This window comes from Alligator mississippiensis, chromosome 4 (assembly GCF_030867095.1).
Source record: "Alligator mississippiensis isolate rAllMis1 chromosome 4, rAllMis1, whole genome shotgun sequence".
NCBI classification, from domain to species: Eukaryota; Metazoa; Chordata; order Crocodylia; family Alligatoridae; genus Alligator; species Alligator mississippiensis.
In genome coordinates this window covers 176,011,483-176,155,661 of record NC_081827.1, presented here as the reverse complement: position 1 = coordinate 176,155,661, position 144,179 = coordinate 176,011,483, and the positions used below count along the sequence as shown (strand labels likewise).

Genomic DNA, 144,179 nt, shown 5'->3' with positions numbered 1-144,179 from the left:
GATGGCATCCGGGATCTTATAACACACCTAGCCCAAAGCCAGGCCAAACATAGTCCTCTTGTCATGCCTCTTGCACACACACACTCGTACTGCCCCCTGCCACTGGAGCCTCTTGCACTCTACCCTCTTTCACAGGGTCTCTTGCCTGCTGCATGATACTGTGTCCCCTTCACTCTGCCCTGCTCCTTTGTGTGGCCCCATAGGCCATCAGGCTTATCCGAATCACGCCTTGGATGGCAACATGCAGTCTTTTAGGACTCTTCCACAACCCTCACCTGGGTAGTGGCCAGCTGACTCAACAAACGAAGGACTAACTCTGCCCCAGCCCCTCACCGGGCTCCTCACACCCTACAACTTGATCTCTTGGGGGTTGGCTCATGTGCTGCCCTTCTGGCCATCCCACAGCCTTACTTAGCATATCCCCTTGGGCTGCCCTTCAGGCTGAACCTCAGCCCTACTCAACCCCTGTCAGGGCCCTCACTACCGCCCCCTCTCTGGGGCTAGACAACTATTCCCTCCCTGAGGCCTCCAAGGTCTTTCACCCCTGTGGGTTCAGGTGGTCACAGCTGTGTCTGGCCCTGCTCCTTTCCTGGGGCCTTACACCCCCTAGGGCTCAGGTAGCTGTAGCCATGCCTGGCCCCCTTATCCACAGTGTTGTGGGGGCTGGGGTTACTAAGGCGTTTTGACCTGCCTTTCACCAGGGAGGTGAGCAGTCCTGGTATTTGAATGGGGCTGCTGTGCCACCGGCAATAGGCCTCCCTATTCCAGCAGGGTGCAGTTTTAGGTCATGCCCAGGACCAGGAGCCTCCAAGCCATCCCCCTTACCTCAAAGATGTTCCATGCCGCAAGGCAGCCAGATGGTGCTGCTCCCTCGGCTGCAAGCAGCTAACTGCTGTCTCTGCTGGGCTGACCTTTGTTTGAAAATGGCTGCCTTAATCCGGCACCTGTCAGCTGTCTGCTCCAGCCCTTAAAGTGGCCGGCACTCAAAGGTGTGCTGCTACATATAGATACAATACATCTCTTTCCCTAAGATTATTCTGCCATTATACTAAATTGTGCCAGGATTCAGCACCTAGTATGAGTAAAATCCAGTAGAATTACTTGTGTGGGAAGGTACTCTAGTTTTAAAAAAATAAACAAAAAACTGCAGTTTATCTCTACAACCTGTAATTAGCTTTTTCTCTTCAAATAACTTTTTCATCAATGAATTATTTAACTGTCCCTGATTCAATTTCTTTGTGATATAAAGGTATTAAAATACCTAGGTTTTGTTAAGACTCTTAATCACTTTTCCATAAACATTAGATCATATTTGCAAGGTGATCCATAATCCTATATGGTTCATAACTTCAAGAATATAAAAGTAGAATTAAGTTTCAGTACCCAGAACTTGGACATCAACGCCATATGCCTCTCTCATGCCACCTCTTGTATACCCTTATATGTGGAACATCTTTAACAGCTGTTGCAATAGAGCAAAATAACACAATCTAAATGCCCCTGATGCAAAATAGAATAAAAGCTTATGAATAATGATTATGTACACTGAAAAATCTTTATGTACATTTCATTTAGCTTAAACAGAGTACTGATTTTATGTCCATGATTTCAAACTTTTTCATTTGCGGACCCCCTTTGGAAATTTCAAATGGAGGTGCGGACCCCTTTGAAAAGTAAGTGTGGGTATGCACATACCTGTGACTGATCAGAGTCATCTTGCACAGACGTCTTAGACATAGTCTGCAGACCCCAGGGGACCACAAACCACAGTTTGAAAACCACTGCTCTATGCTAAATACTGCTTTGCTCTTGAACACATTTTCAGGCATAATAATTAATTGATTAGCTATCAATTAACCATATTTTTGTGTCTATTCTCAAAGAGATGATAATCCTTCAGGAATTAATGTGTACTGACAAAAAATGCCATGTTTTATTATAAGGTGAGCAGAAATTTTCATCCATTTGTAACAATTTGAGAAGCTTAGACAGCTTGTTAAAATCCATTTATTGGCATTTTTGAAAAAGAGTGAACAATACTGCTTGCTAATGCAGAAATCTGAATGCAGAAGCATAGACCTGATTCAACATTTAATAGATGATAGTAACTTAAAAAATGACACTGTGCAAATGTATTCCACTGTTAACTATAAGTACAAATAATGCTACCAGGTGTTGAGCATTCACTCATGAACTTATAGGTCATGTGCTTTGCCAGAACGTGGCCAGTTATGAGCATCAGGCAGGATTAAGCCCATTTTTAGTTTCAAGGTGCATCCATGTCTGTACTTTAACTCTTGAGTTTATGGGTGTATTTATTACAGCTTTTCCATGGCTTGAGCATCCCATAATGTATTTCTGACCGGCTCATGGCCACAAGGCAGCTGTGATGCCCCCGGTGGCCTTGTTCCTGCCCAGTTCAGATTCTGATGTCACTCTAGATTGCTTACCCACCACACCTTGTTCTTATTGTCAAAGGTTGATTAAGGGAGGCTGCCCACAGGCCTTAAAGTGAGCCTTAATCCTAACAATTCACCACTGGGTCTCTCCTGGACCCCACTAGTCTCAGTCCAGCCCTCAGTCCTGATAGGCCCCTCTCAGCCTTACTATGCCTCTGTAGCCTTAAGGGCAAATTGCGTGGCTCTGTTCCTCCCCTACACCATGCCCCAAGTCTTGCAGGTGTTGTCACTACAATGTTCAGCTCACACACTTGGCCTCTTTTGACTCCTGCATCCCTGGTCCACCTTGTAGCCCCTCTCAGACTCATGGACCCTCATTTGGCCCTCACCCTGTCCCTAGGTCATGGACAGATCCAACTGTCTGTCAGTCCCTGGCTCCTGATCCTCTAGGTCCTACATTTAGGTAATCCCCCCGCTTCTAGAAACAGGGCTAGGGTTTCCTGTTACACTAGATTATAGGCACATCAATCCAAAAAAGCTTCAGGTATCTGCCACCCAAACTCGCTAGGTATCTTCCTGTTTGGCCTGAAGGTTCCCCAGGGCACTGCAGTTGCAGTCCTGTAGATGCCCAAACAGCACTATCTTAATGCCTAGTTTCTACCTAAACCTCACTGGATTCCAGAAAGTGGTGGAGTGGCACCTTAGTATGCAAGAGCTTACCTAGGAAGGGCAAGTCTCAGGTTATGGTTCTAGGTATACTTCTGCTTTTTATCAATTGCTGTTTGTGCATTTTCATTAATAAGCCAATGGAAGCAGAGACCCCCATTTCTGAGTGAGCGGCCTAATAGGCATGTCTACACAAGATATACTGCACAGTAGACTAATCTGCGCAGTAAAGCATCACTGTCTACATGTGCACCATTTACTGCACAGTAAATTAATCTATTGCAGTTAGTTAACTACCTGTATTTACAGGTAGTAAACTAACTGCGCAGTAAATAAACTGAAAAAGGTGAATAATGCAGGTGCCCCACTGTCTGTGCGAGTACTTTCTGAAGATTTTATGTCCTTAGACCAACACGGCTACAACCCAAACCCCTGCAACATGGAAAATATCGAATTCAGCCGTCTGAAATGGAAACTGTACAACATGAAAAAGAAAGAAGCCAAACTCAACAGCGACATATATTTTCTAAGCCTTTGCAAGAAACACAACATCGTTCCCCGAGGACTAAACATCTACAATCCCCTGACTACTACACACAACTCCAAATATGCTTCACAGCTATGCAGAAGAACTTCAGAGAAAATTAGAAATCGTCTACTTCACCTACTCTACTCCAAAAGAGACCAACTCAGGAAGGAAATTGCCATATACTACAACAACTTAAAAGATAGAAATCCATGCATGTTCCCTGACAATATACAGTGGATACAAAGAGACTACGAAAAACTTTCTACAGCATTCATCCTACATAAAAAGAAGAAATGTTACAAATTACTCCAAGAACAAGCTCCCCAGCTACAAAACAACCATCAGAGGAACAACACCAACACCTTATGACCTTCCAACCTCAGACTCGATGAAACTGAAAGCAGCAACCAACCCACAAATATTATCAATCTCTCCACACACACGCTTACCAAAACTGAAAAATCTGTCCTTTCTAAAGGCCTAAATTTCTGTCCAGAAAAACACCCTAATAAAATACTTCAATGTGGAGAACTAGAAGAATTCTTCCGATGCCTGCGCCTCAAAGAATATTTCCACGATCAAACTGAACCCACTCCCAACAACAACTCATCCTCTGACAACATTCAGGAAAGGATCAATGCCAAAAAGCCCCAAAAAACATCAGATTGGACACCTCGCAGTGGACGAAACCCTAACCTTGACTGCTACATTGATTGCTCCAGGGAAAGAATGAACAATGAAATAATCAGCAACACATGCCACCACCACAACCTCTCTCTACCAGAGAAAAAGGCCATAGAATCTCTAAGATCTAACCACCAAATAGTAATAAAACCAGCAGATAAAGGAGGAGCCATAGTCATCCTAAACCGTGAGGATTACGTAAAGGAAGCCAAGAGATAGCTCTCTGACACCCCCTACTACAAAGAACTACAAGAAGATCCTACTCCCCTTTTCACCAAAAAACTCAACAATACCATCAAATCATTTCCATCAAGACTACAAGAAAAACTACAGACCTTGATCCCCCCACTACCTAACCCGGGGACTTTTTACATGCTCCCTAAAATCCACAAACAAGGGAACCCTGGCAGACCTATCATATCCAACCATGGGACCCTAACTGAGGAAATATCAGGTTTCGTTGAATCAATCCTAAAACCGCTTGTCACCCACAGAGCAAGTTTTGTACAAGACACTACAGAATTGCTACGGAAACTTAAAAACACAGACCACCTTCCCAGCAACACACTCCTAGCCACCATGGACATTACCAGCTGTGCCCGCCACTGCTCCAGAAGGCGCTCTTGGGCAACTCTTGCGCGGGAGGCTAACTGGATCTGCCCCAGTCTCGCTGGAAAGTCCCCGGAGGGTGCCCCAGGAGCCAGTGGCAGATCCCCGGAACTCGCCGACTGAGGTCTCGGCTGGGCCACAGCAGGGAGGTCCCCTTCTCTGCAGTCTCCAGTGCCAAAACGCCCCTGGACGGGTCCTCACGGGGCTCCGACCTCCCCTACACCCCGGCCAACGCCACCTTGGTCGCAGACATTCTGCTCCTCGTCCCCGGCCCGAGGACTGCGCGTCGTGGGCTCTCTGGCCCTTGCGGACTTCTTTCCCGACGCCCTCGCCAGCGTCTCTGCCGGCGCTTCCCGGTTCCCTCACCGGTGGTTCCTGCCGGCTCTATCCCGGTTCCCTCACCGGAGTTCCTGCCAGCTCTTCCCGGTTACCTCACTGGTGGTTTCAGCTGGCCCTCTCTCCAGGTTCCTCCTTGGCGCTTCTACCGGCTCCCTCATCAATTTTGCCGCTCTTCCTCGGCGCCGTGGCTCTCCCAGCCTCCGCTGCTCCCGGCGCTGCTGCAGCCTCTCCGGCCCACGGCAAAGGCCCCTTGCGGGTGCCCGGGTCCAGTCCTGGGCTTCCCTCCGGGCCTCGCGTCCTCCTGCAGCACACCCCCTCTGCCTACGGGGCCGCGTTTTATTTCCGCCGCGCGGCGCCTCTCTCTGACGTCACTCCGCTCCAGCTGTATGAAGGTGCGGCTAATGAGCTGCATGGGTGGTTCCCCGGCCTGCACGCCGCTACCGCTCTCACCTCCTGCGAAGCGTAAGCGAGCGTTTCCTCTGGCTCTGGGCCGGGGTCTCCCTCTAGCCCCATTGTCCCTGGGACACCAGCCTATATACCAAATCCCACACCAGGATGGCATCCAAGCCTGCCTTACATATCTACAGGAACAAGATTACAACCCAGAATACAGACCCAAAGACATTACTGAGCTTATACACTTCATCCTCACACACAACAATTTCACTTTTAATAATCAACACTTCCTCCAGATGATGGGAACAGCTATGGGCACTAAAATGGCCCCACAGTATGCCAACCTTTTTATGAGCCACCTGGAAGAAGACTTCCTTAAGAACTGCACCATCAAACCCTTGCTATACTTAAGATACATCGATGACATCTTCACCATTTGGACTGAGAACCTGCAATCTCTGATTGAGTTCCACCAGAAATTCAACAGTCACCATCCCTCCATCCGACTTTCTTTAGAATACTCCAGCACCAACATCTCCTTTTTAGACACAATGATCAGTATCCAGAAGGGTAAAATACAGACCACAGTATACAAGAAACCCACAGACCAACATACATATCTGCACAGAACCAGCAATCACCCTAAATACACCAAAAAAACTGTGATATATAGCCAAGCCCTCAGATACCACCGCATCTGTACTGAAGAGAACACCCGGGATTGCCACCTCACCAATCTTAAAAAGGCTTTCACCCAGCAAGGACACTCCTCCAGAGAGGTAGATCGCACGTTTGAAAGAGCCACCTGGATACCATGTGAAGAACTGCTGCAGTACAGAAGAAAAACACGCACAAATCGCACACCGCTGGTTATGACGTATCACCCATCCCTTGAACCTGTACGGAAAATCCTCAAAAAATTGCAACCCATATTAGAAAGAGACCCTATTCTTAAAAAGATCTTCCCAGAGCCACCCATCCTAGCCTTCAAGCAAGCACCAAACCTCACCAACCTCATCACCAGAAGCAAACTTCCTCAAGCCCAGAACACACCAAAAGGATCCAGACCGTGCCAGGACAAGAAATGCAAAACCTGCCAACACATCTCCACCACCCCCACTATTACTACACCCCACAACAGAGCCATCAGCATCCCAGGATCTTACAGCTGCACCTCCAGAAATGTAATATACCTTATCCAATGCACCAAATGCCCTGATGGAAGATATGTAGGAAAGACCAAACAACAATTGCGCACCAGAATGAACGCACACCGGAAATCCATCAAAGACAGAAACACCCAATTACCGGTGGGGGCACATTTCTCACAGGAGGGCCACTCTCTCTCCAATCTCTCAGTCCTGATCCTCAAGGGAAATTTACACAACACATCCCAGAGACGAGCCTATGAGCTCCATTTCATCAACCTGAGAGATCATGGATTAAACATAGACATTGGATTTTTGATACATTATAATCTGCCTGGCAACTGCCTCCCCAGCACAGCCCAGCCCCTGGCTTCTTTACTTTTCATTCCATCCAGGAAGAGCACACAGCAACTGCTGAAACTTCCTTAGCCTGAAGAAGGGTTTTTGAACCCGAAAGCTTGCTTAATAACTATTCTCCAACCATTTGGGTTGGTCTAATAAAAGATATCAAATTCACCCAAGGAACCTTGTCTGCATACAATACATGTTCTTTACAGAGACTACATGTCTCAGGTTTTTTTTAAGAGATGTTTAGATCATCAACATGGATGGAGGCCTCAGTTGAGCAACACCTTTAAACTTTTCTGATATCTGATGAAGTCACTGAATTGTGGCCAGGATGAACATCCCATTTGTCTTAAAACTTATAAATATTTTAGGAGATGGTCTCCTTATAATGCCCATCACTTGAGATGTATTGATTTCTCAAAATATCTCCACACTTGAGGAGCAAATTGCACATTAAACTCAAGTGTTCCAAATAGCAGTGTACATTGGAAGAACAGAAATGTATTAGGTACAAGATGAAGCTAATATTATGTTGTTCAAATTTAGTAGATGATTATATTGCCTGTATGGAATTTAAGCTCTCTTGAAGTCAACTGCAAAACTCCAATTTCAGCTTCTATATGGCATCTGAAATGATTTAGCATAATTAAAATGGGCTGGGTAGACAATTGCTAGTCTAAGAAGGAAAACTGACTGAGGTGGCATATAATTAATTCAGTAAATTAGCTATCTTTAATAGAAATATCATTATTTAGAAAATTAGTATTTACCCACTGAAAAATGGTTATAATTGAAAGGCACATTTACCAACAGATACTTCTTAGGTAGACTTGTTATTTTCTAGTGCTGGTATAACAGGAAAGTGGCAGTATCTCAGGCCATGAGCAAATATAATATCTGAAGCATTTCAAATGTCTCTGAAGTACTTCAACAGGTGAGTGGACAGATTTATATGCAGTCTGAAACACACTAAAAATAATCCTGGAGCAAACAGCAACTATGTTGGCTGTTCACCCCACCCCTGAAAGACTGCTTATGTGAGCATAGGCTTCTAGAACAGGTGCTATATTTCCACTAGGTAAACAATAAATTTTGCAGATTTTGTGCATCCTCTTCGTAAGAGAGATACCAGGATGTTGTAGTTGTAACTTCATATGCATTCCTACAAAATAGATTATTTTTCAATTACTCTGCACACATACTCACAGAACAAGCTCATTTTGTACAATCAAGAACTGCCTACAGGCATTCACCATTCAAAGTATATTGTGGTATAATTGATGTGTCAAACAATGAATTTATAATGTACATTATTTTTGTAAAAATGCGGTGGGAATTGTTATGACAAAGCAAGGATTTTACTGCTGTTCTGCTCATCAATTTGTTCATGTTCCTATTATATTTGCTTGTAATAATTGTTTTAAGGGGACAAAATAATATTTTCTCCAGGAAAAAATAGATTTTGTTTTCTGGATTGAGAAAAAAAGAATCCAAAATTATTATTGTCATCATTTATTATGTTGGGAGGGCAGGATGTTAGTTTCTTTTTTATCATATTTACATATAATATGTTTAGGAGCTTGTACTGATTTCTGTGTAATAAATGAAAACAATATGAATATATACAATTAATATCAAAATGCAGTATGTCAGATGATTATGTGAGAATGTCATCCTTCATTTTCTAAAAAATACTATACAGTAAAGTTTGAGCCTAACTCAGAATATAATAAATGTAGAAGGTTCTTATGTTTAAAAAAAATCCTATTATTTAAAGCTGTTATCATGATATTCTGGGACCTGATTCATAACTTTTTAACTGGGGAAGGAGTGGTGAGTGATTCTAAGAGGCACAATCTGATTTCCTGTCCCTCACCAATATGGTGGTAGTATGCCCCTTTTTGCTGTTTCTCAGTAGTCATCTACTTGAAGAAACAGTATGAAAACTCAATGCATTACTTAAATAAAGTTCAACATGGCAACAAGTAAGTATTTTGCCTTTACCTTTAGTGCTGAAGTGACTTAATTATTCATCTGTCTGTGGTTTAAAGAGGTTTTCTATAATTGTTTCAATATTTTAATAAATCAAGAATGATGAAGACATAGGATGCATCTAGGAATTAAAGACCTCTCAGGAGGATATGATGGCTCATGGTACAGCCACATATTATTTACTTTAGCTATAAATTCATCCCTGTGTAATTCATTGTTTCCCACACTACTACTATTATCTAAAGCAAAATTATTTTAAAAATAATTTTAAAGTACAAAGGGCACCTGGGGAGTACTTTGTTTCATGAAGAAATTCATTATTCAGTAGCAACAGCAGTAATAGTAAATAAGTTCTTCTTGAGATAGAAACTATATAAACCCATAGTAAGGTTATGACTTGTGGTCCAAACAAACTAAACTCTAAATAGGCAAAAACTGCCAAAAAACTCAGAGGTGAAACTGAGACATGGAATGGTGATGCGCTAGATCCAAAAAGAACCTACCTTTTAGGTTCTTGGCATCTGCTGCCCAAAGTTAAGGCCCTTCAGCCTTCTATGCAATGCGTAGGGGGAGTTGGGTGCCTCTCAGTTGGGATTCATGGCAGCCAGCACATTAAGCAAGTTAGTTACCTAAGGTAGCCCATAAAAAAGTTCAGAAGACAGGGTTCTTATAACTCTCCCTCTTCGCTGCTTATGTGCCAACACCATGCTGCAGAAAAGCATCAAATTGAGATTCATAGCCCAGAACTCCCGTAGCAATGCCCCTCCCCTCCCTTTGAGCCTTAACGCTGTTTTCAAAATGGGAAGGGGGAACGGAAGCGGTGGAAGCTCATTCTGGGGGTTCCTTAGCCAGTACTGGAGAGTGGGGTGGGTGGATTGGAGACCCCGTACCTCGGGGGGGGTGGGGAAAGGGGGCTCCAACCCCACCTTCCAGCACTGGCTGAAAACCCCCCAAACCAAACGCCTTCCACTCCCCTTCCCCCCTCCCATTCTGAAAACAGCACTGATGCTGGGAGGCAGCACAAACCAAAGTTACTGAGGGTGCTTCATTCTGAAGCAACTTCATCTGAACCCTCATGCAGTGAGGGTTCAGATTTTCACAGGATCAGGTCCTTTTAAAGTGTTCTGCAACCATGCACTTCTGTTTGGTCATGGCTATACAGCACTTTCAGGTGAAGCTCCGATCAGGTGAAAATTATCACTTCGGTCTGTGCCTTGAGTACAGTTTTCAGACTTGACAATACTCACCATTTCGATACAGAGCCAGACATCAAAGTAGGTTGCATCTGTGTTTCTGAAAACTGTAAGCATGCAAATGCAATTAATGAATAGATTTTAAAATTTTATGGCTCAGCTGACACATTATCTAGCTGTTTTCTATTTGATGGCTCCATAAAGGCCAGGTACAGACATTACACTTTTACCAGTATAAGTGATCAGAAACCAGTCTATGCCTGTAACAGAACAGAAGTTGAACGCACATAGACTGCTTTTAAAATGGCAGAGCCTGGTTTAAGATTTGCCCCTCCCCGCCACCAAAGGGCAAATGTGTGTTCTGTTCACTACTGATCTAAACTATGTTGCTTATAAAAAACCCCACAGAATTTAGATCAATTCTTTCTCAGACTTTTTTGAATGTCTATACTGAGTCAAAGTGTTTACAAACATTAAAAACAAGTTCTTCCTTTTGTCTTATTTTCAGTCATGATTTCCAAAAATGGGCGTGTACATTTTAACTCTTGCATTTGTATTTAAGCACCTACAGTCACATCCAGATTGCTCAGTAAAGCACACTAATTGGGACTTAAGCATAATGTTTGTACCTAAGTGAGAAGAATGATCCAGAATACCCATGCTCCAGCATCTAAAACTCATTAGGTGCTTAAATTTTGCACTGTGGAGTTCCCTAGGCATGTAAACTTCCTATATATGTGCAGAAGCATTGTAGTCTGTACAACTGGGGACCCAGTTCCCAGGTAAGCTCCTTTGGGATTCAGATGGATATGAATCACCATCTAAACTAGATGTTCCTGAAGGGACCTGATCCAATACATGTACTCTGAACATGCCCATCACAAAGTGCAGCAACCATTGTCAATTGCACTTAAAAACAGAGCAGGAGGAGTAACCACTGTGGCCAGTGCTTCCTTTTTCTGTAAGTGCTTAGTGGCTACAACAGTTGCCAGAGAAGGGAGAGCACTTGGTTCTAGGCCTTCCTTAGCCTAAGATGATTCAAACCCACATTTCCCACTTCTCACCAGGGTGCTCTATCTTAAGGCTGTGGGATAGGCTATAGGAGCCATGTCTGTTGATACTGGAATATTAATTTACTTGTAATATCGCACATCCCTTTTCCCCCCAAATAAGCCTTCCAAATTTGGGGTTTGTGTGTTAAGTAGGGAAACTGATGTTTTTCCCAATGAAACAGGAAGAGAGAGAAATAGAGGTAAGTAGGCACTGTGCTTTTATGGCTGTCAAGATGGCTGCTGCTTATCTCTAGACCCAGCAAGCAAAAGGCATGCTAAACCTCTCAGAGCTATAGCTATTGGCTACCTATTGTCACTTGTGCCTGAAGGAGCAATTTAGCAGGCTCAGGGCAAGTGAGATGCTGCATGGAATCTGTAGTATCTTGATGAGGTTTGTGGAGTGGAATCAAAACTTCGTTATTTACAGGGAGTAATACAAATAACTATTACAGTAAAGAAGTCTTGCTCCTTCCCTTGCTTGCAAGGGTCTGGGGCCTAGCCTTCTTGCCACACCTGCCTCACCCAAACTGTGTCCTGGGATAACACACTTCCTGGACACTTTACATTTCCAGGAGGACTTACTCTATGTCACACAGTTACTTATGACTCTGGAAAAAACATTTTCTACATTTTGCCTTCTAAAATGAAGCTGCATTGTGAGGGGTATGATATGTGAGAAAATGTGGTATGTGGTCAAGAATGCAAGAGTCATGGAGCCAGAAGGAAATCAAGTAAGGGGGTGACTGACTCACTTGCCTATTAACTAAACCACTCTGCAAGGAAGGGGTGACCTAGATTCTGGCTCCTGCTTTCTGGACTATTTATGCAGTTTACATCAAACAGCTATTAGATAAAAGCAGATGTTATTCTGAGAGAGAGACAAGAAACTCAAGCCTCCTTCTCCCAGCTGAGTTTTGGGGGAAGCACCTGTAATGAACCTATAACAAGCAGGCAGACAGCTAGCCCAGTTATGTTACAGGGGGGAGTGAGGACTCTTTCCCTGGGATTCCTCCTGCTACTGAGCAGCAAAGCCATCCAGGAGTCTGCATGGTCACACTGGTGGGCAGGGGGTGGAAGTGAGGACTGTCACTCCCCAGGATTCCTGCTAGCTGCCAGGAGCTAGCCAACCTGGTTGCACTGCAGGGTTAGGAGGACAGCCAGGGGTGTGGGCAGGCAGGTAGGCAGGCAGCATCCCAGACTTCACATTGTCCCATATTGTCACCCTAGCTCTGCCACTAAGTCCTAGGGGGAAAGCAAGGGAGAGAAGCTATCCCTCCCCGCCAGGCTAGACTTTGGCTTTCGGCTGGTTGGAGGGAGGAGGTGGGGCTGGGATGAGAGACTGTCACTGACATCCCAGGGATGGAACTGGCCCAGCACTGGGACCTGCAGAGCTCTGCCTGCCCTAGGCTGGAGCATAGCCCAGCGCAAAGGTATATAGGATGCAGGCAGAATTGCCTGAAAGTTAACCCCCACAGCAAATCTGCACTACACAGGTGTAACATGTTGGGATCCCAGGAGCAACCGTGATGCCCCTGGTGGCTCTGCAACCATGCCCTCCTCTGCCTGTAGGGTGCTCTCCCTTCTACCTTTCCTGCCATGTCTTGCTGATTCTTATGGTTCTAAAAAGGGAGGCTGCTCCCCAGGCTTTTGCTTGGAGTTTGACTGAACCCCCTGGTAGGGTTCCCCAGCATCCTACTGGTCTTCACTATTTCCCAGGTCCCTTGCTGGGCCTCACTCTATAACTGTCACCACGCACCTCAAGCCTTAGGAGCTAATTGTGCGACTCCAGTCCTCCCCTACACCATGCACCAAGCCTCACAGGTGTTACTGTAGTATTGATCTCTGCTGTAGGGGCTTGGCTTCTGGCCTCTGTGTGGCTGCACTGCCCTAGGGTGCCAGGTCCCCGGCCTCTGTCCTACTCTGTGGCCTCACTCTATGCCCTCCCTGGGCTCAATAGTCACTCCAGCCTTGAGCCCGCCCCTGGTAGGGCTCAAGGAGATTGCATGCCCCTCAGGCACTAATGGGACCTCTGTATACTGCCTCTACAGTCCCAACCCAAATCGCCAGTATAACCACACGATAAACCATAGGCCCCCAGGCTATAACATAACATAAAGGGGAAGCAGCCCTCTGTGTCTTTAAAAGGGCAAACCTTCCCTCATCTCTAGTGTTGGCATACTTTCCAGCCCTGGGATATTCTTGCAAGCTCCTCAAGCCTCACTGGGGTTCCACAGGCAAGATAGTCCATTCAAGAGCCCTACTGCCCAGAGCTCTTCATCCTGTGACTACCAGAGAGAGACTATCTGACCAGCTCAGGCTCTGGGCTTATGTAACTCCAGCCTGAGCCCTCTTCTGGTCAGATGAGCCTCTCATTAGCACACTATACCACCTGCAAGCAGTATCACTGCTACAACAGGTTCGCTAAGGTGCTCTGCCCTAAAGTACCTTCATCTGAAAGCTGATTTAACGAGGGTTAAACTTTTGCGCAATCAGCCATGTTAAAAGCATTTAGCAGCTGTGAACTTTTGTTATATTACAGCTGTAAAGTGCTGTCAGGGGGCCTCATCGCGCAAAAAATGTAACTTCTGTAAGCACCCTTTGTGTCTGGCTCCAGTGTGAAGAGGTAAGCTCATAATTGTACTTGCCCTACTGCTCTATAGGGAGCTAAGTGCTTGCTCTTCCCTGCAGGTATTAAGTGCTACAATAATTACATTAGTTACTGGTTACTGAATTGGGATCGTGCTCCATTCACAGGAGTTATGGAGGGGTGCTGGGAGCCTCATAAGGTTGAGAACCACTGCTTTGGACAGGCAAATTAGTACCGCTGAGTGACAAGCCCAAAAAGCCCACTCCATAACTAATTAGTTTGCCTGTGACATCAGCAGACGCAACAGTGTTGCTTCCTGTCTTAGAAGTAGCCTGTTCAGAGCAGTGTGGCAAGCCTAAAGTGCCACTGCTGTGATAGTACATTTACCATGCTGACATGGCCTTAGAGGGTAGAACTGCCATCATACCCTCAGCATTTTTAACTTTAAAAAGAAGCCACACTCGTCCCTATTCAATAACAACACTGGGAAGGAATGCAAGTTGTATGCACCATGACTAAGGTTTTCCATGAGTCATTGTCCGAGCTGGCAGATAAGAGGCATGGAAGTCAATAATGAATGCCATTTACAGGAAAACATTTTGTCTAAAAGCATCAAAGCAATGGGTTGATAAATAGCAGAAAATAAAAATAAACACAGACTAAAGCCATGATTATCATCATACAAAATAAAGTTAAATATTTGCTCCCTGCTTCATGTTGAAATAAAATTGCCACCTTGCAGAAACAATATTACCCTATAACTCTTTCCTGCACTGACTATTAAAAAGGACTGTTACAAAACCTACATAATTACAAAACTTATATTCATTAATTCTGAATAATGACATTTTGAAGTACAGAAGCCAATAACATTCAGACTTTCTCTCTTATTCCATTGAACTTTAGATTAGATTGTACTTAATTGTAATGAAACATTTGTAAGAAAAGATTCAGTGTCAATGGATGGATTTTTGCAAGGACCTTTGTAAATGTTCAGAAGGTTCAGATGAAAGACTGTGAGGTTGCAAACACGGACTTTCCATGGGAATTAAGTTTTAAGTGCCTGTCACTTGTGCAAATGGGAATTTGGCTTTTAAATCATTTTGACATCTCTGGAATTTGGATTTTAAATCATTTGGACATCTAACCAGAAAATGACCATTTTTACAGCTACCCCGAAGAATCAACACAATATTTCCTTATAATCCAGCCCTGAAAGCTGCTCTGTTTGAGTGCACCTGCCCCACTGAAAGGCTGAGTCACTGTAGGGTCATTGCAGCTGAATTATAATCAGTTTGGGGTGGAGACTTTATTTGTGTGCATTTGCACAATAAGACCTGACTCAGGTCAAAACGATTGAGTGATACCAAAATATAAAGCTTCTGTGACAATATTTAATAACTTACATTGCTGCCAGGAATAGAACTGGATGCCATGTTTTTTTCTGTTCGCACAACTGTTATGTCTGTTCAGAATTGACAAGTTTTTGTCACATTGTATCCTCTTCCCCTCCTCCCGGTGGTTTGTTGTGAATGGTTAATATTTATAATTTATGCCAGATTAGTTACAGCAGGTTAGATGGCATTGTTTCTGATCCCTGTTTGGATGACATTGGGAAAGACAGACTGAACTGCAATTAAGACAAATGAATATTAGAATATATATATTTTATTCTGTATTATTAAAGCATTAACTAAAAAGAATAAGCTTTGTCAAGAATGCAGTGCAGAATGCTGACAAATTTATAACAACTTTGTAACAGCAGGTGAATGAATTAGCTATTTATTCCAAGAATTTGGTTCAAATCCTAAGTTAAATCACACAAATATCGGTTTAATGATAGGCTTTCTAGAGTTTTATTTAGTGATCCACAGAAGCTCAAAAGGCTTTGAGTTTTGTTGCTTATCAAAAATTTTAGTGGATATCCTTTGGATGTGTGCTACCCTGGAAAGTGCAAAACTACTACTTTTTTTTAATGAACAATTAATTAATTAGTGCCTTAGGCCAGGCTGACCATATTTATTATATGACTGGCATGATTTGAGATATTAGGCCATCTAGAACTGCAGTTTCCTCAATTCATTAGTCAGACTCAGTAGCTTTCTTTGTAGTTTCAAGATCTAGATATTTTCATGAATTTTTTACTTTGACATAAAGAGATTTCACTGGGAGCTTTAGAGCATTTGTCATTAATGAAGTCTTGGGGGTCATTTAGGGCCAAACCTGAGAACCTAAAAGCTAAGCACTGGATATCTCTGGAGTGGGAAAGAATTCCTGCTGCCACCAATTGGTAATGCAAGATGATGGCAGCAGGTGCCTAGGCATAGACTGTTGATTATCACATATTCACCATTTTGCCATAACGATGTCATATGCAAAGAAAAGTTGATCACTACTGGACAGATTGTATGTTTAACTTAAGACATTACTCAATGTTGGTCTATATATTTGTTATATATATACACTCCAATGTTTGCAGTAGCTGCAGAACTCTCATGAAGTGTTACTTCTTGTGGCTTCAATAGAGAAATAAGTGTCATAGAGCCACAGGCAGATATACTCAAGATGATTTTCTGCCTCCCCCCCTGAAGGTAGGTGGCACTGGGGGCTATGGGGAACGTTCTGGAGGGAGCCACATTTAGGAGACCTTTAGGCTCCCTGTGAGGAAACGTCGATGGAGGTCCTTGGTGGAGGGAGCTAACTGTGACTAGGGGAGGTTGACCCCAGGAGATTTTCATAGAAACATTATGAGGGCTAGATAGTACTCTGAACATAGGGTAAGGATTTTGTCCATTTTGTTTTACCATATTCTGTTGTCAAAGTATCTGATCACTTTTTCTTTCAGTGTAATAAACCCTTTTGTTTTTTTATGTTATTTGACTGAAGTGTCTGTAGTAAATTGTGATTTCTGGGCAAATTAACAACTGGGGCAAACCTATTCAGCAGAGTAGGAGACCAGTAAGCTTACATACACCTAGGGTATATTTCTGGGAGAATCCCCAAACTCCAGGTTTTTGTTACAATAAATATGATGTTGCAACTCTAGGTAGATTATTCCAAACCCATTGAAGTCAATTCCAGTTTTTCAGTTAACTTCGATGAACGCTGGATCAGGCAGGCCCAAAGTAAGAATTTGGGATATAAAATGATAGACAAAATATATGGGTTCTTTTCTTCCTTTCTGTGCAATACCAAAGATGATAATGTCATTAAGAAAGATGGTAGAAATCATGTGAGCATAGCATAGCTTGCAGTAGCATAAGAAAGGGAGGCTATTGCGTCATTAGGCCTGGATGCCAACCCTGGAGGGGTGCACAGAAACAGCAACAGCTGCACTGCTGGACTATCATAACTGTCACCCAGGGTGCTCAAGCACCCAGTTACACTTCTTATGGTTTGTTACTGTAATGCTGACAATAAACATTGACATAATATTCTTCAATATGCCTTGTTTTTGTTCAGGTATTAGTTCAGATGTCATCATGGTGCATCTGGAAGTTGGATGGAGAATGCCATCTGTGCTGGTCTCTGACCAGCATGTTAGCTGTAGATTTTTTTTCATATATCTGAAAAATAAATTGCATAATAGGCTGGATATAACCACCATTGGTGTGACTTTGAACACTTACTGGATGAATGAATCTGAAAAGTCAAAGACTGCATGTAATTGGACACCAGTCTTAAAGATATCAGCTCTCTGGGGCTGTATTTTTGAAGAGTCTCTGAACAAGCTTGTAATGAGGCCAGGCCAGCGAAGCCTGTGCAGTGCCTTGCCAGGAGCAGCAGGGCCAGGGCTGGCAGAAGCACAGGGCCTGAGCCAGCAGGTGGTGCAGAATCAATTATATTTATTTACATTAAATCCTATGGCTTAACACTGTTTTGCTTAGCGCTCGGTTTTTCCAGAACCAGTTAAGAGCGCTAAGCAAGGGTTGCCTGTATGACTAAATCATCATTGTCATTATCACTATCTAGCTCTTTTAAGCAGGCAAGTGGATTACTTCCATTGATTTTAATGGGAGATGGATTGGGCCTATGGGTCACATGGCTAAGTATCAGACAAGAAACCCATCCAGAATTGTAGTCATTGCCTTACAGTTTCAAGAGCAAACTTCAGATGAGAAGCAAGATCAGAAGCTGTAATCACTAGATAAGGGATAGGCAATGCTCAACTGCTTCCTTAACTTCCCTAAATTGCTAAGTGCTTCCCTGCTTCCTGTCTGACAAGAATTAATGGGAATCAGGGATAGAATAGCCCTTCAGCCCGCAAGTGCATCACAATTAGTCATCCTACTGCAGGTGAGAGAGTTTTGCTAAGTGATGATGAATCCTTACCCTGTGTGTGACTTCACTCTATGGAATGAAACAAGCTCCTTTGCAGACCCAGGACAAGGTCTGTTGCAAACTGTACTAGGCCTTAGAATGCTTAATAGGAGTACATAAATTTAAGCTAGTACATGGTAGCATGAGTTATGCCAAGAAGTAAGGAAACAGAATCTAAGGAAATGGTAATAGGCAAGAAAACATCACAGATGTGATAATTTTAGAAGTAGGGCAAAAGTGATGAATATTTTGAAAGTAAAAGATTTTTCAGCTCTCGGCTAGTCAGGTATAGTTTAACCACAAATTTACAAAATTAGGTATCTTTAGTAGATCCATTCACAGTATTTGTATTAGTGGAGTTTTATATTGACAATAAGCTAATAAAAGGGGAAGCTTTGCCATCACATGATGTTCTGCTAAGTTTGTGTGGAGGATCTCATTTGCAGAGGTAAGAAGATCATTGCTTCTTCAGGGCTTAGTCTGAAACTTGGGAGAATTTATCCCTAGTAGGTTTGCCACTAATTAGTGACTCTAATTTATTTTTTGATTATTTTCTTGCTGTTTCAGGTTTGTAATCTTTTATCCTTTTTAGATTTGTGAGCATTTTATCATTTGCAACCAAAATAGTCCTTCTATTATGCATTGCTTGTATTGCATTGTTATTTTGGGGTTAAGATTTTTTTAATTAAAATTTTCTCATAAACAGCCCTTTACCGTACTTGGTTGTGTTGGGACAGTCTTCTCAAATTTGCTTTGGTCTCAAGATCACATCTGGAGATCAATGCTGCATGATTTAAATCTTACTTAAGTCCTCAAAATTGGGCTGAGTGGGACTTATGGTGTACCCAGGACAAAACTCACCTTTTTATAGAGTCCTGACTGTATGTAAAGGGCATCTGTATGTATTAAGTTATAATGCCATCAGATTGCAAGGACATCACTAGGTTTTGCTGACCTGTCACTTTTTTGCTGAAAACTCAATAATGGGTGTTTTGAAGATGGAAACAACTTTTTTTTCCCCCTTGAAATTAAGGATTAAAATAATCTAAACCTGCCAATGATTATTATTTTCCTATATGTTGTAATGGCACAGATTTATTAGGTTTAAATAAGTCCTAATCTTTACTGTACTGTTTGTCCCTAAACTTTATAGTGTTTGGGACCCTTTTAAATGGCAGCTGTTCATTTTAATGACATTTTTTAACACAGCAATAATTTGCTTTAAGAACGTATTTTTCAGTAGGGCATTGTGACTTGTATAAAATGTAACATTTACTGGATGCCATCTAACTCCATGACAGATCATATTCGTTTACCATGTGACAGCACTTGTATTACTTTATTTCCTCTATACCGTGGAGTCAGAAAGGTTACCCACTGCTCAGAAAAAGCACATAATTAATACAGTACTATAATTCTAAGTAATTTATTCCTCTTTTTGATTTTTATATAACACATGCCATTGTCTGCAATCTCTGCTGGTAACTTGAAGAAATTTTAATTAAAATATGATCTTTTCTCCAAAATGTGCTTTACTGTGGATTTGGTAGTCCTGTATTTCAATAACACTTCTGTATTGTGTGATTTTATTATTACTAATCTTTTTATTCAAAATGATTTATAAAATCAGTTACAATGGAAGAATAACAAGTAAATGTAGGAAGTAGAATAAGTACTGAACCAGAAGAACTATTAGAGTTATGAGCCAGGTTTGTAGTTGGGTAGACACGGACTTAGCTCATGTTTGTGGCAAGCAAAAGGTATTTGATGCTTTTTCTGTGGAAAGATTAATGTGTCCAAAATTTATAAACAAGATTGTTCATGACTGACAAGTTCATAATTAGTAATCTTATTTATCTTTTCACTGGGTGCATCTACATGTAGCTCATCGTTACAGCAACGTAGCAATGGTGGGCACAAACCATGACATTGACGCTACTGCGTGTCATGGGATGGGGTCCCTAAGGATGGCTGTGTTACCTCTAAGGCCCCTTGATCGTGCCAATTCGGCCCAGTGGGCATCCTCTATTCTCGCCTGCCATGTCTTGATGGTTTTATGATATAAGAAGGCTGCCTTCATGTCCCACTGGACACGGTCCTGATGGACTTCCTTGAACCTCATGGGTTCCCGGACCCCTTGTGGGTCCCGTTCTGAAACAGATGTCACGGGACACCCCAGCCTTATGGGCTATGCACGTGGCTCCATACCACCCCTTTACCACACCCCAAGCCTTGCAGAAGGTACTTCCACAGCGTCCCTCCGAGGCCTTGGTTTCACTCGGCCTCAGGTTGTCACTGGGCTCTCTGCAACCCTATCTCTCACAGCACCCACACTGGTGCCGGGGCCCCCACACTATAGCCGGGCCCCAATGAGGCCTCCTCCTTTCCCAATAGCTTCTCCCAAACCACCAGTGGTATACAAAAGCAAACAAAACATAAGCCCCTGAGCTATAACATAATACAAAAGATCAGGGTGTGCTCTGACCTTTAAGAGAATCAGATTTCATCCCTAGCAGTAAGTATCTAGTAGGCAAGGGTACCTGTGGAGCTCATAGAGCACCCTTAGCCCTAGGTGCAGCATATCAGGCAGTTGCAGCATCATTGGGCACTTCCTCCCTAGAGGCTCCTTCCCCTCTGACTGCTAGCAGGGAACTTCCCTCCTGGCCTCAGTCCTGTGGTTTAAATATGAGCCAGGCCCTGCCCCTTCTGGTCAGCTGACAGATGACAGGCCCTGCCCCTTCTGGTCAGCTGACCACTGGCAGGTGTGGGCCAACTAACTCATTCTGGCTGCCCTGATAACCAGCAGCTGGGGCTCCCTACTGACTGCTAGGGCTCTCTCCCTAGCAGTTCCAGCCCTTAAAAGGAGCAGGACACTTTAGTGCCCTGTGACACTGCGCAGTAGGGTTGGAAACGAATTGTGTGCCACCAGGACTGTGCAGTAATGGTGGTTACTGAGCAGTTGGGTACATATGTAGACATGCCCACTGTGTGCTATTGACCGCTGCCATTATACTGTTTCTTAGGAAAGAGAAGGATATTGATTTTTAAAAAGTATTGAATGAAATAATAACTCACCAACAATAGTTCTGTAGTGCTTTCTCAATGGAATGTTTCAAAGCAAGATTTAGGGCCATTTCTGATATAAACGAATGTTGTTCCATTAGAATCACAAATGTCTTAATTTACACCAGTAGAGAAACTGAACCTATGGAACGATCAAGCCTCACATCATCACTTCTCCCATAACTCAAAGGAAGTTTCTTCTTGTTTGGAATTTATCAGATATCTGGTTTTAACTGTCTGCCCTACAGAACAGTAGGAACAGAAAGCAGGAGCAGATCTTGGGAGTTGGGCAGGGGAAGGGAAGGGGTTCACCAGAGCGCCCCATGGGAAGACAAGGTCAAATGGTCACAAACTTCTCCAAGACCATTTCAGGCTGGACATAAGGAAGAACTTCCCAGGTAAGCAACAACGTCCTAGGAGTAGGGGGCCACAACTGTACTGTGAGTGGGAGGGAGGCGCATGCACCCTCAGGAGGCCTCAAGTACCTCTACACTAATGCTCATAGTGTGGGGAACAAGCAGGAGGAACTGTGCCTCCTGATTGCGAGTAAGAATCCAGACTTAGTAGGGCTCACAGAAACCTGGTGGGACCCCACCCACGACTGGGCAGTGGGCATTCAGGGATACACCCTATATAGAAGTGACAGGACAGAGAGGAAATGTGGGGGGGGGGTCATGCTTTATGTCAAAGAGCATCTCACAACATCAAGGATTAGCTTTGGGTTAGAGGAGGGTTGGGTGGAGACACTGTGAATCAAACTACAAGGGGGGCATGGCAAAAGGGACCTTACGGTGGGTGTCTACTACAGACCACCCAACCAGGGGGAAGAGCTGGACCGGGACTTCTCCGGTCAGCTTATGGAGGTGGTTAGGTCAAGGGATGTTATTGTCATGAGTGACCTAAACTACCCAGACATTTGCTGGGAGGAGCAGACAGCCAGGTCTGACCGCTCGCGTAGGTTCCTGGCTGTATTACAGGACCTTCACCTTATCCAGGAAGTGCATAGCCCCACTAAGGGTAATGCCTTGCTGGACCTGGTCCTGGCCATGGGGGATAACCTGGTGAGGGGACTGCAGGTCCTTGACCACCGGGCAATAGCGATCATCACCTGCTGGAATTCATTATCCACTGCAGGGTGTCAAGGGCTTACAGCAAGACTAAAGCCCTTGACTTCAGAAGGACCAACTTCAATGAGCTTTGGAGATTAGTGGGGGAGGCACTGAGGGCCCAGAAGGCAGAGGAGATGGGAGTCCATGAGGGATGGTCGTACCTTAAGGGGACGATCCTCTAGGCCCAAAGGGTAACAGTCCCTGAGAGAAACGAGGTGGGTAAGAGTGCTCAGAAACCCCCTTGGCTCAGCAAGGGCATTCAGGAATGTCTGAGGACTAAAAGTGGGGCATACAACCAGTGGAAGGGAGGAGCTATCACCAGGGAGGAGTACTCCTCCTCTGCCCAGGAGTGTAGGATGGCTATAAGGAAGGCCAAGGCAGAGATGGAACTCAGGCTAGCGTCCAGGATTAAGGACAACAAAACATCATTTTTCAAGTACATTGGGAGCAAGAAGAGGGCACCAGGCAATGTAGGGCCCCTGCAAGACTCAAATGGTAATCTTGTGGCTACGCCAGATGAGAAAGCTGATATTTTTAACAGTTTCTTTGCCTCTGTTTTCTTGAACAGGGACCGGGACATCCCTCCTACCAGAGGTAGGGACAATCTTGGGGATAGCTCTGTCAGGCCTTCGGTCAGCGCAGATGTAGTTAGGGATCTTCTGGAACGGCTAGACGTTTTTAAATCTGCAGGTCCAGATGCCCTCCACCCAAGGGTGTTGAGGGAGCTGGCAGGGATCATCGCAGAGCCCTTGGCCCAGCTGTATGAGCATTCGTGGTCATCTGGCCAGGTGCCAAAGGATTGGAAACTAGCTAATGTGGTGCCAATTTTTAAGAAAGGGAGGAAGGAGGACCCAAGTAACTATAGGCCTGTAAGCCTCAACTCGGTGCTCGGGAAGATCTTGGAGAGAATCATCAAGGAGCACATCTGTGGGGGGCCTGCAGGGGCAATCAGCATGGGTTCATCAAAGGCAGGTCCTGCCTGACCAACCGGATTGCCTTTTATGACCAAGTAACTAAATCCTTGGATGATGGTGTTGCTGTGGACGTAGTCTTTCTAGACTTTAAGAAGGCCTTTGATACTGTGTCTCACCCCATTCTCATTAATAAATTAGGCGACTGTGGCATTGACGCCTACACAGTTGGATGGGTAAAAAATTGGCTGATGGGGTGCACCCAGAGAGTAGTGGTGGATGGGTCGTACTCAACTTGGAACGATGTGAGCACTGGGGTCCCCCAGGGTCTGTCCTCAGGCCTGCACTGTTTGACATCTTCATCAGTGACTTGGACGAGGGGGTTGAAAGCATGTTGTCCAAGTTTGCTGATGACCCTAAGATGTGGGGCCACACTTGAAGGGAGAGAGAGGCTGCAACTAGATTTAGACAGACTACAAAAGTGGGCAGACGAGAATAGGATGGGGTTCAATGTAGACAAATGCAGGGTGCTGCACCTTGGGAGAAGGAATCCACAGCATACAAACAGGCTGGGGAGTTCCCCTCTTGAAAGCACAGAGGCAGTATGGGATCTTGGAGTCATTATTGACTCCAAGATGAACATGAGCTGCCAATACCAGATCGCAGCCAGCAAGGCCAGCCATACCTTGTCATGCATCCAAAGGTGCATCTCAAGCCGGTACAGAGGGGTGATACTCCCCCTCTATGCGACATTGGTCAGGCCACAATTGGAGTACTGCGTCCAGTACTGGGCACTGCGCTTCAAAAGGAATGTGGCCAGCCTGGAGAGGGTTCAGAGGAGAGCCACCCGTTTGGTGAGAGGGCAGCAAGGTAGGCCATATGAGGAGAGACTAAGGGACCTGAACCTGTTCAGCCACAGCAAGAGGAGGCTGAGGGGGGACCTGGTGGCTGCCTACAAAATCATCAGGGGAGATCAACAGCAAATCGGAAGAGCCCTTTTCTCCCCAGCACCACCTGGGGTGACGAGGAACAATGGTAATAAGCTGATGGAGAATAGGTTTAGGTTAGAGAAGGCAATATTTTACAGTTAGGGTGGCCAAAATCTGGAACCAACTTCCCAAGGAAGTGGTTCTCGTCCCTACCTTGTGCAAATTCAAAAAGAGGTTAGATGATCACCTGTCTGGGGTCTTGTGAACCCATCATTCATTCTTGCCTGTGGCAGGGGGTCAGGCTAGATGATCTGTTCAGGTCCCTCCTGACCCTAGCTACTATGAGACTATAGTCTGAGCCCCCAAGACCTGGAACAGACTGCCACCAGAGGTGGTGCAAGCACATACTCTGGATTCCTTTAAGAGTCAATTGGACTTCCTACAATAGCAGTCTGTGAGTTCCTTACCTAGAGCAGTGCTTCGTTCTTATTATGAATGTATGCACCCAGCATGATGGTAAAATAAACAGAATAGAGTGGAATAGTTGTAGGTTCTTCCTTTTCTCAAAAGAGTCATCTGGATTTATGTCCCACAAGCAAATCACAGACTGTATGTGGATGTGTAGATGCCTCTCTTGGAATATAACTTTTAATTTTATTCTTCAGACAAATATTCCCGCATCTTCCCAGGATAGTTTAAAAAAAAAAAGCAACAAGCAAGAAAACAAACAAGCCAACCTTGATATAACTTTTACCCAGCTGCCTAAACCTCCAGCTTGGGAAATTTACTCATTTAGCTTGTAAATTCTTTGAGTGGATCAACAGTGTCCTCAAAATGTCTTACCTCTGTGGCTTTATAACTTAAATTGGGTGACATTTTTTACATTTCAACAGATAGCTCTGTGGCTTCTTTTTACATTTGCATAAGCAATAATAACTGGTATGTGCCGGGCCTTCAAAGTTGCCACAATCGAATGTCACAAACAGATGAGCAGGGTGTTATCTATTGTTTGGGCCAGGATCCAACTCTGGTCATAATTAACAGAAAACTAGATATGAGATCAGGCACTTTTTTGGCAACTATTATTCTTTTTAAAAAGTTTCGGGGGGGGTGAATATATTTGTCAAAATTTGCACATATGTTTGGGTAAAAAAGAACAAAATCAGAAGAGTCAAAATGAGAGCCAGTCATTTTAACTCCTTAAGGATACTGATCGTTCTTACCTGAAACCTTCCAGGCATTGAATAACTGCATGGTCCTTGTTCAACAAAAAGCTCTGTGGCTTTTGTTTTTCATTTATTGCTTTCTTTGTTTATGCTGTCCAGTTTTGCCAGTGCAAGGAGACCATAAAGTGGTGCCAGACTGAGTGGTGTAAAGTGGTTACAGCATTTAATAGACAATGTTTTGTGGGCTGTCTATTACTCAAGAATAAGTTGTTATTTGTATAATATCCTACAACAAGTCTGCAGCAAGGATTCACCTTGGTCTCTGTTGTTTATTCTCTGCTTCCCTGGTGATATTGGCATTGATGTCACTATTTAAGTGAGATACATTTCATTACCCATCTTGCTAAAGGGGATGGCACTCATCTGATTACAGTGTTATTTAGACTGTGATACCAGTGTTAATAGATAATGCTACTCATTATTTTTTAAAATATGGGTTGTGATTCCTCCTAGCCTGGAGCCACGAATACTTGATGATCTAGGATGCAGTCATAGGTTCATGTAAGCCAATTCCCCTACTGCTGTAAATCAGAGTAGCTCCATGAAACTAGTCTGATTTTAAATCAGGCAGAGATCTACCCCCCTTGTCCTTTTCCTTCTCTTACTATATACGTGAATCATCACTAGTAAAATATACTGCTAATTCTGCAAAAGGTTTTGGCATACAGAGAGGAAAGAACTCTAGTCCCCAGGTTCTGTCTGGATATGTTATGAGTAATATATAAGATGTTCCTAGATTCGTCTATAATCCCAAAGAAAAAATGGCACATATAAGCTTTTCATTAATAATTGCTGATCATGATTCTGAGGCATTCTACTCTCCCTTACATACATTAGCTTTCACAAAAGGACTCCCATTTTATTTTCACTTTGTATGCTGGTGTCCTCAGTTTTGGCGTCCTGCGGAGGCATTGAATAATACACAGTTATTACAGATTTTGCATTAGAGATGGTGAGTGTACAGATTCTTCACATCCTTCTATCATTTCATTCTTTAATCCCCTGCTCAGTCTGTCCTTCTGAGTGCATAGGTACCTCCCTTTAAACATCTGCCCTCTTCATGTGACCACTGTTTCCTATAAGGCTTAGAAATTTAATTGTAAGAATGCCATTAAACAGTTCTGTACCCTGGATGATCTTGTTTCTCCCCTTAGAGTTTTGAAGATCATACTGTTGGTCCTGCTGTAAACTCATCTTTAACTGAGCCTCCACATCGTGACTTTCAAAAATACAGAGATAAGCTATAGTCTAGAGCAGGGGTGCTCAACCTCTGGCTTGCAGGCGAAATGCAACCTGCAGAGCCATAGGTAGCTCCCCACTGATAGGGAAATTTGGCAGCAGGGGAGTGATGGCAGTAAATATGACTACCATCCCTGGCTGCCAAACTCCTAAATGCTGAGCCCCACACAGCAGGCTGGGGCCAGGTCCTGCCCCCTACCCCCACCCCAGTGGCTGGATGAGTGGGCCACACTCCTTCCCCTCCCAGTTGGATGGGGCTTTTCCCCACAGGGTTAGGCCATAGGGTCAGGTTGGAGCTGGGATGCCACCTGCCCCATTTTCTGCAGCAGGATGGGGCTCTGCCATGACTGACCCATGCCAGATCAGGACCAACAACAGGACCTGACCTGTGGATGGCCAGAGCACTGCCCATCCAGCCGGCCAGCCAAAAAGGTTGAGCAGCAGTGGTTTAGAGTAGTAGTTCTCAATCTTTTTAGAATTGAGACGCCCCTCAATAGCCTCAAAGCAGCCCTTGGAAAATGTCAACTCTTTTTAATTGATTTTTTTGACTACAGAAAAATAATAGAGCAATTCTGTTGTGGCAAACAACTCAAAAACATTCTGACCTGTTGGGGTCTTTCTAACACTGTGGATTCCTATTTGAAATCTCTGAGATTGTCTTGTGGAGCATGTTTGCATACCTGATAGTGCTAATATTGTGTGACACCCCACAACAGTCCTGAAAGGATCTCAAGGCACCCCCACGTGCCACAGCACCTGGCTTGGGAATGACAGGGCTAGTGTCTATTTTGTGTGGGCAGCAACTTCTGTGCAGGTGGTAGCCATTTCCTGCTGTAGAGCTTCTCTCCAGAGGAAAGCAGGTTTTTCATCTGGTAGTATTTTGCTGAAGAGATCTGAACAATTAGTTCCCCCTTGTGAGGTGTCTTTGCTTGGTGCTGTGTGTTGCTCCTTTAGTGCTGGATTGCATGAAGCAGATTTATGAAAGAGCAAATGGCTTGCACTTCCCTAAAATCATGTTTCAAATATGCAGTTTATTGCTTGCAAGGAAATGTGTGATGTTTCCATTCTCCTGTGCAAAAGCATACCCTTATAAAGATAGTTTTACCTTTGTTTACATACTTGTAGGACCAAATTCTGATCTGTTATACTGTTGTAAAAATTGGAATCTGCAGTTTTTCCTCAGTTTGAATGGGATTACAAATCTGGCCTGGCATTTTAATGATGTGTTTAATAAATAAAGATAGCATTGTTAAATGCCATAGAGAAATGAGATCCCCCTATACTCTCTCTGTTCATAAAGTCAGACTGTACAGCCCAAGCACTAGTAAAGCAATGGTCTTCCCAGGTATATTTCAGGCTAGTTATCTTTAAGAGTGTAAGAAATGGCCGTTACAAGATGAATGTTTTCTATATTCAGAACAAAATTAGCCTATTACTAGCCAAGCTGTACACAAGAAGGGAAATCCTAAAATCAACACAAGTGCAAATTATGATAGTGCTGAACTTGGTCCACTGAATTTTGTTCTGAAACAAGAACACCTGCTGAGAGATCAGCTCAGAGGGAACTGGGAACTCATGGAAAGAACTTCTGAATGCCTTACATGTCTCTTCTTTCCCTTTCTGACCCAGCTTCACCAGACCTGATACAGAGTGAAGTGCTGCAGTTACAGGATATAAAAAAAGATTTTACATACGTATGTTTTCTCTTCTGTATTCCATTTGACATTAAAAGCTTACTTAGTTTAAGAACCCATAATAGTTGATTTATTTTACAAAGATCACAATCTATTGTAAGAGCTCTTGAAGGCAGCATTAACTTGTCCTCTGGTCAGAGACAGATAAAAGGAGGGTGAGTAACAGCTTGGTTATTGCTAGTAAGAATGACAGATGCTATAGTTTCTGCTGAAAAATGGTGTGCTGGGAAAATCAAAGGCAGATGCTCTTTTCTCAGATTAAGCATCTAAGTGCAATCTATTCCATGCTATTTGAATCCAGGAAAAAAACTGTTAATGCAAAAGCTGTGTGAGGTCTTTGTTCTTCTCAGTACTTCTTCTGACTTCGATTAAGCTATGTTACAAATATAGATATGTTAACAGTTTTTCAGTCACTTGAGTAGGGTGAAATAGGATACTTAGGTGCCAAATATGCCTAACAGGAAGAATAGGACCTGGCCCTCAATTTATAATGAGGCTCTGGGCAACATATTTTCAAAGCAATGCAGCACAGTGCTCTGTTAGAATACTAAGTAGCCAAATAATATAGACTTAAAGTTAAGCCTGTGCTTAAGTGTTTACATTGATCAGTGTCTATGTTCCTTTTTTAGAGACATTCTTTTGCAGTCCTGACAAAATACTAGACTAGAGACACTTTATATAATTAGATAAACAATCATCAGACAATAAAGTCCTTAATGAGTCAGTTATATAGGTAGTCTTTTGAAAAGCACAAATCACTAAATCATTCAGTTTCAAATAGAAGCCTGGTATCAACAGTAAACAATAGCATGATTCTGTGATTGAGCACGCTGTTATGGTTACTTGTAGTTACAGATTGAGTTAATGCAATGAAAAGAAACTGGAATTCTTCACTCAAATATATACATAGCTTATTAAAGATCGATCAGCTTCCTGTGTGGGGGTAGTATGTAAAAACAGAAGCCACAGTGCTTTAAACAGGCCATAAACCTAATTACACAATCTACCTAAGGGAAGTTGAGAATCAAGGATTTAACTAACTGTCAGAAAATACAAGCTTATTGATAGTTTCAGAATGCTTAGCAGACTGGTAACTAGGGCAGTCTTTCCTTCTTGGTGCTCTAAATAAACTTAAAACGCTAATGAAGTGCACTCATCTAAGACCTGTCCTTTGCGATATTGAAGGCCTTAAACTCCCCTTGACGTCAAAGAAGTTCAATAGCACTGATCCCAGAATTTTGGCCTAAACCTTATATAAGAAAATAATAAGGACAGAATACATGTTTACTTTTTATTTAAGTTTGAATTTAGTATGTTCCAGAAAATAAAGAAATAAATTGGAAGGGTGGGGTCGGGGTTTGCTCAGTACTACCTCTTTTAAGAGTTTAAAATCCCAGTATTTGGGAGATTTAATGCAGAAGCTTTTTACTAAAAATCACCAATCCCCTTTCTTGCTGGGTGTGTTTGCTTCTTGGTCAAGTACAGATGTCTGAGACAGCATTACAAGACATCTGCAAAATGTATAGTGCATACCACAGTAATTACATCCAGAAACTTACATATAGGTTACTTAATTCTGAAAACAAACATCCTGAGTTTAGTTTAAGTCTTAATAATCTTGGCCTATATTCTGTATGATGCATCTATGAAACTTACAACATTATGCAATTTGATCAAAGGCTATTTAGGGCATGACTTGACTGCTTCTTCAGCACCCCCTGGAGCTACTCAGGTGCACAACCTGTTCCCCATGCATCAAATGCGGAAGTGAAGCAGGGAATCCATCCCAAAGGCACCCCATCTGCTGCTCTTGAGCTCTCTATCTCTGCTTTCATACCTCATTTCCATGTTTAGAACATGTGGAGAGAGAACAAGTAGGCAGTGCTGGGCTTCTCGGTGGTGCACTGGGCAGTACATGGAAACAGTACATGTATATTCTTACTAATCCAAGTTAAATGAATACATTAATGTACATGCCAGCATAACACCAAAATCATAAGGTCTGATGTTTCTTGTCTCCTTAGGACTCCTGTCTTCCAAATGTAGGGCCTGATCCTCACCTGTTATAAAATCAGCCTAGATTTCCTGACTTCAAATGATTACATAAAAATAACATCTTCTAGGGCTCCGTTACACATTACACTGTGAGTGGTACAAATGTTGAAAGGTGTTAGTGCTAGCTTGAGTTTGGAGCAGTCGCATGTTCAGGCCAGCAGGGACCTGGAGAACTGAAAGGTAAGAATCTCCTCTTTCCCCTCCCATTCTGGGCTCCCCCCCAGCCCCCCACTCTGCCCCACTTACTTGTGGCTGCCCACACTGCCTGTCTTCAGCTGCTGCCACTGCTGCCAGGCTGCTGCTCTTCTCCAGGATGAGCCTGTGCAGAAAACAGGCAGGTTAACCGTCCCTTGCCTTCTCCCTTGGAACAGACAGCACAGGCAGCCACAAGTAAGCAAACAAAGCGGGGGGGGGGGGGGGAGCAGCGAGCAGGGATCTGGGGTGCTGGGGAGGGGAGGCAGTGGGCCTGATCCAGGGCAGTGGGGGAGGGCATTGGGTGAGGTCTTTACACTAACATGTAGCTTAGAGTGGCTACATCTTAGCATAACATGAGCTGGGTAACATGGATCAAAGACAATCTTGCCCTGGAGTGGTGTAACTTTGAGATGCCTAAGGAGTGCTTAAAACTAGTTGTAGGGGTTAACGTGTGGACAATCCAAGTGTTAAAAGCTCCAGGAGCCACCCAAAATTACCATGTAACAATGTCCTATTCAATAGACATCTATTCAATAGACTTATATTGTAAACTTAATCATAACTACTGACTGGAATGACACATGTATGTATTTACTGCTTTTATTTTTCCTGTTATCTTTGTCCAGTAAGGTACAGTCTGGTTCCTATTCCTATTTTGTGTGTTATCAACAGAACTGTTCACTGGGTTCAGCTGCTTGCACTGGCTCACACTCAGAAAGCAACTGAAATGTAAACTGAGCTTCACTGATTTAGCCCAACCGAAAGCCTTGTTACACATTCATTTTGGGTGGCTCCTGGAGCTCTGAACCCCTGGATTGTCCATGTGTTAACACCTTTAAGTGGTTTAAAGCACTCATTATGCAGCTGAAAGTTACAGCGCTCCAGGACAGGGTTATCTCTTGATCCACATAACCCAGCTCCTGTTCCATTGAGGGTGGCCACTCCCCACAGATGTGCTGTTCAAGTTGAAGGTATGACTGCAAGCTAGTACTGAGCTGATCAACATTTGTACAGCTCACAGTGTAATGTGTAACAAGGCCCTAAGACTCTGGTCTATACTGGGTAGAGTCAGTTTACAAATCCTTGCTTTCTCTCCCCCTTTAATTCTCAGCCTAGCCATTCAGTCAGGGCTCTATGACTCAAGCTTTGCAATTATGCCTTCTAGGAACTAAACTATATCTCAACAGTTGAGATCCGTGCACAAACGTGGACATTCCACTGTTTTTGCATCCAGTCCTCAGATAACCTGTGCAACTCCATTGCCTTTAATGGATGTGTGAATGTGTAAGAGTGGACTGAATAATTCTGTTGAAAAGGCACCAAACAGAATAGAATCCAGCCATACCTACTATATCTGTGACAGTTCTGCAAGGATAAGAAAGCAGTTAAGACATGCTTTTTATTGATGAAGTTGGCAAGTGTAACTGAACACAAAGGGAGCACAACTGCTGTGTAAAGTCTCAGTTTTAAGCAGCTTAATACCTAGCTTCCCTCTCCCCACCAACCCTCCCCTCCCCCCCAAACCTGAGCTATGAGGACTCTTGCTCATTGAGAATGGGAAATAGATGATTTGATACTTCATGATTTTTCAAAAAGTGCCAAAGATCAGTTTTTTCCCCACTGCTCATGCAGAAACCCCCTTCTTTGTGTCATCTTGGGGAGGAATTGAAATGTTGATGATAAATGAAAAGAAAATGGAGTCTGGGAGAATTTAAGACTTTCAATGAAAAGTGACACTGAAGCAATGGGCTTACTGTCAGAGTTAGCTGTGAATTTTTCTATGATAATACCCCCTTAGAGAGTTCTGACTTATAAAGTTCAGTTTTGGAAAAGTAGAATTGCTTGCAGTTTCTTGACCTTATGTTAAAACTCAGTGCTGTATTTAATAAGTATGCAGGACCAAAAATGAATGTGGTCAAGGACTGTTGATGTGGGTAGATCTCTGGTGTGTTGGTACCCAAGCATACAGCTAGAGAAATGACATAGAAGGGATATGTAAGAGCACTGGGAAAAGTGAAAGATCTGCTTGAATATGAGAGTAGAAGGAGATTCAGTGTATCCAAGTGTTCAAGAAAGTGAAATTACAATAACTCCTTCCTAAGGAAAATGTTTTTTCAAGATGTCAGTGAGATTAATCATAGCAGAGCAAGTAGTGTGTGTTTGTTTAACAAGAGAGACAAAAGCTATCTATATAACAGTATCTGATCACAGCCATGAAAGGAAAGTAAATGCAGAGTAATGATGATCCCTTGCAACTTGGAACTTTACATCAGTCTGCCATTAGCTGACCCCTCCCTCCCACTCCCATGCCTCCTCCCCTCCCCCAGGCAGTACCTGGGGGTCACTGCCCTGGTTTTCCCTCCTCATTGGATGTTGATCACTCCCACTTTTACCCTAGTTCTACAATTTTCTTGCCCATGATGTTGCCTATTACCTATTACCAGTTCCTTAAATTGTTTCCCTTACCTTGTTTGCTTAAGTAATAGCTGCTTGACATTACTTATCTTGGTTTAGCTTAGCCTCGCCTACTCCTACAAAACAGTCACTGAAGTCTACCCGCCCTGCGGTGATTACTGACACAGAGAAAATCTATGGGCAGCTTGGATGAAGTACAGCTATATGCCATTTGGTGTTCCATGCCTCCTTGCCATAAAGGGGGAATGCCAAAGGAAGAAGGGGTTGTAAATGGGCATGCAAGAGCAGGGATTGGAGTGCTTTGCAGCTCCACCACATTTTTATTATATTGTACAGTGCATATCTATCAAATTGTAGGTTAATATCCAATGCAGTTTAATGTCTGATTTTAAAAAATCCAAATCCTGGGCCCATATCGCACATCTGGGCAGTATCCATATCAGTATCTCTTCAGATCTTAGTCAAAAGGCCAAGAAATAATCCACTATCACCTTAGCTGGGTTAGCATATGAACGTAACATGAGAAGTGCCATAGTGTGTCAACCCAAAAATCTATCTGGTCTCCTACAGATGCTTTATAAAAAGAGTATAAGAAACAAGATATGCAGAGTGATCCACCCCCCAACATAGTGTCTGAGTCAACAACAGTCATAGGTTCCTCCCCTCCCCACCCCCCCCCCCCCGACTATTTCTGCTGTTCTGTGTAGGCATAGCTGAGCACTGTTCCAAAAATATAAAGAAAGAAAGGCCAGAGAAGAGCCCTGCTGCCCAAATCATTTACATACCTGGTTCGCAATTAAAATAGGCATCTATATCCCTTACACACCTTTGAATGTCTCGGTGTGTAAGTACTACTATTCCCTGTACAAGTCATGAAGAACAGGGTGCAAAGAAGTAGTGATACTGAAGATACTGTAGCATTTTTTCTATACTTAACAAGAAGAAATTATTGTTATCTTAATGGCAAGTAAAACCATGGACTTACTGGGCCAAATTCCCACTTACGTTAGTGTACCTAGAGCTCCTCCTTTGAAATTAGTAAAAGGAGAATCTGGCTATCAGCTATACTTTATACCATATGGTTGATGAACTGATTTGCTAATGAAAGAGAATCCCCAAGAAGAGTGACAGATAATTTAACAGCATGCAGTGTATCCACAAGGTTGATTGAATAAGGTGGAGCTGCCATACAAAGAGGTTGATCCAGAGAGGGTGCAGTGGTGCAGCTGCACCCCCCCCCTCCCCTTTTCCAGCTACCACACTGGAGAAGCAGACAGGGTCTTAAGTCTCAAAGAAAGTAAGCACACCCCCCTGTGCTCAAAAGCATACCCCTTCCCTCCTCCACTTCCCTGCCTGTTGCTACCAGAGTCTGTTGTCTGGGTGGGGGGAATGATAGGAGCTCCTGCCCACTTCAGCTGGGATGCACAGAAGCTGCAGCAGTGGACAGGTGTATTCCCCCTCCCTGCCTGCTTCCCGTGGGTCTTCCCTGTCAGTCCAAGAGCAGGTGCAGGGAGGGGGAAGGTGTCTGCCTACCACTGGGCCACTGTGGCAGTCCCGGGTGAGTGCACCCTCAGCTGGCGTGGGACAAGAGGTCCCCTTGCCCCAAGACAGTGGGGTGGCAGGGGAGGGGGGAAATGAGAGGGAAGGGGCAAGATGTTTCTAGTGGTAGGGAGTGCTTATCTCCCCTGGGACTTAAGTCCTGGGCTGCTGCTCCTGCAGTGCTGGTCACTGCAACCATACCCCCTTTATAAAATCCTGCATCTATTTTCTGGCTATACCACAGTCAAATCTGTGTGCTTAAGAAGTTACTATAAGATTTATCAGATGATTGTCACTTCTTTTACTTCATGCAGAGACTCTGATTAAATTTACCCTGTCAACATTACACTTTTTTTCCAAAACAGTATAAAAATTATGTGATTTTTTGAGTGGGGAAACCACTAAAACCTCTGTGTTGTAAGAACACATGCTCTCACAATATATTAAAAATAGACTTGAAGGAATTTTCAGAATTTAGTTTTGTTGATGCCCCCCAACACTTTAACAAATGAACTGCCAAATGATTTCATGTTTTTACTGACTGAAAAAATACTGAAATTTTAAAAGTAAGAGAAAAAATGCAGAAAACTTACAATATTTATGAAAAAAATATCTATTAGTTGAAACTTTTAGACAGCAAACTTTAGGTCCAATTCACTTAATATACCACTGTAATATCAGTGTAATGCTATTGGTCACCATAAACTTTATTTATATTTTACAGAACTTCTTTTATATGAACTTCTGGTTTTCTCCTGAAATTTGGTGAGATGCAAGTTGTCTAATGCTTTCATTCTGTCACTACTTCCAGGGCACTATCCTTTCTTCCTCTGCTCACTGCTACTAGTTATTATTGCTTCTTATAGGAGTCTATTTTATTTTGGTTATTTATGATCAGTTGTTGATTTGTCAGTTCCTCAAGGTACTTCTATGCATTTTTGATTAACTTTAGTAAAAAAATGTACATGACTTAGTTCATTTTGAGAAAGCAGTTCAGCTTTAAATACTACACATTTCCCTCCTTCCTAGTATAATACCCTTTGTCTATCCTGCTGTTGAAATAATTACCATGATTTAGAAGTCAAAACTCAACAGGTTGCGGTGCCTGCATGGTAATGACAAATTTACATACCTCAAAGCGTGAACAGATGCATGTCTTAGATGTGAAAAGACGTATGAAATGTTATTAACAATCGGTAGCTGGAGGCTGAGGCCTTCTAGCAATTATGCATGGATAAATCATGATTTTCAAGTTCCAAAAAAATACATTTAGCACAAAGATGTGTCTACACAGGAAATGAAATTTCTAGCAGCAGGCATCTGAGCAAGTGAGAGCTAACATAATATTTTACATAAATTGATTCTGAGTTTTGTTAATTAAAAACATTGCTGTGTTACCCATGAAAAGCCTAAGCTACTGCCTTTCAGAAAGGAAAAAAACCCACACGTGTTGGTTGTGTTCTCTAGGAAGATAACAGTGATCAAGCCCCAAGAGTATACATAAGATTGGATGCAGTGCTGTTGCAGAACTTAATAACAGCTACTGTCTCTACATGAGCAAATACTTCTTATATCCAAGAAAATAAATCCTAGAAGTATTTAACATGTTTCTTCACCTACTGTCTGTGTGGAGGTTGACAGATAGAGTTCTTAAAGAGCCAAAGCTGTTGTTGCAAATTAAAAATAATTAATGTGAGATGTGGAAGAAATTGTTATGTGGAGGTACAATGTTGCTGTTATGCAACCAAATGGCATATACAATTTGACTGTCTCTCTTGTCCCAGTACAATTTTTCCATTTCCTCCCAAACACAAGTAGATCTTCTACTGCTAGACTGGAAAAACCTGTGAACGGTTTATATTTTATACTGAACAGTCTCTGGATACAAAACAGAAACACTCCTATGAGCTTGGACTGGAGATCAATTCCTGCTCCCCTTTGAGCTTGGCCTGGAGTCCATCCTGTTCCCCTTCTCACCCCTGGCCCTACTAGGTACCTGCCCTACCTGCTAGGTGACAAAGTCCAGATGCCTCTTTCACATTCTTTACTGAGCAACATCGCAGCTTCAACAGGAAGGGTGGAGGCAGCTTACTCCCAGCCTAGCTTGGACCCACTGGTCACAGCTGGTAGCCTATTACAGGTTTCCCTCGATTTATGCTGTACATGCGTTACCAAAGAACAGTGCAAAAATTGAATTTGCATAAAGCGAACTCACTTTACAATGTAACAAATAGGGACAGGTTCACATGGCAGTGAGGGAGGGAGGGAGTGAGTCTGGGACTAGAGAAGGAGCAGGGGGAGGGGTGCTGCTCCTGGGGTTGCACAAGGCAGCAAAGCAGAGGGAAAAAAGTGGCACTCACCCCAGCCCCAGCTGCAATGGCCCCAGGAGCAGCCGGTGCTAGCTGCCTGCAGCCACTGGGCTGCACTGTGCTCTGCCTGTCCCCATTCACCTCTGTTCCTGGGCTGCACTATGCCCTGGCACAGGAAGCTGGTGTCGTCTGCTCCCAGGGCCGCTACAGCCAGGGCTGGGGTGAGTGCTACACCCCACACTGCTGGGGGTTACGCTTGTCCGCACTCACCCCAAGCCATGCTGGAGTGGCCCTGGGAGCAGCTGACACCAGCTGTCTGCACCACAGCACGACGCAGCCCAAGATTTGGGGTGAGCCCAGGCACAGGGGACAGGCGGAGCCTGCACCATGGACAGTGGCTGCAGGCAGCTGGCGCCAGCCACTCCTGGGGCCGCTGCAGCCACGGCTGGGATGAGTGGGGCCATGGCTCTTTCCCCTCCTCCAACAGACTTACCTGCTTGGGGGGGGCATCTATGCTGATTGCATAAGAGTGAATTTACCTTGTATATAACGAATTATAGGTCTAAATATGCTCATTGCATAAGAGTGAATTCACATATAAAGAACCCACATAAATCGAGAGAAACCTGTACTAGCCCACTTGGCAGGTGTAAATGCTTGAACTGAAGAGGTCCTATAGCTCATATCTTCCACTTCCCAAATAAGCGCTCTAATTTACGGCTTTCCAACTTCTAAGTGACTGCGAGCTTCACACCACAATTTTGTGAGCTGTGAACACCTACCATCCCCGCTGCCCCATTTGTGTGGGCAACCCCGGGGTTACTGGCCATGGGATCCCCTGCTGCATTACTCGCAGGCTCCCAAAGCACCACAGGCTGCACCGTGCCATACCATCCCCTGCAGGGGGCAGGAGCAGGAAGCAGAAGCCAAACGGGAAGCCCAGAGACCCCACCCGCTGCTGCAGCTAGAGTGGTAGTGGGGATGGTGGCTGGGTGGGAACCTGGAGCCTGCAGATTACACCCCTTGTGGGCTGCTTGCAGTCCTCTGGATGCCAGTTGAACAGCCCTGCTCCAACTGTTAGGCTGTAAAAAGATGTATTGTTAGGCTATAACTGTTAGGATATAAAAGATGGGCACTAGATCCACTATCTCCTGTGAATGAAAGTAGCTGTGGCTGCTGTGCTTGATGCTGAGCTCAGTGCCACGGGTATGTTTTAGGCATGTTTTGAGCACAGCAATCAATTGTACCCCTCTGCTTCTTTAGGCACCTTTCTGCCTAGTTTTTCAATCCAAATGGGACTGACAGGACATAGGTGCCCAGCTGCTCAGGCCAGGACAGTTCTGGGCATGCACATTGGAGCAGAACTGCATACAGCTGAGGATCTCTCCCATCAAACAGGGAGGCACATGGTGATTTTAATCCTCCAGGGTCAGGAGGTTATTAAGTGTTTTTTGGCTTTCATGTTTGGATTTAGGCAGCTAATATCTCCCCAAGTCCTGTTTAAACAGCAAATTCCTTTTTGGATCTGAGCTCTAGCTCCTCTGCACTAGCAAGACTGAAGCACTGTTGGGCATCCCAAGAAGCAGACGTTCTGGGCAGCTAGCAGCAGCTACTCAATAGAGAGCCTGCTGAGTTTAGATGAAGATCGAGTTTAGTTGAAGAGATAGATGGGAGGAAGAATTAGGATCCAGGTTTTGACAGACTTTAGGCCCCTAAATCTCATTTTTGATACTTATATATATATTTTAAACCAGCTCGTTGACGAGTTTAAGTTCTCGTTAGGATTTAGCACATAGACCTGTGTACATTCCTTGCTCCAAAGTGGGATTCCAAAAAAAGTGAGAGTATGAACCACTTGTTTCTACAGCCCCACAAATTGCTTTTACCCATAATGATTTTACCTGCAGGGACTCAGTCCTGCAGTCCATGGGTAAAATGTACATTAAATTCAATCAGCTTCATGTTAAGTGTATAGGAGTTTTGCCAAAGGAAGGACTGCAGGGTTGAGTACTAGTGGGCTAATCATGGTTTCCTTTGTAAGTGGCTAATCATATGCCGTGTTTAACTGGGATCTAAAACAATGTTGATTCAGATTTGTAAAACCCTTATAAAGTATATAATTGGCTTACAATGCCAGTATTGACACCAAGTTCAAATTAATTCTAAAATAAGTATTTACAGTATTTAACAGCTGCATTTAAGAGAGAGGCTAATCAGCATGTTTTGTACAAGAATGATAAATAATAATTTAAAATCTGTTTGGTGTTAGTAAATCTCTGGAATAACAACAGAATTACTTGTTGAGTGACTGAATGAGTATTCCATTCAAACTGAAGATCTTGTTTGTTAGACACCTAGATAACTTATAAGGAACCATAATGTCAAGTCATCTGTAGGCAGTGAAAAAATCATAGCATTCTGTAGAAAATATAGATAATTTTTATGACAAAATAAGAACAATCATTCATATCTATAATAATAACAGTAATGCTGAAGGCACAAAGATACAGATCTTCAGGTTAGAATTATTTGCATTTTTTCTGCGGAGGCAAGTGATCAAAAGTAAGAATAAAAACACAGGCATGTATACATAATGCCTTTGTTTCTTTGGTAGAAAAAATACAGAATGTATTGGAAACAAATCACAAAAATGTATTTATTATTTCATTTCAATGTTCATAGACTAATATTATGGTTAATTGAATGTTAAAGGACTTATACAAAGTCAGTTAAAGAGAACTGAACATTTTTTCTAGACATATTCTGAATCTGAATTTAATAGTTTTCAGGGGCAGTGAGCAGCTACTATTATTTTCATCAAAGCCAGTGAGAATTGTGGAATTCAACATCTCTGGAAATTAAATCCCAAGAGGGATTTTTATTGTGTATTACTTTCAGCACTTGACCATCTTTTATGTTAGTTAATCCATTCAGTTTTACACAGCTGACAATAGTACCCAGGGAAGTCTCAGGGTTTATTAATCTTCAGAAAAAGAAGAGGTATATTAATAAAAATCTTAAAAAAACAGAACATGCGAAGCAGCAGGACCTGCTGTAGGTAGGTGTCTTTTGGGAATTGATCATGAAACATGGATCCAGGAAGTTGTTGAGAAAATCTGGTCAAAAGCCAGATGGAAAAAAAATTGTGAAAATTGTTTATTTTTTTAGTTTTAGCTTTGAATGTGAGATTCAATCAATATTTTTTTAAATGCCAATCGGCTTATAATTGCTTGAAAAATGAGAGGTGAGTGTAGGGACAGTTGAGGAGGGGAGGGAGAAAGATCTATGGCAATTCTATCTAGAGGTATAAATATCATTTAAAAAAGTATCCCTTTAACCTCCTCTAATTACATCTGTTAAATGGTTACCTGATAACAGCAGCTCAGACACAGCTGGTTCTGGGAGCTGCTCCCTGAGCCCTTTGACAAGGGTGGTAAGGAGGCTGTGGCAAGCCCAGCTAGATAACAGCCCACCTAAAGTCCTGCTGGGAGGGAGGGAACACCTGTGAATGAGTAGCTAATTGCTTAATTGATGAGTCATTAGGCTGCCCACTATTTTCTTTTTTAATTTCATAGGCAGAAATCCTGATTTTCTCTAATAAAAAAAAAATCCAAAATTGTCTGATTTAACTCCCCACCCATCCACATTTTTCCAGAAAATCCACAGAAAAATGTGGATTTGAGGGGGGTTGTCTTTTTAAATCAGAAAATTTTGTATTTTTTTGAACAGAGAAAACCAGGATCCTTACTTATAGGCTATGGGTACTATTCCCCACTTGTGCTTCCCTGTCCCTGCCCTGTTGCCTTCTGGCTTCTGCTAGGGGACTACACAGCTTCCCTTCTCTGCCGGACTGCATCCAGCCCTGCGCTAAACAATAACAAGTAAGCTAACTGGTTATCACTGGGCTTGTTAGTTAATTAATTGTTTATCCTTTCACACTCCTAATGTTATCAACACCTTTTATTCCATATTTAAATTTCCACATTTTTAACGGAAATCTATTAGTGTCTGGCAAGTTCAGGAGCAAACAATCATAGAAAATTCAGAGAAAATTAGGGTTAAAAGGGACCTCCTGAGGTCATCTAGTCCAGCCCCCTGCTCAAAGCAGGACCATCGCCAACTAGATCATCCCAGCCAAGGCTTTGTTTAGCCGGGTCTTTAAAAACCTCAAGGATGGAGATTGCACAACCTTTCTAGTAACCTGTTCCAGTCAGGGCCGGCCCACAATTTTTTTGGGGCCCCCTGCAAGATATAGTTTTGGGGGTCCCTGACACAAAGAAGCTGGCATCAGCAGTGTGTGTGTGGGGGGGGGGGGTCAGGGTGTGGCGAGCAACCGAAGAAGTTGGCGGCAGCAATGGAGGGGTAGTGGTGGTGAGCAGCTGGATGTGAATCTGGTGGTGGCGGCAGGGGAGGGGGTGATGAGTGGCTGGACGCAAGGGGCCCCTTGTCTGCGGGGCCCCCTGAAGCTGCAGGTTTCACAGGATAGGTTAGGCTGGCCCTGGATCCAGTGTTTTACTACCCTCCTAATAAGAATGTTTTTCCTAGTATCTAACCTAAACTTCCCTTGATGCAACTTGAGACCATTGCTCCTTGTCCTGTCATCTGCTGTCACTGAGGACAGCCTAGCTCCATCCGCTTTGTAACCATCTTTAGTGTGTCTGTGATCAGTATGTGTCCTCAGACAACTTTCTAATGGGCAAATATGTCTTTTACACAAACTGCTGCATGAGCTGAGTGAGCATCTTGCCCGAACTGTTCTCAGCCCTTGACACAGTTCCCCCAGAGCAACACTAAAATACAGGAGTGGGGCACTGCTTGAATCTTGGACTGCTGCAATGGAGGCTGTTCTGAAGCTGTTCTATGGCTTCAGTCTCCAGGGTTAGAAGCTGTGCACATTAAATTCAGTGTTTCAATAAGGCACCAAACTTTATCATCCATAAATAGATTAGCTGCTAAATGTTGGAAACTATTTTTTCACTGATAGACTTTCCTCAATGCCACATATGCATAAGTTGAATATTAGCCTATCCCATTAACAGTTCTATTTAGCCAACTCAAGACTGTACTCAGAATGTTAACTCACCTTTTCTTCCATTTCCTTGCCCAAATAATATTCAGAATAATCATCAGAAACAAAACATGGGGTGGGTGAGTGGAACACATATCCCAGGCACTGCCTAAAGGAAGGGGCACCAGAATGATAGGGAGGAGGCATCTCGCCTTGCCTCCCTATCTCTGCTTACACTTGCTGGCTGCAAGAAGCAGCAGCTCAGGCACTTTGTGTCATAAAGTGCAAGGCATTCTGGGAACTGTAGCTTTGTAGAGCTTCAGTGGAGTTCACTCCTGCTGGGGAGAGAATTGACCCCATTTTTGTCACCAAAATTAGCATTCCCCCTGCCCCCCCCCCCACATGGATCTCAATGGCAAAAATGAGGTGAAACTTTCTTTCCAGCAGCAGCAAACTCTACTGCCACTCTAGAAAACCAAGATTCCTAAAACACATTACATTATGAGGCTGCCTGGGTGTATTTGCTGCTATCAGCCAGAGGTGAGAGGAGGGGCAGGGGAAGGGTGAAAGAGGACTGCTCTGGACATACTTTTTTCATGCCACACTTCTGATAACCACTGAGATGCCTCATTAATGCAATTTCCTCTCTTGCTTAATCAATTAATATTGACTCCTTTAAAATACTGATTCCTACAAATCCAGGTGTTTCCATCTGGTCTGAGTGATATAAATCAACATGATTTTTCCAACTGTTAGCTCTGAAACTTAATGTGAAATTGGAAAATAAAGCCATGGGGGTTCTTGTTATCACTCACACTGATGATGTCTGAAATAATTGGGCCTTGCTTGCTGTTCCATATTTGTCCTGCTTTTGCACTGCTAACCACAAAAAACACCAATTTCTTGCTAAGATTAGCTGATACAGTTTGAAGACCTAGACATCCATCTCCTGAACTGATTTAAACTCATATCAATGTATCAAAGCCAAAAAGATTACTCCAGTTATACAGTGATATAAACTTATCAGAGTATATATTAAAAGTCTAGCCATAGAAGAAGGTGCAAATATTCACAAAGCCCAATAACTGGAGTACATTTTAATGGTGACTTTTCTGCAAACATAATGTCCCTAGCACTGACTGCTGATCTGAATTTATTGTAACAAATTCATGACCATCTAGGAATGTCATGATTGTCACTGAGCTTCCCCAAGAACCACCCAACAGCAGAAGGGGGAAATTCCCCTGCCTGAGAACAATTTAAAGAAGAATATAGTTTTGTTTGCTGCCAGTGCATTTGACTCGTGGTTTACTGATCAAGTCAGCAGAGGGTAGTAGTGACATGGTATTGGTTCATTTCAGCATATTACTATAAAATTGTTTCCATGGTCAGGCTTGCTCTTCTCTGTGTGGGGTGTATATACCGCAGGTAATTCACACAATGTGAGAATCGCATCTAAACTGGCAGACACTGTTGTCAAACTGGCAGAAATGTTAACTGAAGAAATTATAGCACCTGCAAGAAAATTGGACCAGAATATGTGAACGAGCATCACCATTTTATTCCCAGTTCCTTCTCTTCTCTCTCTATCTTAAAACATCTTTCAGGAAGTTCTCTCTTTCAAAGGCCCAGTCCTGCCAAGCACAGTTTATGCTAGCTTCCTAATGCCTGCAGCTAGAAAGATGCTCAGCATCTTGCCATGCAGCTTGTTCTCTTGATAGGGATTGTTTGGATGTGTGTAATTGTGATGACATACTTGACACTCATTTTGTATTAGGTAGTCTGTAAGTAGTGGCTGACAGTATACATGGTCATACAGGGGAATGTGGGCTGGTAAAGGAAAATGAGTTAGTCCCCAGGAACTGTAGTAAATACTAGTTTACAAAATATCTTTTCTCCTTATGTGTGCAAATAAAAGTAGCAAAACAAAACACTGCTGACAGTGAGCTGTTTGCTGGTAGAGTCCCCACAGGGATGTAGCAACATATGCAGTTAGATAGGTTATTTTGTTTCCACAATAACAATCTTCTGACACAGTCCAGTGTAGCACAGTTTTTTAGCTGAAACTTTTTTTTTACAAAGACACATAGACAAAAAAATCATACCCAAATACTTGATAGTAACTTGCTTTTTCTCACAATGAGTTTGAGTCATGTGTTTCAGATTAAATCTGACTGGGAGGGGGGGAGGAGGGGGGCAGCAATTATGCTTATTCTGAGCACTTAGTGAATAGTCCAACACTTAGACACACAAAAATATTCAACAAACCATTCTGTATGTCTCTTCATTGCAAACATGCTGGGAGCTATGTAATATTTTATATTACATATTGTGAAATATTTTATAAATCCATTGAAGGGCTAACTTGTTTTTATTATACAGCCCAGTTTAAGAAGGACATCACATTCTAATACTAGAAGAACAGTGACTAAGTATTAAGTATCTATTAGAGATTTGGCATAGTTTTATCTACAAGGCTATTTCAATGCCTATTCTTCTGTAGTATAGGTATTAAAGAAGCCACTATATATTAAGCAGGAAAGGGGTTTACATCATGATGTATGACATATATGACAATGCTCATTTTGAGTGTGACACGCTTCAAGTTTATCAATTGTAATTATTTTGCCTTCAAGTACTGGCGAATACTGTTTTTCTTTATGTTTAAGGATTTTTTTCCAACTGAATCACTTAAAAATGTCAATTTAAACACACACATACAGTGGTATAGGTATAATATTTAAGTTACAAGCCCTGGTACAATGTCAAAACCTGCCCACTCCTATCTCAGCAGTCCCCCAAGAAGGTGTTGCCCCAATCACCCCAACAAGCAGTTCTTCTGTTTCATTTCTAGTATTTCCCCCAAGGAGAAAAAGTTAGACCTTTCAAAGTCTGTGTTTCTTCAAATGCAGTGTTCATTACCCCTGGGAGGTGTTGGCTAACCTGGCTGCATCTCAAGATACATGCTTTAGCCTCCATAGTGACCATATAAGCTCAATGTTTTCTTCCTCTCTTCCCTCTTCCCCGACACTTGTTCTTATCTTAACTTAGGGGTTCTTCCTGTGAAGATGTGTGATCTTGTTCTGTGAGCAGGGTAACTGAAATGCCTGCTTTTATAATACAGGGGCATACGTTATAGCCATGTTGGTCCAAGGACATAGGCAGACAAGGCTCTTTGGGTGAATCTGATATCTTTTATTAGACCAACTTACATACTGGGGAAAAAAATGCTTTAGAAAGCTTTCGGGTTTAAAAACCCTTCATCAGGCCAAGAAAGCAAAAGCACATACCAACTGCAGATGCTTCCTCAGCCTGATGAAGGGGTTTTAAGCCTGAAATCTTGCTAAGAAATATTTTTTCCAACTATTTAAGCTGATCTAATAAAAGATACCAGATTCACCCCAAAATCCTTTTCTGTTCGTATAATAAGCATCCACTCAGAATGGTGCTCTGCCTTCCTCTAGTGGTGGCTAAGTCACTTAACAGGTTGCAGATCCTGCCTAAGCTCCACCTACATATGTCGCATTACTTTTGCAGGACTGGACCTTTACCCTGTAAGTCACCCTGGATTTGAAAGGTAGCAGCCACATATGTCAACCACCATGAATCTTGTGCTTTTTTAGGTATGAGTCTGGAATCAATCCTAATAGTGTAATTGAAGTCAATGGACTGTGTCCACCTTTACATTTGGCCATTTATTTTTAATAACTAGGTAAATAACACTTGCCAAGAGATTATCAGCCTGATAAACTATGTAAGCTTTGCCAAAATGTAAGAAATACAAACCATTTCAACCTAGGTGTGTCTCTTGGGGGCAAGGAAGACGCATGCAGGTCGGGACTATTTACTATATTTGGGTTTGCCCTTCTGTGGTCCATTTCTGATGTGGGGACATTGTACAATGTGCTTTTCCATCTTAGGATCAGGCAGATTTTTTCTGTTCCTGTTCCTATCCTGGTAATTTGATTAATTTGCTGCATTACATATACTGCGGTTCAAAGTATGTTTGCTGCTGTCTTTTGGGGGGTTCACCTTGTGTTTGTGCCTACCAGATTCTGCTTCTAGCTTGAGGTTACTGGTTCTGTATTTATGAGTTTGCCTCTGTTTTACACATTAAACTCATGTGGCAAAATAGCATTTCTTTCTTTGAAAACCGCACACACCAGATGCCAGAAATGGGTTCATAACAAAGGCACCTCAGCTACTTTTACAAAACCCGCATTTAGAAAAGAGCAGTTCAGGATATGGATGTGGGAAACATGGTGTATCTCAATTTAATTCTTCTTTGTTGCTGTTTTAGATGCAAGAGACTTTTAGAGGCTTTTAAGGTTTTACACTCAGCATGTCTTTGGGCACCCTGCAGGCCTTGTGCTCCAAATAGGGTAAAAGTTCAGACACAAGGATTTCTTAGGGTGATAGATTTTATTGGACCAAATGCGTAGCTGGGAATAGAGTTAAACAAGCTTGCGAAGGCAAGATGTTCCTCAGACCTGTAAAAGGATGTCTTGTATTTGAAAGCTTCTCACCATCCAAGAACTAGGGGCCATAAAATGAAACTAGTAGGCAGTCAGTTTAAAATGAACAAAAGGAAGTTCTTTTTCACACTGTGTGCAATTAAAGCGTGGAGCTTGTTGCCACCAGATGTGGTGGAAGCTGACAGTTTAGCCAGATTCAAAAAGGGACTGGATCTATTCTTTGAGGAAAGGGGCACCAGTCGCTATTGAGAATGGGAGTTAAGGGTACAGCCTCTGAACCAGAACTTCCTAGATCTTAAATGCTGGAGGCTGCAAGTGAGAGTGGAAGGGGGGGAGAACCCCTGGTTATACCCTGTTCCCTCTCAGCATCCACTCTCTGCCACAGGCCTTTCGATGCGCCATTCTGTGGTCTGAGCCAAAGCCCATCAAGTAGAGCAGTGGTTCGCAACCTCGGGTCATGGCCCAAATGAGGGTCATGGGGGCAATGCCGCCAGCGCCACACACAAAGGACGATTAGGAGCTCCCCCTCTGCCAGTGCCACTGCCACCGCACTCTGCTCCCAGCAGTGGGTCACGGCAAAAAAAGGTTGGGAACCAGTGAAGTAGAGCTATATTCATAGATTCACAGATCGTTAGGGGCTGGAAGGGACCTCACAGATCATAGGGTCCAGCCCCCACTCTCAAGACAGGAAGACAACTACCCCCCTTGCTACATGCTATATGCCCCCACTTGGTGATGGGGGCTGCTAAGGGCATATCGGGTCAACTCAAGGACGGGAGTGAGGGTCACAGCTTCGAAACAACCCAGGAGAACCTGAAGGAGATGGTCCCCTAAAAGCTATCCCCTCTCAGAACCACTAGCATCTCCCACTGTGACCGTGGTGGCTACAACCTGGCCCCAACACCCCGGAAAAGTTCAGCGGCTTATGAAATAAACGTTGGCAGTGGGAGGGAGTGGGGGGGACACATCCGTGGTGGCTTCCCTCCACCAAGAGAGCCGCTCCCTGGGGGCAGCCTCCACCAGGACAGCCGGGCAGGCTCTGCCAAGTGGCGTCAACAGGGGATGAAGTGCGGGGAGGGTAAATACAGAGGCCGGGTGACAGGGAATCAAGCTGACACCCCGGGGCTGAGGTTCCCGGGGGAGTTGCCCGTGGCCTCCAGGCGGCAGGGTGGCGCGCAGAGGCGGCTGCCGCTCCGCGCTCTGCTCCGCCGGGCGCCGCTGCCCGGGCTTCCCCGCCGCTCGGCGCCTGCGCGGGCAGCGGCTGTGGCGGGGGCGCCTGCCCGGGAGGGGGGCAGCGGGCGGCGACACGCGGCGGGAGGACCAAGTTTGCAGCCAACTCGTGGCTCCGCCGGCCCCGGGCTTCCCGGGAGAGCATGGCCAGAGGCGCGCCTCGGCTCCTGGGCTTCTTGGCGGCCAGCGGCTGGCTCCTCGCTATGGCACAGGTAACCCCCGGGCGGGATCCCGCCTTCCCCGTGGGCAAGTCACCTCGTGCAGACCGTGTGCGGATCGCGGCGCTGGCGGGAGGGGCGGGAGGCTCTTCCCCACGTCTGCCCCTTTGCTGAAGGAGCCCGAGGGCGGACCCCGCTCAAACTTTGGTAGCTGCCAGCCCTGCCCCGCGGAGGCCAGGCGCTGGGCGCTGGCGGCGGGAGGGGAGCCCGGGGCTGCCCGGGGGCCGAGCGCGCGGAGCGGTCCTTGCCCCCCCCGGCACTGCGGCGGCCCGGCTGGAGTGCTGTGCCCAGTCGGGGGGCGGGAAGGATGGGGAGAGATTGGAGAGAGTCCAGAGGAGGGCGAGAAAGATGGTTGTTGGGCTGGGGCTGATTTCGGGGGCAGAAGAGAAGACGGAAGGAGAGGATTTGATAGCAGCCTTCAAATACCTGAAGTGCACTTCCAACAAAGATGGAGCTAGACTGTTCTCAGTGGTGAGAGATGACAGGACAAGCAGCGATGGTCTCAAGTTGCAGCAAGGGAAGTTTAGGTTGGCTATTAGGAAAAAACTCTTACTAGGAGGGTGGAGCAGGTTACCTAGGGGGTGGTGGACTCTTCATCCTTGGAGGTTTTTAAGACTTGGGTGGACAAAGCCTTGGCTGGGATGATCTAGCTGGGGATGGTCCTGCTTTGAGCAGGGCGTTGGACTAGATGTCCCCTTCCAACCCTCACTTTCTGTGATTCTAAATGAATGTACTTTTAAAGGCACCTTCAGGAATAAGTAACTGCTGCTCAAAATGACAGGCAAACCCAATGCTTTTGACTGGGTGCTAGCTGGGCAGGGGTAAATGGCTTTTACACTAGGAGGTTAACACTGCAAAGTCATTGCAGAGCAGGAGTGTGGCATGCTAAAGGACAGAGCTCGGGTCTGAGAGCTAGAAACCCTCTGACTGACATCTTTTATTCTCCCTTGGCCCCTGAGGTCTTAAGCAAGCCCTTATCCCAGGGGTTACTGAAGCAAATAAAAGAGTAACTCTTTATGTGTTAATGTAAGCATTGTTATCTAGGGGATAAGAGAATTATAGACTGGTTTAGGTATACACCACTCAGAAAATGGTAGCTGTACTGGTTCTTAGACGTGTAAAAAAAAAATATGTATATGTATACACACACACACAAGTGTAAAATATTGTCATCCAGCATGTAGGTAAAGAGGATTCTGGTTGTTTCAGAGAGTGGGCATCTTGAGGTTAAGACTAAGAAATGACTAAAATCTATTTTGAATAGATAACAAATTCTGTCATTTACTTGCCATAGTCAGAAGTAATCCCTGACACAAAAGTGGATCCAGGATTTTATAAAGGGGAGCAGCAACCTGTGATGCAAGGGTGGCTGGCACCCTTCACTCCCAGCCTCCTTCCTTCCCTCCTCCCTACTGGGGCAGGAAGAGCACCCCGCAGGAGCAGAAGCTAGGGGCTTTAAGTCCTGAAGAAGGTAAGCACCCCTCTCTTCTCTTCCAGGATCAGAGCTTCATCCCCTTCCTTCCTCTTTCTATCCACTCCTTTCCCCTGCCTGCCACTGTCAGTATCCAGATGTCCATGTTGTCCCAGGAGGGAGGGGAGCTCCTGTCCTACTCTATCCAGGCTGCATGGGGGTTGGACTCAGCCTGGGATGGTGGCTGTGGCAGCAGGCAGATGGCTTCCCCTTCCCTATGCCTGCTCCTGGGCTGTCAGGGAACACCAGGAGGAGCAGGCAAGAACAGGGAACCCATCTGCTTGCCACTAGTGATGCTGTCTCAGGATGAACTCAGCTCCCACTCAGCCTGCCTAGAATAAGACAGGAGCTCCCTCACCCCTGGAACAGTGGGGACACTGGCGGCAGCAGGAGAGAGAAAGGGGAATGGGAGGGGAAGGGACATGCCTTTGAGCACTGAGAGGAAGTGGGGGATGCTAACCTTCTTTGGGACTTAAAGTCTTGGGTTGCTGCCTCTGTCCTGTGGTAAGAAGGGGAGGGGGGGGTGTTTGCATGACTGCACTCCCCCCCCCCCCCGGTCTGCCCCTGCACTGACATAATCTGATCTGTAGTCTGGTGGAGAGAATTTGGTTAGTTCACACTCTAGGAATGACTCCTTTGGAAACGCTTCTTGCTTGGCACAGCTATGTCAGCCACAGACTGCGATTTGTCATTGTTATTTATTATTTGTATTGCCACAGACCCTAAGTGTATGCCTGCTTTTAAAGTGTTAGAAAATGATGTCTTTTTCTTTTATGCTGTAAGAAATCCTCAGTTGCACTAGACATTTGATACTAATTACAAATGCTACATTTCTCTTTGTTTTAAAGTGCCTAACAGTAAGAGGCCATTAAATTGTAAAACCAGGATGCAATTATGTCTCAGCAGTATTTTTCATACCATGTTTTTCAAACTAGCTAAAATACCTTGTCATTATAGTTTTTAAAAAATCTGTAAAAAGCAATTGCAGCTAATATAGAACTGCTAATTCAAGCTCCTTCCAGAAGAATATATAAAAGGAGAGAGCTGTTGGTTACCTCAGAACCTGGACGCATCGGGGAAACAGAGAGCGAGAGAGACAGGGAATTTAAAGACCAGACGCATAACTAGCAGGCAAGCTAAGCAGCAAGCACAGGCTGAGGATTACTTACTTTAGTTGTGGTCAACAAACTGTGTTGTTAATTTTGTCAAGAAACACAATTCCCCCTTGCAGAACTTTTAAATGGGGTAGCTTAAGGTGATTTACAGTGGATTCAGAACGATCCATAAACTTCTTCACTTCAGAATTACATCTCTGCTTACTTTAGTGTTACAGATCTGTGCCACACTGCCATAGTAGCTGGTGGTGTGATTGGAGACTACCAGTTTCAAACTCACATGCATTTAAGTGGGTCTGAACAACCATCCTCTTGTGGACTCCTCCCAAGATCATAGGACTGGAAGATGCCTGTTTTGCCATTATTCTGCTGTCTTGACAATTACTTCATAATAATTCTGAGTTGACCAGTAACCAGATTGTGAGTCTGAGGGTACAAATAGATGCCACATTTATCCCTGGATAAACCATTTTATTCCAGGACAAAATGTCAAGCTATAGATTTCCATGGCTGTAGTTCCAGGATAAATCCTAAAAAAAAGTTTCCTGGATAGGGGTGTGAACAGCTTATTCCAGGATATAGTAAAGGACATTTGTATGGTTATTCCAGGATTGCATCACTGAATCAATGGCAAACAAATGATACTGCATTCAGCCACTCACTAAACCCTGATTAGAATGGTGATATATGGACATAACCAATCGAGGGATATTTTTGCTCCAGGAAAAACACAGACACTACTTATCCAGGGACAAATGTAAAGTCTGTTTGTAGCCTGAAAGTCATAGGATATGGATAGATGTAATATTTAAAGTACTTCAAATGCCTTCAAAGGGTTTCAGAGGGTGCGTGGACAGATCTGCATGTCCTTTGAAGCACTCCAAAATGGTGGAAATGCTCCAGAAATAAACCTGTAGGAAACTACTGCTGTTTTAGAAGTGCTATAAAATGAAGCACTTTCTGTTCTGTGTGCAACAGGGGAGGACTTGGTTTTCAAGCATCCTATGGTTCTCTGTTCTTCTCCCTCCCACTTGGAGGGAGTGCAGGATGACTATACTATCAGTGAACTCCTACATGCTCCACCTCTTCTTTCCTGGAGTGCTCCCCCCTCCTTGCTATAACCAGGAGACCAGAGGCCCCACATGCCCGCATAGAAGCAGGCATCCGAGGAACCAGAAATCTGGAGGCTCTGTACTTCTGTGCCTTTCCTGGTTCCAGTGGGGATGGGCACTCTGGGAGAGTTGAGGCAGAGTGTACAGGAAAGTTTTTACTCACGATGGCTCCATGCCCCTCCTTATGCCCAGTCCCAGCAGCTCAGATTGCAGGGTGCAGAGCACTCACTGACGGTGGATGGAGCTGACTATTAGTGAATGCCATTCTGTGTACTCTACCTCCGCTCTCCAGAGTACCCTTGCCCCCTTCCCCTGGTCTAGGAGAGGCATGATAACGTCCCTGCTCTGGTGGAGGTGCTCTGGAAGAGTGGAGACAGAACACATAGGAGAGTGCTCACAGACATCAGTTCAGCTGTAGAGAGGGTCTGCCCCTTGGGGAGGGTGGAGGAACAGCACTGTAGGACCCAGCTGTCTCTTGTCATGCCTTCTGGCTGGAGAACATGTACCTGCACCGCAACCAGGGTGATTTTGTAGTTCTCTAGCCAGAGGGCACAGTAGAGGGCTATAGGGCTCCACTTTGAAGCACTTAAAATGTTGTATTCATCTCTATCTGCAGTCAGCATTTTGATCCCCATCTTGCTGCATTGGGGCCAACACTTTTAGCTTGCCAAGGCTCTGGCCCACATGGCATAGACTGTGCTGGTTTTTGCCTGCCTTTGTAGTATGGGATCTTGTCCTTTTCTTAAGAGCTTTGAAGCAGGTCATAACTGACTACGTCATCATAGCAGGAGGGCACTGGAAGCACCCCTGTTGCTTTTGCTTTTACCTGTGGCATTTTATAGGGTGTTTATGATGCTTCAGGTTTTGTTCTTTGTTGTAGATGAGGTGTGAAGCAGTAACTTGGGGATTCCTTTAGTTAGTGAATGCCTGTGGTCACAGAGGATTGGACTTGATGGGTCAGGAAGCCTCTTCCGGTCCTCTATCCCCATGTACAGAGTAAAGGGCCACGGGATCCTGGAGGAGCTACTCTCTCAGGCTAAGGACAGACTGAATTGATTCAGTCTTTGCAGATTAATCTAACCTGGCTAGACTGAATTGCTTTGTAACTGCACAGACATCCCAGACATGCAGGCACATGCTGCAGTGGCTCAGGCTAAAAGCCAGGGGGTGCTAGAGCAGCCCTGCCTTCCTTCCACAACACTGAGCTGAGGCGGGGTAGCCAGGCTCCAGGACACTGATTAGCCGAGTAGGGAATTGATAACAGTGTTTATCACCCCTATCTCAGTGTTTATTACCTCATTAAGAAAACAGACGGACATTACCAGCTACCTATTGATTCTGCCTATTGATTCAGCACAGATGGTAGCCAGCATGTGGTCTGCTAGCTAAAACACAGACACCTCTCCACAAGGCAGAGGGGAGGGTGGAATTCCTGCTTAGCAGAGAGTGGTAAAGGGAGGTGGGGGAGTGGTAAGGGGAGGTGGGGGAGCAGCTCACAGTCTCCAGACCCCCAGCAAGGGAGCAGAGGGGAGGAGCCAACCCTGCTGTGGAGCAGAGAGCCCTGCCCAGCCCAGAGAGCATTTGGGGGCACTCTGATTTAACTTAAGCCAGCAAGGGGTCCAGGGCAGACATTGCATAAACTGATTTGAGCCAAATCAGATAAGCCTGATACTACATTCAACCAAGTTTATCTCAAACCAATTTCAGCCATTTTCAAACTGGTTTATGTGCACTGAACATCTGTTCTTTTACATGTTTAAACCAGTTTCTGATCACTTAAATCAGTTTGTGTGTAATGTCTGTTCCTAGCCCTAAGCTGTTACTACTCAGGATGCAAAAGGCTGCATTAAGAAGCAACGGGGGTGTAAATGCCCTCTCTCACGTAGGCATTCTGGACAGACTATAATTTGCTATTATTGATCCAAAATTCCTCCTTCATTTTTTCCCCTGTTAAACATTTCCAAGATGCCATAATCTTTACTTGGGATATGTCTGAGACCCTTCTGGTTTATTTTCTCCTCTTCGTATTAACGGAACAATTTTCCTTTTTAATATTTCTTTTGCCTCTGAAGTTCTTAAAACCTCTCTCTCCTTAGTTCCCTTGGTTAGCATTAACTTAACCAATTTTTCATCTTTCCCTCCTGAGCTTGTTGGGCAATTTTTTAAAAGCAATATAAAGACTGTAAAGAAATATCACATTCCATTTTCTTCACAGATGAGTCACAGTTAGCAAGATAACTTGCATCTTTTTCCTTGTACGTCTGTTTCCCCATTTGCTGCTAAACTGTGTTGTTACCACTGCCTTCAACTTGCTGTTCCTTCCAATGCTGATGGCAAAGATGGAGAAAATTTCCTGATCAAGGTCACAGTAATAACTGCCCAAAAAGTAAACTCAGATCAATTGTCCACAGCTGTTGTGCCCTATTCTGCTACTAAAAGACTGAGAGCATGTTTCAGATGTAGTTTCTTGGGATCAGGACATGGGCTTGATTTACAGTACTGAATGTAAACTGGCTGAATTTGCTTCAGCACAACCCTGGAGAAGACAGAAGAAGCATGCACAGGCATGGAATTCTTTAAAATTTGATCAGAGGTATGGGGTGGGGGGGCACTGCAGGGCCAGTCGCTACATCGGCCTGCCCACCTGTCCAGGGCGCTCTGCCCTTCCTCGCCTTGATGTATCAAAGTAGATGGAAAACTGCAGGAGGCTGCCAATTTAACGTGCTGATGCCAAGGGCATAATACACACACTCCAATCCATGGGTGACTGGTACCTCCTGAGTCGGGGGGGGGGGCACTTGTCCCCCCAGTGGCCAGTCAGCAACTGGTGGGGGTCCCCCTGCAGCTCATTACGGTGACCTGGAAGTGCCAGCAACGCCCCCACTCTCCAGCCAGCACTCTCGCACTCTAGTGCTCCCACATGCACCCCCCCCCTCCCCCCATCACCTAAGCGGGGAACACTGCCTGTCAGGAGGTACACCAGCACTTCCAGGCAGTGCATGTGTACCCCTGTGCACACCCTGTGCATCACCACTGCTCCAGTCTTCCCTTTACCATGTCCCATGCCTTGCAGATGGCATCTGAAAATGACTTTCAACTCCCTCAGCCCTATGGCTGGGCCGCACTTGGCCTCTGGCCCAAACATAGCCCCAGGTGTCCTTAGACATGCTTGGGCCACATGACCCCTTACTAGGGCCTCTGCTCCAGCCAGCCTGTGCATAGTCCTTCAGGCCCCCTCAGACCCTAACCTTATGCAGCCTCCAGGAGCTCTCAATTTTGCCTTATGCCCCAGGGGCCTCTGGTGGACCTTGTCCCCATTTCAGGCCCCACTCACTGGGCCTGGACTCCTGTGCTTTTCTGTCAGGGTGTGCTTCCCTAACCTTTCCCCTCCAAAGAGAACTCACAAGGCAGTGGGGGCTGAGGCTTTCCAGTGCCCCATACTCACCTTTCACTAGGGAGGCACAGGTGTGGCATTTCCTGGAGACTGCCCCACCACAGGCAGCCCCACCACACCATCCAACCCCAGCAGGGTGTAGTTTTAGGTCATGCTCCAGGACCAGGAACCTCCTCCATTCCCATAGTTCCTACCCTGACCTCCAGGTGCTTTTGGAGTAGCAGTATTCCAGCCAGGAGATGTTCACACTTCAGCTCCCTAGTTGCAACTGGCAGCCCTGCTCCTTGGGTATGGTCTTATACCCTGGCTGCATAGCCCTACACCAATCAGGCAGCCTCCTGGGTACCATGTGCCCTCCTCCTGATTGGGTCTGCTCCCACCTGCAGGCTGGTCTGCAGCCTGCTCAAGCCTTAAAGTAGCAGCCACCAAAGGTGCCCTGGCACACATGGCTTGGAGGAAGGGTGGTAGCTGTGACTGCTGCTCTCACTGTCTCTGAATCTAGCTCCTAATCAAGCATCTCTCTCGCTCTCAGAAAGCCCCCTGTGACTTGAAGAGGAGGGACCTGGTGTGGTGAACAGAGCCCATTATGGAGGAAACAAGTTGATCCTATTACTAGAAGAGGGTGGCCAGATGATGACCTTAGATAGATATCCTTATCCATTGGGATTGCTCCCCAGCTTCATCCTTGTTCCTGGTGAGTCAGCAGTGTAGGGAAAGAAGGGGGCACTAATCTACTAATAACCTACCCCAGCACTGGCTCAGAAATCTCAGCCAGGAATTAGGGTTGGTGGAGTCAAGGCTGCACCTACTTCCTGCCCATTACTCACTCATTCCCCTTCCATTCTTGCGTCTCTGCTCTAAGGAAGGTATAAGTGCATGTGTAGCTCTGTTCACTACTGTGCTCCTGATCCCAAGGTCTGGGTAGCCTGTGTAGGGGATTCTAAATCACAATATACTGCCAGAAATCCCCAGCTTCCTTCCCTGTTGCCAGCTTTTTTTTCTACAGCAAAAGTCTAAGCAAGCTAGTTTAAAAGAACTAGGAACATGGAATTGAAAGGGGCAATATTGTTCATCAAGTCCAGTCCCCTGCAGTTGGAGGTGACCATGTAATAAACATTTATCCAAAAAAGGACCACAAGACCATCCACACTGGCCCTTCCTGTTCACCACAACCACAAAACACTTTTCATTCATACTCACCATAATAAAATTAGCATCGCTAGTAGGAAAAACTGACTCCAAGATGAACATGAGCTGGCAGTGTAACAAGGCCATCGACAAGGCCAATCGCACCTTGTCATGCATTAGCAGGTGCATGACTAATAGATCAAAGGAGGTGATGCTCCCCCTTTATGCGGCATGGGTCAGGCCGCATTTGGAGTACTGTGTCCAGTTTTGGGCGCCACACTTTAAGAGGGACGCAGAGAATCTGGAGAGGGTCCAGAGGAGGGCCACTCGCATGATTAGTGGCCTTCATGATAGACCCTATGGGGGGAGGTTGAGAGAGCTGAATCTCTTCAGCCTTCACAAGCGAAGGCTGAGGGGAGATCTTGTGGCCGCCTATCAATTTATTAGGGGAGGTCAACGGGGAATAGGTGACGCGCTGCTTACTAGGGTGCCCCAGGGAGTGACTAGGAATAATGGGTGTAAACTAGTTGAGAGTGGATTTAGGTTAGATATTAGGAAGAAATTTTTCACAGTAAGGGTGGCCAGGATCTGGAATGAGCTTCCAAGAGAGGTGGTGCTATCACCTAGCTTGGAGGTCTTCAAGAAGAGGCTGGATAGTCAACTGGCTGGGGTCATCTGACCATCGTCCTCTCCTGCCAGGGGCAGGGGGTCAGACACGATGATCCATTGTGGTCCCTTCCGACTCTACAATCTATGAATCTATGAAAAAACTATATGTAGTAATAAGGTTGGGTTCTGCAAATGCAGGGAATTGATAGTGTCAAATATGCCTAGATGACAGTGCAAAGCAGAGTAAATATGTCATCTGAAATAAATAGAAGCCACATTGTCTATGCTTTAGCCCATTTTTCTGTGTCATTTTTCCATGAATTTGCTTCCAATCAGACCTTTCATTCTTGATCCAAGAGCCAGTCTTCAGACTTTTAAGGGGTGTGAGAATTGTTCAGGCCAGTATGCATAGGCAATCATAGATGGGAGGGAAGGTTGTCCAAGAGAAATTCTATCTATAAAGATATGACAAAACATCTGACTAAGTAGGTTGTTGTCTATGAAAGATCAGGCATCTCTGAACCAGTCAGTCTCTAAGGTGCCACCCTACCACACCTTCTGCCTGATTTCAGATTAACAGAGCTAACCATGTGCCTGTAAAAATATGGTTACAATTATGACAAAGCTTAGGAATTCCTAAGTAAAGGCTGTGGTCTAAGAATTACTATACAAGCTCTCCCTTGCTAGTAAATGGCATATTTTGAGAACAAGCCACTGAAGAAATGGAATGCCTGGAAGAGAGGTGTTTGATAAAATGGCCTGCTTTTTGTGGTCCTCATGGTTTTATGGCTGGAAACCCCATTCATTATGTGTTTGCTAACAAAGCAGCCACGTTACATGAAGAGCAAACGGAAGTTAGTCCACCTGACACATGCAGTCCTCTGAGTTGCATCATATCTTCTTATGAATTATCCTATAAATTTTGTTATTTAGTGTAGGAATTTTGTTAATTATGCAGGTGAAAGGCAGCTCTTAAAAGCTGGACATGACTCATTGATTTTTCAGTTCCCTTTCTACTGTGAGACACATGCTACACTTAGGCAAAAGCTAGTAAACCAGTGACAGCAACAAATGTGATTAATTTTGCTTCTGGATCAAAATCAACAGTAAATTTATTTATAATCTATATTGATATGATAGGTGATATAGAGGCAGTTTCTCACCTGATGTAAACTGGCATAGCTCCTTTGGCTTGCCAGTTATAGTGTTGACAAACTCCAGATTCTGTCTACTGACTTTGTGATAGTTCCAGCTACTGAAATCCTGTAGTTATGTGAGTATTTTCATTTTATTTTATAAATGTATGTTTATGGCTCTTACAGGCATGTACAAAATCTTGCAAATCTGACCACTAAAAGATCAGAAACAGAAGACAAATTAAAAAAAACCCAAGTTCAATTTTTAGAGGGTGATTTTATTTTATTTTTCACAGTGGGGAACCTGACGTGATTTTCTTTTCTTTGAATGCTTGGCATTGAGAATACTCTGACACGAGCTAAGGACCTGGCTCAGAGAAATAAATGTAACCTTGTGTGGCAGTGTACTGTGTGTGCCTGCCACTTTAAGGGCCTGGAGCTGGCAGCCTCCAGGTGCCTGATTAGGGCAGCCATTTTGAGACATGGGCTGCCCATATAAATGAGGCAGTTTGGCTGCAGGTGGTAGGCAGCAACATTGCCTGGTTGTAGGGTTGTTGTGAATGACCCGGAGGTAAGGGGGAGTTGCAAGGGGATGGTTAGGAGGCTTTTGGTCCTGGGCATGAGCTCAAGCTGCACCCTGCCGGGAGTGGGTGGTCTGGTGGGGCTCTCAGTGACGCAGGAGCCCCCAGGAAATGCCAGGCCAGTGATCACCCTGGTGAAAGGCGGGTTGGGGTGCCTTAACCCCTAGCTCCCACTGCCGGGTGGGTAATGCTATGTTTGGAGGGGCCCAGAGGGCAGACCCAGAGAGAAGGAATGATTACCGGGCGTGATGCTGCGGTGAACCCCGGGAGAAAGGGGGTAGCAGTGTGATGAGCCCGAAGAGAGAGTGAGGGGCTAGAGACCCGACCCGACGAGAGTACCCTCGACTGGCCCAAGCTGGGGCCAGGACCAAGAGGGTCAAAAGGGCTAGGGGCCCACTGCGAGGGATGCCCAAGAGCCAGGGGCCTGGGGTCCCGACTGGCCTGGAGGTGGGCCAGGGCTAATAGCTGAAGGTCCCGGGGGAGGACCACGCCCAAGAGGGGAAAAGGGCTTTGGGGGGCTAGGTAGCCCGAGTGAAGGCGGAGAGGCTGCCTGATAGGAGGGATCATAGAGAGGGGTCTGGTAAGATGATTCTGGGGCCCAGTGTGGGGCCGGTGACTATGTGAACATCGGAACAACCCGGAGGAAAGGGGGAGCTGCAAGGGGATGGTTAGGAGGCTCCTGGTCCTGGGTATGACCTGAAACTGCACCCTGCCGGGAGTGGGTGGTCTGGTGGGGCTCTCAGTGGTGCGGGAGCCCCCAGGAAATGCCAGGCCAGTTACCACCCCGGTGGAAGGTAGGTTGGGGTGCCTTAACCCCTAGCTCCCACTGTCGGGTGGGTAACCCTATGTTTGTGGAAGGGCCCAGAGGGCAGACCCTGAGAGAGAGAATGATTACCGGGCGTGATGCTGCGGTGAACCCCGGGAGAAAGGGGGTAGCAGTGTGATGAGCCTGAAGAGAGAGTGAGGGGCTAGAGACCTGACCCGAACGAGATAGTACCCTCGATTGACCCATGCTGGGGCCAGGACCAGAGCGGGTCAAAAGGGCCAGGGGCCCACCGCGAGGGACGCCTGAGAGCCAGGGGCCTGGGGTCCCGACTGGCCTGGAGGTGGGCCAGGGCCAGTTAGCCGAAGGTCCCGGGGGGACCACACCCGAGAGGGGAAAATGGCTTCAGGAGGGCTAGTAGCCCGGAAGAAGGCGGAGAGGCCGCCTGATCAGGAGGGATCATAGAGGGGTCCTGTTCAGAAGATTCTGGGGCCCCGCATGGGGGCCGGAACAGATGAACATCATGATGCCATCTGCGAGGCTTGGGCTGCGGTATTAGGGGAGGTTGGAGCCGCAGAGCGCCCCCTGGCATCTGGGCATTAAAATGGGTAACCTCCTGCTTAATTAACATCGTAATTGAACTAATTATCATCAAAGGCGTGGCGGGCAAGATAGGCGGGCGGTTGCCTAGAGACAGGCGGGCAGGCCACAGAGCTTGGCTCCGGGAGGCCCCCTGTCACACCTTGTATTTGAAACTTTTTAGAACTGAAGCCAGCCTAATCTGGGTTTGTGTGTTTTCTATACATATATAGCTGCACAGTACTGTGCAGTTTCTAAAAAGCTTTCACATAACCCCTCTTGTGCTATCTTATAGTCAAATGATCTATTTTTTTTAAAGGCAATGCTTCCATGGGACAAAATCTTTAGAATCTGTTGCAGTATAAGCAAAAACACTTGCTTTCTTGTTGGTTATTGCTAAATTACTGCTGGGAACTGACTAAGGAAAACAGAGATTCCAGTGCAGGTATGGGTTGAAGGAGCTTAGTATGATGCTGTTGTGTTAAAGCCACCCTTTTCTTAGATGCATATTTTTTACAGTTTTATTCTTCTCCATGTTTTCCAGAAAATGTTGTCTTCTCTACTGATTGATATACATATACACACCCACCCACACACAATATCTGATGTATTTACAATATCTGATTCCAACTCCTACATAGTCTTTATGCATGGAATTCCAGATGATTTCAATAGGAATTTTGCTAGCAGAGGTTTCATGGGATTAAATCGTTAAAGTGAATTTAAAACAATATGCCTAGAAATTTGAGACCATTAGACTCTTTAAAGGAGTGTGTCCCAGGGGAATAAAAATGGAGGCACTAGAACGACCTCCCGCGGTGGGACCCAAGGAAGGGGCGACATACCCAAGGAAAGGGGGAAGGAGCCCTGAAAGGAAGAAACACTTACTTCCCACAGGGAAGAGTGAGCCGTGCCGAGGACAGCCACCAGCACGATTCATCAGCCACTTCTATTGCCGGCTGGCGGTGTCACCAGCAGATGATGTCATGAAAAAAACGCCGCCCGGTGGATTTAAAAGCTGGTGGGGGGGAAATGGTGGCAGAGGCAGCTGGGACGCTGAGGGGCAAAGGTGCTCCCCAGCCAACGTCCCAGGGAAGCTGACAGCCCCAGCAGGGGTGAAACAAAGATTCCTTAAAAGGGGCTCGCCCCACACCAGTGGGGCCCACCACATCAACCAGCAGGACATCCAAGAAAGAGAGGGACGACGTTGGGGGACCAGAGATGGTCTATGACGGCAGACTTGTGAGTGGGGTTGGCAGAAGCTTACACCCAGACCCTTCTTGTTATTTTTTTTCTCTTCTTTTTTTTTTCTTGACTTTTCCTATCTTGGAGGGTGCGTGGAGGGTGACCCCGGAAAAACCCTCCATGGGTCCAGGGCCACGTAGAAAGATCGGGGCCATTTTGGGCAAGAGCTTCAGAGGAGGGGTGAGAGCGAAGGCAGATATAATTGAAGGCGGAGATAATTCGGTTACTCCCAACAATGCCCCGCGATTGTTGGGAGTAGCTGAACCGAGGAGCGGGCCAAAAACCCATCATCTAGCGGCCCAGAAGGTTGGCGCTTGGTTGGGGTGCAAGGGAAGTGAAGCACCAGGAACGCCTCTGGCAAGGGATACCAGGAGTAGCGAGAAACCCTGGGGGGGACCCCATGCCGGGAACATCAACCTGTGGCAGGTGACTGTCAGGGCTCCCCTTAGGGTGGAGTGTAACCCGACACACAAGTTCCGGGACACAACCCTCAGACGGGGTCGGGAGAATGCTCGAAAGCTGCCTGCAACCATCTATACAAGTCTGTTGGGGGCAGAGTGAATTGAGTTTCTTTGGAATAAGAGTCTGTTAATTTCACACCCCTCATATCTCACTTTTCCATCCTGTCACAGCCACAGTGGGAAATTTGTACAAGTAAATCCACTGCTCTATCCTGTTGTAGCATCCCTATGTGGCCAGATGAGTCTGTCTGTCTGTCTGTCTGTTTGTATTTGCCTGTGCTTTCATATGTGCACTGTTCTCTGAGTTAATTTGTATCATGGAACCAGTGCCCTTGGATCTTCCTTCATGACCTTTATCTTTTTCCTTTGTCCATGTCTTCAGCAGGGGAAGGTCTAAATCCCACTCTGCTGGTGAGGCCTCTTTCTGGAGGGAAGGATCCTTAGATCTTCACAGTGCTCTTCAGAATCTGCTCTGGAAGCCATATGTTCCCTATTATTTCCCTAATATGGCCATCCTCTATCTGCCTCCATTTATCTACACTGGCCTCATATATATCTCTTCTTCTGGGCTCCCTTTTTTCTCCCCTTTTGGCCTTGATGCACATGTCTGCTGTGGGCTCCGGCGGGTGAATGGCACTTCCATAAACACCCGAACTGCACTGCGTGTAGATACTCTTTGACCATTTGTCTTGGTCAGGAAAAGATAGAGGTATTTCCATTGAAAGGAGTGGGGGAGGCGAGGGAACCACAGTTCTTCCTTAGTCGGATTGGCCGAGTTATGCAGTGTTCTATGAACTGGTATCATTCTCTTATTTGAGGGTGGTGAGAGGGCCATTTCACATGAGGATTTTTCCAGGAGTATCTCCTCAACAGCTTCCCCAATCTACCTCCTTGAATTTTGTGGTTTTTATGCTTCCCTTCCTGATACTGGTGCCACTGTTGTGGTGATTTCAAGCGGAATAGCTTCTCTTCTCCCTGTTCCCAGCAACTCTGCCCTTTGCTCTATTTTCTTTATTTTTGTAAAGTTCCTTGTTCAGAGTCAGAAGAAATTGACTGGGTTTTTTTTTCCCCTCCCATTGTTACATGATGGGTTACCCATGCAGAAAGATCCCAGGAAAGAAAATGTCCTCAGAGGAAGAAAGGACTTTCAGGATTGGATTACTTTTTTGTTATTAAGTGTACCTTCATGTGTTGCTTTGATACCCAAGAATCTGCTGACCAAACAGCATATGTTAAATGTAATTCTTGTTATAGGATAGAGCCATACTTTCAACTATAAGCCTTCATTCTCAGGGACTTTCTATCTTGGGATCAAATGCCACAAACATTCTCCTTGTCCCTTACTAATTAATTTTGATCAGTGAGAGCCACAGGCTTTCCCTCTTCACTATTATAATGGTTCAAATCCTTTCAAGTAACAGCAGTACTTGGCTTGTTCTAGTCGGACCAGATGGAGAAGGTCTTGTGCTCAAAAGTTTGTCAAACTCAATCCCAACTATACAGTTGGTGCAATGAAAGATATTACCCTAAGAAAGCCTTGCTAAATTATACCAGGGAATTGTTTCATTCTTCCAACCAGGAGAAGCACCTGCTTAGAGGAGAACAAATATTTAAAGCATGTGCCAACTGGGATCATGATCCCCTTTCTTTTGTGATGAGAGGCTGCTTTGGCCTTTCAGCTTTCCCCTCTCTTTCCTTGCTGGTAACTCACAGTAGAATACTTTTCTGCTGCCCATGCTAATACTTGCCTCTGGATTTCTGCAGAGTTGCTGCTTCAGGAGACAGAATTCACATACTTAGGCTGAATCCACCAGGGTTTGATTGCTTAGCTACAGTCCCCTGGCAGGATTAATATAATCTGGGTGCTACACATGCCTTTATGGGGCTCTGCTGTAAGACCAGCTCTATATCATTGCTCTGTCCTCTGCCAGAAAAGGTGGTGGCAAAGGGACCCCACTCAGAAAGTAAGGTCATTGGCATGGGATCACTTTCTTTCCTCTAGGGAAGTAAAGGTCCCTGCTAGCATTAACTCCAAAAGTCAAAGTATATCTTCTCTTAAGATGAAGGTTTTTGACTGTAGTGAGTTTTGGAGGTGCATTCTACAGAGATTTTTGGAGGCAGTTCATTCCCTGGGATCTATCTTTTCAGTCTGTCCATGTGCTCAAGCAGGCACTGCTGCATCAGTTACATTTAGGACATATTTTCAAGCTTTCTCTTTGCAACACCGAGGGCTGTGGATGCTTGCAATTCAGAAAGCAATGAAAGAGGTTGGGGTTTTTTTGTGCAGTAGAGCCAACCAAAGCTGCCAAAGGTTGCCATACTAAAAAGTCAAAATAATGAGTGTAAGCACCCCAAATAATAAAGCTTACAAATGTTTACATATAGGATTGAACATGGGCATAATACAAAAAGAAAAGATCCATACCCAGAGGAGCTTATCATCAAATTAAAATGAATATAGTATAAAGAACCCATGCTGACATGAAGCCACAGAGTATTGGAAACACTAAGATGACAGTAGCAGGTTTTGACACACTTGACAGAGGAAGGTGCTCTAACAAATATAGTGGAACCCTCTTAGCAAAGTCAATTTTATTTCCTGCACAGACTAATTTCACTTTAAGCAGGTACATTATAACTGGGTAGCTTTGGATATTCAAGGAATATAGTATCAGAGTATTTATGGCCCAAATTCTGGCCAGGTTTAACATTTCATGGCAACATCAATGAGTTGAGTTTGTGGGCCAGAACAAAATTTGGATTTCTGCAAAACAGGTAATATTACTGACGAATTTGAAATCAGTGTAATTGCCCACACAGTGAATCAAGCCATTGAGTTTTCTGAGGAGAGCAACAGCAGAAAAAAAATCTCACAACACCACAGCTGCTTCAACCACCTTTCAGTCTGTTTCTCTCAAAACATACAGTTTGCAAGCTGGAACCAGTCTGTATAACTGCTCCATTTGGCCCACCAGGCTACTGGTTGGCTTCCTGAAGCCCGGTAGCGTGGCCTGCTGCAGAATTTGGAGCCTCCTGGCCCTGCTGCCCATGACCACTGGTGGAAAGCTTGGCTTGCCACTGCCACCCCCAGACCTCTGTCCAGATCTGCTGCTGCTAGTGGTCCCCTCCTGCCACCAGAAGACCCCTCACTGTTGCTGGACCCCCCCAGCTGCTGCCACCTTGGTAACCACGGTGGCTGCTCCTATGTCCTGGATTGGATCTGACTCATGAGGAGCCCTGTAGTCCAGAGCTAGCCCAGGGTCGCAGGTGATTTTGACACCCCGTCTTAAAATATGGGGTAAAACCAAAACACGTTCCAGCTTTTCCCACAGCAAACATGTATAAAAAGATTATTTTAGACTAATCACTGGAGAGAGCACTTGGAATTTAGGGTATTTGTTCCCATTGAGTTCCCATAGTTTTTGTACAGTAAAAATTCCTGCCTAGAGACTGAGGCAGGAGGCATGAGACTGTCCCACAACTAAGTTTGAAAGCAGTACAGCAAGAAAGACAAGGTTATTTGGGTAAATGTGATACCTTTTATTAGACCCTCCTCCCCCAAGATACACTACTGGGCATGGGTCTGTGCCTACCTGGCTCCTACAACAGGGTAGCTCAGGGCTGCCCCTGCCACGGTAAAGACTCTTAGGGGGAGGGGGCCATACTGGCACCCTTCTAAGTTGGTGCCCAGTGCTGGTGCTACACTACCACCCTCTCCTTAAGTTATACTACTGGTTTGAAGCTCCCTTAGCTGTGAACATCACACAAAGATCTGCAGGTACAAATATGTTTGTAAATGTGATTATTTGTCCAAAACTTAAAGATGATAATATTCAAGAGCAGGAAGAACCAAAAACAAAACCCAGAAATCATTGAAGACCAAAGCCCACAAATAGATTTTTCATATAGAATAATTTGATCGGCTTTAGACACAAATGTTAGGCAGGTTGATAAGAGGGGGCACCTGGTTTCTTCTGTCCTAAAAGTTATAATTAATGATCTAGGTTACTCTCACAATTAACTGCTCTTTTATAGCACTGCTATAGCTTCCTGTTCCTTTTCTCTGAATGTTCACCTATTGTAGTAATTATAGCTAAGTGATAGTTTAATTCAATGTTCTGAACTGAAAATCTGCCTGTCTCATTGTTTGCCTCTAGATGTAGCTTCTGCTTATAAAAATAAGCCACCAGAGAAGAATATAATAACCCATTAATCTTCTACTTTCCTTTCCTCAAGTAGAACAGGAAATGAAACAAATTGGGATCCTGTTGTCTTGAGTACTTAGAAAAATTGCCTGAATTGCAAGGGGAAAAGGGGGTTGTTATATGCTTCACTCTTGATCCCAGTTTAATAGTAACTCAGAAGGGCAGAGCTGGTCTTGACAGACTGTCCTGGAGAGATGATCTCATTGGCACTGTGACACTCTCCTGACCAAACTATCATCCTGAAGAGCTTCTGATCAACGGAATTGATGCCTTTTGGTTGATCTTGCCATCTGAGTCCCAGCCCCCTGGCTGCTCCCAATTGGCTTTGATCCCTGTGGGGTTTGTTCTGATTGCCATTATGATTCATCCAATGGCAGTACAGTAGGATACAGAACAACCATGTTTATTGGGACTGACTTCTGTGCAACTGGTTGACGCCCTGCCAAAACACAACTGAAAAAGACCTAGCATTCTAAAGTATTGCAAGGGAATATAGATAGGTATTTTTTTCAAAATCTCACAAAAAGCAAGAGACGTCCTCATCCAAAAGAAGCAAGAACTATCTTCACAGAACTTTAAGTGAAGGAAAGTGTAACAGGACAAGGGATGCCCTGTTGCTCAAAGGATAGAAAGTTACTGATCCAGAGAGAGCTGGGTGGGGGGAGGGCAGGAGTCAGGTCATGGACAGGGCAAGGGTAATTATTGATTAGACACTGTTGGAAAGACTCATATACCAGGAGGGGATCGGCACTTAAGCGGTGTGGGCGGCAATAAGAGAATGCAGTGGGGGCAATTCAGAGCCCCCGGGGGACACTGCAGGAGATGAAAGGATTGGAGATCAAGGAAAGAAAATAAAGGAGCTCCTTGAAGCCAAAGGATCACCTCAGCCTCAGGATGGACTGACCAGGTGACAGTATAACCACGGTGGAACCAGATACCAAGAGGTGAGAGATGCGGGACACTTATCTTTGTTGTCTTCGGACCCAGGATCGACCCCAGAGATATGGATGTGGAAGGCTGGAAGAAAAAGGAGGAAACAAAATCAGGCAATGAGCTCTTAGCTGACTTGCTGTACGGTGGGGGAGGTGAAGGATTAGTTTAGTTACAAGCCAGCTTTTTCTGGGATTTCACGGGGAGCACTAAAATAAAATGAATTCACTTCTATTTTCATAGTCAGGTGCTTAATGACATAATTTCTCATTGTGGAAATAACTATATTTACATCACACAAGGCGTGGCAAGCAAACCCCAAAGGGAAGTCATTTGTTGATCAACCCTGACCCAGCCACAGAAAGAAACCATTCTGCAGAAACAGTGTGCAGCGACACTTGGTTCATTGAATATGCAGTTGTTTAGAGTGTGGTTGGTTTGCCTTATCCTGAACTTGGAGGCCATACCCAAGTTGGAGACCCTTGTGCTTAGCCCTGTGTTCTAACTTATTTTCCACTTAAATTAGTTTCATATGCTGGAATTGCCACACATGAAGGTTACCCACTTCAAGCCTTGGCTTATTCCAGTCCTCCCTAGATGCTCAGGGGGTATTGACCCCACTGCAGGACAGGCCATTATTCAGTAATTTGTAACATCCTAGACCAGGTGTGTCAAACTCAGTTGGAGCCCTGGGCTGGATCCAGGCTGTGGGGCTTCTTGTGGGCCTAATCCAGCCTGGGCTGTAAGGACTGCCACAGTGGCTGTGGAGATGAGGAGTCTGGCAGTGGCAGCAGTGAGGAGTCCAACAATGACAAAGGAGTTCAGTGGTGAGAGGTCTGGGGGAGCGATTCCAAAGGTGGCTGAGCTCACTGTTGTTGACTATACTCACTGGGGCCAAAGGGCCCCAGATTCTATAGCAGGCTATGGTTCCCAACTTCCAGTGCCTACTAGTAGCTTGGCAGGCCAGATAAAGAGACTTTGTGGCCCAGATCCAGCCCATGGACCGTGCATTTGACACCCCTATCCTAGAACAAATGGGTCTGGGAAATTTGAGTTCATAGAATCATAGAAAATTAGGATTGGAAGGAACTTAAAGAGGTCATCTAGTCCAACCCCCTGCTTAAAGCAGGACCATTCCCAACTCTATCATCCCGCCCAAGGTTTTGTCCAACCCATGTCTTAAAAACTTCTAGTTCCAGTGCTACACCCTCCTAAAGAGAAAGTTTCCCCTATTATCCAATGTAACTTCTCTTGCTCCAACTTGAGACTATCATTGAATTGTCATTGATCTCTAAGACACAGCTGGGTAAAGTTATCCCATTATTCTTCAGAGACCTCTTTTCTCACAAACTCCTGGGCTCAGTACTCTTGAATTCAGCAATGATTTTCAGTCTGAACCTGGATCTGGTTTCTAAATTGCCCTCTGGCTCTGTAAAAAACTGAACCAAGACCTGTATCCTATTCAAGAGATTCTCCTTGCTCTTACCTGGTAGGAAGTGACCATGTTTTACTGAAGGTCAGCTGCATAACCAGGGAGGGGTGACTGAGACAGCTGCCTTGAGCACTGACTTGGGGTTGTGGAAAAAAACATGTGTGGCCACAGCTATGCAAATGCAATCATGACCTTGTGGCACAATGGCAACCAGAAACTTCCCTGTGTGTGGCAGCTTCCTTGGCTGTCTGTCTGTCTGTCATTACATCACTGCTGATGGTCACCACCCCCCTGTACTGTAGCTATCTCTTTATCAATAGTGATAGAAATGGGAAGGAAGGAGGCTGCTGGGCAATATCCTGATCCTGAGAGGCAGAGTTTGGTCCTGAGAGACCCTTATGGAGAGATGAGGTCATTGGCATTTTGACACCCCTGTGATCCAGTCACTGTCCTGAGGAGCTTGTGGCCCACCTCACAAAACCTAATTCTAGCTTGCTCCATGCATGCAGTGAGCCCTGATACTCAAGGGATCATTATGAACTGATGATAATATTTTTTACCCCTTTTTTATATCAAGCCAAACATGTTGTTGCTGTTAACGGTATTGCCAAATCTCAGGACTTCTGGTGTTGATCTTAAAGTCTACACTTTGGAAATGTGAAAAACTTAGCTCTTTTTTTTATATAAGTTTATTCTAGATAGATAGCTAGATAGATAGATAAGAAAGAGCTAAGTTTTTCACATTCCCAAAGCGCAGACTTTAAGAAGAATACGAAAAATCATGAGAGTTGGCAACATGGTGTTAAGAGGAATGATTGGAAATGGAGTTATCTATCTTTGGAAATCTGTTCATTTCAAGAATGTGTAAATCCTGCTTCCCTGAAGACAGGATGAATTGAACAAACCAAGGGAGTTTCCTGTTCACAAAGGCTCTTTACAGCCAATATCCCTCACAATTGCTCTCCCTCTAGGTTTTTTCTCAGGGCCATACATCATGACCCTTCAAGCTGTGCTTCTTTTCCTGTGTTTCTCAAGCGTGACTTGAGACAGGGTGACAGGTGGCAGCAATGTATTTTCACTGAATATTATCAGGATACCTAGGAAGGAGGCCATTTTATTTTCTTGACAATGTACACAGGTACAGCATGGATACAGGTTGCATGTGCCCAACACACTACTACTACATATATTGGCTTTGCTTAGATACCCCTAACTAGAACAGTATTCAGTAAAACCTCTTCACCCAGAGAGTTCACATTCCTGAGAAACCTTGTATTTATAATTGTTTTAGGCAGTGATATGTATTTATGTTTTCAGTTGGAAACTGCCACTATTTTTGCAGCTTGCTTCCATCAGGCACTTTGCTCTACATGCCCCAGGCACTGCTCTACATGCCCCAGGCTTACCCTCAGCTCCCAGTGCTGCTTCATTGCCCTGCCCCTTCAGGGAAGAGCTATGAACAGCAGCTGTTAGCTGCTCTAACTACTGGGCTTTTGGCTAAAAGGGGAACACTTTTGCTATAGTGCTGTTCTGTGCAGAATCTGATCTTTTTAACACATCTGCAAGTTATTGGCTGGCCACTGCTTTCTCAGTGAGCACAGTAAATAAGTATTCATGAACATTACTAATGTTCTGCTTACTGTTTCCAGTTCAGTTGCATCAGATTTCTAAGCACTTACCTGAGGGAGTTATGAAGTATAAAAATAAATCATCACAGTAGTACTAGCAGACGTACAGGGCACTTTTAAACATGTTCTGACGCATTCTGATTAGAGCGTGTCTGAACTAATCAGAACATTCCAGCGTGCTGTAGCATCTTGTATATTCAGTGTCCTGCATTTCAAAATGGTGGTGGGGACACTTTAACTTGAGCTCATTGAACAAGCTTTAGTTAAAGCGCCCCCGCCACTGTTTTGAAATGTGGGACGCTGAATACACGAGACGCTGTGGGCATTTTAATTATAGCAGCTCCTAAGAGTCGGGCTAATTAATGCCCTCCTCCCCCCACCACCCCAAAGCATGTGTATAGGCACCCACAGTTCTTAACAATAAGGGCTGGGAAAACCCAAGGGAAAAGGGTGGGGGAAGATCAAGCACAGAAAAGATCCTTTCCACGTAGGCCCAAAAAAGTAGTTGGTCAGTTCTGTTCTACAGAAGCAGTGTTTTAAGGGTTTGTATCTAGGTCTCAGTTCAGCAAAGCACTTACACATGTTCTTAAGTCCCATTTAAAGCAGTGAGATTTGAGCAAGAATTTGAGATTTGAAATGAAAATTAATCACTGCTCTAAAGTCGATCCTAAACCTGAAGACCACATAGGCAGCATGCCAGTGGTGCTGGCTTGCTGCGAATCCTTTGCATTAACCAGGAATAAAAATGCAACATTTCTTGACCTGCATGGATGAACCAGAAAGCTTTAAACCTGTATGGACACAGTGGGTCAAACTACACTGATGTAAACCTTAAAATTCCTGAGGAAAAATCCTGGCCCTATTGAGGGTCAATGGTAAAGCTCTCACTGGCTTAAGAAGGACAACAATTTCACTCCTAATCCTTTTTTAACAACTTGCACTTATCTCCATTGTTCTTTAAAGTATATTTCAAGGGCAGATGGATCTCCTTACTAAAATAATTGGTTTATGATATGAATTAAGTCAGGGTTAAAGGAAGAGGCATTTACAGTTCCTTAAGTAAATACAATGCTTTGAAACCATGCCAGGGTGACAGCCTTGAAGGATGGAGCCCTTTCATTATGCATAGAACATCAGAGGGGTCTGTGATTGAAGTTATACCACAGCCTTGATAGTAAAATAAGCAGACTTGGAATGATCAATAAAGGTATACCACAGGGCTCTGTTCTGGCATTCATTCTTTACAGTTGGTATACATATGATATTCTCCATACAAAAAAAATCAAGAAAATTTATTTCCGTGGATATCGCCATTCTAGCACAGGCTTCTGATTCTAGCTTTATTGAAAGGAAGGAGGAAAGGCAGCAAGAGGGCACAGCAGCCCCCCTGGCTCTCCAGGGACCTAGCAGACCTCCTGAGGCTAAAAAAGAAAGGCCTACAAAGGATGGAGGATGGGAGTCACCTCCAAGGAGGATTATTCTGCACTGGTCCGGTCCTGTAGGGAGCAGACCAGGAAAGCCAAGGCTGCAACTGAACTCCAGCTAGCTTTGAGCATCAAGGACAATAAAAAGTCCTTTTTCAGATATGTGGGGAGCCGGAGGAAAAGCAGGGACAACATTGGATCCCTGCTGAACCAGATGGGGCAACTGGCAACTGACGCCCAGGAAAAAGCCAACCTATTAAATACGTACTTTGCGTCAGTCTTTCATCAGCCCCATGGGACGCCCATGCCCGCTACAGGGCCGGGAAGTCCGGGTGAGTGTGATCCCCTGCCCTCCATTAATGCTGACTTCGTGAAGGAACATCTTGAGAAGCTGGATACCTTCAAGTCAGCCGGCCCTGACAATCTTCACCCCAGGGTACTCAAGGAGCTGGCGAGCATCATAGCCCAGCCTCTAGCGCGGATCTTTGAAAACTCATGGCGCTCTGGTGTAGTGCCCGAAGACTGGAAGAAGGCCAATGTGGTGCCTATCTTCAAGAAAGGGAGGAAAGTGGATCCGGCTAACTATAGGCCCATCAGCCTGACTTCTATCCCGGGGAAGATCTTAGAAAAGTTTATTAAGGAGGCCATCCTTAATGGACTGGCCGACGCCAACATCTTAAGGGATAGCCAGCACGGGTTTGTTGCGGGTAGGTCTTGCTTGATCAATCTCATGTCCTTCTACGACCAGGTGACCTATCACCTGGACAAGGGAGAAGAGATTGATGTCATATATCTTGACTTCAAAAAAGCCTTCGATCTGGTGTCCCATGATCGCCTCTTGGAGAAACTGGCCAATTGTCGCCTTGGGTCCTCCACGATGCACTGGCTGGAAAATTGGCTCCGGGGTCGGACCCAGAGGGTAGTAATTGATGGAAGTCACTCATCGTGGTGTCCTGTGACCAGTGGGGTCCCGCAAGGCTCTGTCCTTGGACCCATACTGTTCAACATCTTCATTAATGATGTGGACACTGGAGTCAGAAGCGGACTGGCCAAGTTTGCCGATGACACCAAACTTTGGGGCAAAGCATCCACATCAGAAGACAGGCGGGTGATCCAGGCTGACCTGGACAGGCTCAGCAAGTGGGCGGACGAGAATCTGACGGTGTTCAACGCCGATAAATGCAAGGTTCTCCACCTTGGGAAAAAAAACCCGCAGCATCCTTACAGGCTCGGCAGTGCTATGTTGGCTAGCACTATGGAAGAAAGAGACTTGGGGGTCATCATTGACCACAAGATGAACATGAGCCTGCAATGTGATGTGGCGGCTAGTAAAGCGACCAAAACGCTGGCTTGCATCCATAGATGCTTCTCAAGCAAATCCTGGGACGTCATTCTCCCCCTGTACTCGGCCTTAGTGAGGCCGCAGCTGGAGTACTGCGTCCAGTTTTGGGCTCCACAATTCAAAAAGGATGTGGAGAAGCTTGAGAGAGTCCAGAGAAGAGCCACGTGCATAATCAGAGGTCAGGGAAGCAGGCCCTACGATGACAGGCTGAGAGCCCTGGGGCTGTTTAGCCTGGAAAAGCGCAGGCTCAGGGGTGATCTGATGGCCACCTACAAGTTTATCAGGGGTGACCAGCAGTATCTGGGGGAACGTTTGTTCACCAGAGCGCCTCAAGGGATGACGAGGTCGAATGGTCACAAACTACTACAAGATCATTTCAGGCTGGACATAAGGAAGAATTTCTTTACTGTCCGAGCCCCTGAGGTCTGGAACAGCCTGCCACCGGAGGTGGTTCAAGCGCCTTCATTGAACACCTTCAGGATGAAACTGGATGCTCATCTTGCTGGGATCCTATGACCCCAGCTGACTTCCTGCCCTTTGGGTAGGGGGCTGGACTCGATGATCTTCCGAGGTCCCTTCCAGCCCTAATGTCTATGAAATCTATATAATTACCCTCCCCACCCTCCCTCTCCCCTGCTTACTTGTAGCTGGTTGCACTATCTGTCCTGGTGGGGGCAGGTAGGAAGGGGTTAATGTGCACTGCTGCTGCTGCTACCACCACTGCTGCTGTCTGGGCCAGGCTGAGCTGGGAGAAGAGCAGCAGCCCTGCAGGGGCAGGAGCATGGAGGGGGTGGGGGGGGCAGGCTGGTTAACCCTTCCCTGTTTGCTCACTAGGACAGATAACGCAGGCAGCCACAAGCAAGCAGGAGTGGGGAGAACCCCAGGGCGGCACAGTGTTGGGGGAACCAGGGGAGCCTTGGAGAGCAGGGAAGAAGCATGGAATGAAGGGGTGGGAGTGATTCTTACCTTTCAGTCCTCCAGGCCCCTGCTGGCCTCAATGCATGCCTTTTCCAGACTTGAGCTAGCACTAACACCTATTAATACTTGTGCCACTCACAGTGTAACGTGTAACAAGGCCCTATTGTAGAACTGACATGTTGAACCATTCTGTTCTGACCTCACCATTTTTCATGGAAAATCTACAGAACACCTTTGAGTTAGGCCTTGGGAAAAAAATCGTAGCTTTCCTGGACACTAAACACCATGGACTAAACATCAATGGACAATGGATCCATGGCTCATAACTTAATAAAATCTCTTCTAAATTCTTCGTACTCCATAGATAAGAATAGCCCTTTTCCCCTTTTGAATATCTTCCTCTTATGTAGTTTGGTTACCTATATAAGTGTACTTCTCTTGTTTTGAAGCTAATTTGGCTAACTTTTATTTGCTCTTTTGCATCCCTTCTCCATTCCTCTAAATGACTCTTTTCATTTATATGCAGAATTAAACATAAGCCATGGTTTTATCTGGTTTTTAATCAAGGCCATTCCTGTTTCTTTCCCAAACCTGAAGAATGGCCCTTTGCACCCAAATGCTTGTCTAAAATTTGTCTCAGCAATATAGTTGCTCCAATAAAAGATATCACCAAAAAAACCCTGCTTAGAGATCTAGATATACCATGGACACCTTGGCCTATGTACTTTGTTAAAGAATGCTTAAAAACTGTCATTAGGCTCTTCTTTGATGTTCCTTTTAATTCACCATTATCTCCTGTTTCTAGTTCCTCCTATGGCTCACTCAAGCAGGCTGGCAGGCAGGCAGGCAAACCTCTGGCACTATGTGGAAGGCAAAGTCACAAGGGGTGCACCAGTAAAGATTTTCTTGGCCGATACCAATGGCCGATTAATAACCAATCATACCAGCCAATACCAATCTGATAGCCGATTTATAGCAATGCAGCCTGGCAGCTTGGAGAGCAGCCTCCTGCTGGTAAGTCTGTGGGGCAGAAGGGGCAGATCAAGGCTCTCATGGTGGGGGAGGGAGTGTGGCAGGGGAAGGCAATGCCTAGCCAGAATGGTGAACGTGACCCTGCAGGCGGCTCATCCGAGGGACGCAGGGGGGTGAGAAGGGGGCATGGCTCCCCGCTGCTGTGTGCACCCCCAGGACAGGCATGGGGGGGCATGTGCCCCCCAGATTTGTGCACGAGGTGAAGGTGGGCTGCCCACTGCAGGCTTGGAGCCAGTGGCTGCACCAGCTTCTTCCTGGCACGGGGCCTAGGCCAGGGCCCCGCTTGAGGCACGTGGTGGTGGCACTGTGAGGGTGGCTACAGGGAATTTTGGGGTGACTGTAGCCCCCCCCAGTGCTGCTGCCACCCACCCTGCCCCCACCTGCAGCCCTGGCTCAGTCGCCCTGCCAGGAAGAGGCTGGCACAGCCCCTGCACACAAATCCAGGGGACACATGCTGCCCCTGCTTCCCCCAGGGGTGTGAGCAGCAGCGGGGAGCCACATTCCTTCCCTACCCCTGCACCCACTGGACGAGGCGCCCATAGCTCCATCCCATTCCCAGTGGGGTCTCATTACCGCCCTGACTGGGCAGAACCTACCTCTGCCCATGTCCCTGCTCCACTCCCTCCCTCACCATGGGAGCCTCAATCTGCCCTCCCCCTGCCCCTCCCCCCCGACTTACTGGCCAGATGCTGGTCTCCAAGATGCCAAGTTGCATTCCTGGCCACATGCATGCAGAAATGTGGGGTGAAAAGTTTTCTGGATAATTTTCCAGTGCTTTCTTTTTCTGCCGAAAATTTTCCACCCCACATCTCTGCTGTTAGTGAAAGAGAATGTGGTTCAAGTAGTTCTGAATCAGATTTGCCTCAATCTGATTTTGAAATGGAACTAATAAGTAGTGCAAGTGATTCTACAGATCGTGACAGTGAAACTGCGGGTGCCACAATGATCTCAGAGGAAGAGAGTTGAACTCTGTTGAAGTAGATGAGTGGACAACCATGGTATATCATGCACAGCTTTTTGGGTGTGCTAAAATTCATGTGTCAACAGTTTTCAGTGCCTTCATTTTTTTTCTTAAATTTAAACAAGCAACATAAGGGAAGTACATATGCACCCACCTGGCTTCGAATGCCCACTTACGGGCCGCCTTGGCCCGGACAGCAGAAGGTGTACGCTCTCTAGCTTCATGGGTTCCCCGAGGTGGGCTTCGGTTGTGCCAGTGGCCTTCCCCAAACTCACTTGCCATGTCTTTGAATGTTATGTCAGTGTGGGGTTCAACCTCGAAACTCCCCTCAGGGATGACCACTCCACTTGCAGGATGTTCATGGGGCTCCACCTCCCCTATACCCCAGCCTTACACCAATCTCTGGTGGGGCACCAGATTTTGACATGGCAGCCGCTCCAGTGTGGCTGTTCCTTGTGCCCTGTATCCCCTTTTCTCCATGGGGAAGGATACTTAGCCAGCCCAAACTCTGGGCCTGAGATCCCCTTTGAGCCAGTTGGCTTTCTTCTTGGGGCTTAAGGGTGCCCCTGTCGAGCTGGGGTAAAGAAATAAAATGAAGAAAAGGAAATAAAGAAAAAAATGACCCAAAAGGGGTCTTCTTGTCCAGTATCCTACTGGTCGGCTTTCCCAGCCATCCTGCCCGAACTTGGCAGCTCTCCCCTGACTCTCATCCTGCGGGGTCCCTCTCTTCCTTCCGCCCCTAGCCCAGCTCCCTGACCTGGTACCTGGGGCATTCGAGTGGGAAGACCTCCACTTCTCCAAGGTTGGTTTTCACCTCTTTGTGTTTGCCGAATTGGCCATGCCGCCACTTGGAGTCTTCCCCAATGAACTTCTTTAATGACACAAGGGGGAAGTCACCCCCAGTGTTCCACCCTTCCCAGGGCTCAATCTCAGTGCCCACAGTGAGGGGATGTCCAGGCCCTCCCTGTACGTGCCGGTTCCGCCCGTTGCCGGCATGAAGAGCCTCCGCCTCCTCACTGGCTCTCCCCTCCCTACTGCCAGCGACCGCTTTTATCCCTGCTGGCTGGTGTGTCCTTATGACATCACCCGCCGGCCTTAATAGCATAAAGGCGCGGCTTGTAAACTGCGCAGGCTTTTCTCTTTTGTCTTCTGGCATCGCTCCTCCTGCAGGTAAGTGGTTATTTTGCATTTCTTTATTTATTTTAGTGTTTCTTCCCGTGCGGAGCCCCGCAGTCGGGGCTTCCCGGTCCCACTTCTCACTATCCCCGGGACAACATACTATTGTGTTTTGTCTTTACATTTTTACAAATATCCAATAAAAATAATTTCTTTCCACATAAAGCTTTGAATTTGTTTGAATATAACATTTAAATCACATTAAATGTGCTGCATTTAATTTTTTTCCTAATCAATTATTTCAGTTCAACTACATGTTGCTATTTGAACATAAAATTAACATGGGGGTACTTTTTTAGTTTTGTTTTCTAAATTAACATTATATAAAGTCAAAGAAACATGCTAAATCTGACCACACTCTTTTTAGGGCATTGGAAAATTTTCCAATTCAGAATTTTCAGGAAAACCCACATCTCTGTGTGCCTGGCAGTTGCGTGCATGCATGTAGCATTTATCGGTGACATTATCAGCTACACTAGCCAAAAAAAGCAGATTGCCAATAAGGTTAATTTTCCTTTTATCAGTGCTGATCTGATATGCAACCAATATATCGGTGCACCTGTATCTATCACGATACATTAAATAACAAAGCATTTTGGTGGCAGGAGTGGATCAAGGCATTTTGGTTTAGGAGCTGAAGTAAGAATCTAGATCAAGGGAATTATATTCTAGCACATAGAGAAGTTACAGGAGTTTTTCCTCCAGGAACTACAATAACTGGGAAGTAATTAATGTACTTCAGCGGATGAACGCATGTGGATAAGCCTCCCTAAACCCATGCACCCAAGGGAAAAATGGTGCATGTCCTCGCTTTCAATTAGCTGAAGAAGACTTCCAAAAATGACATGAGATTATATAAATTGGCCACCTAATCCTAGAGGCAGGGATGCTCACACTGAAACATACAACTGATAATCACAAGTCTTAGATCTGCAAGACCCCTGCAGATGAGGAGTAATGCCTGAGTGTAGATTATGATATATTTTCTCTGTACAGCTTTTATCCTAAAATAAATGAGCTGTACTTTTTGAAACCTGGCTGGTCACTGATTAACAGTGTCTTAGTCTGACAGAAAGCAGAACTGCAGCTGCTGAGCTAATTCAGACCTGCTGGGATAAGCACAGTTAATTTCAATGGAGTTGGAACTCCAAAAGCCAGGTGTAGACAGAGATGGGCATGCAAATTCCTACATGTAGGAAAGTGATGGCTTATGATCTTAGACCTAATGAGGGTGCCCTTGAGGAGACCACAGTAGGTGCCTTTAGAACTGCAACAGGAAGTAAGGTAACATGAAGCCCTCTGACTTCTCTGCCTCAGTTATACAGAGTGCTCCTAAGAACTGGCACCAATACACACTAGAGAGTCATTCATGTTTTATTTGATCTGATTTATTACTTTTGGATAAAAAATTAATTATGTCTTCAGGTAGAGAGAAAGAACATGAAGCTGGATTTTTTTTACATGGTTCTTACTTTTTTAATCTTTCTTGTTTGACACAAGATAGTAAGAAAGCTTTCTTGAGTCCAAGATGTGTCCACTGGGAAATTGGCACAAAAAACTTTGATCCTGTACCTGGCTAAATTACCTCTGAGCTTTGAGGGAAACATTTAATTTTTCATATGAATGAGGCCAAGAAACATTTAGAAGCTTGGTTTATGAAATATCCACCTCTGAATAATCACTTTTTTTAGATAAGGGTATTTTAAAAGTGGCAGCATATTTCTTCTAGAGCTGAGCTAACAGTTTAATGGGGAACTGAACCTGTCTTTTTCAGTCTAATGAACTCAGCTTCTTAGAGTTTGGGTTCTCCAGTCTTAACTAATGTACATGTAAATATGTTTGCATATGCACGGAGACACACCAGGCCTTTTAGGGGAGGGAAGGGGATGAGCTAATGGGGGTTACACATAAAAGTGGAAGTCAGAAGAACTGGCTGCCACAGCTTTTCGCAGCTCCGCCACAGACTTTTTGACACAGTACCCAATAGGTGCAGCTACATGAGATGCTAACTGCACAGGAGCCAAATAATACTGTGCAATAGCATGTCACAGCACCAGTGTTAATACGCTAATGCACTCACCGGTGCTACTGTGCAGTAACTCTGGCTACTATGCATTTATTTAGTACTTGATTATACAAGTACTAAATAAATGTGCAGTAACTACTGAGAAGTAGCGTCTCATATAGACATGTCCAATGTCACTTTACATCTCATTATTCTCACATATAAAATTAATTTAATAGGTGCCTACCACTGGAGAAAGTTAGAGGTTTAATTCACTAAAAATTTAAAGTACACTGAGATCTTCAGATAGGTGCAACAGGAGAGTAGAGTTGTGTTAGGGTGTGAATAATATATTCTTTCCCCTCTACTCCAAAGGGGATCTTCCTGGAAAAGTCTTTAAAGTGGGTGGAAAGAGCCTTCTGGGAATATCCCTTATGCAAAAAGGACTATCTGGTTGACGTAAAGCTGGTTTAAAGTTCTCTGTACTCAAACAGGATATAGGGTGTGGATTGGATATATGCAGGAAACTGATGTGCATGACATGATGGCCATAACCCTGCAACTACAGCTATTCACTATAAACGAGCAGGGGTGGCCAACCTGTGGCATGAGCAGCCTCTGTGTGTGAGGCCTGCATCAGATTGGGGAGAGAGCAGGCAGCAGAATGGCAGATAGGGCAGGAAGCAAGTATCAGAGCAGGCAGGAAGCACAGGACAGGAAGCAGAGCAGCAGCTTAGTTAGAGAGCAGAAAGTAGAGCAGGATATCAGCTAAGGGAAAGGGATTGGAGTGGCACTAAGGGATGATGCAGGGTTAATTTGTGTCATACCTGCCAAAGAAGACTAGCCCCCAGTGAACTAAAGCAGTCTTTAGGGAAACTAAGAACTGTCCTCCTTTATAATTTAATACTTAGGCAAATTAAAGATGTTTCCTTAATTCCTTTTGAATTAAGGCCACTGTCACCTGAGGTTAAAGGGAATTCAAGAATGGCAGAAATAACAGTACTCAGTCATGGTGCAAGTACTAGGTCTGATGGGGAGGAGGGAAAAGGGCTAATCATTAGGGATCCGGGTTTTCCATTTCCCATGGAAAAATGGAGAAAACCATGGATTCCCCATTTTTATCGGAGAAAACATGGATGTCCCTTTTTAGCAGAGAAATCCGTGGATTCTCTGCTTTTGCAAAGAGCTCTTGCAGGCTGCACAGCTCCAGCCTGCAAGAGTCATTTGCAGAAAGGGTGGGAAATCCACAGCCCTGGCCGGAGGGGGAGGAAGAGGGGGGAGGGCAGACCTGAGCCTCTGAGGCAGCCAAGGCCGGGCTCAGGCTCAGACTCGTCCTTTGCCCCCGGAGCATAGAGGTAAGTGGGGCTTGAGGCAGGGCTGGGGAAGATGGTTGGGGGTGAGGGAGTGGGAAGTGCTGCTGGCCCCAGGTGGCACATTGCAGCTGGGAGCAGGGCCAGGGGGTGAGGGTAGAGGTGCCCCTCTGCAGGGGGCTTTGCAGGCAAGCAATATAAGTCACAGTGTGGTGGTGCCCGCACTGTGCTGCTGCTGCTGGCTGCACAGCTCCAAGCATGGCTCCACGGCAGCGGAGGCGCAGTGCGGGGTGGTGGTGGGGATGGGAATGACTGCGTGGTGCCCGGCCACCACCACACTGCCGCACAGCTCCAGGCATGGCTCCGCACCAGCAGCAGGAGGTTTTGTATGCAGCGGCAGTCACTGCTGGCATGGGCGGCCCCACAGGTAAGCGGCAGCAGCTGCCCGTGCCAGAAGTGACTGTCGCTGCATACAAAACCTCCTGCTGCCGCTGCGGGGCTATGCTCAGAACTGTGTGGCCAGCGGCAGCAGCGCAGCATGAGGTGCTTGTGGGGATGGCTGCGTGCCGCCCAGCCACCACCACACTGCTGCCCAGCAGCCGGCCGCACAGCTCCGGGCACAGCTCCAGGGAAGCAGCAGGAGGTTCCGTCACTGCCATCACAGCCCTCCAGGTAAGCAGTAGCAGCCGCTGCGTGCAAGCCCCCGCCTCTGCGCCCCCATTCTTCGCTGTGGCTGCGGAGTTGGCCATGGAGCTGTGCTCCGGCCACATGCAAGCCTCCCTTTCCCCCTCCCCCGGGCAGGTGGCCAGGCGGCATGTGTGCAGCCAGCATATGGTGGGCACCACCACACTGTGCCCCACATCACTTGCCTGCAAAGCTCCCCCACAGAGGGGCACCCCTGACCTTGCCCCCTGGCCCTGCTCCTGGGAGTGGGCACAGGGGCATACTACCCCTGTTCTTGATCTATCCCCCAGCACCTTCTCTTTCCCCTGCCCCGCCCCGCCTCGCCCCTTCCCCCCACACAAACTTACTTGCTGGGGTGCGTGTCAGTGTCTGTGCCTGCATGTCTGTGCCTGCGTGTCTGTGCCTGGGAGTCTGGGGGGCTATTGTGAGGGGCATCAGGAGGGCTGTTGAGACTGGGGTGGGAATGCGGGGGCCTTTAATTTTTATAATGGATTTTGGGTTTTTAATCAGAGAAATTGCAATTTTTAATCAGAGAAAACTAGAATCCCTGCTGATCATTAACAATGGGACATCCTTACTAACACTACTAGTTCTGCAGCAAGTTGAATACCTTGTGCTGGTTTCTGCACTTCCAGTCACCTTCAGAATTTAGCCTTGGGAAGTTGGTTTATCAATTCCCACTTAAGAGCTTTTCAATTCAAGTGCTGACTACTCTGGCTGGGGATTACACATTATGCTTGAGCCAAATGGAACATTGTTTTTTGCTAACCAAAAAAGCAGCAAAAATGGCACAATTGAAGGGGGGACGGAGAGGCCAGGCCCAGTACAGGCCCAGACCTTCTGAAGTATGAAGTGATACAAGTGAAATTAGATTTGGTTATGTGACAGGTAAAGAGCATAGTGGGTGGTTTAACGTGACTTGCTGAGCATCAGTTCTTAGGATAAATTCAATTTATAGCTGTACTGAATTCTTTACTGTTTAAGTTCGATTGCTTCCAAGTGCTTATTTTTTAGTCATTAATTCTCTCAAAGAAAACTCCTGTTAAAATAAACTATGAAACACTTATAACAATGCCCCTCCTCACTAATATTTTCTATTTGGGCTTTTATTTATCAGGTTGATTCTGATGGCACCATTACCATGGAAGAGCAAATTTATCTTCTCCTGGAAGCCAAAGTTCAATGTGAACTGAATATCACCACCCGGCTACAAGGAGGAGGTAAAGTATCTAAGGAACTAGCTTATTTTTCTTTCTTCCCAAGCTGGAATAGGGCGTCAAATCCTTCAACTATGTCACAAAACTAAAGGCATCAATGTGGAGATCCCATTTTTCTTATTCAGCTTTTGTTTTGGAACCAAATCAAGTGAGAGTGTCTGAAATATGCCTATACTTGACCTTCATTACTTCTTTTTCCTCTTCCAATTTATTATTTTAAACAAAAAAAAAGTTTGTACCTTGACTTATACTTTAAAGTGATCTAGTGCTTCAAGTCCTTTATGGTTTCTTTAGCTAGTGGGGTCCATCACTTGAATTCATCAATGTGCAAGAGAGTCTACATTCCTTTCGTAATTTGATGTGGCCTTATTTCTCACTGCTTTGGAGTCAGGCTTTTAAAGGGTGAGCTGCAAAGGATTTTTTAGAAATCTGTATCTTTATTTTTTTATTCTTTCTTTTTCTTTTAAAGTTTGGAAGATGCAAGTGATATTTTCCCTTTTGTTTTTAACTTAGAAATATCGTTAGTGGCCAGTTTGATCTTCCCTGGTTTTGCTGCATAACAGTGGAAAACCCCAGGCGGGCTTATGGTGAGGAATAACTTAAGTTACGTCTACATTGCAATCTCTGCTGTGACTATATTGTGGTATTGACAGCTTGATGCTAGCTAGCTCAGTTTAGGTATATTGCTCAGACTAACCATATTGCTCAGATTAGCCACCTGAATATATATTCTTGGGCGAGTTTTGTAATCCAGGATGAGCTCTATACTACTCTAGCTAGATTTCTAGCAGCTGCCAAGCTAACTAGTTTAAGTTAATTCATGTATGTCTTACAAGCTGTCACAGGAATGACTGCAATGTAGGTAGACCCTTAGTTGAAAGGTTGATATGAGTGAATCTTTAACAAAGACTTCCTTTATCCAGAGTGTTAGGTGGTTGTTGAAGTTACGTAAGTGTTGATTAAGATAAACCAAATAAGAATTTTTAAAGTAAAGTAAATTTATAAGTTGTTCTTAATTTTCCCTTATGTAATGAACCAGGTTGTAGGCTATCCAACCTAATGGTTAGGCCACTGGGGGAGGGAAGAAGCAAGGGATAGTCTAAAACAAGGACCAAATCAGATGCCAAGTTACCAGATCTAAGGGGAAACCCCAGGGCAGAGTCCAAAACAGGCCAAACCCAGGGAAACAGATAGCAAGTTACTAGATCCAGCAAAAATATAGGGGTAAGATCCAAATCACAAACCCAGGCAAAGGTCAGGAGTCAGAAGCCAAATTACTGAATCCAAGAGAAAATCCAGAAGCCAGAGTTCAGGAACAGAGCGAACAGGATCAGGAGAACTAGATTACAGAGGCTTGCCAGGATAGACCTTTAGCCGGAGATGTTTGTTGGCCTGGAGTCTGTTGCCGCAGCTGGAACTAAATAGGTAGACTGCTCTCCCAAGAATCAATCAGGAGACCCTGACAGGGGGCAGCTGGAGTCATTAACTGGGTTATGCCTGCCAGTCAAAGCTCTAGGCAGGTGTGGCCCACTAGGTAATTAGCCCACCTCTTGTGCTGTCACCATTTCACAAGTTCTTCATTCATTACAGAGTCCCATAGAGGAGGGTCAGAACTTGAATTCTAGTTTTCCTAGTCCTTTTTTCTCAGAGGTAGTTCCTATTATAAGTGTTAGCTATGCTAAATAAAAAACTGATTTATAGAATTTAAACAATGGAAAAGATTTGCTAGTTGATTTAATCCACCACCTTGCCCAATTTCTATAGTATAGGGTATGCAACAGTGAATTGTATAGGCCTGGGGGGGGACCAAAATACAGCTCTGTGTCACCTGGCCTGCAGGGCTTCCCAAGGGTCTGGAAATTTGGTGGCAGGGCAAGCTGTGGCCACTCCACCAAATTTTTGGCATCATGGAGAGCCCCACAGGGCAGATCCAGAGTGTGGAGCTGCATCATTTGGCCTGCAGGACCAGACATTTGACAATGGGCAGAGTACTGGCTGCTGCAGTACTGGGAATCATAGCAATTAATGCTGCTGCCAAATTCCTGCACAGATGGCATGGCTCCATGCTCCAGGTGTAGCTTTTGGAGCAGGGGTGGGCAAAACTGTGGATCTGGCTGGCAGCTGGTCTCCATTTCCCAGCAGCCCCTGCCTGCATGGCTGGGGCCAGTCTCCATGGCAACCCCAGCCTTGTGCTATCACAGTTTGCCCGCCCCTGTTTTAGACGGCCAGTTGCTTTAGGCACCACTGGTGCAGGCTAATTTTAAATATGTTCATTAATTGCAACCTACCATTTATATGAAAAAACTCATAAATGTAGATATGCACTTGAGAATTATGGGGAAAGAAATTGATATGAAAGACCAAGACTTGAAGGAGAAGGAGATTTGGATTAAAGAGAATCAGTGAAACCAGGTTTTGGTTTATCTTCATTTATTCTTATCTAAGTAAGAAGACATGCATACCATATGTATATATTTTTACTGTCAGGAATAACTTATAATACTAACCATAATAACAATGTCTCCAATAAATAATACTGTCTGAGGCAAATATTCATCATAATATCTCTAATAATAGGAATAATGTTTAAAAATAAATAAGGAAAAACGAGTAAGAAGAAAGCTACGGTTTTACTCCTACTCCACTTTTTTATCTGAATGTCACAGCTTAAAAAAAGATCCAAATAACTGATATTTTCCAGGCTTGTGCAAAGATTTGGGAGAGAAAATTAATGGTGTTCATGTAGAGAGAATGATGAGCAAATCATTTGTCAGTTAATCTTACGTAGGAAATAATCTATTTGTCTCCTATGCCAAAAAATTAATCTAAGCTACTTATGCATGATCCAGTTTGGGATGAATAACCCACTTGTTGAAGCCTGTGTTCAGTGAGATAGCTCCAATTAAAATGTAGGAAAGGTCCAAAGGCTTAGCTTGTGGGAGTTAACACACAAACCTTTCTCCCAAATGACAGAGAAGTATAGATATTGTGAGCTAGGATTTCATCTCAGCTATCCCTTGATTCTGGACAGTGCTTAAGCACATAATTCCATAAATGTCTATTCAAGACAGAATTTTGGCATGTTCTTAAGTACATACTTAAAATTGGGTGCTGTCCTAAATATGGATGATTTCTATAAAGCAGTGTAAATTCAGAATAAGCTCCATTCAAGTCACTGGTGTTTCTTCAGATTTACATTACTATAACAAATTAGCCTGGTTCTGCAGCCAGACAGCAAGGAAGTTACCAAAAAATATTAAGAAGTCTTAATGTTTGGATTTCATTGAGTTGGTTTTGGTAGTAGTAACAAGCTATAATTGACCTGAAATAATAAATGATCCTTTCAAGTCTAACCTTATAACTGAAGTCTCAGCAAGTGTTATTCTAAATGGATTAAACATATAATGATTGAAATAACATTTAACCAGACACAAATTACTGGATCAAAAGATGACTGAATTTTACTTATTCAAAAGCCAACACCTTTAAGCAGCCAAATCTAATTGGGTATGCTCACATGGAGACTATGGCCTTCAGACATAGAATGAAAAGTGACTGAGTTGATTGCTGTTTCATTAATAGAAAAATTTCTATTTTCTTTGCAGGAAGTTTATTGAGTCTGTGTTCTGACCTGCTGAATGTCTTTTATTTCTAACTGGGTAAATAATAGGCTAGCTAGGTGATGGAGAAATAATCTGGACTTTCAAGGTCACATCTGGTAGCTTTCCCACACTGGACCTGATTCATTTTTCAGTCTTAAGAATATAAAGTACCTCCATTTAAATCAATGTAAAACTGATCTGAGAAAATAATTGGATCCATTGACTTAATGAGCTAACTCACTAAGAGATTAATTCATTAAGAATTACAGAAAAAAGAGTCCATGTAGAGAATGGAAATGAAGAATAGGTTTTAATGGTAAAAAAGCTAAGCCCAAATGGATATCACTCCTTTAGGCTGAAACGTGAGGAAGAATGTCTTGCATTCAAAAACTTGTCTAACTATCCCAGCTGCATAGTTGGTCCAATAAAAGATATCACCGTAATAAACCCTTGCCTCTTTGCCAAAAAATTCATTTTGAAAAGCCAGTCAAGAGAAATTGGGACCACTACTGGCTTTTACAAGGCCACTGATGGCAAGGTTTGTCAGCACCTCCTTTTGCAGAGGGCAAGGTGCTAAAGGTTCTTGAGACTGTGATTATCTAGCCGCTATTCAACAAACTACTGCTCCTCAGCCAGTTCTCTCTCTATCTCCCACCTCTCCTTTTGGGGGAAGGTCACTGAACTGGTGGTTGCCTGACAGCTCCAGGCACATCGGAATGCACGACCCTTGCCACTCTGGCTTCCACCTTGAGCTCTTTGCCTTCAAAGACAATCTTTGTTTAGAGTTCAGCAGAGGAAATTATACCCTGCTGACCTTGCTAGATCTTTAACCATCTTTGATACAGTCGACCATAGGAGATCGACACTGCCAGGCACTGGATGGCAGTAACAGGGGCTGAGTTCAGTTTGGGGTTTTACACAAATTTTCCATCATAGCTCAAGCCCTCACTCCGAAACCTGGGAATATAAATGCTACTTGGGAATTCCAATATGAACAACTTCCCATCAGTAGGGGTGTGCAAAACGGGCTGTATTCTATTTGGATTCAGATTTGGCCTAAATTAGGAGACAGTGATTCGATTCGTTGATTTGGATCACTGTCTTGATTCGATTTGTCCAAATTTGAAGATTCAATGCCGATTCGGAGAATCAGCGATTTGACCATAGACACAGCTTTATATATTTTTTCTACATACCTCACGGAACCAGGCTCAGCTCATGAACACTGAGATGGTAGGGCAGATGGAGTGTGCCACAGGAGCATGGAGGGTCCCCTGCGTGCTCATCGGCGGATCCAGAAGTGGACCGGAAGTGTTTCTGGTCTACTTCTGGGTCTGCTGCTTAGTGCTTTGGGGATGCCCATCACACTCCCGGGGGACACTGCATCTACCCCAGCATCTCAGAATTCACAAGCCACCCGGTACCTTGAGGTATGTAGAAAAAACATTTAAAGCTGTGTCTATGTCTGAATCATTGAACCTCTCTGAATCTCTCTGAATCTCTCTGAATTGATTTGGAGGGTTCCGATTCAATTTGGAGAGATTAAAGGGTCTCTTGATTCAATTCGGGGATTTGGCTGCCGAATTGGGCTGAATCTCCACCAAATCGAATCAGCGACCGAAGCTTCGCACAGCCCTATCCATCAGGCATCATTATACTATAACAGGGTTTATTAAAGGGGGAAATAAAGGGACTAACAACAATCTCAGGAAAAACCTGAATAGTTAATAGCCCACCACAACCAATTATTAACAGTTTGTCACAGTCACTATGGTCAGAGTTCTCTCCCAGTCTGATACAGGGTGTATTTAGTAGCTAGTGGGGGGCAGTGTAGCTGCTAGTCCCCAAATTCCTGTTGCCTCACCACCGCTTGGTGCTGTGCTGCCACTGCTCCTTATCACCACTGGGGTGCTGCTTTGGTGCTGCTGCCATTGAGAGTCCTGCTTCACCACTGCTGCTGCCATTCTTCCTTGCCACTACTGGGGGTCATTGTCACTGTCACTGCTTCTACATACTGATGCCATCCAGGTCTCTAATCCCTTGAAAAAGCTCAAGGATCTCAGCACTTTTAGAATCTAATGGATATGGGTCTCAACCTGACCCATTGTATGTACACCACATATTTAGTCTCTTTTAGAAACAAGTGGGTAACAACTCTCAACTGAACACATTTCAGGGATTTGTACATCATGAGCATTCTTCGCTGTGAGGCTTGATAGCAAATGCAATGCCTTCCCAGGGGTAGCTCCTGCTTGTTCAATGTGCCCTTCTTGTTCAGTGTGTATATGAGGCCACTAGGTGAAATCATACAGAGATTTGGGATGACATACCCCCAGTATACTGATGACACTTAGTTCTCTCTTCCTTACTTCCCTGACCTGGATCCACATTCTATGTCCTATCCCAGTACCAGGCTGCAGTTGGGGATTGGATGTATGTGAACCAACTGAAATTGAATCCAAATAACACAGAGATGATGGTGGTGAGCAGACCACTTGTTTTGCGGGTATTGGAATACCTATCATCAATGGGGTTCAACTTTCACTTGTCACTCAAGTTCACAGCCCTGGGAGATTTGTGGATCCTCTGCTGCCCCCGGATCTCCAGATGCCAATGGTGGCTAGAAGTGCTGTTCACCAACTTCATCTGGTGAGAAGGCTGTCACCCTTTCTTCCAGTTCTGATCACCATCATCTATGCCTTCATAACCTCAAGTCCTACTGCAATGTGCTCTACATGGGACTGCTCTTGAACATAAACCCCAGTAATCCTTAATGTGTCTTTTTAGGCAACCCTATGAGAATGGTGTAAATTTAGCTGGGGTCCCAGTGAGCAATGAAGAATTATATGAGAGTGAAAAACTGGCTGGGATCCATTTAACTGTTCAGCTGCAAATAATCCAAAAGTTAAGAGTGGCATTTAGATAGAACAGAGAGTTCAGAGGATCCTGAGTGGGTATCTCAAGGTCTCACCAGGTGTTTTTTTTTCTTGGAGCATGCTAGAACAGGTACTCAGGTCTGCTCTGAGCTGCTCTGCTTAATTGCTGGTCTCTGGTGCACCTGACTGGAAGCAAGGGTGAGGTTCATTTTGTTAACAACAGACCCAGTATCAAAAGGTAAGTGGTGTAGACATGGCCTAAAAATATCAACTATTTTATTTGGTCGCATGTGTTCAGAAAGTGTGACACAGGAAATAAGGGTCGTAAAGTTCTTTGTTTCTCACAGTTATTTTCTCTTTCTCTTCTGCAGAGGGGAACTGTTTTCCAGAATGGGATGGCTTAATTTGTTGGCCAAGGGGGTCACTGGGAAAAATGTTGGCCGTTCCCTGTCCTCCTTATATCTATGACTTCAATCACAAAGGTACCATTTTTGTAGTTATCATAGGCTGTATCTGAACCAAATGAATAGCTGAGTAGAATAAAGGATTAATTAAACTAACCAAGGCTCCTTTCCTCCTTTCAGGAACAGCCTTCAGGTACTGTAGCCTTAATGGAACCTGGGATTTTGTGCAGAGTTTAAACAGAACATGGGCCAATTACTCTGAATGCCTTCACTTCTTACAGCCGGAAATCAACTCAGGGAAGGTATGGCAAGTTTTCCCAAGGGAGAGTTTAAGTGGAAAGAATAGGTCCTCAAATTTGTGTCTTGGCATTAAGATTTCCATGTCTGTAAAGAACCATCAAGGAGTAAAAATGTGTTTTATACTGTTGTCCAGTCATTGACATCATTTACCCAATAGTTTTAAATGAAGTAGAAGCTAATTTAAGTAACGTAGAAGGAAAGGAACAAAAGATACCCGAAGCTCTTTCTTCGGTAAAGTGCTTCTCACCATTCTGAATTTAGTTGCATGGTCTAAATTCAACCTTGGCAAAAGAATTGCAAGGCCTGCACTTACTTTCTGCAAGGCTGAATTAGCTTGAGATTCCTGGCTCAGAAGTGTGGGCCCTTTATTCCAGTGACTGGGTGGGGAATCAGGGAAATGTGGGTTCTTTAGAAACAGAAAGCTGAAAGGTACCACCCAAGTCACTGATTCAAGTCCCTTAGAATTACAGACAACAATATAAGAAGTACTTATCCAAAAGAGTACACAGGAGCATCCTTTCAAGTCCATCTTGAAAAACGCAGCCACAAAGCACTCAAGCAAAAAACCTTACAGCATGCCATAGGGATAGACAGTTTAGGGAGACAAGGGTGTTGGACACATGTACATTTTGCAGTACTATAAAAAGTAACACTTTATAGAACTGCAAAAAAATAAAGTGCTATGGGGGCATGCATATTCCCCTGGCTGGAGCGCTACAAAGGCACCTCAAAAGGTACACCTGCCAGCTGTGGGGAAGGGGGATAGAGAGTGGCAGAGGGCTGCTCCTTTTTTTCCCCTCCTCAGCCCCTGATCACTGAGAGCCTGCCCTTTCCCTGTGGCGGCAGAGGGGCAAGCTGTCAGTGATCAGCTGGCAGCTGCCAGTGGGAGCAGCAGCTGTCAAAGACAGCACCCACAACTGCTGCCACCATTGTAGGGGCCTCAGCCCCTCTCAAGTGGTGCTTACAGTGGTAGTGTTGGCAGAGGCAGCTGTTGCCAGTTCTCCCACAATGGTGGTGGCAGTAGCAGGGTCTTAACAGGGCTCTGTGACAGCTTGTCCTGACTGGGCAGGCTCCAAGGAGCAAGCCTCTCTCTCACTCCCACCCCTTTGGAAAAGGGGAGAGAGAGCAGTATCCTTTGGAGAGACTCCGTGCCATGCTACATATGATGCTACAAAACACAGTGCTATACAGAAGTAAGAGGAACACTTTCGTGGTAAATCCACCATTTGGGGGCACTACAGATGGTAGTGGGCGCTCATTGTCTGTAGTGCTACAAATGTAACAGCTAAGGGCACCACCAGGTGCCTTGCCACTGCAATGACAGCTAACTTGTTAAATTAATATAATATGCTCTGTTGGCAAAAAACACCTTTGCTCTTTGCCAATCTGACATGGAAAGAAACCTGTTCCTTGGTTTTTCCTTGAATAGGATGTGGCATGCAATTGATCAGCATTATTTAAAAAAAAACCCCTCAAACATCTTTATGTATACTTTTCCCTAAATAATGTCAGTGAGGCCTATAGCTTTATGACTGTGAGTAATTTGAGTCATATTTTAAAGGCACTGAGTTATTTAACTGTGCAGCCTGGCTCTTAGTAGTTCAGAATCTCCTATGTGCACAACTCCCACTGAAACTGATATTTATCTTGCAGCTGGGTGCCCACATAGATCCCAGTGCAGATTCAGGGTCGGAAGATGCTAACTCTGTTTCACTCTTATACCTATCTTTCCTGTGTTATAGAATTCCAGCAAACTGGCTTAGAGCTATCCTCTTAACAGCAAAGGTATTGACAAACGGATTCAGAAATAAATGCAGCAATAAAAGTGTAATCCCTTCAGCTCCAGGATATTAAAACCATGACTATTTAACAGAAAATGGGGAAAGGATAAAGGAGTCCAACTGCATAAAGGGACTAATATTTCTAAACTAGCCTCCTGTTATCTGCTGTGGGGCAGGTTGTAGTATGTCCATATAGTAGATCAAGTCTACCCATTCCTTCACAGCTTCCCCTTATCTTAGCTGCACAGATGGAAAGCTCCACATAGCTTATGTTTCTCAACCCTAGGAGGAAAACAGATAGCAGAATTGAAAGAAGTGAGAACCTTAACTCCACTCTCTCCAGTGCTCACAGTAGTGGAGCTGAGCCTACATAAGGATGGGAAAATATGTTCCTGTCTCTTTTGTATCCAGTTACCCTCATCAGCCATAATGAGTGGGGGAGCTGACACTGAACCAAAGTTCAATGCTGCCAACTCATGGTTTCACTATGAGTCTCATCACAGTCAGTGCTTCTCTTCAAGCTCTTGCCACAAGCTTTTTATCATTACCTGGCGAATTCAGTTTCCATTTTCTTAACAAAAGTAAGTTTCTAGCTTTCTTGGATACAGACTAAAGCTTAAAAGAGTGATCCCCACTAATTAGAAAATCAAACGCAAATAAAAAGAAACCCAAATATATTCTTTTAAAAAATCTACTTATATCTACTGAGGTCTGTGATCTTACACCAGGAATGAATTTGGCCCTATCACATACACATGATGTGTGGTTCTTTTTAGGTGAAACTGGATTATTGGAGATTCATAGATTCCAGGGTCGGAAGGGACCTCAGTAGGCCATCTTGTCTGACCCCCTGCCCCTGGCAGGCCAGAAAAGGGGCACCAAACCTGGGATCATGTGATCCCAGCCAGGTGCTTGTCCAGTCTCCTCTTGAAGACCCCCAAGGACGGGGCAAGCACCACCTCCCTTGGAAGCCCATTCCAGAACCTGGCAACCCTGACTGTGAAGAAGATTTTTCTAATGTCCAGTCTAAACCTACTCTCCAATAGCTTATGGACATTGTTTCTTGTTATTCCAGGGGGTGCCCTGGTAAACAGATCATTGCCTACTTCGTGCTGCTCCCCCCTTATGAATTTGTACGCCACCACAAGGTCCCCTCTCAGCCTTCTCTTGGAGAGGCTGAAAAGGTTAAGGTCCCTTAGCCTTTCCTCATAGGGCCTTCCCTGCAGGCCTCCAATCAGATGAGTTTGGACCCTCTCCAGGTTGTCTGCATCCCACTTGAAGTACGATGTCCAGAACTGGACACAGTACTCCAGCTGCAGCCTGACCAGTGCCGCATAGAGAGGGAGAATCACCTCCCTGGACCTGTTTGTGAAGCACCTACGGATGCACGACAAGGTGCAATTGGCTCTGCCAACTATTTCATCACATTGATGACTCATGTTCATCCTGGAGTCAACTGTGACTCCAAGATCTCTTTCTGCCTCAGTGGTGCTGAGAAGGTCCCCCCCAGTCTATAGGTATGATGGCAGTACTTCCTCCCTAGATGCAGCACCTTGCACTTGTCCTTATTGAATTGCATCCTGTTGTTCTCTGCCCACTTCCCCAACCTCTCCAGGGTGTTAGCTTCATCCCATATTTTAGTGTCATCCACGAATTTGGACAGGGAGATTGTTTAGCTTATGCTGATTAACCAGTGAAGGTGCTTTCATTTTCTTTTTCAGAGGGATTTCTTCGAACGTCTCTACGTCATGTACACTGTTGGATATTCCATCTCCTTCAGTTCACTGGCAGTAGCTATTTTCATCATTGGCTACTTCAGGTGAGTGAGTCTAGAGCCAGCTTCTGTCAGTTTTCTTTGGTCCAACATGATAAAATCATGTTCCTCATTCACAGAGAGTAGCTTGGTTTCTCTTTTCTTATATTCCTATGTATGGAGCCAAGTGTACATAGTGTGCAATGTGTAGAGTGGTTTTCAATGGCTACTTTGCAGTTCTGCATACCTTAATCAAATAATTTTGCTTAAAGGGAAAATAATTTACAATAACTACATAAAAATAGCAAGCAGCAACAGACTTGATAGGATTCCTGTTTCCAGAATTGTTAAAGGTGACACATGCAGCGAATCACAGAATGGTCAGAGAATGGATTTTTCAGACCTGATGGCTTAATTTGTAACTGAAACGGCTGGCATCATGTGGACCTATCCATTTCAGTTATTGATAGAAAGACTACTGCTGCTTGCTCCAGCTGTTAAGCATTGAATGCTTACTCTAACGTTCACTTTTGAAAGATTTTGCATTTTGAAATAACCAAACCAGGAACAGACTTACAGACTCCATTTCAGTTGGCAAGGTTATTACTTATATTATAGTTTCCAACAGCATGCTTGACATTTCACAGAAGGCACAGAAAAGCAGAGACCTTACCCCTCCTTGTTCCTCTTTACACTTGTTGGCAAGAAAATTGGTACAGCATAAAAGAAGTTCTGAAAGTCCTGCTTTTGGCCAAGGAAAGACACTGCAGAAGACAGCCATACATCTGCCTTCTGAAAATTCCACTGCACATCTCTGTGTAGGGAGCATGCAGGAGCAGTATATCAGGGAAAGGGGCATCTCACCACAGAACATGGGTGCTGATTCTGAGCAGTGCAGTGATCAGAAGACAGTCTGGGATGAGGGGGTACTATAACTTAGAGTAGGTCTACAATGCAGTTACTGAAACTCATATAAGCGCACCTGAACGAGCTCTGAACTGACAAGCTGCTGCATTGCTAGCAGCTTATCTTTTGCCTCATGGAACTCAGTGTAGGTAAATGCTTGAATGGGTGCCCTGTGTTGAGCAACTTGCTTCTGTGGCTATACTGCTAGCAGAACCTAACCTAACTAATTTAAAGCTGTCTACATGAGCTGCAGTCGTAGCAGTAGCTGCAGTGTAGACATACTGTTAGCATCCTGGCTTGTTTCCCTGAGCTGTAGTTTCAAGGTTTTGCCTCTAAGGCAATCACAGTACCAGATGGCTTGCAATATACATTTGCCCTGTGACAAAACTCTCAGCGACTATCTATATCAGGGGTGTCCAACCTTTTTGAATATGGGGCCATATCACGAACTTTTTATCACCCAGTGTGCCGGCGAGCCATATTCAAAGACCTCACAGGAACTGACATCAGGAAGTGATATCACATGACATTTGACACCAATGAAGTTGCAGGAAGTGACAATGAAATGGATCTGCTCCGCAGGCATTTCTTATGTTTTTAATTTTACTCTCTATCTTCTCTCACTGTGCCTGAAATACACAGAACTCTTTCATGCTCTGGCTGCAGAAAACACAGGTGATTGAGGCACATCAGGTGAAAAATATCTGTGCACCACAATACAGTCCTGTTTCACTAGTACTATTTCAGATTGTACCCCTGGAGTAAATCTCCAAGGCAAGAAATATGTTGGCTGTTTGGCACAGCTCTCCAGTGCTGCAAAAATATGTATACCAAGGCAACAGACAAACTAGATATACTAAATAAACAAATAATACTCATATTTAATAGGACAAATCCATTGAAATCAATAGGAGTGTAACAGGGTACTGTCCCAGGGATGGCCGTGACATCCCTGGAGCCCCTCCCCGAGCCCTGGTCACCTTTACGTTCTTTGGGCAATTTCCCCTTCAACTCAAAAGGGAGGCTGCCCCAGAGCTCCCCAAGCTAGATCGCATATTCCTGAACACAAGTGTCACTACTCTTTGCCTTCATGGCTAATCACCTGGTCCCCTCATCTCCCTTCCCCTCGCTGCCAGCTGGGGCCCGCGGGCCAGCCCTGCCCGCTTCGCCACTGCCCCACTGCCACCACCGCGGCTCCGCCAGCGCTGCTGCCACCACCGCAGCTCCACGCTCCTTGGCAGCGCTGCCACTGCTGCGGCTCCATGCTCCACGGCGGCCCATCTGTGGCCACGGCTCTGCACTCCACCGCCACTGCTGCGGCTCCATGCTCCGCCGCGGCAGCTCTGCGCTCCATGGCGGTGGCACTGCCACCACCGCGGACCAGATAAAATGGCTTGGCAGGCCACATGACGGCCTGCGGGCCGTATGTTGGACAAGCTTGATCTATATGCATTGTCCTGGAACAGAGGTAAATTATGCAAGTTATACTTGGAACATGTTGGATACTTTTTAAGTGATTTTTTTCCTTCTGAAAAACTGACCTGCAGTGACGTAGAATTCTGATGCATAATTTGGCAAAATTTGATACCATTTTTGGTACAAAGAATTGGAATTGCAGGGTGAGGAATACCAACATTTTCCATTTCTTTATTTCCCTTTCGCAAAGGTTATCAGTGATACAACAGAGTTGGTAGAAAATGGCCACCTTATTCAGATTTAACTGTGGAGTTATGACACGAGATGCTATGAGTCATCTTCATTAAAAACAAGAATCCCAATCTCCTTATTCCCATTCTCTGGGGCCTGATACCCATTTACATCAAAGTCCTTATCTTTGGTTTTCTTGGTATACTGCATGCCTGGCATTCCCAAGGAGGGATGCTGTCTAACATCCAACCCACCCACTCTTGCTTGCATTAAGCCCAGAAATGCTAACCCAGAAATGCAGCAATGAATCCACTCCAGGGATGTCTCCCTACAGTTACTCTTGAGAGCTGTCTTGAGTGTGCTTGAAAGTGGCCAGGTGGGGCACCACACAGTAGCTTCATGACTGTGTTTTGAAGTTTGGCATGTGCGAACCACATTCACAGATGAGGTATAGAATCATAGAAAATTAGGGTTGGAAGTGACCTTGGGAGGTCATCTAGTCCAACCCCCTGCTCAAATCAGGACCATTCCCAAAAAGATCATCCCAGCCAAGGCTGTCTACCGGGTCTTAAAAACCTCCTAGGGTAGAGACTGCACAACCTCTCTGGGTACCCTGTTCCAGTGTTTTACTACCCTCCTCATGAGAAAGCTCTTCCTAATATACAACCTAACCTTCCCTTGCTTCAACTTGAGACCATTGCTCCTTGTTCTGTCATCTGCCACCACTGAGAACAGTTTAGCTCCATCCTCTTTCTAACCACCCTGCTGGTAGTTGAAGTCTTCTATTAAATCCCCTCTCAGTCTTCTCTTCACCAAACTAAATAAGCACAATTCCCTAAGCCTCTTCTTATAAGTTATGCTCCCCAGCCCTCTAACTATTTTTGTTGCCCTCCTCTGGACTCTCTCCAATTTCCATGTCCTTTCTATAAGGGTGGGGGGACAAAACTGCAGATGTGGCCGGCCTCACCAGTGTTGAGTAGAGGGCATTTTGTTGCATTTTGTTGCATTTCTCTCAATCTACTGGCAGCACTCCAGCCCAGTATGCTATTCACTTTCTTCACAATAAGGGCACACTGTAGGCTCATATTCAGCTTATTGTCCACTGTAACCCCCACATCCTTTCCTGTACAGTTTTTGCTTAGCTTGTCAGTCCCCATCCTGTGCATGGGATTATTCCATCCCAAATGCAGGACTTTGCACGTGTCCTAAATGAGCCTCATGAGATTTCTTTTGGTGCAGTCCTCCAATTTGTCTAGGTCTCTCAGAATTCTAGCCCTACCTTCCAGCATATCTACTAGGGGTGCATCAATAAAGATTTTTTGGGCTGATACTGATGGCGGATTATTGACCAGCCATATAGACCAATCCTGATCCAATTGCCAACATGCAGCCCAGCAGTGTGGAGAGCAGAGTCCGGCTGGTAAGTCTGTTGGGGTGAAGGGGCATGGGGGATGCAGATTGAAGCCCTCATGTTGAAGGAGGGAGTGGGACTGGGTTAGGGGCAGCCACTGCCCAGCTGAGGCAGGGCAGGGTGCAAGAGGGAGCCAGCGTCTCATCCAGAGGGTGCGGGGACACAGTTACTGCCACTGCTCACACCCCCGGGTGAGGTATGGGGGGCTTGTGCTCTCCAGGATCTGCGCATGGGACGAGAGCAGGCTGCCGCTATGTGCTCAGAGCCGAGGCTGCTCCAGCTTCTTCCCAGCAGCTGTGCTCAGGCCGGGCGCGGCAGGGTGGGTGCCAGCAGCAATGGGACGGGAGGCGTACACCAAATTTTTGGTGGCTCTAGTCCCCCATAACCCCTCTGCCCCACACCGCCCTGCCCTGCCTGGCCCAAGTGTAGCCACCAGGAAGAGGCTGGAGTAGCCCCAGCCCCAAGTATGCAATGGACAGCCTGCCCTTACTCCACACACAGGTCTGTGGGGCAGATGCACCCCCCCATGCCTTCTCCAGGGGTGTGTGCAGTGGCAGGAGCTGCCACCCCTCTCCACCTCCCTGTGCCCCCAATGAGCTGGTGGTTCTGCCCTGAACCCCACCCCACCCCAGCTGAGCAGTGCCTGCCCCAGCCCCAGTCCCACTCCCTCCCTCACCTCGGGGGCCTTGATCTGCACCCCATGCCCCTTGCCTCCACCACATCCCTTCCTCCCATCAGACTTACCAGCCAGACACTGCTCTCCAAGCTGCTGAGCTGTACTCCTGGCCACATGCATGCTGTGGCTGTGCATAAGCACACGGCATTTATCAATGGCGACATGTAGGGGGTGCACGGAGGTGCATGTGCACCCTCTGAGAGTGCCGGTGCAACCCCTGACCAGCCGCACTCGCCACTTAGGTGATGGGCAGGAGGGACAGGCGGGAGCACTGGTGCCGCCTCTGCAACCACTGGCTGGGGAGTGGGGTGCCTCTGTGCTCCCAGAAGCTGCCACAGCCAGAGCGATCAGCCGCAGCCACTCCCAGAATTGGCTACAGTGATTGGCTGGAGCGATTGGCCACTTCGCAATTGGCCATTTCATAATTGGCCGTGGGGGGACCCCTCCCCCCCCCGGTCAGTGAGATTGGCAGCAGGGGGATGAACCCAGTCGCTGACTGGCCGTTGAGGGGCACGTACCCACCCTTCCCAACTAAGGCGGCACCAGTTGCCCATGGCATTTATCAGCGACATAATTGGCCACATCACCCAAAAGAAGCTGATTGCTGGTAAGGTCACTTTTCCTTTTATCAGTGTCGATACAATCTGGACCACATCAGTGCACCTCTAATATCTACTACTCCCTGCAGCTTGGTGTGAAGATATTGAACAAACTGGCCCCAGGATTGACCCCTGGGGCACTCCACTTGATGCTGGCTGCCAACTAGACATCGAACAATTGATTACTACCTTTTGAGCCTGACAATCCAACCAGTTTTCTATCCACCTTACAGTCCATTCATCCAACCTGTACTTCCTTAGCGTGCTTGCAAGAATGTAGTGAGAGACCATATCAAAAACCTTGCTAAAGTCACGGTATATCATATCTACTGCCCTTCCCACCTCCACAGAGCCAGTTATCTCATCACAGAAGGCAATCAGGTTGGTCAGGAATGACTTGCCTTTGGTGAATCCATGCTGACTGTTCCTTATCATTTGTTCTCCAAGTGCTTAGAAATGGATTCCTTGAGGACCTGCTGCATGATTTTTCCAGGGACTGAGGTGAGGCAGACCAATCTGTAGTTCCTCAGATCCTCCTTCTTCCCTTTCTTAAAGATGGACACTATATTTGCCCTTTTCCAGTCATCTGGGACCTCTCCTGATCACCACAAGTTTTCAAAGATAATGGCCAGCAGCTCTGCAGTCACATCAGCCAACTGCCTCAGCACGCTCAGGTGCACTGCATCTGGCCCCTAATTTTTCTGCATAGTCCCTAACCTGTTCATTTGCCATTGTCAGCTGCTCACTTCTTCCCCACACTGTGATGCCAGGTGCAATAGCCTGAGGGCTGACCTTGCTTGTGAAGACTGAGGTAAAAAAGGCATTGAATACTTCTACCTTTTTCAAATCATCTGTCACTAGGTTGCCTCCACAATTCAGTAAGGGGCTCAAACTTTCCCTGATCTTCCTCTTGTTGCTGACATACTTGTAGAAACCCTTCTTGTTACCCTTCATGTCCCTTGCTAGCTAAAACTCCAATTGTGCTTTGGCCTTCCTGATTTCATCCCTACATGCCCAAGCAATACTCTTGTACTCCTCTTTAGTAGTTTGTCCACGTTTCCACTTGCTCAAGAACAGCAGCGTAGATATATCCTAAATTCTGTTGAAGTCCTACTTCCATTCCTAAAGTCCTTTTCAAAATCTGGCCTCTAGTGTATACAGAATCAGTCTTTGTGTTTATCACATTTGGGGGCTAGTGCAGGAGGTTTAGTGGATTATTTAAATGGCCTGTACAGAACACCTGACTCCAAAGTCTTTTGCAGCAATGCATGCTGACTGTAGATGTGACACAAGGTGCTGTTCATGTATTCATTCTTAGAACAACTTCATTCCTTGGAAGCACACACAAAAGGGCTAAAGTTTTACCTCTGTAAAATGAGCAAGAATACTGAGCTACTTCTGGTTCTTCACTAAAAGGATATTTCTCAGGTTTTACCTCAGGGGATATCAGTATTGGTATTGACTTTTCAAGGAGCATCCACTTTAATGATCTGTCTGAAGGATCTTAGCTATTGTGTGCTCCTGGCCAGGATATTTATCTTCCTCTTTTATTTAACTTTCTGTACTGATTTTTCAGTTAATGAAGAGCAACAAATTATAGGGTCTCTTACTTTGATAGCTGTGATAATGTCCTACTGTTTCCTTTTAAATACTAGGCCCAGTTCATTGGTGTGATTTCACTGAAGTCACATAGAGTTAGACTAAAGATAAAGTTGGTCCTTAGCATCAAATAAATGAGAGATGGGGTAACAAAGAAGCAGTTGGGAGTTAGGCACTCTACTCCCATTGAAATTTAGTGAAATCTGGACACTTCACTCCTCCTTTGAAAATTTCAGCTAAAATTGCCATTTTTATATAAAATATAAAATAGCAACTGAGCCTGGATTACAAAAGATCCAAACTGCTCCACAAGTCAGGATGAATCTGATCTGGAGTCTTTGTTTGCCGTAAAATGCAAATCAGAGTTTGGATCCAGGAATCAGAGTTGAACTGTCTTTAAAGCAAGCAATTTGCTTGATCTATGAAATGGTTACCAAAGGAGGATTAAACAAGCACTTCTCAACAAGCTCTGAAATCCAGTACATAGGGTTATGGGCCTATCTCTTCCCCTCTCTGTCATCTTTATTAGGCTACCGTGAATTAAATCATTAAACATCACCTGTTCTAGCCACTCACACAAGAGCCAGAAGGAAGTCTGATTTTATTACTTAACAGTGACCTTGGCAGGAGAGATTTGGCCCCAGATTCTGGTTTTATAGAAACCTGAAACTAATGGAATTTTTCTAATGAAATTCCAGTGAAAGCAGCTTAAAATAAATATGGTGAAATAAATAAAATTCCACTGCAGGGTTTGCAAACTTTGTTTCTAGCATAACTCCTACATAGTGATATAGTGACTCAGACTATGAATCCTGGCAGTATTTCCTCTTATCTTTTGCTGTCTAGGTGCAGAATGATGCCCTTCTCTAAATGTTCCTTTTCTTCCACAGGAGACTGCAGTGCACTCGGAATTACATCCACATGCACTTGTTTGTCTCTTTCATGCTAAGAGCTGTCAGCATCTTTATCAAAGACAAAGTAGTGCATACTCACATAGGAGTCAAAGAGCTGGATTCTCTGCTGACGAATGATCTCCGAAGTGTTGTAGTGGCACCTGCAATAGACAAGTCACAATATGTAAGCATTAGACCCAGTGGAAAACCGTTAGCCCATTAGCCAAGTATTTTCTGCATTAGGTTTTATATTTTGTTACAACCTATATCCCTTTTAGAATAACCAGTTGATACCAAGGAAGAGCAATTTTAAGGTATTAGGACAAATCCTCAGGTAGTTTATATGAGTGCTGGAAATCTGCTCCTGTTTATGTTATATATCTCTCGTGTTTATATTGAGGAGCAAAACTTTTCACAAGAACTTAAGTCTCATTTTCAAAAATAACATAAGCACTTAGCAGCCCATGTCCCACTGACTCTCAAGGAAACTTAGGCTTTTTTGGCCATCTTTTTTAAGGTGGTTTTTCAACCTAAAGAGCAAAACCTCATGGATTTTCAAAAGAACCTAGATACCCCTAGGACAGGGGTTTTCAACATTTTTGGGTCAGTGTACCTCCAATGGCCAGTCGAGAAGGCAGGAGTTCCTTGGTGGCCAGACGAGCAGTTGGCAAGTGTGCCGGCGGCACGGCAGCAGCAGAAGTGCCGGTGGCACAGTGGTGGTGGAAGTGCTGGCGGCGGCAGCACTTGCTGCCGAGTACCCCCTGAGGCCATCCCAAGTACCCCCAGGAGTACGCGTACCCCCAGCTTGAGGGCAGTGTGCATGGGAAGCTTGTACAGCGCCAGCCTTCAATACACCTGTTTCTGTGGGCTGTCACTAGTTGTTCACTTTCACACATTCTAATTCAATTAGAAAGAAAAAAGAAAAAAATGAGAACAGTCCATAAAGAAAAATGGAGAGCTGATGGCCTATAAATAAATGTCTAATACTAACAAGGCAGACTGCCAGGAATGGCCTTGATGGTTTTTAAAATTTGCTAAATTTAACTATATTGACTTATTACTATTTTACTTGGATTCTTTCACAGGTGGGATGCAAGATTACTGTTGTGATGTTTATTTACTTCTTGGCCACCAACTACTACTGGATCCTAGTTGAAGGCCTCTACCTACATAGCCTGATATTTGTGGCTTTCTTTTCGGATACCAAGTACCTGTGGGGCTTCATCTTGACAGGCTGGGGTAAGGTATATGGGCTTCTGTTATTCTTTTTATTTCTGATCAGGTTCATCGGATAGAGAAGATTCTGTCTTCTTGATATTCCCACCCACTGCTCTTTTTCAACACTTAGATTCATTAAAGATGATGACAAGAAGAACTTGTGTCCTTAAATACCTTATTTTCTATCAGCAATGACAGGACATCACTGCTGGGTTCCCTGATGAAGGATGGTTTTAGCAGTCAGTAGATTGGTTAGGACTTAGGAGGTCTGGGTACTCTAAGACATTCACTTCCTGTACATTCCTAAAGAAGTTACTTAACTTTTCCTTTCCCCACTGTGAAATGGGAATAATGACACATAAATGAAACCCTATCTTCCTGGGGTCTTGTGAGGGTAAATTGATTAATGTATCATATAACCAAGTAAAAAAAAAATAGATTAGACAAGCTTATAGAGGATAGAACCATCGCAGCTATTAAGTATAACTGTCAGGGATGTAACCTCAAGCTTAGGGCATCTTTAAACCTGTGACTGCTGGTAACTGGGTAAGTATAACAGGAAATTAAGTATTCTCCATGCCCTATTTCTTATGCTCTTCCCTTAAAAAGCATTCACTACTTGCTACTGTTGGAAATGGGATACTGGGCTAGATGGCCAATTGGACTGACACACTATGGCAATTTTTATCATTTTCTCATCAAATGCTTTACAAACTAGGCACATGTGATGATAACTACTATAAAATGCCCAGGAAAAAATTAAAGTACCAGATAATGTCCTCTCCTTACAGGTGAATCATCTATCCTCAAATTCCCCCACAAAGGGCACGTCTACATATTGCCCTATGCTGATGTTGTTACTGCACCATGTTTTAGTACTTCCTTTTGGAAATACTAAAGTACAGCACAGTAACTACCTGTGCTGTGCGCATGGTGCACGGTTAGTTCTAGCTGCTACTTCACTGTAGCAGCATGCTAAAATGGGGGAGGACACTGCTACAGCAAAGTAGCTGCCAGTCATGTACATTGCTATGTTGCTAGGATCACTACATTGGCCATAGCATGTCGTACAGTGATGTACCATGTTGCTATGGCGACACAGGGTGATGTGTAGATGTGCCCAAAATATTACAGTTGGTAATATTTGTCATGCTGTTACATATATCTGATAGTATAGTTCCCCATTGACATTTCATTCATAGTATTAAAGATAAAATAAAGTCTAACTATATTTAGGCTTTAGTCCTATCCTGCAAGCAGGGGTGTGCAAAGCTTCGGTCTCTGATTCGATTCAAAGAAGATTCTGCCCAATTCAGAGGCCAGACCACCAAATCCAAATCAAATCGGGAAACCAAAAAAACCCTCCGATATGGTCAAGGCAGTGCATGATGCCAACTTTGTTGGCATCTGCTGTGTGGCACACAAGTTCCACCTTTAGTCAGGGATGCCTTGGAGGGGGACAGGGCTGCCAGTGATGGTGCTGTCACTACCAGCCAGCTGACTTCAAAGTGCAGGAAGGTGGCAGGCTATTTCCACTGCACCATCAAAGAGGACAAGATGCTATGGGACAAACAGGCAGAGCTGAGCATCCCACAGCACAAAATCATGCAGGATGTGGAGACTCGGTGGAACTCCACATACTTGATGCTTGAAAGGCTGGTGGAGCAACAGAAGGCCATCCATGAGATAGCCTTGCTCAGGGAGTTTGGGCTCAGTGGCCCCCTTAACAAAGCAGAGTGGGATCCATCTCCCAGATCTTGGTGGTCCTCAAGTCATTCCTCAAGGCCACTGAGACCCTCAGCAGTGGTGATGCCCTCCTTAGCCAGGTGATCCCCATAGTGAGAGAGCTTGAGAATGAAATGGAGAAGTTCTAGGGAATCATTGTTCCTGGATGGGGCAGGCCGCTGTCACCAGAGGTGCAGGCCGCTGTCACCAGAGGTGCAGGCAGCGGCCTGCCCCAGGTGACAGCAGGTGAAGCAGCTGAAGGAGGGCATCAAAAAATGGCTGGATCCATTGTGGTCCAGTATGGTCCACGTGCTGGTGGGCATGTATGACCCAAGGGTCAAGGGGAGCATGTGCAGTACCAAAACCCTCGATCACTGGACAGAGGTGCTGGTGAACAGAGTCAGGGAGGCAGAAGGGCAGAGGTGAGGGGATGTGGAAGAGGGGGATCCACTTTCCCATGCCAGCACTCCCAGCACCAGCTAGTCTCCTCCGCACCAGCCACTGCCAATGTGGGCTAAGGGCATGGCTTCAATGTTGGGGTCCAGACGCACCAGGCCCCAGCCTCAGGCAGGTAGCGCCAAGGCTTCACTGGTTACCTATCTTGCCAAGGACATGGAGCCACTGGACGGCAACCTCTTGCCCTACTGGGCAACCCGCAGCCAGATGTGGCAGAATCTGGCCACAGTTGCCCGGCAACACCTGTCCTGTCCACTGACCAGCATTCCAAGCGAGAGGGTGTTCAGCATTGCTGGGGATGTTGTCACACCCCACCGCACCTCCTTGGATCCTGGTTTGGTGGAGCAGCTGGTGTTCCTGAAGGTGAATCTCCCACTGCTGGGGTTCCCCAAGCTCCACCTGCAGACAGAGGGAGTGCCACCCTCCTCACTCTGTCCGCACCTATTTCCATTTTTTTAAAATCATTTAATGCCCTGCTCTCAGAGCTGGAGGTGGCACTCACTACATCACCAACCAGCAGGGGAAGAACATGTCCCTGCTGAGCTCCTGTGCCAGGATGAACTTGGATGTATGGGCTGGACCTATGGGGAAGGAGGAGGCCCCAGGTCCTGGGCATGACCTAAAACTGCACCCAACCAGGATTGGGAGGCCTGGTGGGGCTGCCGGTGGTGCAGCAGCCCCCAAGAAATGCCAGGAACGAGGACCTCCCTGGTGAAAGGCAGATAGGAGGTACCTTATAACCTCCAGCCACTTCACGCATGCACAGTCCTGGCTGAGGAAAGCCTAGACCTGTAAGATCTTTGAGAGGCCTGAAGCTTGCTGACTGCAGTGGAGTTGTGAGGCTCCAGGTGAGCTTAGCTGCCTGGGATGTCATCTGTGAGGCATGGGCTTTTGGATTTAAAACCCTTAATCAGGCTGAGGAAGCATCTAGTTGGTGTGTGTGCGCTCTTCCTGGATGGAAGGAATAGTAAAGAAGCCAGAGGCTGGCATGCAATACAGGCAAGACAGCCAGTCAGTGAAAATGTAAATTGAGGTGTCAGGGGGTGAGAGATAGGCTGGTTGGTGGGGGTGAGGGGTTGGGGGGGGTGGTATGTAGCAGGTAAAACTGCAGAGGTACCTGAGGAGTCAGATGTCAGGTAGGTTGTAGTGTGTCATAAATCAAATGTCTATATTGAGTCCATGAGTTTCTGTACCTAGCAGGCTGATGAAGTGAAGTTCATAGGCTCATCCGTGAAAAGTGGTTTGTAAATTCCCTATGAAGATCAGGACTGAAAGACTGGAGACAGAGTGGTTTTCTTGTTAAAAATGTGCCCCCACAGGTAGTTGGGTATTCTTATCTGTAATAGATTCTGGCGCAGTTTGTGGGGGTACTGGAGATATGTTGACAGGTTTTGCATTTCTTGTCATGGCATGGTCTGGAGCATTCAGTGTCTTGGGCTGTAGGAACTTGGCTGCTGGTGAGGAGGTTAGCGAGGTTCGGTGCTTGTTTGAATTTACAAACCACTTTTCACAGATGAGCCTATGAACTTCACTTCCTCAGCCTCCTAGGTACAGAAACTCATGGACTCAATATAGACGCTGGATTTATGACATGCTACAACCTACCTGACATCTGACTCCCCAGGTAGCAGGTACCTCTCCACTTTTACCTGCTACATTCCCCTTCCACCCCTTCTCCCCACAGACTGTCTCTCACCCCCTGATGTCTCAGTTTACATTTTCACTGACTGGCTTTCCTGCCTGCATTGCATGCCAGCCTCTGGCTTCTTTACTATTGCTTCCATCCAGGAAGAGCACACACCCAACTGCAAATGCTCCCTCAGCCTGACGAAGGGTTTTTAAACCCGAAAGCTTTCAAAGAAGCATTTCTCCAACTATTCAGTTGGTCTAATAAAAGATATCAGATTGACCTAAGAACCTTGTCTGGGCTATGTCCTTAGATCAACACAGCTACAACCTACACCTCTTAACACACACAAATGACACAAGTTTTGCTTTCAGCAGTTTGAGGTGCAGTTTATTAAGTGCTGTTTATTAAGAAAGTGTGGGATCTCTGCTAAAGCTCATGGAACTGCTACTATAATGCTTTTCCCTCCCCCCCCCCCCGCCCCACAAGAACAGGAGGGAGCTATGTCCTCTTGTGGCAAATGGATAGATATAGTAATTAAATCAGTTTTTTTCCTTCATGAACAGCTAATATCCCATTGTTAGTTACTTCCTCATAAATTACTTCTTACTGTCAATAGCCTTTTTATTAGCAGATCATTTTTTTACAGCAGTGGACACATTACATGTCTGTGCCATGAAATCACTTATAATTGAACATCCCTATGTTTTAATCACAGTAATGCTCACTTCCCAGTTGGCATTGCAGGGGAAAATATTGAAATGAGCACTTGACACTTTCTGGTTGCTATGCCAACTCTGTTTGGCACATCCTCCACTTAACTGCTATGTTTATTTTTTTCACAAGTTGCAAATTTTTGTAAAGAATGTAGGAAATAACATGGTGCGAGTGGTAGCCATCTTTCATTATGGGAAATATGCTTCATTTTTTAGGTCTTGGACTGGAGTTGGTGGGGGTGTAGGAAATAAGCAGACAAGTTTGCATGGTTAGGAATGGATGGGTATAGGTGAGGATGTGGGTTTAGGTTACAAAGGGCTCGGAGATATGGGCTCTGTTCAGGATATTAGGTTGATCCAAATGCATTCTTCAGGCCAGATTCTCCTCCTCAAAAGAAGAGCAACTTTGCTGGGGTCAAACCAATACAAATCAGAGTGAGCTCAGACCCCTGGGGATTTTTATTCAGATCTTCATGCGATTTTTGATTAATTAGAACACATATTCTCAATCTTTCTTCTTGTGAGATCAGCCACCAGACTGCAACATTAGTCAAAGATTAACTCCCTTTCTGCTCTGTTTTTTACAACATGAGTAGAAAAGTGGCATATTCCTTTAGACCTTCTCCACAGCACAGTAAATGCTAAGGCAAAATGAGCATGTACCAGGTGTTGCTCAAGAGATCTATGTAACCTTCTGTGACCAGGTAGTAGAAAACAGTTTGCTCCTTCCATGCTTCTCCCCTCCCTTTCCATGTATTATTCATGAAAGTAAACAAGTTACTCATCTTACTTATATACTGAGTATCGATCCCCATTAGTAAGTTAGCCAAGGTAAGCTCCACTAATAAGAACACCATTCTATTAAAATGGAATTAGCTATTTATGCCCTGTTCCTCTCTGACCTGAATGCTTTAGTTTTCTCATCTTCCAGTATGATGTGAAATACCTCACAGAATGTTTCATTCATATAAAACCCATTTTATAGTATGAGTTGTACTCTGATGTGTAATTCTAATGGCCTATGGCAATTAAAATTTAGTATGCAGTGGCTCATCCTCTTGATTACTGCTAAAATGGAGTGGTTTCTGTTGAATGGAGTACCCCAAGCCATGCAAGTGAAATGGCATACGTTTTATTAATGAGCCAGAGTTAACCAGTGCAACTCTGATCATAGAAAGATGTGAGAAAGCAATACCGAATATCTACCATCTGCAGTACTGACAGCATTCTTTGGGGGTGACATTAGGAGCAGGCAAGACAGACTGGCATTTTCCCAAGGTATCACGTAGCTGTCATCCTGGTGTTCCATCTTCCCAACAATAGTATTCTGGGAAGCATCATTTAAATCCTATTATGCCCACATCATATTTGTATTGGGGCATCCTCTTTTCCTTATCTTGCCTTCCAAAACCCTGTTACCCTTTGGGTCATCACTTTTCATAAATTGATTGCTCAATTTACTTTATGATCATTAGTGTTTGTGTCAGTTAGTTGTCAGGCATTGTTGCAGTTAATACCTCTTACTATAAGCTAATATATTTGTTAATACCAGTACCCCAAATTTCCAAAATTCTGTTGTGGTTTTCTGCTATACCTAATCAGCTAACTTATATTGCTTGTTTACTGTTTATCTTATTAAAAGTAGCCACTTATGTCAAACAGTATTTTGGCCTCAGTCCCATGTTGACCTTCTCCAGTACAAGTCTTGATCCTGCTGGTTCATTTCTAACATTTCAGCAAAGGTTATAAAGGTTATTCTACCTATGCCTATATCCATAAGAAAGTTTTAAGCAGGTAGTAGCATCCAAAAATAATGGATAAATTAAAATCTTTGAAGCATGCTTTATTCTATCAATAGCCCAGAGTGGTGGAATAGACCGATAAGAAAGCCTGCAATAAGAATCTATTGCATTAAGGTCAGATTTCGAGTTCCTTATTCACACTGAATATAGGGATGGTCAATAATTTTCCAGGGTGTTGTATAGGTTGCAGGTTCCTGATGTCCCCTCCCCACCCCCATGAACCTGTGCTATGCTGGATTCCAGTACTAGATTGTTCACTGCACTGAGCCATTTACATTCACTTACCGCATATCCAAGGCAATTTGAGTTCTCACTGATTTTAAGATTTCTTTCCATCGCTCAGTATTGTTGAGGTTAAAATGTACATGCCTAATCAAGACCTGCCTCCCCCTGTCTCCCATCCAAAAGCCAGAGATTTATGTAAGAAGCTGACAAATAGGATGGCACTGCTGGCTTAGTGGAGATACAGTAGAAGGCTAGGAACCAGGTATGAAGAGTCATTAAGGTGAGTTATGAAAGTTGACTCTTTCTTTTCTCATCCCTACCTACGCTGTCCTGATTGAGATCCCCCTATCTCCTTATGCTGCTAGTGAGCTGATGGTCTTATGTTCCCATGCCATCACTTTGCCCTACATGGCTTCAGCACACAGCTTCTTTGGACTTCACAGTCACCTAAGTGACTCTCCATAGTCACCTAAGTAATCTCTGCTGGGCTTCTGCTGTTGCACTTTTGCATCTGTTAACTATCATGATCTACAAGGGGTAGCAATCAGGAGGGGAAGCCAGGCACAGCAAGGAGCTGCTAGAGAAACAGGCTGATATTCACAAAAGGATGGGCTGGACTGGGACTGGCTTCTCCAGTGGAACCTGGCCTTCTCTGAATCTATCAAAAACTCCCTTTCTCCAAGTATGAGTGCCCCCTAAGATACAAGTACAGCACATTCTGAAACTTCTTTGAGAGCTCAGCTAGTCCCAATGCTGGTCCACTCTTTGGGATTAGCTAGTGTCTCGTGTTCCTATTCTATGCAGCAGCACTATACACCAACCCATTTCCCCCTATGGATCATAGCCTCAGCTGCGTATGTTGGAACAAGTCTACTTAAGTAAATTACAGCAGCTGAAGACCTGACCCTTAATATAGCAATTGCTTTGAATTAATGTATTGTGCCTACAGAAGTTCCCTTCCTTTAACCAACTGTTCATGCTCATAGGGACGTTACATTTACTTCCGATTTTTCTTTCCAAATCCTCTATGATCTGACATCTCTGTGACCCAAATTATATGAAGTGGGTGAGAGTGTGTGCATTCTTTCAGTGACGTGATTTATTGGCCTCATTAAAACATAGTGTTAGCTTGAATACTGCCTGCTTTATTCTTCACATCCATATCACAATTCTCAGTTGCATTTTAAGGCCTATACAGCTTGAAAAAAATTTGAAGTACTCTTGTTTACAGTGTGGGGAGGTGATGTGTGGCATGGGTGAGGGAGTCACTTGCCCTATGTCTTTCAGTTAATGATAAAACTGGATAAAACAGGAGCAGAGCCTGGTCTTTGGGGAAACTTTTAAACATTATAAGTATGTAAAACACATGGGTGTGGAAATTCTTTCAGCCCCTCTTGCAGCTTGGGAATGTTAACTAGCATTGGTTAATACAGTTTTTGTGGCAAAGGGAACCATAAGAGTAGGATTTCCGCTGATATCAATCCTTGCAGCTTTATTTCCTTCAAGAGCACTTTACTGTTTTATACTACCTGAAAATATTGACTTCAGTGTTATTCAAGCGAATTCTGTGTTTTTTCCTTACTCTGCTTTTTTCCTTCATTCTAACCAGATATTAATTTCTTCCTCTCTTCCTTTCTTTTTATTCTCCCATTCTTTCATTCTGCAGTCTACCCTTTTTGCCTCATAAGCCTCCTTCTTGATATTCAAGGTTATCACTTAAAGCAACGGGGGCTGACCTTTTCATCAAATTACACCCATGCCCTCCCCAAGTGCTACTATGATCCCCTGCCCCTGCCCCATCTGCTGCTCTGCTTTCTGCCCCCAGTCTTGTACTCCCTGCCTGAACTACTACCCTGCTTTCTGCTTCCTTCCCTATGCTTCCTGTCTGACTTGCTGCTTTGACTTCTGCTTCCTGCCCTGTGCTGCCTGTCCCCTCCCCAATCTGTTGTGTGCCAAATGTAGATGCTGCCCGTGTCACTTATGTCACCCATGCCCCAGGCTGGCTGGCCATCCCTGACTTACAGAGAATACATTCAAACAATGGAAACACATGTTGCAAGGACTAGTATTCAGTCTTCTATCCCTTTCTGAATAGATCTGCCCTTTCCCCACCACTCTCCATAGACTGTAGGATTTGGCCTAACCAGCTATAATCCACCAGATACAAAGGATCATACAAGCAGTTGCAAGAATTAAAGTGAGACTACACAGGATGCTAAGGAGATACTATGTGGAATATTAAGACTTTTGTTGAGGAATGCTTTTCCATTTTTAGGTTCTGTAATCTTATAAAATAGGGCTGTCTAACGTATTTGGCCCCGCAGATCAGATCCAACCCTCAGTTCTTGCTGTTGCTGCTAACCCCCCACCCCTTCCCCCTGGCAACAATTTGAGTTGCCAGCAGCAGTGACTAAAGACTCACAAATCAGTGGTGGGCAAGGGGGTGGGAAGGGAAGCAATGCTGGCATTCATCTGCCGGGTTCCACAGCTGAACCAGTGCAATGGCTCTAGCAACCGCACTAACAAGCCCTGTGGGCTGCAATTTAATCCACTAATTGGACAACTCTGTTACAAATGATGCTTTGCCAGCACCCCCTTCCCCCCCTTTTTAATGTGAATTCAGTACTTTATCTTGAACTTACCTAGCTGACTACTTAGAACACATCTGAGTCAGTGTGCAAGGTCACCTGAACACACAATGTCATTTCCATTAACTGGAGCAGGGGGAGTAGCAAGCTATCTTAAACCACTGCAATTATCATTAAAATTCCATCATGTCCATTAGGTCTTGCAGACTTGTAGCTCCCACAAATATTTCTCAAAAATCAGAGCTGCTCTGCATGTTTCATCTTCTAAATCAGAACTGTTTGATCAAATATAATCTAAAAATAGAAATATATTTTAAATATGTTTAAAAACTACCAGACTTAGAATCGTAGAAAATTAGTGTTGGAAAGGACCTCAGGAGGTCATCTAATCCAACCCCCTGCTCAAAGCACACAAAAGCTTTTGAGATAGATAAACATCTATATTGATATCTATATAGAGATATAGATATCGATATAGAGATATCAATATAAATGTTTATCTATCGATATCTATATCTCTATATAGATATCAATATAGATGTTTATCTATCTCAAAAGCTTTTGTGTGCTTTGAGCAGGGGGTTGGATTAGATGACCTCCTGAGGTCCTTTCCAACACTAATTTTCTACGATTCTAAGTTTATAGATATATATATATAATATAGGCAACCATTAATCCTCTGGATCATGGTATACATTTAACAGGTCTAGTCATGGGCCTGATAAATCCACTTGTATGGAGTCCTGTGACCATCACACGAAGACCTCAAATATGCATAGGCAAGAGTATGGAGGAGTAGAGGCTGCCCAAGACCTACCATCCTCACTTTAGACTATTGATACAGAATCCAAAGGCCAGATCAAGTCCAGATATTCAGTGCCTCAGTGGTTGTAGCTTCTGCTAGAGAGCAACAGATTTGATCTGCTGCTGCCTAACTGCTGACTGCCTAATTCCTCAGTGAGAGCATGTTTCTGTGAGGGTGAATTCCTTTAGCCTTTCTCCAACCAAGGATTACCAATGAGGCAGTGGGTGCTAGGCTTTCGAGATACCCTGTACTTGCCTTACTCTGGAGGTTGCAACATTGTGGTATTTTATAGGAGCCACCCCACCACCATTACCCCCTTCCCTCCCCTCACACTTTGATTAGTCTATAAAGTGAAACTCTACCCTGCTTCTACTCAAAGAAAAATGCTAAGGTAACATATGCTAAACCATGTTTTCTCAAATTGCTGTCCACATGTGGTACTTGTTGTTTTTTTAACCAGTTAGGAGCAGACACAAAGCCTGATGGTCACAGGGAGGGCCTCCACTGGCTCCAGTGAGTTTTAGATCAGGTTCCCTAGAGAATAGCTATTCTATTTTCATGGCAATCCTGAGAGTACCATCAAAGACATGCCCCAACCATTGCTCCAATTCAGTGTATGCCAAACTCCAAAAGTGAGGCAGTTTGGTCCTCCACATACCAAGAGACACTCTCAGGTTCTCTGCCCTGGGCATGTTCTTTGATACATATCCATTTCCTCATATCCATGCTGAATCAGATATTCATGGGCTTTGGAAAGTAGGAGGAGGTCAGCTAGATATGTGGCTCAACAGTGCTCTAAGACTTGCCACTGATGCAACACAGATGTGCACCTGTGCAAAGGTGAAGCCAGAAGCGTTTTCCAGAAATGTTTGTTTAAAAAAAAGAAAAAAAAAGAATATTACTATGGAGGAGGAGAAGGATTTATTTCCCAGATCCCTCCAGCAGGGTGTTGCTCTAGACCACCCTGGCTTTGTCTGGTCTTGCCAAGTGTTCCCTGAAGCCAGCCCAGGCATGGCTTCTAGAGTAGGAGGGGAGCCCCAACTCCTTACAACTCTAAAGGACACTTTTGGCTTTTTGGTCCCTGACCATCCTTGGCTTTCTGTCATCCTGCCTCAGGGAACTTCATTCTAGTGCAGCTCTCAGGAGAAAGGCTTTTACCTCTTAATAGGGAGAAATGTACCCTGAAGTTTCAAGCACTGAAACAACTAGCTCCTCTTTAACAAAAGCATTTACTGGGGAAAAGACCACTCAGCCTGAGTTTTATACCCTCTCCAAAGGGCGAAGCAATCCCTTTGCCCTCATTCCAGCCTGCCCAGCCTTGAACACTCCAAAGTTACTTAGCCATTCCCTCTCCAATCCCCAAAGCTGCATGGCATGGTGCTCTCTTCAGATTCACACCCACCAGCAGACACTCCGTTTGTTCACCTTGTCCTGTCCCTTGTCATATTTAGCTGCTTCAGCTGCCCTAAAGCCCCCTGCCTGTCACCAGAAATCCCTGAGCAGAGATAGTAGTTAGCCATGTTAGTCTGAAGTCAGGCAGAAAACAGGGTAGATATATCATTTATCTATATACCCTTCATGCCTGCTCCTCCATGGTTCTCTGGTAAGACAGCCAGAAGTTGCCAGATGTATGGCTAGCTTTTCTTTAGAAAGATGTTTGTTCATGTGGAACTAGGTTCAAGCTACCAGTTCATTTCACACATACCTGCAAATCACTGTAAAACTTTAAATCACTTTCAAGATGAGCTGGGTTCTTACATTGGTGAAACCTCAGAAGCTTTTGGTTCATGCTGTATGATAAATATGGAGTCAGAAGGCCAGAACCTCATTGGCATTACTGATTTACATCAGCAGGATATAGGAATTGGTATGTGCAGTCAACATTTCTAGACTTTCAGCTTTAACTGCAATTGGTTGAATTCTGACCAAACCTTTCTGATTTTAAAATACTGATTTTTTTTTCATGCTCACTCAAAGTTCTTGTACAGCTCTGAGTTTCCTGATAATAAGAACTTTATTTTTCTCCAACTCACTCATTTACAAATATTTAACTTTCCCTTAGGGTAAGAAACTGCACATCCTGTTCTGTTCCAAAGTGAATCTATTCTAACAGATCTGAATTGATTTTTCCCAATGTGTAGGATTTCCAGCTGTCTTTGTCATGGCCTGGGCTGTGGTCCGTGCAGTACTGGCAGACGCAAGGTAAGTGGGAAAGAGGAAGAAGTCGTTTGGATCTTCTGTTTATGAAAGCAGGCAGATTTTTTTTTCAGTCTTTCCATTCCTGTACTTTCCATATATTACCTGCTCCCTTTCTTACCTCCAGACAAAGGGTGGTCTTAATCGGAAAAAAATATATGTTCTCTATCAGAATGCTTGCCTTAATGGTATAAACTTTTACGTAAAAGATCAGAGAAGGTGAGAAAAATAATAGGCCAGACCCTCATCTGATGCAATTCAGCATCATTTCATACCTATTGTAGAAAATAATAAACTGAGTAATCCTGGTTGTCTGTATCTTCATTTTCCACCTTGGAAACTAAAGAAAGAATGATGTAATAATGATCATAGATATCTATCCTTTATCTGTCCCAAAAGGATTAAATGTCCAGAGCATGCTTTCTAGACCTCAGGAGGCAATAAATCATGTGATGGGGACTCTGTGCTGTTATAAATGTGTTCCTTTTGATGCTTGCATTCTAAAAGATTTGAAATTTTACTTGGCAGTGAGCATTACTATTGCTGTGTGAGCAATCAATGCATGCAGTTGAAGCACTGAAAAATGGAACATTGTTTCTCCTCTGGAACTTTTTCTTTTAAATAAGTTTCACCATCCGTGAGAAAGAGCATTGGATCAGCCAATGTTCAAATGTTTCCTCTTTCTCTTAGCCTTTATGCTTCATGAGCGGTTTGACATGGTGTTAGCTCAGAAGTAAATGCTGATTGGCAGATACACTGTGACAGTGTAATTTGCTAGATGGAAATTTTATGTTTTGGGGAAAGAGAAGAACTTATGTGACAGGCTGTTTATACAAACAAACGGTATCTGCTTGAAATTGTTCCTCTGTTTGTAGAGTTTATAAGTGTCATGGATGGATTGCTGGGGAGAGAAACCGGTGAGATCAAACCTGTATGAAAAATACAATTTATCACATGGTTCTTTTTTTTTTTAAAGGGCAAACACCAAATCTAGGTGTACTATTGAGCTAGTGTGGTTAAGGAACACTGTTTTTTAAGGCAATAGCACATGAGAGAGAGAAGTGGCTAGTGCCTACTCCTGCATTCTTTTGACTCTCCAGGTCAAATGACCAGGTACTCATTTAGAGATGGCATGATTGGGGCAGATTTCAGCCTGAAAGGCTTAAAATCACATCTCTGGACCTAGTGAGAAGCTTTAATCTTTTTATCACCATGACCTTTTCTGTTGTAGTGAATGCTGTAAGCCAGTGGTGCTCAGGGTTTTGTCCCCATGGGCCAAATGAATGGCACAGAGCCAGTCTGTGGGCTGGATTGGGCCCTGCGCTGCCCTCACACTGGGATCTGGCTCCTGGGACCCTGCACCACCTCCACCTGGCTGGGACCCAACTCTAGGGGCCTTGTGCCTCTCCTACCCACTTGGGATCTGGCTCCAGGGTCCCCACAGCTCTCCTGCCCAGCTCCCATGTGCCAGGCTTGGGCCCTGTGTGCCCAGTTTAGCATGAAGGGCCACAGCCAACAAGGATCTCCACAGATCCATGAAGAACCCCACAGGCCTGATGGCACAGCACTGGCCCACAAGTTCAGGGTTGAAAAGCCCTGGTATAAGCAGTTAATAGACATGCCATTATTCCAGGGTCTCACTGTTTGCATCATTATGGGCATAAAATGTTTTTCTCCTCCTGCAGCCATAATTTAATTTCTGTATTAATTATGGATTTTTTTGCTTTGACAAATGTCAGTATTTCAAAAAAAGTTTTAGGGGTGATTGGGGCTACTGGAACAGCCTGAACTAGATTAAGGTTAGGGGAAGGCTAAAGAACAGGCAAGGTTTGGGGCTGTGTTTATGGTTGCAGCCGGTAGGGCTCCCCAAGCTAGGTGTAGTGCAGAGGTAGGAAGGGCTCTACAGCTTAGTGGAGTGAGGGTGGATTATAGTACTCTCCTTATTAGGGTTAGAATTGCAGGGGCACAGTTGTAGGGCCCCAGAATACAGCACTCCAGCTAGTCTTTGTCCAGCATGACTCATAGGGCACACCTAAATTTAACGTGCATTAGCTTAATGCACATTAAGTGGGTTTAGGCAGGTGTCTACAGCTGCAGGAATTAAAGCACATTAATGCTGTGTGTGTGGACTGACTTGGGACTAAAGTTAGTCCCTAGTCAGTCCATACACACAGCATTAATGCACTGTAATGTGCCTACATGCGTGTTAATGCACTTTAACTATTCACCATTCTAATGCGTGTTAAGGACACGCACATGTAGATGCTTAGGCTAATGCACATTTTAAAGCATCACATGTAGATGTGCCCATAGAGTATTACTGCAATGATGTAACTTTAGATTTTCTAAGTTGGAAAGGGATCTCCAGGACAGACAGACTAGAGATGACCTAAAACAACCTTTACCTCACCCTCTCCTCAGCTGCATCAAGTGTGAGGTGACTAATGTGAAAGATCATGGCTAAGGAAAGGCATAAGTACTTGGAAGTAAAGGGCAGCTGCTGCTTATATGCTGAAGACTCATCTGAGGCTTTTAAGTGAAGATCCTGAGAAGAGGTCCCCATGTAATTCTCCCCCTACTGCAAACTGCTAATACTGTTATCTTCTCTCTCAGTTACTGGGCTGCTGTTTTACAAGAGCCCAAGCATTAAGAGTGCCACTTGCTTTGAAGAAATGCCTTTGAAACTTGACTCAGACCCAACTGTCAGAGATATATTAAAAAAAATAGTTAGACCTGATTTCTAGTTCCTAGAAATAAGCTGATTTGAGCACCTAGTTTCTGTGCACCACTTTAAATACAAGGAAAATAAAAATAATATATTTTATTACCAAATTACATTCTTATTTCAGTGCAGGGACCTTTGAATTGTTGGGTCAAAAAAAGTTCAAACTTCAGTGCTTTGAAGTCCATACTCAGGCACTTATTTAAGTGATCTATTCATTCAGTGACCTGCTCCTTTGTTGAAACTGTGGTCTTAGTTGCAAAATAAATCAGCTGACACATTTTCAATGGTGCTAAGCAGTCCAACCTCTCACTGATATCAATGCAAAATAGAGATGGCGTTTGCCACATCTCAAGGTAGATGTGGCCAACAACGAAAATATCTCTAATACAAGAAGAGCCTATATGCCCTATTAACTAGTTCTAGTGTCTTCTGTCCACACACCTAGAACCACAGAAAGCAGAGACTATTTTTCAACTGTAGCATGTAGTTGTCCATTTTGCTGAGCTTTCAAAAAACTCCACAATCCATATGAAGACTGACTCTCTGGATACTACATATACCTTTCCTACTCTGACAAAACAGCAGATTAATTCTACACATCTGGGAAATCTCCTTATTCAATACCATCTCACAATGCCTGTAAAAGATAATTGGAGAAAAAAAAAACAGTTTACCACTTATGTGGAAAATTCTACACCCATATAAAATTATTTTTGTGTGTGCTTGAAATTAAAAATTGAAAAGTTTAGCCAACTCTAAACTCTAATTTTTAATTTTTTTTTATGTAATTGAAATTTTGAAATGTAAAATATTCTAACCAGTGCTATTATTCTTTGACTAAAAGGGGAAAAAAAGGAGAGGACCAGTTCTTCTACAAGTTTTTTGAATAAGTTAATTCAGTAATCACTTTCAGCTACATCTTGAATTACTCCATTTTAATATTTGACTGAGAAAGCTGCTGGAATTTTTTTGAAGTGTTGCTCATTGTTAGCACATCCTACTTGTGCTTTTTGCCTAGGCTGCTGCTATTTATCTTTTCTTGCTTGGCTGATGCAAGCTGGGTTTTTTTCAGTAAGCTTTAGACTGATTCTGTTCTCTCACCTGAAAGTTTTTGTACCAAAAACAGCTATCATCTCATCCACTCAAAACAGGTAACAAGTAGCTCTGAATATTGTGAAAAGTAATGAATAGTTTTCCACTGGCAAATACTACAAAATGCTTTAGTTCCCATGCAAAGCAATCTCATTCTTTGATGCCATGGGTGTCAAAGATATGGCTCAGGGGCTGCAGGACTACTGGTGAGCACCAGAAGTTGGGGAACTTGCTCTGCTGCAGAATCAGGGACCTTTGGCCATGCTGGGCATGGCCATCAGTGGCAAGCATGGCTTGCTGCCCCTGAACTCACTCCCCTAGACTTGTCACCAGTACCAGTGCTGCAATAACCACTGCAACAACCACCATGCCCTGGACTGGATCCAGTCTACAAGGAGCCCTGTGGTCTTGATCTGGCCTGGAACCCCAGCTGAATTTTTTACACTGAGTATTTTACACAGAGAAGGATTGATTTTGATCTCTGTTCCACTGCTATGTATTCATATACTCCACTGATGGAGTAACTCTTCAGGGGCTGATGACAGTTATATCATACCACACACAGAAGACATCCATCCTTTTCAGCAGTATAAATTATTTCACATGGACCTTTGTGCTACTTGTGACCAGGTGCAATTTCTCTATCCATTAGCACAAGAAGTGCATAATAAGAACACTGTAAAAGAGAGCCATCAGGCCTAGGAAACTTATGGATCTAAGGATACAGAAAGGTCACAACAGGAATTCACAAGATGCCCATAGGTAGATTCCCTCAATCATAACAATTATCCATTGCTATAAGATGACATATAATCACATGTTAATATTAAGGGGAGTCCAGCTGGATAAGCGATGAGGGATGAAAAATGAGGAATGTTATTTTGGAAGCTTAGCTTACATTCTGTGTATTGTCACTTTGCAGTGGCAAAGGAAGAATGCATATCTTTATTGGGCAAGATCAGTGCTAAGAGCACATGTGAACAAGTGATTGGTGGCAGTGAAACATTTTCATTTTTAAAAACAATAATGCTGTGGCCTGCCAGGTTCAGCTAAACCAAGCACTTCACTACTCCTAAGTCAGTTCTCAGAGAAGTTTTATCATGTAGTTACCAACTAGACGCATCTACACGAGACGCTTTACTGCACAGTAGATTAATCTATTACTCAGTAAAGCATCACTGTCTACATGTGCAGGATATTTACTGCACAGTAAATTCGACTACTGCACAGTTAGCTAGTACCTGTAAATACAGGTACTAGATTATCAGTGCAATATTTGCTGCACAGTGGGAGCGTCTACACGTATATTTACACTGGCTTAAGTTTACTTTGCAGTGAGTGGGAATAGGCCAGCATCTACATGTGCAGGTGTTAAAAAGCATTAACGCTGTGTGTGGACTGACTTGGGAGGTATGTGGAGCTGCTCTGGGGTGGGTGGGGGCTGGGTTCCCTGTCCGCACCCAGTTTCCAGAGCAGCCCACACTGGGCTAAACAGGGGAGCTGCTGGCGAGCCCTGTGCCCCCCTACCCCCCCACCCCAGCAGGAGGCTCACCAGCAACTGCCCCTGCAGCCAGCAGAGTTCTCCTGGCCCCATGCACATTGGGACTGGCCCCATGCCCCTTGCCAGCACCCAGGCTGGTGCTGGAGGGTGGTGTGGGTGTATTGGATTCCCCCCTAAGGTTGGGAGACTCCAATACACCCACCCCACCCTCCAGCAGGGGCTGAGAAACCCCCAGACTGAACTCCCTCCACTCCCTTTCCCCCCACCCATTCTGAAAACAGCTTGAGGCTGGTAGTCAAAGCAGATAAAAGTTACAGAAGATGCTCTGTTTTGAAACATCTTCATCTGACCCCTCATGCAATGAGGGTTCAGATTTTCACCTGACTGGCCATTTTAAATGGTCTGCAGCAGTGCACTCGTGTTTGGTCATGGTTATAGACCATTTTCTGTGGCCAGATTGTGCAAAAATTGTCACTTCTGTCTGTGCCCTGAGTTCTTGCCTTCTCTGCTGAAACTACCAGTAGGAATACTAGCTGTATTGGTGGTTTTTGTGCAGCAGACACCTATTGACTTGAAGTTGGATGGATACCACCAATTAGCTTTCCAGAAATCATTCATCAAAACAAAACAGCTCCAATGGCACAAGGCAGTTAATCATACTCTTCAGTAGATGACTTTCCTCCCTAGGGCTATCAGGCTGGTACTTTCCAAGAGAAGTACATTCCTTTTAAATAGGAAGAGCTTTTAAAGAATATAATATAGTCTACACACACTGCACAAAACATACATATTTAGGAGGGAGACCTAAAAGAGCTCCAAAGCATCTACAGAATTCCTGGAGGGGTTTAAAGTCAAAACTGCATGCTTTGATTCAAAATCTCTTTTGTAAACTGCTCACTAAAGCATGGATGGACCTTAGCTACTGTCAATCAGCATTGCTCCATTTATGTCAGTAGGCCTACACTGATTTACACTAGCTAAGAATTTGCTCCAGTATCATCTTCTAAAGTTCAGAGAAACAAATTATCCTTAAGATATGTCAAACCATTTAGAGATTATCGGGGACAGCATAACTGACGAAATGGCAGAATTCAAAGCCATTGACCTGTTTTCATTTGTACTAGCGTTTACCAATGGGCAAGTCAACTTTTCCAGATAAAAAAACTCCCAAAGTTTTCCCAAAACTAAGTGTCTGAGTATGCTTTGTTAGTGTCACACCCTTTAGGTGCAACATAGATTCATATTAAAGCAATGTCTTTCATGCAGCTAGTGAAACACAATGTCCAGCATAATAATCAGCTGGTTTTCTTTCATATCTCTCTGTATGGGTATGAGAATACAGCATTGCTTTGTCACTAACAGGAAGAAAACAAGCCCTTAGAGACGAGAGTTGTTGACAAGACTTAATGACTAAGAACCTCTTATAGAGTAAGACAGGAAATGATTCTGATGTTTAAACAGTATATACCTCACAGTGGCATAAGGTGAGCGACTTCTGTTCAGCAGGAAGTTAGCCCATAAAATAACCACATGCCAGATCAAGGTATGTACAAAATGAAACCTCATGTAAATGGGGCTTTGCATTTCACTGTCTTCCCTACTGTAAATTAACGGACACACATTTTGCAATTGATATGTATAATTTACTAAATTATGCATAACAAGCATCCAACTAATGGTATCGTTACTTCATTTTCTTCTTGGTGACTCAGAGGGATCAACTTCTATTGAGAGGAAAGTTGAGTCACAGTGGGCATGTCTACACATGTGCTTTAATGTGCAAGAGCCTATTTTAATGTGCATTAAAGCATCACTAAACCCCTGTCACTAAAAAAAAAGGCATTTTACATGTGCTTCTGACATGTCAGGTGCTTTAATTAGCAAGCTGCACTAATTAAAAGTGCCCGACACCGCATCAGGAATACATGGAACAGCAGCGCAGTGCACCTCTGCGCTGAGAAAATGGTGACACGCTTTGAACTAAAGCACATTGAACATGATTTAGTTCAAAGTGTGCTGCTGCCATTTTCTCAGCACAGAGGCATACTGCAACACCGATACATGTGATGCATGAGGCTGCCAGAGCGTGTCAATTTACCTGCTCCAGCAGACTCGATTACTCGGGCCTGCTCCAACGCATTGGCCTTCCAGCATGTTGGAGCAGGCTCCTCACGTGTGTGAGGACCTGTGCTTTTTAGTTGATGTGCATTAAAATAGGCTAATGTAAATTAAGCATCACTTAAAAACTGTGGGCACCTATACACATGTGGGGAGGCTGCTCCAATGCACTGTAATTACAGCGTGTCAGAACAGACTCAATTAATCAAGTCTGCTGGAACATGGCAATTACCATGCTTCAGACGACTCCAGTGTCATGTGTATCGGCATCTTTGTGCTGAAAAATAGCAGCAGGGCACTTTAAACTAAAACTCATTTGATGAGATACAGTTCAAGTACCCATGCCACCATTTTTCAGCATGGGGACACTAATACATGTGTTGCTTCAGATGCTTTAAAAAGTGCCCCCCTCTCCCCCCCCCCCCGTCTTCCAAAGCATGTCTATAAACTCCCCATATTCTTTAGTTAATGCACATTAAGACAGGCTAATGAACATTTTCCTAGTACCTCACAATGGAGGTACTAGATTTAATGTGAGTTAACTAAAGTGCATGAATACATGTGTAGACATGCTGTCTTTTGCTCTTGACAGCAGTACTGAAACTGCCAAGTAGTTTGTGCCAATAAAAAGCTCTTTTGTTTCTCTTTCCTTAGACTATCAGAATCTTTATTTGTATCTTAATAATGAAAGATTTCACTATCAATCTTTTGGCTAATCCTGATTGGGAGATACAATCTTTTCCATAACCCCCAAAACGAGCATGATCCTTTCTGGCCAATGACAAACAACACTGAGTATTTGTTCTTGTTGGCTTTTTTTTTAACTCCAGGTTTCTCTTGATATCACAGATGCTGGGAGCTCAGTGCTGGAGATATCAAATGGATTTACCAAGCACCAATTTTAGCAGCTATCGGGGTAGGTTTCATACATACAATGTATAAGTAAATGGTTTATTGGTCTGCTGTTTCATTTTAAAAAAAACTCTCTAGCTTTGCTGAAGAGGTCACAGGTTCTTAATGGAGAATGAAGTAGGTGGTTCATATTGGGCGCATCTACACATGCAATTAATACAATTAAATATACTCTAGTTCAATTTGCACCAGAGTAAACTAATCCTGACATCACTGTCTACATGTGTATTTACGCGCAGTAATTTACTGCAGCATAGAACAGTTCCTGTGTCTGACAGGCCTATTGTACACTAGAGTAAATCTGAGCACTAATAGTGGTGCATGTGTGGATAGTGATACTTTACTGTGTATTAAATTAGTCTAATAATCAGTAAAATGGACGTGGAGATCTGCCCATTATGAACTAACCCAGAAGATTTGCCAGGAAAACAGCATCAAGAAATGAGGTTGATCAAAGTAGAATTATCAATAGGAATGAATGAACAGAGTAAGAGGTTTGGCTCAGCTCAGATAAGCATTCCATATTTCAAATAATTTTCATAATTATTCAGATCTTTTGAGTCTACAAAACTGCCTGGAAATTGCCCAAGAATAGGCTTTCTGTTTCTGTTATTCTCTGACCTGCCCAAGAATGCCAAAGAAATAACCTTTTATTACATATTTTATCACCTCTGTTATTCTATCCCAAGCAGAATCAGGAAGTGCAAAGGACAGTGAAAATAAAAAGCAATTTAAGAATAAGATTAATCACACTGGTTTTAAACTCTAGGGGGGAAAAGGTCAAGTTTAAGTGAAAGCACTTTGCTATTTGTCATTGCTGATGGAAATGGTCTTTTCCAATTGTAGTCTAAAGACAACATATTCAAAAACACCTAAGTAGTAGCAGCCAGAGTCCACATTTCAAAGCTGACTTAGGTACTTGGGTCCAGAGCCCAGATCTGCAACTTAGATGTGTATTTTTTTTTTTACCCTTTCAGGTGCCTCACTACATCATTTTGGCACCAGTGACATTTTCAAAGCTACTGCTCAGTTGCCTCCTAACCCCATTGGTGCCTATGTGTAAATGTAAAAAAAGCCCAGAAAATGAAACATTTAATTTGACTCAAAACAATGCCTTTTGTTCCAGCAAGAAAACTGAAACCTTTTCATATCAGGTCTACTCAAAGTAAAAATTTTCTTTCAATTTTTTAAAGTTTGGCAGCAAACCAAACCAGTCCTTCAGTTAACAAATGGCATAATATCACCTAACAGACATAAATGGTAAAACACTGTATAATTCAGTAAGGAGTTTGACAGAAAAACAAAGAGGGGAAGAACATATTAAGGAATAGAAAAAGTTACTGATATTTCCTAATATATTATAATAAAAGATCCTCGTTGCAGTTTTAGATCCAGCCTTCATGTTTTCATCTTCCATTTTAACACTTTAAATGTTCAAGTTGTAAGAAATCTGTTGAGAGCTCAGATGGGGAAAATGTGGTGGGAATCCGACATTCTAAGGACCCTGTCCTAATGCTCTTTTTACTCATGAAAGGGAATAGCAACAAGTCAATACTTACAGCCGTAAAATGTTACTGAATAAAATAGCATCCATATCCGCAATAGTCTAAGCTATGGACAGTACCGTGCACTCCTTTTTGTGGTCAAAAACATGGAATAATAATAATAACAATAATAATACAGCTTCCTAACTTGTGGGACTTCATGCCTCTTCTGCAAATAATCAATTATTTTCTTTTTAAACAAACCTAAACAAAAACATTATTTTTTTTTTTTTCCCCAACAAGTAACACTAACCAGTATGGGCTATTTCAGAGTATGGGGTGGGGCTAAGCAACAGAATCAAGGAGTCTAAACAGAGTACAGTTGACCAACAGCTCCTTTTAATTTCTATCAGGGGTGCTCAACCCTGGGCTCATGGGCCAAATCTAGCCTGCAGAGCCATGGTTTCCAGCTGCTGGGGCTCTGCACAGGTAGGAAATTTTGGCAGTGAGGAAGTGGTTCCCCTACTGCCAAATTACCAAGCCCCATGCAGCCAATCAGGCCCAGGCCAGTCCCATCCCTGCGGCTGGATTGGACCTGTACAGTCCCCCAGTGCAGCCGGATCAGGGCAAGGATCCCCACCTGCCCTGCATGCTGCATAAAGCCCCTGACATGCTGACCCCATGCTGGATTGGGCCCACCAGCTGAATCTGGCTCATGGACAGACTTGGCACTACTACCCATCCGAAAAGGTAGGATACGACCGATTTATACCAATGCAACTTCAGCATTCATGCCTGTGCTGCTCTCAACTGTGTGTTCTGCTGAGCCCTGATATGATGCCATAAAACTACATTAAAGTGAAATATTTTTAAAGGGTAGTTGAATACTGAATTTTCATTGTGCATCAATCTAGTGTGCTTTGAATTCATTCATTGCGCTTTTCAAAGATACTTCTGTAACTGGAACACACATGTCCATAAAGTTAATTTTGTTTGCTACAACTGAAGCAAACAAATCTAGAAAGAAATCCTCAAGCAGAGCTTTTTCTTCTTTTATCATACGTATATCCTCCTCCATCTTGAGACACATTACAGTTCCCTTCTGCATATAAAAATGAAGTATTAATAGCTGCACAGCAGTTCTACTCAGAGCGTCTCCTCTCTCTGAAGAGCCCAATTGTAATAAATTATCAAAATTGTCCAGATACTGAAGTCTTTTTTTTTAATCTGTGATTTCAGATTTTCCATTGAAATGCATTTAACTCCATATCCGTGAATAAAATACAGTCCCTAGTTGTTACCTATTTCTGTGCTTGATCAAAACTGTTTTTTATCTTAAGAAAACACTTTGGAAATTGGCCATAATATGAAATATCTGTACCTGACAGGAGTCAAGTTAGGTGGTAGTAAGTTAGGTGTTAGGACAGGTTAACATAGATCTGGATTCCAATTCAATTTGCTTCCTGAGTGTGAATGAGTTTGGTTGTTCCAACTTAGCCTCAAGAGGTTGTTGGTCAACACAAAACGATCATGTCTGAGATCTAAGACTAGTAGAAAGGACTTACAAGGTGAGAAATAGATGCACTCAGAGGATTTATGTAGATATATAAGGATATATTATATCCTAAATTTCAATACTGCATTTAGCTAGGTGTTGTCATTCAGTACATTATTTTCATTGTGATGGTTCTCCTGGCCAGAAGCAGGGACATGCATTACTTCCGGCCCTCCTCATTGTGTGCAAGTATCTTGCTTTATTCAAGTATTTCCATCATGCCCTTGTCTCTGACTTCATGAAATTGACTTTATAATATGGAGTTGGGAAGCTGATGGTGAGAGAATGATAGATTCAGTTGGAGTAAGTAGTGTGAAGGTAGGTTTGAGAAAATGAGCATTATCCCTAAACCAGGGGCAGGCAATTATTTCAGGTGGAAGGTGACTTAATGAGGTTTGGTGAGCTGCTGAGGGCCGCATGGGTAGTCCCACCCCTTGATGGTTTCCCTGCCCCCTGGTTGCCTTCTTGGGACCAGAAGTCCCACCCCTAACAGCTGGCCTTTGCCACTGGAAGTCTCTCCCCTGGCCCCCTGGAAACACTCCGGGGTGGCGGAAGGGTTGCCATCTTAGAACCAGAAAAAAACAAATGATACACTAGAAGTCAAACACCTGCTATAACATATTTTAATTTTATTACAAAAAATATTTTTGCCATGATTTGTGTTTGTGTACTGTATAGTGAGGTGATTGTATAATAACTCAAAAATAAATTCTGAGTCTTTTATATCGTGTAGGGGGTTGTGGTTGGCATGTGTGCTTGTATGGTGGTGTGTGTGTGTGTGTATGATGAGGTGTGGGGGTGTGTATAGTGGGGTGTGGCTGCTGCTGCCCCCACTGCCTGCCAGGGCTCAGCACTATGGGGGTGTGTGGGAAGGGTCCCCATACCCCCCACCCTCCATCATACCCATACCCTGCCCACCTAAGCTCTGCACTGCCCCCACCCACTAGGCACAGGCTCTGCACTGCCGCCAGCCCCAGCCACATGCTGCGCGTTTCCACCCAGGTGCAGCTCCCCCCTCCCCACCCCCTTGCTTCCCTACATGCTGCCCCAAGGGAGCGGGATGCTGGGGAAGCCTATAGCAGTAGCCTCACCCGGTGCTAGCGGGGCTAGGTCCTTCCACCCACAAGGGTGGGAGTGAGTCATAATAAGGTATGTTGAGGGTGGATGCAAGCACCTTGCTGTCACCCTCACAGGTGAAAGGGCTGGGCAGAGTACAATTCATTATGGGGTGCCACAGGCCAGACAAAAGTGCCTGGTGGGCTGTATCTGGCCCATGGGCTGGATTTTGCCCGCCCCTGCCCTAAACACACCCCAAGCTCTGTAAAAAACCCAGCAGAGAGTTAGTGTGATCTAAAGTTGCATTAGCTTGTTCATAATCTTCTCTGAATGCGAGATGGCAAAAGTGACACCTGTGGAGCTGCCCAAGGGAACAATCATGAGTATCTGAGCAAGGGCTGTGCAAGGGACCTACTGCAGGTAACTGGTTTGGGAGAGCTGTTTGATCATCTGCTCCTTACTACAGAGTTACATTTACTATGGAGTACAATCCAGAGTTAATTACTCTATAATAATCTTGCTGTATGTGCACACCCTACACCCTTCTCTTTGTAGTCCTTTTCTTTCTTTTTATATTGAAGTTATTTTGGGTGGTTATCATCTACAGTTCATGGCTATAAAACAGGAGTAAATCCTTTAAATTTAGTAGAATGCATTCTTAGTCACACTTAGACCTTTTCATACCCATTTTACAATATAAAGAGGCCTTCAGCTGAGTGTAAATTTCACTTTACGCTGCTAGAGTGGTATAAAAAGGCCTCTTAAATATCAATGGGAATCCAGCTCAGTGATGCACCTCAGTGTAAAACCAGTGTAAATGAGCCAACATTCACATCAACTATACATACATTCATAGTTTTTTATGCCAGAAGAGACTTCTGTGATCACCCAGTCTGATTTTTTGCATACTACAGGCCAGAAAACTTCCACTGACATTTCCTGTTTCAAGTCCAAAATTCTGTTAGACTTTTATTTTAAAAAAATACCCGCTGCCTTTGAAATCTGAAGAGGCTCTGAAGCTGTAATCACTATATCATGTTCTAAATTTGTTCTAGCACTGCTGTAAACAAGGAAGTGCCAAGAAATATTTTATAATAGAGACTCTGGTGCTATACACTGCTCTGAAGCATTTTTGGAATAGCCAATACATTTCTGATACTCTTGAAGAAGGTAAATATAACAGTAATAATATCATCCCAGAAATGGCCAGGTTCAACTCATGCCTAAACCCCAGTTCTATGGGTTCAATTAAATTATATACAATGCTGACTAATTCTTGATCTGATAATCTTACACCACTTTTATTCTTGACTTGTTCCTTTAAATAAAAATTACACCATTGCAACTGAGGAAGGGGCAAAGAGAAAAAGGCTTGGGCCCTGCATGAAAAGATGTCCTGAGTTTAGGCATTACTAAACCTACATGTACAATGATTTCAGAAGTCTTTAACCAAGAAGGATATACCTCCATATTCCAGATACGGATTTCTGGAACTGTTACTTTGCTGATTTTAGATGTCATAGTAGCAATGATGACCTAAATCCAAAGTTGATTGAAGTCAATGGAGAAAGATTGCCATCTGACTGATTGCACTTTAGAGAGAGCCAGGTTGCCATGAAGCTGGAATTGGAAATGCTCCTTACAAATCCAGTTTGATTCATGCGAGTGGGAGTTTGCCATGAGGGAAATCAAGCTCTTAGTTTCAAGTGTTTCTGTTAAAAATCTGTCATGGAATTCCAGATAATGATAGAATATAACTATTACATTCTCAAGTTTATCCCCTTGTCAATGTAGTGTATGATCCCTCAGAGTACTAGATCTTTTTAAACTGATACTATAAGCCTTTGATTGCTTTCTTGGTCACAGTGATATCAAATCCACTCTGTAAAGAGGGCAAGATAATTTTATGCAGTGATGTGTGTTTGGAAACATGCATCCTAAAGCATTTTATACACTTATGCAAGTGTAAATCATCTACACCAAAGAAATCTTGCTCTAGTTGCACATGCAGTGGGTGGGAGCAAATCCCTGCATCTACATAAATAAGATACTATAGCAAGTACCTGTCCCACAGATGGCCCTTCAGCCCTTGCCAGATTGGCTCCCCTTAGGGCCTTCTCCCTTTTACTTTCTTGCCACACCTTGATGTTATCAATTTTTAATGAAAAGGAAGCTGCCTCAGGGCTTCCCAAGCCTCGTGTTGCTCTTAGGAGCTGCTCGTGGTCATTGCCTTAAGGGCTAGTTCTGTCATTTCCAGCCTCCCCGATACCCACTCCCATGCCTTGCAGGTGATCTGCTAACACAACTCTGTGTGCTTGTAGACCCCAGGCACTGGAGCTTCCCTTGACACACTCTAGTTCCCCCCCTAGGCACTGGCCCCTCTTGGTCTATCCCCCTCCAAGCACTGGACCTTCTCCCAAATACCTAGTTCATCCTGGCCTCAAGCTCTCCCTCTCTGTGGGCCCCAGGCCTATCTCTTCCAAGACCTGGTCTGACCCCATGCTCCACCCCTCAATGGGCTCCAGCTCTCTTCCTCTGGGCCCCAGGACCTCTATTTTTCTGGGCCCTCTCTCTCTTCCTTGCTGAGCCAGTTGGGACCCGTACCTCCTTTTCAGTCCCCTCCGTAACCACCAATTGTTCACCAACAGCCTTCTCAGGCCATTGCCCCCAGGCGTGCCTCACCCCTCTCAGGCCCTATTCTCTTTGCTAGCTGGACTTTGGGCCTCTGGCCCTCTGCTCTCTGCCACCCCCTCCAGGTTATGGGCTCACCTGCTCCTGTTCCTAGGCCTGGCCTGCTCCTGAACTCAGTGCTGCTCACCCCATCTCAGCAGTTACCTCAAGAGCCCTGCTGCCAGGAGGTCCGCTCCCAGAGCTAGACTGCCTGACCAGCTCAAGCCCCGGGCTTAAGTGCCTCAAACCCAGCACCCTTCCAATCAGGTGATATGCTAATGAGCCCCTGCCAAACCTGCAGGCTGCTTTTCAGGCAGCCCCTCTCTCCTGAAGTGGCTGGCACATCAAGCCAGGCAACCTTACTTACAGGCCAATTTTTTTACACATACATATAACCTCCAATTAACTGTGATAACAGGGCTTCATGTAATCAGTGGAAAAACTGAACTGGTCTAAAGCTATATCCAATGTTTAGGCAATGGGCCCGGTTCCAAGGTGCTCTAATTCCCAGAGCAGCACCAAATGCCGCACACCTTTGGGAAGTGAGGATTTCCCTAATTTTGTTTAAGATGATATTGCTACCTTTGTATATACCATTTTCAACTGTCCTGCCCAGATTGAGGCTATCAGACCATCTTTTCCTCAGCTTCTATGTGGATCCTGATGCATCTCCAGCTGCTCCTACACTGAGAACAGCTGGAGTTAGGTGTGAAAGCCCAGACTGATTGGAATGTAAGAATTTGCCTCCACATATCATGCCAGACTTGAAATGCTTCAGGTTTCACTTGGATGGCTTTAATGGACTATATCGATTATGCTGATCTCCACCACCTGAGAATCTGACCCTTTGGTAGTAATCAGAATGATATGATATTTCAAATGTCACTAGAGCTAGGACTGCTTATTCATGCAAGCCCAAATATTCAAGCTCAGTAATTTTCCAAGCAATTATCTTATATCAGTGATGAGAAATATATAATTTTATCTTTTCAGCAAGTTTCCTGTGCATTTCATTATTTTAATTGTTGCTTCTATATTATTGATTAAAAGATATTTTCAAACTTCTCAAGTTTGCAGAGATAACTGTAAGATTACTGACTGTGTATTTTTGTTCTTACAATACCTCAATAATTTTACAGCTGAACTTCATTCTGTTCCTGAATACTGTGAGAGTTCTCGCTACCAAAATTTGGGAAACAAATGCTGTTGGGTATGACACGAGAAAACAATACAGGTAAATCTTTAGAAAGTATATTATTCAACAGAATGGTCCTGATATGGCTGGTTAAAAGGGTTGCTTCAGTTTAGTATGAATCACTCAGAAGTCTGTTTAGAGAGTGAATCAGTTCCTGGAATGACGTATAGACCTGAGGAAGCTTGCCTTGTAGCTGAACACTTGTCTAAGGCTAAAAACAGTTGGTTTGGGGGGGGGCAATCCCTGGCTCACTGTCCCTGGCTTGGACTAGCATCAAAACAGGCAGGAGACAGTCATTTACACATGCAGGTTGAATGGTAATTAACTTGAACTAGGTTCATTGAGGGGAGGACACAATATTATCTTGGTACTTTTCAGGTACTTAGGGTGGGCCAATAGGTTATATAGTCTGTAGGATCCTGAAATAACAGGCTTTGTCCCAGGGAAATCTGTTTTTAACCTAAAATTCTCCCAGACTTGCAGCTGGTTCAATAAAAGATATCACCTACAAAAATCCTTGTTGTACAGCTCCCACAAAACTTTGGGGCTGACAGATTGTTTTATTACACGTCTAAAATATCTGGATTGAAAAGCTAACATTGTTTTACAGTTTCATCATCACTTTCAGAGTATGGAAGCATTTCTAAAAATAGCCATTCATTTCTTCATTAATCACTAGCTATGCAGCAAGTGCTGCTCAGGTCAGTAGAAGTTAAGACTCATAGAATTCTTACAGGGAATTCTCACACTCTCAACATGCCCATCTCTCCCTTTTATAATTAATAACTATACCCACTGCCACTTCCTCAGCATCCAAGTCAACACTTAGATCTAATCCTTTTCCAAATACCTGAGAAAAACAGTAGGTGTTGCAGGTTAACAAATCTGGGGATGGTGAATGAGAAATAAGGAAGGTATTGCAAGCTTAGCTTCCTTCCTGGAAGGTGCTCTGCCAGCAGATGTTTGCAATTAAGTCAAGTGAGGCTAAAAGCAAACTTTCTCAGTCTGAACAAATGTGTTTGTACCTGAATGCTAGCAAAGAAGAATTTTTCCAACTATTTTAGTTGGTCTAATAAAAGATACCATATTAACCAAAGAGCCTTGTCTGTCCACACAAAGAGAGGGAGGTCCCAAACCAATTAGGATTCTACAATTAAAGCCAATACCTTGAACTCTACCTGGAAACTCTTGACAGCCATTTCAGGTTTTGATGTACTTGTGTGATGAATTCTTTTCTTAAAAAGTAGTTGACCACATTCTACTCTAGCTTTATTTTCCAGTTGGGGCATTGACACACAATATTATGGCAGCAAAATTGCCCTTTATACTGATGTTCAAAAGGAGGTAGAAACCCAATGTACAGCCAGTGTGCAACCAATGCAGACAACACCAGGAAAAATCAGCAAAATTGCCCCAAAGTGTAAATTATACTAGGGTACATGGGACTGTGCATCTGCAGCTTGTCCTTGGAGTTCAAAGCAAATATGTTATTACTTGCTTTCATGTCACTTAATGGTGAGGTATTTTAAAAGCTACGTACTGTGGACAGAACTGTAGGATACCACAGGATAGCTGCATATCTGTCTACTCCAGAACCCAGAATGCTTTATAACAGTAAACAAAACCATTGTAAGCTACGTAGTGGGCGTGCCTACACATTCATTAATGCACCATAGTTACTGCGCATTTAGTCTAGTACTTCCTTAATGAAGTACTAACTGAATGCACAGTAACTACATTTACTGTACACCAGCACTACTGTGCAGGGTTTTTTTTGTGATGGTTACTGTGCAGTAGTCTAGTAACACTGTGCAGTAGCTTATTAGCACAGTTTTAAACCAGAATACTACTGTGCAGTGTCATTGGGCTACCATGCAGTAAGCGTCTTGTGTAGTGATTCCAATGTAAGTATGGCCATATCTTTAATCCGCACGTATGGGCAGGAAAAAAAAGTGTAGTAGGCATACTTCCCCTGTGAGAGATCTGGTTGTTCTGGAAGTATCCCCTTCCTTGGAGATGCAATGCTTCAGAGTCTTTTGGCTCTTTGGATCAAAGTGATTTAAGTGACAAAAATGCAGCCAGGGACTATATCCAGTTGCAGGGTATAGTAGAGCCCTTAATTTGCATTATTTTCTTGGAAATAAGGGTATAGCACTGGAAAGGATTTCCTAAGCAATCATGTCCAGTCTCCTGCCATCACAGACAACCACATCACAATCCTTTTCATAAACTTCTGCTTCATTTTAAATTAGCTTTGTCTCTTGCACCCAAGAACTTCAATTCTTTTACTTTTAGAAAAAGTCTGCTAATTTCTACCATATGTTTATTTGTGGCCACTTTGTACCCATTTATTCTTGTGTAATCATTGTATTTCTCAGCTAAATTGTTTTTTTTCCTTCCTAGTATTAACACCCTGATGTATTTAAGAACAGCAATCGTGGCACCATGATTTGACAGATCAATTAAAACCTCCTAATATCAGACTTCATGTGACAGTTCTTTCAGCTTTCTAGGATACAGATTGCTTTGTCATCTACCCTGAGTACACTACAATATTTTTTTCTAACTCAGTTGTGGTCATTTCCATTTCTATACCCTCATTTCCATTATCTATCCTGACTTTGACCCATATTCAACATCATTTTCCTTATTCAAAACTGAGGCAGAATATTCATTTTGTTTGCAAGTCATATCTAGATATCATCTTGACCTCATATCATATCACCTTGGTCTCACCCTCACTGTACTGCAGCCCCATTTCTTTCCCTGTTATCATTTTATGTACATGGTTAAAAAAGCTGTTGTTCTAATTTAATATCCTTTGTAAAATCTAATTCTGTTTGACTTTTGGCAATTTCCATTTTATTTCAACACCATGACCCTTAAGGCATGTTTATAGTGCAGTCCAGAGGTGTGATTACTAAGGATCCTGGTTTTCTCTGATAAAAATATCTCTAATTTTCAGATTAAAAAAGTAACCCAAAATCCACATTTTTTGTGATTAAAATGAAACACCACTATTTATATATCTATATTAGTGGTGTTTCATTTTGATCACGGAAAAAAATATGGATTTGGGGTTACTCTTCTTAATCCAAAAATTGGGGATTTTTTTTAATCAGATAAAACCAGGATCCCTGGTGATTACAGTTGATGTAGACATCTCTGAGATAGCTTTAAAGCTAGTTAGCTTGGGTGACAGAAGCAAGCATAATTGTACTATATGATGTGAAACATCTCGAGGCATGTTTTCTTGCCACATCCTAGGTGCATAGGTACATACTCTGCAGTTAACATAGTTTAAAGGTAGTTCAAATACATCCACAGAAGTTGCAATCTCATCTCTGTATTGCATTGTAGACATACTCTAACAAACACCTTTCTTTGCTGGTCAGTCCCTTTGGCTAGGGACACACATTAAAAAACCCTGAGCATTAATTGATTCAATCTTTGCAGGTTAGTTTAACCTGCCTAGGTTGAACCGGTTTGCAACCTTGAAGACATTCCCTCTGGACTGAAGAAATGCAGGCACATGCCTGCAGTGACTCAGGCTAAAAGCTGGAGGGTGCTAGAGCAGCCCTCGCTTCCCTTCCACAATGCTGGCTGAGGGTGGGCATGGCTAGGCCCCAGCAAGGTGCTTTGATTAGGGAGGGGTGTAAATCCCCACCCTGCCTGCACTGTCCCATGCTTTTCCCTGCTCACTGCTCAAGGTGCAGGAGTGTTGCCCCACCACTCCCCTCCCAGGCTAGCACTCTGAGCCAAGGGAGGGGAGTGGTGTGCAGTGCATGCATCTGTTGATGACCCTAAGCTTTTCAATCTCCCTCTCCCTGTTTCTTCATATTATCTGCAAAAACCGTGCTGATAAGCTACTGAATAGTGTTATTAGACTACTGTGCAGTAACCGTCACAAAAAACCATGTTCGCTAGCACTACACAGTACATGTAGATAGTGCGCATTCAGTTAGTACTTTTAATGAAGTACTAAATTAAATGTGCAATAACTACAGAACATTAATGCAAACCAGCAGGGGGGTGATAACACAGTGTTTACCAGCCAATCAACAAAACAAAAACCTCTAATTTGTTCAAGCTCTTCTTAAACAGATTTTTCCAAGGAAGGAACAGAGGGACATTACCAGCTGAACTGTTAATTACTTCCATAAAGCCCTAAATGAACACTGTTCTGTCAGTGAAATTGGAGACACGCACGCACAGAGACACCTCTCAGCATTAGGTAGCATACCACATGCCTAGGGTCCCTGGGGCTGGGGTCCATGCAGTGGGAGATAGGAGGGAGGGAGGGAGCGAAGAGGGGTCTCTGTTTCAGCAGTGAAGAAAGCCAGGCAGACCCTGCTGTGCCTACAGTCTCCCTTGGAGCTCTGGCTAGGGAACAGAGGGGTGGGGCCAGCCCTGTTCTCTGGAACAGACAGCCCAGCCCAAGGCTGCAAAGCATTTGATGCTGGGGGACTCTGATTTAACTTTAAAAAAAGGAAGGGGTCTGGGACAAGTTGCATAAACCAGTTTGACTCAGATCAGTTAAATCTGATACTACATTCAACCAGGTTTATCTTAAAGCAGTTTCAGCCATTTTGAAATTGGTTTATGTGCACTGAACTTCTGTTCTGTTACAGGTTTAAGCCGGTTTCTGATCTAGCCTTTATGTAATTCCTTGAAAGCTCTCTTCTTACTCCTAAAATAATTTTTGTTATTGGATCTGGACCCTTCTCTACAACTACCTCGTTTGTTTTTTGGCTTCCTTTGAAACCTTACTTACAAACCAATTTTTCTTCATATGTCCATTTAATCTATACTATATCAACTCATGATCCATCAATTCAAAGTTGTTTTCTATGACAAGCTCACCTATACTGTCCTCACCACTTACCAATGCAAAGTCTAATGTGTCTCTATTTCCTTTTAACTAAGTGCTCCTGAAGCTTATGAAATTGTAGACCTTTCAGGAAAAAAAGAGAGATTATGTTTTTTTCAGATTAAAGTTTAAAAACGTGCATATGCCTAATTCAGAAGAAATATACTTGATCCATTGTTACATTTGTAGTACAAACTCAGGTAGTAAATAATTACTGAAGGATTTCTAACTGGTGTACAAGTAACCCTTGATCAGTATGTTTGGGGAAAGAATGAAAGCAGACTTGATGTTTCACACTAGATTGAGGAAATGTTATTATCCTGCCACACCCTTGTGTTAGAAAATGGTTAGTAAAAATTGTGAAAGAAAAAAAATTAATATGTGGTGTGAGGTTAAACAAAAAAACCCAACCAATTTATGTAAGATTAGGGTTACCATATTTCCAGTTCAAAAAAGAACACTTGTTGGGAAGGGGGGTGGGTAACATGATTGGGGGGGAATGCGGTGATATGCCCATGCCCATCACTCCCAAGCCACAGCCCCCCTGATGCTGCCCCTAACTCATAGTACCTTGCCCCTCAGACCATACTAGTGCCCCTCACTCCCAGCCTGCAACCCACAGTCCCTGCTTGTACCCCTCATTCCTGAACTGTGATCCCCTGGCACTGCCTGTGCCCCATGCTCTGACCCACAGTTCCTGGGCCCCCCTGGAGCCCTTCACTCCCAAGCCACAGCTCCCCCAGCCCTGCTGGTACCCCTCACTTCTGACCCACAGCCCCCTGCCAGAACCCCTGACTCCCAACCTGCAGTATCTCCCAGCTGCCCTGCCCCGCCCAGTCACCAGAGCCCTGGTGCTGCTAGGCCGCCCACACAACTCCCTGATGCCCACAAAGGGCCTCTCTGCCCCTTTACCCCGCTGGAGGGGGAGGTGCCTCTCCTGCCCTACTGCAGCCCCAGTGCCCAGACAGCTTCCCCCAGCACCAGCAGGCACCCCCCCGCACACAAACTGTGACACACACACACCCCGACAGTCCTAAGCCCTGGCCCTCCAAACCCTGCCTCCCCACAGATGTACCTGTATGCAGCTGCCCCCCAACCCCCACTCCTCCCAGCCCCAAGCAGCTCCTTGCTAGGGCAAGCTGGGAAAAACTTCAGTGCTGAGCAGAACATGATCCCAGATATTTGTTGTTATTAAAAAAAAAAGCAGCCACCCAGACAGAGACGGGAGGACTAAAAAGGAGGACATGTCTGGGAAAACCTGGATGTATGGTAACCCTATGTAAGACACTTAATGAGTATTTGATCTCCTAGGTGCAACCCACTCCAATTTATATAATAAATGGGCTTCTTGTGATTACAGGAAATTAGCAAAATCCACCTTGGTTCTGATCCTGGTCTTCGGCATCCATTATATTGTCTTTGTGTGCCTGCCCCACACATTCACTGGGCTGGGCTGGGAGATCCGAATGCACTGTGAGCTCTTCTTCAACTCTTTCCAGGTGCGAAAGGTAGCAATATAAAGCATTATCCCTCAATATGTATGTTCATCTCTGATCACTTCTTTCTGGCCCTGCCAGTAATTCACAGTCTTTGATGCTGTGAGAGACTAGAATTCTGATGCCAACAAGAGATCACCTTTTCACAGAGTCCTGAGAGGGTCAGTTATTGATTTCCTGAACCTGGCAGCAGCAGGTGACTGTAATTGTTCATTTAACTCTAGTGGAAATAACACACTATTATTTAGCATGCCATTTGCCTCAGAAAGGATTTGTGAATACTACATTTGGTATGTACGTTCTTTTGATAAAATATTTGTGCATTGGATTACTTTTGGAAGTTATGTTTCAGGAATAAAGGTCTGGCATTTTGGTTGCACAGCACAGAAATGTAGATTTTGTTTAATCTATCTGTGAGTGAAATTACTATTACAGCTGGGTTCAAATAACCACTGGGTGATGTGGATGCAAAAGAAAAGGTGAAACAGTCAATCTCTGAACTGAAATGACTTGGAGAATGGAGCTGGTTAGGAATTTTCCATTAGAATGATCTCCTAACAGAAATACTTATTTTTCAAAACCAAATTTGCATGGAGAAATTTTCACTGAAAATTTCAATTTTCAGCAAATTTTGATTTTCCTTTTTGGAAAAGCAAAATGATGGCTCCCTGACAGCCCATCTGGAAGGCTCTTGGAAATTTCATAGTCTGCCTGCTAGTGCTTGGGCTCTACTCCTCCCCGCTTCTTGGCTTCCATCATCCCTGCCAAACCTTATAGTAGTAGAGCAGGGAGTCCGAGGGCTGGACTGTTCAGCCTCAAACTGCATGCCTGAAACATGGGTGTCAATTTCACCTTCTGAAAAAAATCAGCAAAGGCCTCCCCAGCATCCTGCCAAACAGAACGTTGCAATTTTCTCTCCATTTCTCGCAAACAATTTCTTTTTTTCTGGCAATTCCTTAAAATTGTTATTTTAGATTTTTTTTTTTTAACCTCAATTCAGATTGTTTAAAAATGGGACTTCTTTATTTTGGAAGGTATTTCCATTTTTTAAGCCAGCTGTACCAGAGTTGCCACCTTCCATCTCCTCACATAACTGTTTAAACTCCACATGGGCTTGCTAAAGTAACAGAAATTGGAGTGAGCTTAGAATACTTTGACTTCCTTACCCTCCATCAATGCTGACCTTGTGAAGGAACACCTTGAGAAGCTGGACACCTTCAAGTCATCTGGCCCTGACAGTTTACATCCCAGGGTACTCAAGGAGCTGGCAAGCATCATAACTCAGCCACTGGCATGGATCTTTGAGAGTTCCTGGCACTCTGGTAAAGTGCCCAAAGACTGGAAGAAGGCCAATGTGGTGCCCATCTTCAAGAAGGGGAGGAAAGCGGATCTGGCAAACTACAGGCCCATCAGCCTGACCTCTATCCCAGGGAAGGTCTTAGAAAAGATTATCAAAGAGGCCATTCTTAACCGACTGGCCAATGGCACCATCCCGAGGGATAGCCAGCACGGGTTTGTTGTGGGTAGGTCTTGCTTGACCAATCTTATTTCCTTTTACAACCAAGTGACCTATCACTTGGACAAGGGAGAGGAGATTGATGTCGTATATCTTGACTTCAAAACAGCCTTTGATCTGGTATGCCAGGATCACCTCTTGGCAAAACTGGCCAACTGCGGCCTTGGCTTCACCACAATCTGCTGGCTGGGGAATTGGCTCCGTGGTCAGACCCAGAGGGTGGTGGTTGACAGAAGTCAATCATCATGGTGCCCCGTGACCAGTGGGGTCCCTCAAGTCTCTGTCCTTGGGCCAACACTATTCAACATCTTCATTAATGATATGCACATTGGTATCAGAAGCGGACTGGCCACGTTCGCCAATGACACCAAACTCTGGGGTAAAGTGTCCACACCTGAGGATAGGAGGGCGATCCGGGCTGACGTGGAAAGGCTCAGGAAATGGGCAGACAAGAACCTGATGGTGTTTAAGCCCGAAAAATGCAAGGTTCTCCACCTTGGGAAGAAAAACCCGCAGCATGCTTATAGGCTCGGCAGTGCTACGCTGGCTAGCTGTATGGACGAAAGGGACTTGGGGGTCATGATTGACCACAAGATAAACATGAGCCTTCAATGTGATGCTGCGGCTAGTAAAGTTAGCAAAACACTCGCTCGCATCCATAGATGCTTCTCAAGCAAATCCCAGGACGTCATCCTCCCATTGTACTTGGCCCTGGTGAGGCCACAGCTGGAGTAGTGTCCAGTTTTGGGCTCCACAATTCAAAAAGGATGTGGAGAAGCTTGAGAGAGTCCAGAGGAGAGCCACGCACATGATCAGAGGTCAGGAAAACAGACCTTATGATGAGAGACTAAGAGCTATGGGACTCTTCAGCCTGGAAAAGTGCAGTCTCAGGGGTGATCTGGTGTCCGCCTATAAGTTTATCAGGGGTGCTCACCAAGATCTGGGGGAACATCTGTTCACCAGAGTGCCCCAGGGGATGACAAGGTGAAATGGTCACGAACTCCTTCAGGACCATTTCAGGCTGGACATAAGGAAGAACTTCTTTACTGTCTAAGCCCCCAAGGCCTGGAACAGACTGTCTCCAGAGGTGGTTCAAGCACTTACCTTGAACACCTTCAAGAGAAATTTGGATGTTTATCTTGCTGGGATCCTATGACCCCTGCTGACTTCCTGCCCCTGGGGCAGGGGGCTGGACTCAATCTTCCAAGGTCCCTTCCAGCCCTAATGTCTATGAAATCAGTGACTTTTAAAATTTAACAGAAAGAAGAGTTACTTTTGACATGCTTGTACACCTGGCAATTATCCCTTAATAATCTGTTTTCCTTTCTTATTCTGCAGGGTTTCTTCGTTTCTATTATATATTGCTACTGCAATGGAGAGGTAAGTCTATAAGAAGGATAGGAATAAACTCCTAAACAAACTCTGAGTGGCAGAAAGGAGCTTTTGCACAGAACACTATAAGCATGGCAGTAAATTAATTTGTCTGTGCCTACAGGCAGAATGGAGCTATTGAGCAACTCTTAAAGGAACTTATCAGGCAGTTTGTGTCCTCAGATGGTCATAAAATGAAGTATAAAACAAATTCAGTGAAAGCAATTTGTTTTTGTTTGACATGTGTCCTGTGTCATTTGTAGCCAAAATTTTGCAATGTTGTAAGAAACTCATTAGATATAGAAAGTAACATTCACTGTACAAACAGAGTAAAAAAATGACATCCTGGGTGAAATGTGCTTACAAGTTTTCTTAGTCAAGGTGGCCATAGCGGCAGAGGGAGAGATTCTCCAGTTCATAACACTTCCCGAAAAGATTGCCCCCATTGGCTGCAGCATGACCACTTACAAGAGTAAGGGGATTAGAATATGGCCCATACATTATAGTATTTGCATGGGCTGTGGGTTATCTTTTTAAGGCTATGATCCGTAACCTGATAGCATTTATTTAAGGGTAAAATTCAGGAAAAAAATGTACATAGTGCTTCATGTCATGTGATTTTTGTGATAGTGCTCAAAAGGGAATACACCTAAAGGTTTCTGCTCATTAATTTATACCTTTCTCATTTTCTGTATTGGCTCTGTTGTCGATTTTATTTTATTTTTTCCTGTTAGGTTCAGACTGAGATCAAGAAGATGTGGACCAGATGGAACCTGGCTGTTGACTGGAAAAGAACAACTCCATGTGGCAATTACAGATATGGCTCTGTTCTCACAAACATGACCCATAGCACCAGCAGCCAGTCTCAAATGGTGGCCAACTCCCGCACGGTCATGTTTTCAAGCAAAGTCAACAGAGCTGTCAACAGGCAGAATGACATGCACGTAAATTTGCCTGGGTATGTTAGGAGCAACTCTGAACAGGACTGTGTACACCACTGGGTGCATGAGGAGGCCAATGAAGGTGAAGAGAAACAGGTGGATGATATATCATTAAAAGAGTCCTTGAGGCCACGGGATACTAACACAGATCCTGAGGAGAACAGAGGAGAAATAGAGGAGGCACTGTGAACAGTCATGGACATCCATAAACACAGAGAAGTAACAACACAGCTAGAAGCCCAGGGCAGCTGCAACACATGGGGAGCGGCAACTTCCAGCTGCCACTGGGCCACTAGTGCAGTTGTGCAGCTGCAGTGACAGCCAGGTGTTTCTGCCCTTCTCACCCCCCAAAGTCAGCATCTGGGGCAACTGCCCTGGTCTCCCCACCCTAGATATGCCACTGCATGGACACAGCTAATGTGATATAGGTTAAATCCTCTTATTAACTGGGTTGCTAAATGTATCCATCTGTTGCCTTCATTTGGCCTCAGTGAATATCTTGATCCAAGCTAAAGCTCAGTCGACAAGGTCAACTGATCAAGGTGAAGAATCAATATGTTAGCGACGAAGCAAAATGGCTTCTATACCACAAATTTTAAAGGCACAAAGAAGCAAATGATTATCTAGTGGTTTTATATACAATAAAACTGAATTATTTTTGTCATGTAGTCACTTTTTATAGACTTGCAGTACCTGCACTTAAACTGGAGTTGAGATGAATCCTTGGATGTTTTCTCCAGATGCTCTTCTGAAGGCCTAAAAATGTGACTACACTTTTTTACATCCTAAGGAGAAAAGGGAAAGAGACCAGAGGCACCTAAAGGAATTCTTTAGATTCTAGAAGATCCTGATTGTGAATCCAGGGCACCCTCCAAGCTTTTTATGAACTTGATCTCAAATGTGATTGGTTTTTATTAACTGAGATGCCACTATATTTAAACCATCTATATTATTGTTTTAGTTTGTTAAAACCAAAACCCCTGTGTGGTTTTATACTGTGTAGTCTACCATTCTCAAAAAAGCCCCCTCCCCTGTTTTGTATAATGAATTCTGCTGCAAATTGGGCAAGATGTGGCAATCCTAAATGAACACAAAATCATTTGATAACCTCAAGCTTCAAAGAAATCATTCACAAAAAAACAAAACAACCCCAAACATCACACTGTTCAGCATAAATGTAATTAGTGCTTTCTTTCTTTGATTTCCTGTTTTTTGCACTGTGGCAAAAGAATAGGTCCTCTTACGTGCTGTCCTCTGGAAAACCTCAGTGTTAGGCAGCAAATAGGTTTGTTTCCAATGCATTTTCATTATACATCAGCAGAGGCTGGGATATGGTTAATACAAACCTGTGCTACTTCGGCCAGCTTTGGTCTTATAACAAAATCACTTTCCAGAAATGCATCGGCTAGGGACAGACATTCAAAAAGCCTGAGCATGAATTGATTCAGTCTTTGCAGGTTAGTCTAACCTTCAGAGAGTGAACTGGTTTGCAAGCGCATAGATGTTTGGCACATGCCTGCAGTGACTCAAGTCAGAAGCCTGGGGGCAGCAGAGCAGCCCTCCCTTCCACAGGGACACCAAGCTGACGAAGTGGCGGGCATCGCCAGGCTCCACCAGCTCCCTGACACCTGGGAGCAATCCCAGCACACAGGGCTGCCCAGCCCCAGAGGGGAACTGTTCCCCTTCTTCCCTCTCCCCCACCGCTATAGGGACAGGATGGTGGCCCTGTTCAGTGCTGGGGGGGAAGGGGGATCTGTTCTCCCTCCTCCCCCTCACCCCCGGGGTAGGGTGGAGGAAGGTGGGCTTCGTGAGGCTGCCTGGCCCCCAAAGGAGACTCTTCCCCCTGCTTCTCCGCCATCTCTGTTGTGTGCGAGGCTCTATGAGATGCTGCCAAGCCCCAGAGGGAGACTTCCCCTCACTCCTCCTCCCCAGGGCAGGGGGAGGCTCTGTTCCATGCTAGGGGGAACCCTTCCTTCTCCTCCCCCTCCCCCCAGAGGGGTAGCGGGAGTACAGAGCTCAGCTGGGCAAGGTGCAGGGTGTATGGATGCCCACACACTCCCCCCATGGCATGCAGCCCCCACTGCCTGGAAGCAGCAGCAGGCGGGGAGGTCAGGGCACTCATGCCCAGTGAAGGCACAGCACTGCACAGCAGGAGGGAGCGGAGCCTGCCTTATTCCTGTGGCTCTGCTCCCTGAGCCTGCAGCTCCAGCCCTTGCAGTGGGGGAAGCCCCATGCTGGAGCCAGCTGCTTCCTCCAGTCTCTGCTGTGCAGGGCCCTGCACTCTGCCAGGAGTAGAGAGAGCCCCACCCCCTACTTCCCCATAAAGTCCATCATGGGGCTTCCCTGTGTGACTGCAGAGATGCAGGTGTGGCACAGAGCTGTGATAGAGGCAGCCAGCGCTGCGCTGGGGATGAGAAGTGCTGGCCCGCGCAACCTGCCTGACTGCTTCTATCCCCACACTTGCAGCTCCGCATTCACGCAGGGAAGCTCCATGCTGGACTCTGTGAGGAAGCAGGGGGTAGGGCTCTCTCCACTCCCAGCACAGTGCAGGGGCCTGCACAGCAGGGACTGGGGGAAGCAGCTGGCTCCAGTGTGGGGCTTCCCCTGCTGCAAGGGCTAGAGCTTCACACTCAGCCTCAGGGAGCAGAGCCACAGGGATAAGGCAGGCTCTGTTCCCCCCCGTGCAGTGCTGGTCAGAGCCACGCCTGCACCAGGCACAAGTGCCCCGACCTCCCCACCTGCTGCCAGGCAGTGGGGGCTGCATGCCATGGGGGAATGTGTGGGGGTCCCTACACACCACACCCTGCCCAGCTGAGCTCCACGCTCCCGCTGCCCAGCTGGGGGGAGGAGGAAGGGTTCCCCCCAGCATGGAACAGAGCCTCCCCCTCCGCCTGCCCCTGCTCTGGGGCTTGACAGCATCACATGGAGCCCCATCCTCCCAGCCCCGCAGTGGGGAGAGGAGAGGGGAAGGAAGAGGAAGAGTCCCCATCCAGCACCTCACAGAGTCCCCCACACCATCTTGGGAGGAGGAGAAAGGGAAAGAGTCCCCCCCCAGCACCCAACAGAACCCCACTCCTAACCCTGTGGGACAACCTACCCAGCATGTCCCCATTGAAGGTGAAGGGGGCAGGGAGAAGGATTAATTCCTCCCTCCCTCCCCTGCAGCCAGGGTCTGCCAGCTCCAGGGGCCACCTCTGGAGTCCCCTCCCCTCTGCTCCTTAGCAGACAGGCTGGCCATGGTTGCGGTGGGGGAAGGAGGAAAGAACTAACCCCCTCCCTGCCTACTTTGCCTTAATGGGGCCATGCCAATCAGTGCCTCTGCTAGGGCCAGTCTCTATTCCGAGTAGAGAGCAGAGGGGCAGGGGCAGCCCTGCAGCTGGAGCAGAGAGCCTCGCCCATCCCAGAGAGCATGCCGGGATGCTGGGGGAATCTGGTTTATTATAAACCAGCAAGGGATCTGGGACAGACATTGCATAAACCAGTTTGAGCCTAGTCAGTTAAGTCTGATAACTACATTCAACCAGGTTTCTCTCAAGCCAGTTTCAGCCTTTTCAAACTGGTTTATGTGCACTGAATGTGTGTTCTGTTACAGGTTTTAACCAGTTTCTGATCTCTTAAGCCAGTTTGTGTGTAATGTCTGTCCCTAGCCATCAAGATCTTTGCTAAATGCATAAGTCCTATCTTTGTTCATCTTTGGTCCTAAGCCCCCTTTCTACTAGCACACAATCCCACTCTGATTTCCAGGCAGTGGTGTTCTTTTCACCAAGGATGAGGAGCTCAAGCCAGGAGCTATATACCCCAAGCTTCTGCAAGTGGCGCCAGCGCAGGTTTTTTATTGGCCAGTTAATTTTATTGGATGCTTTCCTAGAGAGCTGCTACATCAGGTGATGTATTGGGTACAGCTCAGATACTATGGTGATAGTTATTTTATATCAACCTGAAAAAAGAGTTTAGGAGATTCTGCCTGCTATCCATCTTGATCTGCATATGAGGAGCTCAGCAGAAAAACCCATCATGACTATGCGATAGCTGTCATGGTAGATGTGTAGCCCTGCAGTCCTGCCTCTTAGAGCTATTTCAGTTCTCCTGCTATCTGTCCTATCATTGTAAGGGCAGCAGCACCAAGGTAAGATGCAC

At 44.7% G+C, this 144,179-nt stretch overlaps 1 protein-coding gene across 2 annotated transcripts; it reads left to right on the top strand.

Moving 5' to 3' along the window:
• The first annotated feature begins 47,697 nt into the window (after window positions 1-47,697).
• On the top strand, window positions 47,698-140,710 carry PTH2R (parathyroid hormone 2 receptor). 2 transcript variants are annotated; one of them, XM_019491965.2, is made up of 13 exons: window positions 47,698-47,871; window positions 81,636-81,738; window positions 88,585-88,695; window positions 88,798-88,919; window positions 92,420-92,517; window positions 100,180-100,366; window positions 101,268-101,421; window positions 113,486-113,546; window positions 121,826-121,892; window positions 129,793-129,887; window positions 136,079-136,217; window positions 139,069-139,110; window positions 139,836-140,710. In XM_019491965.2, exons 1-13 carry the CDS (start codon window positions 47,803-47,805, stop codon window positions 140,229-140,231), a joined length of 1,644 nt encoding a protein of 547 aa, XP_019347510.1. In that variant the 5' UTR covers window positions 47,698-47,802; the 3' UTR covers window positions 140,232-140,710. The 2 variants fall into 2 exon arrangements, with proteins under 2 accessions (XP_019347510.1, XP_059583092.1); XM_059727109.1 differs by lacking the exon at window positions 47,698-47,871 and adding an exon at window positions 82,249-82,322 and having other exon boundaries at window positions 81,676-81,738.
• Window positions 140,711-144,179: the final 3,469 nt, after the last annotated feature.

Coding starts and splice junctions, on each gene's coding strand:
- PTH2R (XM_019491965.2), top strand. CDS start 47,803: ATGGCCAGAGGCGCGCCTCGGCTCCTGGGCTTCTTGGCGGCCAGCGGC. Junction 88,920..92,419: donor CGGAAATCAACTCAGGGAAG/GTATGGCAAGTT, acceptor TTTCTTTTTCAG/AGGGATTTCTTCGAACGTCT. Junction 129,888..136,078: donor GACACGAGAAAACAATACAG/GTAAATCTTTAG, acceptor TTGTGATTACAG/GAAATTAGCAAAATCCACCT.